The sequence below is a fragment of the Perca fluviatilis genome, chromosome 15, assembly GCF_010015445.1.
Source record: "Perca fluviatilis chromosome 15, GENO_Pfluv_1.0, whole genome shotgun sequence".
Classification (NCBI taxonomy): Eukaryota; Metazoa; Chordata; class Actinopteri; order Perciformes; family Percidae; genus Perca; species Perca fluviatilis.
In genome coordinates this window covers 29,414,841-29,559,019 of record NC_053126.1, presented here as the reverse complement: position 1 = coordinate 29,559,019, position 144,179 = coordinate 29,414,841, and the positions used below count along the sequence as shown (strand labels likewise).

The 144,179-nt window shown below is 42.7% G+C and overlaps 6 protein-coding genes across 11 annotated transcripts in view; 4 read left to right on the top strand and 2 right to left on the bottom strand.

Annotated features, from left to right (window-relative positions):
• tanc2a (tetratricopeptide repeat, ankyrin repeat and coiled-coil containing 2a) overlaps positions 1 to 10,920 on the top strand; it is a 106,821-nt gene extending 95,901 nt beyond the window's left edge. Inside the window, 3 exon segments of the mRNA XM_039824231.1 lie at positions 421 to 555; positions 1,247 to 1,347; positions 4,489 to 10,920. Of these exon segments, the coding sequence (XP_039680165.1) occupies positions 421 to 555; positions 1,247 to 1,347; positions 4,489 to 6,364 (2,112 nt within the window). The 3' untranslated portion in view covers positions 6,365 to 10,920.
• A 3,793-nt stretch (positions 10,921 to 14,713) lies between these two features.
• On the bottom strand, positions 14,714 to 27,620 carry LOC120574120 (cytochrome b561). 3 transcript variants are annotated; one of them, XM_039824228.1, is made up of 6 exons: positions 27,578 to 27,620; positions 25,885 to 26,092; positions 19,873 to 19,971; positions 19,628 to 19,731; positions 18,761 to 18,918; positions 14,714 to 16,921 (listed from the first exon to the last, which is right to left on the bottom strand). In XM_039824228.1, the coding sequence occupies exons 2-6, from the start codon at positions 26,087 to 26,089 to the stop codon at positions 16,729 to 16,731; spliced, it is 759 nt and encodes a 252-aa protein (XP_039680162.1). In that variant the 5' UTR covers positions 26,090 to 26,092; positions 27,578 to 27,620; the 3' UTR covers positions 14,714 to 16,728. The 3 variants fall into 3 exon arrangements, with proteins under 3 accessions (XP_039680162.1, XP_039680163.1, XP_039680164.1); XM_039824229.1 differs by lacking the exon at positions 27,578 to 27,620 and adding an exon at positions 27,040 to 27,166; XM_039824230.1 differs by lacking the exon at positions 27,578 to 27,620 and adding an exon at positions 26,861 to 26,933.
• A 44,527-nt stretch (positions 27,621 to 72,147) lies between these two features.
• Positions 72,148 to 126,412, top strand: hdac5 (histone deacetylase 5). Its single transcript, XM_039824699.1, has 28 exons — positions 72,148 to 73,655; positions 86,446 to 86,532; positions 87,422 to 87,684; positions 88,594 to 88,738; positions 90,004 to 90,109; positions 93,938 to 94,071; positions 99,207 to 99,338; positions 99,675 to 99,784; positions 100,536 to 100,652; positions 101,579 to 101,690; positions 101,815 to 101,928; positions 103,043 to 103,236; positions 103,558 to 103,676; positions 104,520 to 104,715; positions 109,836 to 109,947; positions 112,832 to 112,965; positions 113,283 to 113,403; positions 115,266 to 115,315; positions 115,422 to 115,529; positions 115,651 to 115,706; positions 115,919 to 116,006; positions 117,686 to 117,805; positions 119,908 to 120,005; positions 120,822 to 120,940; positions 121,545 to 121,678; positions 123,244 to 123,325; positions 123,705 to 123,888; positions 125,171 to 126,412. Exons 1-28 carry the CDS (start codon positions 73,496 to 73,498, stop codon positions 125,208 to 125,210), a joined length of 3,435 nt encoding a protein of 1,144 aa, XP_039680633.1. The 5' UTR covers positions 72,148 to 73,495; the 3' UTR covers positions 125,211 to 126,412.
• A 7,271-nt stretch (positions 126,413 to 133,683) lies between these two features.
• pex12 (peroxisomal biogenesis factor 12) lies at positions 133,684 to 140,052 on the bottom strand. Of its 4 annotated transcripts, none has more exons than XM_039825027.1 (4): positions 139,781 to 140,052; positions 137,840 to 137,967; positions 135,330 to 135,865; positions 133,684 to 134,544 (listed from the first exon to the last, which is right to left on the bottom strand). In XM_039825027.1, exons 2-4 carry the CDS (start codon positions 137,960 to 137,962, stop codon positions 134,154 to 134,156), a joined length of 1,050 nt encoding a protein of 349 aa, XP_039680961.1. In that variant the 5' UTR covers positions 137,963 to 137,967; positions 139,781 to 140,052; the 3' UTR covers positions 133,684 to 134,153. The 4 variants fall into 4 exon arrangements, with proteins under 4 accessions (XP_039680961.1, XP_039680962.1, XP_039680963.1 ...); XM_039825028.1 differs by having other exon boundaries at positions 137,840 to 137,964; XM_039825029.1 differs by having other exon boundaries at positions 139,921 to 140,052.
• Positions 140,053 to 140,245: 193 nt separating this feature from the next.
• On the top strand, positions 140,246 to 140,762 carry LOC120574681 (protein preY, mitochondrial-like). Its single transcript, XM_039825031.1, has one exon. The coding sequence runs from the start codon at positions 140,373 to 140,375 to the stop codon at positions 140,721 to 140,723; it is 351 nt and encodes a 116-aa protein (XP_039680965.1). The 5' UTR covers positions 140,246 to 140,372; the 3' UTR covers positions 140,724 to 140,762.
• Positions 140,763 to 141,171: 409 nt separating this feature from the next.
• Positions 141,172 to 141,556, top strand: LOC120574682 (phosphatidylinositol N-acetylglucosaminyltransferase subunit Y-like). Its single transcript, XM_039825033.1, has one exon. It carries the CDS (start codon positions 141,204 to 141,206, stop codon positions 141,414 to 141,416), a length of 213 nt encoding a protein of 70 aa, XP_039680967.1. The 5' UTR covers positions 141,172 to 141,203; the 3' UTR covers positions 141,417 to 141,556.
• Positions 141,557 to 144,179: the final 2,623 nt, after the last annotated feature.

Genomic DNA, 144,179 nt, shown 5'->3' with positions numbered 1-144,179 from the left:
CAAAAACTATGTAATTGCAAGAAAAAAAAAAGTTTGTTGTTGCACATTACGTTTTTTAAGTAAACTCTTATTTTGTCTTGTTTTCTGGATGAAAAACAAAGGTTCAATGGGAAAAGTATAAAAAAATAAAATAAATTCACAGTTCGAAGTGTTTTCACTGTTTGTTAAATGCGATAAATGCAACATCTTTCCAAAAGTCAAAGAGTAATCGGTTAAATAATCGTGATTGCAATATTGACCAGAACATAGTGATTTTTCTTTTTTTGATAATTGAGAAGCCCTACATTTAACCAGTATTGTGTGTGTGTGTGTGTGTGTGTGTGTGTGTGTGTGTGTGTGTGTGTGTGTGTGTGTGTGTGTGTGTGTGTGTGTGTGTGTGTGTGTGTGTGTGTGTGTGTGTGTGTGTGTGTGTGTGTGTAGCAAGGTAATGTGAGGGAAGCTGCTCACTCCTATCAGTCAGCTCTCCAGAAGTTTCCAGGGGACGAGCTGAAGACATTCAGACAGCTGATAGTGTGTGTGCTGCTCAACCTGTCTCGCTGCCACCGCAAGATGAATGTGAGTCTCTCTCTCTCTCTCTCTCTCTCTCTCTCTCTCTCTCTCTCTCTCTCTCTCTCTCCCTACACACACGCACACAGGCATCATTGGGCAATACATGAAAAATCACAAATCCTAAGACTTCTAATGTAAATGTAAGCCGTGATATGTTTTTTCGTTTTATTTTGAAATGAATTTCATCTCTCACAATCTTCTGTCCAGGACATCACCATATGAGTGAAATATGCGATATGCGGTAACGTTGGTGAATATCGCAATAACGATATTACTTGCGATCAATAAACGGATATTGAAGTGTACTCAGTTCTGCATTTCTGCTGATTTCAGTATCTGCTAAAATACAATAAATTGCTTGTTGAATTTAAAACAAATGAAGGGAAATCATTTCCGACATTCTTTTATTTAATTGATCAGTGAATTGAACATATGGTGTGGTTTACATTTTGTACGACTTTGTAATCTGCAAGTGCCTTTATCATTCCAAATGTTAATTGTAAAAAAACTAAATGTTACTCAAAGGCAGCACTAAAAAAAAGAATGACCGTTACATTTTAAATTGCAGTTTACTACTGATATTTTCTTTTTTAAACTAACAGAAAACAAACAGTGTAAAAAAAAAAAAGATTTAGCAGCCCTACTTCTGTCCTTCATCTTGCCGTACCATCATTCCATCTTTTTCATTTGCTTGCAGGATTTTGGCCTCGCCGAGGAGTTTGCCACCAAGGCACTAGAGCTGAAAGCTAAATCCTACGAAGCCTTTTATGCCCGAGCCCGCGCCAAACGTGGACGCAGGTAACCATAGCGACATGTGGACACGTGGTTGAATTGAACAAACTATACCTAACCAAATCATGAACTGTTTCCTTTCAACGATTTATGCTTTTAATCTAATAGGCATGTCTTTTAATGTCCAGCTGAAAGTTCTTAAGGTATACACATATTCGATAGTTGTCCTTTCTGTGAGTTTAGCTGCAAAGTAAAGAAAACGGCCAATGCTCAGCATTCTCGGTGTTGTGACCATTCGATTTGTTAAGTAAGAAGACTTTTTTTTTTTTTTTTTTTTTACGAAAACTTAATAACTTATCGTGTCAAAGATGTAAAAACACCCACCCAAGTAAAGGGTCTATCATCTTTTGGGAGTTTGGGAGCTCCGTAGCCTCCACAGTTTGTAAAAATCTGTAATAATAAAAAAAAAAAAAAAAAAAAAAAGGCTGCTTTAAAAAAAATAATGGACGTAGCTTGCGGGTCTGAAAAGTGAAGCAATGCAGAAGTGCTTTTAATCTGCATTCTATCTCATTTCCAGCAGGGGGTGACTCCACTTGTTGCAAAAAAGAAGTCTGTTTCTATAGAATTACCTCAGTAAACATTTCAATCGCTAGTTTCAAGTCTTCTTCAATACAGCATGATGTTCATTTTGAAAATGATGGTCCCATTTATTTAAAATAATCGATAAAGCAGGGCATGCTTTAGGGTGTCGACCTGTCAACCAGGACAGAGGCCTAGCACTGCTAACCATGGCACTGTGTACACTAAAATAGCCGGGAACTTGTTTTTGGCTGCTGACCTTGTTTGTGTCTTAATATGTATAAACCCCCCAACTGTGTGATGATTGGAACATTTTGGTTGCCTATAATGTCTTGTTCAGCCCTTCAGTAGCACCTTGCCAACCAAGTTATCCAGCTAGCGCTAGCCTCAGCTGGTAACTTAAAGGAATACGCCATTGTTTGTTGAAATAGGGCTTATCACGGTCTCCCCTGGCTGTAGATAGGTGGGCCAACGCATTTTTTGTCTCAGTGCAAGTAATTAGGTTGTTTTTTTGTCTGTTGTTGGCTCACTTTTACTCACAACATGCTAACCGGCAACATAGGATTCCATTCACTACGCTAAGCTAACGGCGTCGCTGCTGCAACGGTGTTGCACCGGACTAAAATAATGCATGCACAAAAAATGCGTTGGCCCACCTATCTACAGCTAGAGGAGACCGTGATAAGCCCGATTTCAACAAACGGTGGCGTATCCCTTTAAGGGAAGGTTTTCAGATTTTCTGTGTACTGCCGTACATGCAGATGCAGTACTAGGAGGTCCACATTTAGAAGCTGGCAAAACTCCACCGAATGGCTCACTTAGTTCTGAAACTTTCGCTCTTTAGCGTTTACCTTTTAGCACAGCGCCATTAAAACCATAAACAGCAATGGCTTAGCCGCGTCATCAGCTCCAGCTCCACCCTCTCGGCCGAACATCGTCACGTTCGGTTTTAAAAAACCAAGATGGTGACAGCCAGATATCGCTGCTGCTCCGTCTATTATTTGGTCAAGCGGGGTCTGTTGTAACTACCCCCGACTGTGACTTACCATTGTGCTAGTCACAGACAGAACTTGCAGAAGCAGCTACATGGCAGAGCAAGGATTTAAAGCCTGGGTAAAGTTACTCTTTTGAGTCAACACCTTTTAAGGGTACCCACAGGGTCTTAAAAGTCTTAAAAATGTCTTAAATATAATTCAAAAAACAAGGCCTTAAAAATCCTGAATTTCTTTTATAAAATCCTAAATTTCATTGACAAAGGTCTAGTAAGTAAGTAATTCAATTTTATTTATACAGCACTTTTCACAAAGGTCACAAAGTGCCTTACAATATGCATAGACAATAAAAACATGGTATAACTAGTTTTACCATGTCTAGGGCTGCAACTAACGATTATTTTTAATAATCGATTAATCTGTCGATTATTTTTTCGATTAATTGATGAATCAGATAAAAAACAAAACAAAAAAGCATTAATTTACACCAACTCAATACATACTTACATACATACTTGTTTTAGTTAATAGTTGTGTAAAGGTAAGTAACCCAAAGAGTGCGTGCGCACACACACACACACACAAACACAAACACAAACACACACAAGTTCACTTGAAGCTTATTCATTAAATTATTACCATCATTGTAGTAAGTGCAAGTTAAGTTCATTTATACACCACATTTAAACACAGCTTAAGATGACCAAGTGCTATAAAAGAATTTTAAAATGAAATTAAAAAGTACAACGCGCACACACAAATATATTGGTCAACAATAACTGACATGGGACAAAGCACAGAATATATACAGCACATGACAACAAATTGAAAAATGAATGGGCCAAAAAAGGCGAGTGAATAAAAATGTGTCTTTAGTCTTGCAAACTATACCACCCCTGCTTTACTACTGTTATTAACGAGCTAACGCTAGCTTGTCATGCTAGTCAGCTGGATAACGAGTCAACACCAGCACCAGATCAGAGCTACTGGAGGGACGGTACGTTCCTCACTTCAGAACAGAACAAAAGTAGGATTGTGTAGTGACTTCACCCTGCTGTTAAACTCCCTTACTCCTCATCAAGGACTCCACCATGTTTCGTTTGCTCATCTTGCAATTAATTTTATCTCCACGACTGAGTGGCGTAATAGTTGCGCGACACAACGAATCGATAATGAAATTCGTTGCCAACTTTTTTAATAATCGACTTTTAGCGATTTTATCGATTCGTTGTCGCAGCCCTACAAAGGTCTAACATTTGTATTGTCCCTTCATAAGAATAAATAACTCCTTCATTGTTTCGTCACAAAGCATGTTTTATTGAGTACTACAATAAAAGTATTTGGTAAAAAAATCCTTCCTGATATCGCATTATATCCTACATACCTTTTCCAGTATGTTCACGAAGTCAGTATTAAAATTCAATACCGAATGGTATTAAAAAGGTCTTAAAAAGTCTTAAATTCAACTTGCTTTTGGAAATATATAAATTCAGTAAACCAGCTCCAAGTCTGGGACTTAAGACTGAGTTGGAAACACTGACAGGATGAGAGAAACAATGACAAATTCGTGCTTCTCTGCATCCATTATTGCACCACTTATGTCTCTCTTTGCTTTTGGCTCTCTCTCAACATTCAGACAGTTCCATGCGGCCCTGGAGGACCTGATCGAGGCCAGCCGCCTGTGCCCGTCCAACCGGGAGATCCAGCGCCTACTGTCCCGGGTCAAGGAAGAGTGTCGGCAGGTGGCACAACAGCAAGACTCCCCCCCTCCTTCGTCGCATCCTGTTTACCAACCAAACGTGGCCATTTCCATCAACGAGGCCAGGTGCAGAGACTCCGGTTGTCTGCAGGTGCAGGACAGGGAGGGGCTTACTGAGGAAGAGGAAGAGGAGGAAGAGGAGGAGGAGGAGGAGGAGGAGGAGGAGGAGGAGGAGGAGGGGAGTCACTCCTCCCCCTCGTTCCACCCTCAACCTCAAAGTTTTGACACCCACTGCAGCCCTGGGGTGCCATCTCCCTCTTCCCTCTCCCCCACCCACCTGTATCGACACCTCCCCAGTCCCACCCACTCCCCCTCCTGCTCTTCCCCCGCTCACTCTGCGGCTCCTCCTCCTCCTCCCCCGTCGTCCTCCTCCTACCACCATTTTAGCGCTCTGCAGCGACCCAGCCCGATGTCGGAAAGTATGCCCGCGCTGTCCGGAAATGGAGGTCTGCGCCAGCATCCGCAGCCCAGCGCAGCCCTCCACCCCTCGGAGCAGAACCCGGGAGTGCAGCAGCTCCACCACCTGTCCCATCAGAGGTCCTTCCAAAAGCAGAACCCTGTTCAGGGCCAGTGGCTCCAACCGGCCAAAGTCCAGGTTGTCAGAACCAGTCAGCCCAGTACCTCGGCCCACTCCAGCGTGATTTTGGGAAGTTCCGCTTACTCCCAGTTTGGCCAACTGCCGCAAGAACTGGCCGAGCTGGGGGAAGGCATTTGCCAGAGCCCTCCAGATATCCGGCCTAGCCTGCAGGTCCAGGCTGGTCTGACCTCCGGGCCTTCTTATCCACTAGATGACGTAGACGTTGACTTTGTTTGCCAGGCCCGAGCTGTGTCTGCCTATGGGAGAGAAGCAGGAGGGGAGAGGGCAGGGGTAAATCGATTTGGCCAGGCCCGTCAGTTCAGTCGCAACCAATCCAAAGCAGCCTACTATCCCATGGAAGTTACTGAGGCGACAGTGGGCCCTCCTGATAGCCTTCCACCAATGCACGATTACCAATACCACCATCAGGGGGGGGTATGGCGCCCGCTCAGTGCCCACCCAACCTCCTTCCCCACCCCTCCCCCCAGGCCTCTCGGCCACTCCCAGAGCATCAGCGTCCGTTTCTCCACCAGCAGCGGCAGCCTTGCTGGAGGGCAGCCCGCCAGTCACGGCCAAGGCTTCAGGACGTCTGCCTCCGCCCAGCACATGGATTTACCTTCCGATCTGAGCTCCGCGGGCGGGGTTACTGGTTATCATGACGACCTCTTTCTAATCTCCTCTCCCCAGTCGGAAATACGCATGGCAGGAGGCGGGACGTATCCCGGAGAGGCAGGCCGTTTGTCCCGGGACACTCCTTTTATGGGCGTTGTCGACAGGACGGCGAGGGTGCACCAGCAGTATCAACAACAAGCTCCTTCCAGCTCTGCGTCCTGTCTCAGCCCGTCTCGCTCCTGGGCCGTGTCTTCAGTGGACACGGTGGTCACCTCGCCTGGCAAAACCCCCGCCAACAAAGGAGGCTTCGGTCAACCCCAGCCATCCTCCATCGCCTACCACAACCGCAGCAACAACAACGCCCACAACGACAACCAGCTCGACTACTATCCTCAGGGCGAAGGCCCGGTGCAAGTGGCCAGTCAGAATCCCTCCTACCGGGATGTGAAGCTGGCTCGAACTCTGCCGGTGACCCACAGCTGCTCAGACAGACCTAATGACAGACAGAGGGGCCCTACCTCTCCTGTCAAACCAAAAAGACCCTTTGTAGAGTCCAATGTATAGAGAAAGCTTTAAATGGTAAGTCAAAGACAAGAACGGAGGAGGGGTTAAAAAGAAATGTGTGCACTCGTACCGTATATCCCTATATTCACTGGGGCTATGGAATTATTAAGGCCGGGCTATGCTTGAAATGAACTTGTTTGTACGACATGTAGTTCGTCTGACATTTAGAGGGGCAAGACGCAATAAACTTTTAAATCTGGTTAACGGCACACACCCTATCCTTGAAGGTTTTCATGGTGCGTGGTTGCACTTGGTTGTACGCACTCGTAATGAGGAAAAGATGACTGAAGTTGTAGTGTGAAGAAAAAGGAGAACTTGAGAGAGAAGTTCGAATCCCACCTACGTTTTTCACTTCCGCACACCCAGCCGATGGCTGCCAGAAGTGTCCGTGCTTGCCGGATTGTCGGTTTCGGGAAAGACAAGCGCTTTCTTTGAAACTTACCAACTCCGTTATTGTTCAGAAGAGATAGGGAGAAGCAGAAATTATACATATACCTTTTGATATGGAACATTTTGCCTGTTACAGGTCAGGTCTATCCATTAACCAGCCAGAGGGATAAGGGAAGGACGAGAATGCTTAGACATGAGACATCTCCTGCCATTACAAAGCACAATGAGGAAGAGGAAGATTCAAGGAAAATGAGGAAAAAAAAAACTCAAAAAAGACTTCAGGTAGCACAAAAAAAAAATCCTTCCTTCCTGGCCCTGTTCATCTCTGGCTTACAGTACATTGAACTGATGTCTCCGAATGCCCACAATCTACGACTCTAGACGGCAACATTTAGTGAGACACCAAACCACCACTATCACCTTTGTCTGCTGCTTACGCTTTAATGAAGATTTTCATTTCAAGTTTGAAGCGCTTACCTGATACGACTGGAAACCCGGATACAGTCACTGCGGGATCCAGCCTCTAAAACCTGTGCCAGTCAGATGCTGGTCAGTGACCCGGTCCCAAGCCATAGTTTGAGAAACTACGATGATGCTGTCATTGAATAAGCACTGGCTTGCTGTATATAAAACAAACAAAAAAAAAATAAGTGATATTTATCTTTTTTAAGTTATATCTGTATTAAACTGTATAAATATTGTTTCTCTTAAAACTGTATATTCTTTTTGGATTTGCCTTTATACGTTTATTTTGAGTTTTCTTTTTTTTTTTTTTACGCAGAACATAGAAATGGAATCCTTTTCAAAGAAACAAAAAAGAAGAGCAAATCAATTTCAGCTTTGCTCAGTTTTGGGTTAACATCTCTTCCTGCTTGTGTATGATGGCATTGTTCTACAATGAACACTGTAAAAAAAAATGCCTTTTAAGGTTGTTGGATTTTTTGCTTCAGGTAGAGTTATTTTTGTTTTTCTATGAAGGTCTTTTGTATTATGTAGTCCTAAAAGTCCTAATTTATGCAAACCACAAAGATCCCAACTGATCATTCCAGGGCTCTTTACACTCGTTGCCATGGAAACGTAGTGCTTACGCTACGTGCCCTATGAGCTGGCGATTGGCTCCTTCTATTGTCTATTGTTGTAACCATAGAAATAAAATGGATAGAAAGGCCATTTCCATTCAAATCAACGTAGCAGAATGGTCAGAACGTATTAACTTCAGTATAAGCCGACTTGCGGCGAGTCGCGGGGGGTGCGGTTTTGCAGCAACGGACAAACGAGCCGTGGAGGAGTAGCGTTATGAGGCTGAGAGCCAGCAGCTAAATGAGTCAAATCGACTCAATGCTTCATCCACACAAAGCACATTGCTATTGCCACGAGTGACAGCTTAATTTGGCTTGTTTTCTGTGAACGATGTGGCAAGGGGGTAAGGTGAAGTTAAAAAGTTAACGTTAGCCAACAAACAAGTTGTTCACCGGCTGGCTGGTTCTGCCGTGCTGTCATGCTAACGTTAGCGGCCCGCTGGGTCTAACGTTAGCGGCCCGCTGACCCACTGCCGCTGGGTCAAACGTTAGCGGCCCGCTGACCCACTGCCGCTGGGTCAAACGTTAGCAGCCCGCTGACCGACTGCCGCTGGGTCTAACGTTAGCGGCCCGCTGACCCACTGCTGCTGGGTCAAACGTTAGCGGCCCGCTGACCGACTGCCGCTGAGTCTAACGTTAGCGGCCCGCTGACCCACTGCCGCTGGGTCAAACGTTAGCGGCCCGCTGACCCACTGCCGCTGGGTCTAACTGTTCCTCCTCACTCCCTGCAACTCCAAGAACATCTCCCGAGCTGCATCGGGCAGCTCTCTTCCCAGCGAGCTACGACACAGTTTACGGCCCCACTGACACATATTGTCACCGTGACAACTAACAACAATCGCCATTTTGTTGAGTACCAATCAAATGACCACGGTAAACAGTCCAATGGCCTTTCTATCCTTTTTATTTCTATGGTTGTAACATAACAAAAGCCAAATGACTGTTGATTAAACCCCTCCCCTCAGAACAGTGATTGTCCAATCAGAGCTTAGCTAATGTAACTAGGCACAGCCCGGGCACAGCATAGCCTGTCAAGTTCTAGATTTTTCCATAATGTTGAAGAGGTGCTGGAAAATCAATACTTGACATTTAAAAAATTTGGAGGGTGGTGTATTTTTTTCTAGCCTTTAGAAAACCACAAGATCAAATTTAAGGAAATTATTAAACTGCGTTTATCAGCTTTAACGTCAGTAGCATGCCTGGCTAACTACTGCTACAGTAGTAATCAAGCATTACTTCCCAGGCCAAGGAGCATTTTATTAACAAACTACATTAGTTTGTAGGGTTAAAACTAAACCAAATGTTTGCCTTGTTTCTTTAGCACCATATCGTGTATGTAGCCATCAAGTGCGTATTTAAGATCGCTTTTACAAGATTCTAGTTTTAAAAAGATTTCGCTGGTAACATAAAGTCAGAGGGAGTTGGCAGAGTCATGGAGCTAATGTTAGCTTGATTAGCTAGCTACAGCTCATAAAATCAGCCAGCGAAAGTTCAAATTTCAGATAGCAATAGCAATGGTTGTCGGATAGAAATAACGACCCTGCTTTGATCTACTTCTGTCTGAAGTCAAGGACCCATTGTTTCAAAAATTACAAAAAAATTCAACCTGTCACCTTAAACTGAATAGAGAGGCAAAGTCCCTCCTCTTCTGGTGGACCCCATAGTAACTTATTTCGGACAAAATATGTACGGTAGTTTGAGACAAAATAATTATTAGATCCCGTTTGAATTGAGCCATGAATTACACATGATGTTTGTCAGTGAAAGATAATTTTGCAAGTGAAGAAAGTCTGTTGTCAATTAGTTTGTTGTAGGTTTGTCGTAGTACCACTTAGTTTTCTGTGAAACCACTCAGTGAACTACATATCCCTTCTTGTGCAAGGTTGCTGCCCGGCTTGCTCGCTAGCTAGCTAGCTTTCTTGACTTGCAAAAATTTCTCTTAAATTGACAAACATACAGTATGTGTAATTCATGGCTTAATTCCAACAGGATCAAAACATTATTTGTCTCTCCCCATTCACTCCCATACATCTTTTTTTCCGATATAAAGGTCCCATAGGGTCCACTGGAAGGTAAAAGGGACTTTGTTTCTCTTTCTGCGCCATGTGAGACTGGAAAGATTGACAGGCGTTGCAACCATAACAAGGGGAGGGGGTTAGCTACCAGTCAATCCCGGGGCTAGTTTTCCAGAGGGGGTGTGACTAACGGACGGGATTCAGAAAGCGGGACTTAGCTTTCATTTTTTTTAAATGTTTTTTATGCACATGAATGCCTGTTTGTTTTTTGTTTTTGTACATTTCTTTTTATGTTTCTAATGAATCAGCATCTTGGTTTCAGAGTTGCTGATGAAACCTCTGACCTCTCTGTCATGGTACAGTCCTGGGACCACTGCCCTTATTTCTTACTGCTCAGGAGTTTCCAGCTCGGAGAAGATATGGTAATACTAAATTACTCTGGTTCACAAGCCGTTTTTATAGTCGGACAGCTGGTTATGGTATCTAATTCTGGCCAGTTAGAATGATGAACAAGGCCACACGGAATCTGCGGATATAAATAAACTAACATTAAAAGAATGTTAAAACATCACCACCACAAGCAGAAAAACACCGGACTCCGTTTGGGCCTGCTGATGAAGTACGTTGATTGTTTCAAGGATAGCTTAAAATTTAAAGTGATAACTTGTGGAAACAGTTGTCATAGTGCATCAGTGTTGCTTTAAATCCTTGATGAGCCCGATGACAGCTGTGTTGTCTGTCAATAACAATGTGTTGTGCTGTACATGTAGGATGTAACCACCCCCCCACCCAAACTACTCAGGGGGCCCGAGCCCCGAGTTTTGGAACACTACAGGTAATGGAGCAGTAATCGAGCATTATACTAACAGGGAACGCACACTGTTCGCTGTTAGTGTGATGCTCTGGTGGGTTTACTGTGAGCTTTTTCACTGTGTGTAAAATAAGTTAATATTTAAAACCCCAGGACGGTTACAACAATTAGAAGAAAATGATTATTAAACATTTAAAATGACATAAATGTGTCAGCTCATGTGAACATTACAAAGAGGAATAAAGCTGAATGAAAGACGGATGTGTAAGTGTCTCTCTCTCCTTCTGGGTGTGTTTCTATACAGAACCTCCAGAAATGCCAATAAACCAGAGCACGGTTTTTCTCCCATCCCGGAACGCTGTGTGGACTATCCAGACCCTCCTCTGCAGCGCTGTGGAGGAAGGTCTGGCAATGCGAGACTAATGCCCATGTGACTTGCATATGTGTGACCTGAATATATATATTCAGGACAACATCTCTGAACGCAGTGACGTAGGGAAGATGATTTTCTCACCCTTGAATATGATGTCATTCATCTGTGAAAGTTCATCTTGATGGTTTTCAGTATTCTGCGATGCTCTGAGGCAGAGATCTTCAACAGTAGTTGTACTACAGTAGTTGTAGTAACTCTAAGGACAGTAGTCCTAAGGACAGTAGTCCTTAGAGTTACCGCAGGGGGAGCCACAAGTTATTGTTGAATCATTTAATAAAATATATATCTAGATAAACACAGGTCCAACATCCATGTATTATTAGCAAAGACAAATCTGCCTATTTGTGATTTGTTTTGAAATTTACACACATTGATGACATTTCCAGATACAGTTAAGCTTCAAGGATATACTGCTACAATAGACTTTGTAAAAGTATGTGTAAAGGCTTTAGGCCGCCCTACACGTCATTGTAGGCCCAGTTTCATATGCAACTATATGTATGTAAATAATATGTAAATATTGGAGATTTATTTGAAAGATGAAGCAGCTTAGAGCCCAAAAGGACGCCGAGTTGGCTAATTTCCTCCTGAACAGGTAAGCATTAGCTTCAGGCTAATTTATCACAGCCACTAGGGACGGGCATTTTATGTCATTTCAACATTTGTGTACTCACATTGAATTATATAGCTAGAGTACCCGAGTTGGTTACTGATAAAAACAATTGAGACACAGCCAGTGAAGTGATCTTGACTGGTCCTAGCTAACGCCGCCATGCTAACCCTGCTAACTACGTTACTGGAGGACTAGGCAAGTGGGCCACGGCTGTTTATAACGTAGCAGACAAATGTGAATTATTTTAAACCAAGAGATTGTTGCCGTAATTCTAAGCCAATAAAGTGTCTTCAGTCGGGTGGAGAAGACGGCAAGGTGGTGGTATTTTTAGCGGTTCCTACCGTAGCTAATTCTAAACCTAGGAAGTGTGTCTGTCCATCAGGTGGTGAGGACGACGAGGTTGTGTTTTTAGCGATTCCTACTGTAATTCTAAGCCGAAAAGGTGTGTCAGTCAGTTGGTTACAGAGCTCCTTGTGATAACGGGCTTCTGTGACTGTCAACATAGCCAGCATCTAACGTTAGCTACTCCGCTGTGCTGTGGAGTAATGTCTGGCTATGTGAGACTAGCATCTAACGTTAGCTACTCCGCTGTGCTGTGGAGTAATGTCTGGCTATGTGAGACTAGCATCTAACGTTAGCTACTCCGCTGTGCTGTGGAGTAATGTCTGGCTATGTGAGACTAGCATCTAACGTTAGCTACTCCGCTGTGCTGTGGAGTAATGTCTGGCTATGTGAGACTAGCATCTAACGTTAGCTACTCCGCTGTGCTGTGGAGTAATGTCTGGCTATGTGAGACTAGCATCTAACGTTAGCTACTCCGCTGTGCTGTGGAGTAATGTCTGGCTATGTGAGACTAGCATCTAACGTTAGCTACTCCGCTGTGCTGTGAAGTAATGTCTGGCTATGTGAGACTAGCATCTAACGTTAGCTACTCCGCTGTGCTGTGAAGTAATGTCTGGCTATGTGAGACTAGCATCTAACGTTAGCTACTCCGCTGTGCTGTGAAGTAATTTCTGGCTATGTGAGACAAGCATCTAGCAACATTGTTGTGAATGCTGCGGTCTAAAGCTGGCAACCAACGTGAACTTGGAGTCTGGGGAGGAGGGGGCGGGGGAGACGACTCTCTCCAGTATTTTGAATTTGTACTGCAGTAACTTTTTTAAACACTAGCTGTCAGTATTACATATTGCACCTTTAAGTGTCATGTAATTTTGGTTTGCAAACCGTTTCCCGTCTTACTGGTTTGGCGCACAACTAGGCGGACCAAAATGGATTGTGAACCTAAAGTGATATGCAGGTCGGATCAAAATTTGCGAGGGCCCAGATTTGGTCCTGTGGGCCTTAAGTTTGACACGTGTTTTAAACAAAGGTAAGTAAGTAAGGTAAGTATTTCAAAATAAAACAGGAAACAATGAATAAAAAGAAAGAAGTAGTTTTACAGCTGGTAGAGGTGGGGCTAATTTGCACATGTGAGAAGTTAGCCAGAAAGTGCTGTAAGGGGGGGGCGACATCTAGCTCACCCGTTTTTTTTAAAAGAAAAAATGCCTAGCTATATAAAGACGCACAATACAACGCTCCGCCATCAGTGTCTCATTTACTAAACAATATTTTTTTACTTAAAAACACTTAAATGCTTTCAATTCATTTCAAATCAGTCCTTCTAGAAAAACGCAGAGTTTTTTTGTGATTGTTGCGGGCAAAAATCCTTGATTATGCGGCAAGTTTTCTTAAAAAATGCGATGGAATATGCGGGATATTTATGCAATTTTATGCGATGAAATTGCGGGAACTTGCAAAAAATGCGGTTTGATGAAAGAGAGAAGAAAAAGTGATTCCCCCAACACCCTGCTTTTTTTAAACTTAATTTCCAAAAACAGTTTACAGATATTCAGTCATTGCAATAAGTAAAAAAATAAGATACAAAAATATATAGAAATATTATAATATTAAAGTAAAAATAAAAGTAATAGTCTAAACAGAGGGAAATAAAAGATACAAAAGAGACAGACTTTCAAAAATCGTTAATAATATAGACCGCAGGAGCACTTAAAGAAAGAAATATCAGATATGAAGATAGCTTTCTTATTGGATACCAACTTAAGAGACTCAGAGTACATGTCAAATTCAACCTCCAACACCGATACGATGATGTTCACGTCGCGTAATTACGTCACTTCATAACGTTCCCATGGCAACAGGGGAAAATGGCTGCTCTTGTGTGAAGTGACGTAAACGCAACATTTTTTCAACTTTCTCTGGTAAGATATATGTGACTTTTTTGCAACGAAAATGCGGGGATTATGAAATCATGCAAGCCCCGCATATTTTGCGCGGAAAACGGCAATTTATGCGGCAAAAGTGCGGTATATTTGAAAAAATGCGGCCCCCGCATGAATATGCGGACTTTGGCTGATTATGCATTGAATTATGCGATCGCATAATCGCGTTTTTCTGGAGGGACTGTAAAATATTTAGAATATATCACAAAATGCATTCAATAATATAGTGTATCATTATTTTAGGAATTATGCCTCACCGATATATTTTAAATAAAACCTTTTAAAAGATCTACCGTACATCCTGCTATACTCCAAAGTAACCCCATTTGAGAAACACTGCAGTAAAGTGTGTAGGCGGAGTCCTTAGCAGCGGCCCAGGTCCGAATCCAACCCGCGGCCCTTTGCTGCATGTCGCCTCCCCCCTCTCTCTCTTTTGCATCTCCAAGCTATCCTGTCAGATAAAGGCCATAAAAGCCCCCCTAAAAAAAATCTAAAAACCCAGAAAGGCCTGTAGGCAAACTTCTCCCAACAGCGGCTAATATGAACTACTTTATATTCTGTCAGGGAGTTTAAAAATCATCTCATTTTATTTGTTGAACATTTGTTTTGTATGTAAAATCCTGCAAATGAACCAGTAATATAGCTGTCTGATAAATGTAGAGAAGCAAAAGTACAATATTCCCCAATGGAATGTAGTGTAGCAGAAGTATAATGAAAAGAAAATGAAAATACTCTTGTAATTTATTTATTTTTAATTGTGGTTAGCTACAGTATTTCTTAGATACTGGGTGCGATTGCAGCCCATTTCTGAAGGTTCCTCTGGGGCATTCAAATGTAAGGATTTTAAATGCGTTATCATTGCTTTTAAATAAATAGTTAAACCCACACACATGATGCAGCTTTAACATCTAAGATTATATCAGAAGTTTAAGTCAGGTGTTAAAAACACAACTGGACCAAAAGCATCAAGTTTCACACGTTATTATTTACTTCAGGTTGTCCCAATAAGATTTAAACTTCTCTTTCAAAGATGACACTGTCAAGAAATTGCGAAAGACGATTAGGGCCACACGTGAAAAATGAATTCAAGTTCTGAATTTAAAGTCGGAATTCTGAGATTTTTCTTAGAATTCCGACTTTGAACACAGAATTCTGAAGAAAAAAAATCTGAGGATGAAGTCAGAATTCTCACTTTAAACTCAAACCTCAAATAAATTTTTCACATGTGGCCCTAATCCTCTTCAGTAAGAAATACATAAGGCAAACAACGTCCAGTTCATTTTCAGTAAAGGCTTTTGTATTAGGCACTGGTGCGGCGTCCTGAAGTCAAGCCAAAACAAAAAAAAACTGTAGCAACATGTTATACATAAATTGGTTACACACACACAAAGACATGAATTTAACATCTTTAGGTAAAAGTGCATCAAGTTAACAAACTAACCACATACAGTACATGTGAATACACACTGAACAGATATATTAAACATGACAGACCATTTAAATACAAACCGCTAACTAATGGACCAATTTGAGACTTTTAGCAGACTTGAAATTTTGAGCATATTAAATACTTAATTTGCTGCGTTGTAGTGAATGTTTATGCAAGAATGTGTGCCTTTTCTGCATCAAGTTATGGTGCAAACATCTTTATTTATGTAAAAGGAAATTATTATTAGATATTTGAGGGTATTACACTGGCCAGTTTTGACAATCCCCCCTTTAGATTACGCCTATCTTGGATGATCGCTTGGCCAGTTGCAGAATAAGTTCACTCAGATTCTGTGCAAAGGGCTGGATTTTATTTAGACATTACGACTTAGTGAAAATTAAGATGTCATCTGCATATGGGTGGAGATTCTCAAATGTGAGCATCAGTTTGACTTTTGGTGTGTAACAGACAATAGTGCCAACTAGGGATGTCTACATCAAGTTATTTTGGCCCTACCGGTCTGAGTTATTTAATATTGAGTATGTGCCAATATACAAATACATGATATTTACCTAAATGACACAGCCAATCAGTGCACACTAGAGCACCAACTTATTTCAACCAAAAAAGAAATGTTTTTGCCAAGGATGCTCAGTATACATAACTATATAACAGAAAATATGAAATGTTGATTAGATACGTATCCAGCATATTGAACAGGTGTGGACTACTAAACTTGGCAAACTATATTTTTCACGAGCTACTTCATCCAAATACTGACGGCTCTATATTAAAACTATAAAGTTGATCTTAAATTATTGATATGATACAAATTAAAGTTTAACTTCGAGAATGTGGCCCCGGACATATCACTTGATTTAGAGTTTGGTTGATTTAGTTTGGACTACAAAAACGTTCAGCCTACTCTGATTGGACAGTGGTGTTACAGAACGGAGCTTCATCCCTCACAGATGACCTGTAACTGAGTACAGACCATAAACTTAAAAAAGTGGTCCAAACAAACCGGGCAACAACCAAGTTTAAATGCGGCTAGATTTAACATTAATTATTGACAGCTGAAGAGGATTAGGGCCACGTGAAAAAATGTATTTGAGTTTATTCTCAAAATTCTGACTTAGAACAAAGTCAAGTCAGAATTCTGACTTTATTCTCAGATTTCTGAGATTAAAGTCCGAACTTGTTTTTTCTTCCTTGACCGGTCTGTTCAGTAATCTGAGATCAAATGGGTCAGATAGGTTGGCGGGACACTGTTGGTATCCAGGCGACAGGGAGGTGTCAGACGTCCCGCTGGGGGTCACGGCGAGGTGGGGGACCCCCCCTCCGTCAGGGTCTTGAAGTGGACAGACAGAGCCTCTTCCTCTGGGTTCGGCGGACGCCTGAACTCCTCCTTGGTGATCAGGTAGCCCAGCAGCACCCCGAAACCCACCAGCAGGATCCCCAAGATGTTGGCCAGCACCCCCTCTGAGGCAAACTGAGAGTAGGTCGGCCTAGAGAGAGAGAGAGAGAGAGAGAGAGAAATAAAACTAGCATTGTTGGATACTAGGGCTGTCCCAAATACAATTTCTTTGTGCTTTGATATTGATCAGCAGCGTATATTTGAAAGCTTCAGTGGTGGCGGCAATTGGGGGGAGGGAGGGAGGGGGGACAGATCAGGACTCAACAAAAGCGATCACAGCAGGGTTGGGAGTGGCGGTGGGAGTGTCACTTAAATGGCTATTTTGTGTGAAATCCTGTTGTTATTTAACCCCCCAATGTAGCACAAGCCGACTTTATATTTCACAATAACTGTGTTCCATCAGACCGTTTATAGATCTCGACATTTCCGACCGCACTTGAAGAGACGCGGCAGGCTGTGCTTTGTTGTTGCAGGAAACGCTCGGCCGTGACACAGTCAATTTTTAGGGCAGTTCAGTTCTTGTGTTTGGTGTTTTAAAAACTCTCTCGAGGCAGTGATGTTTCCTGTTTCCTGAACGGGACTCTCGCACCGCCTTAAAGTGCTCATATTATGCTCATTTTCAGATTCCTACTTTTATTTAGAGGTTGTACCAGAATAGGTTTACGTGGTTTAATTTTCAAAAAACACCATATTTTTGTTGTACTGCCCATTGCTGCAGCTCCTCTTTTCACCCTGTGTGTTGAGCTCTCCGTTTTAGCTACAGAGTGAGGCATCTCACTTCTGTTCCATCTTTGTTGGGAGTCGCACATGCGCAGTAGCTAGGTAAGGACTACTAGCCAGTCAGGAGCAGAGTATGAGGGAGTGCCCTGACAGTACCTAGGTAAGGACTACTAGCCAGTCAGGAGCAGAGTATGAGGGTGTGCCATGCTAGCAGCTACGCAAGCATTATAACGTGTGTTACAAAGTGACGCACGTCTGTCTCTGAAGTAAAGACTGGACTACAGTAGAGCTGTTTGGAGCAGTTGGTGAACAGTGTTTTCTGTTGGAGATGGTAAATTCCTTTGGGGTGGACTTTGGGCTTTTTCACTTTGTAAACTTAGAACGTGCACAAAAATATATATTTAACACAATAAAGGAAATAGGGCTGTCTATTGGCAAGAATCTGGCGATACGATACGTATCACAATACGTGGGTCACGATTCAATATATTGCAATATATTCCGATACTGTGCGTAAGGCGATATATTGAGACTTTTTTTAAGTATCATTTTAGAAAAACTAATTTAAAAAAAAAAGACACTTTTACACGTTTACTTTAGGTAAAGAATTCAGTACACAGAAAATCAAATGTTTATATGCTAAAGTAGGCCAAAGCCATAGCTACTTTGTTAGCTTCTAGCAAAAAGTCAGGCACTGTTAGGCACTGCTAGGCAAGTACACTAGTGGTGCGTCTCAGCACAGCCATCTAGTGGTAGGGGGTTTAAACACAACATAGAAGTGAAGCACATTCTTACATGAATATTTTTTAACGTTAAAAAAATAAAGTATCGATATTGCCTTTTTGAAAATTGATACAGTATTGCAAAATAAAATATTGCGATATTCAAGTGTATCGATTTTTTTCTTACATCCCTAAAAGGAAAGGGGAAAATGAGCACTTTAAAACACACCGACAAGTCTGATTGACAGTTCCATGACTGGCAACCGCAATGGCAACCGGGTTGTGTTTCTCCAAAAATTTTAATCCGTCTTGAATTTATAACCGTATATTTGAATCCCAAAATTGAAAATCAAATACCTACCCAACAAACAAACGAATATCCCAATAGTGGAATATTCAGATCCAGCCGTATTGGATACCACTCGAGGTAAAGGGAGAAGCCATGGTTTTTACAATGATGAGAAAGTAGAGGACACTGTCAGACATACATGATGCTGAAGAGGAGTTTCTCCGTGATGCCGAGCAGGCTGCTCCCTATGGCCATAACCAGCAGAACCAGACCGCTGAACACGTGGATGGGCAGGTATGAGGCTCGTAACCATGACGACGCAACAGGAAAGAGGAAGAACAGCAAACCCATCACCCACTGGGAGAAATGAGGGTAAGAAAAGTTAGTGTTACTGTTTGAATCCACATTCGCGTACAGCTATATAGTTAATAATACAAAGCTATTGGGTGCTCGGCCGGCCCATATATGGCTTAGTCCTCGACGAAGAGGTCGCAGGTTGGATAACGACCTGCGCTGCTTTCCTGCATGTCATTCCCCCACTCTCTTCTCTTTCAGCGTCTGAGCCGTCAAAATAAAAGGCCTAAATTCCAAAATAACGGTCTTTAAAAAAATGAAATAATATACAGCTACGTATATCATGGAAAGTAGTTTCAGACCCATTTTGAAAAACACAAATGGAGTTTTAGCTGACTTTAGCTGTGACTCAGCTTACCTGCAGCTTTAATCAATGCATAGTTTAGCAGAACTTTTTTTTAATTATTTTTTGGGGGCTTTTCTGCCTTTAATGGACAGGACAGATGAGAAAGGGGAGAGAGAGAGTATTTTTCTATGTATGTATTCCCCATACATGGAAATCGTCGCAGGTCGGAGTCGAACCCTAGACCTCTGCGTCAGGGCATAAACCTCTAAACATATGTGCACCTGCTCTACCCACTGACCAACCCAGCCACCAACTGTTGTTTTATAAATTGTGTGTGTGTGTGTGTGTGTGTGTGTGTGTGTGTGTGTGTGTGTGTGTGTGTGTGTGTGTGTGTGTGTGTGTGTGTGTGTGTGTGTGTGTGTGTACCTGTATGGAGAATAAGACTAAGGTAGCCATGCCGCACCAGCTGTGTAGAGTGTACATGTCTGGGGTCTTTGATGCTCTGTGGAAGTCAAACACAGCTACAGTACCTACACACACACACACACACACACACACACACACACACACACACACACACACACATAAATTACGTCTGAAAAGGAGATTACTGTACACACTATAAGTATCTTTTTCTTTCCATCAGTGTTTCTCTCTCACACTGGTCTCACCTACGATGCTGATGATGAGGGCCAGCAGGTGGATGATGCCATGAAGCACCTTTACGTTCCTCTTCGCCTCATTGCGGAAAACTCTGTAGACCAGGATGGCTAGAGAGAGAGAGAGAGAGAGAGAGAGAGAGAGAGAGAGGTGAATTTACCAATAATTCAATTAACTTTCTTCAGAACGCCCACTTTCAACACTGTGTTTATCAGATACACAGCGTTTCAGTCATTGTTTATTTAACCAGGGCAGCAGTTTTCAGATGACATTATGTGCTTACATAATTGCAAAAGGGTTCTCCAATGTTTTCTCAGTTAGCCTTTTAAAATGATATCAGATTAGTAAACACAGAATGGGCCTTTGGACCATTGGATGAATGGTTGCTGATAATGGCCAATGTAGATATTGCATTAAAGATCAGACACCCACTCAGATTAGCTGGTATTCTGTCTATAATGGAGTGGAATGGAAATTTCTAATTGACCCCAAACTTTTGACCGTGTGTGTGTTTGTGTGTTTGTGTGTGTGTGTGTGTGTGTGTGTGTGTGTGTGTATACTTATTTTTAGGAAAATATGCAAGATATATGCTGTACCAATGTGTGAGACATCAACATATAAGAACATATGTGATTATAGCACATACAGGTGTAAGGATGTGCTGACGGGCCTACAGAGAGCATACATGCATAGTGTGCAGAAGCCGAGCCTTTTGATGGATTTTCTTTTATTAGAGCAAAAGTTTAAACTAAAACACTATTAGCATTTGTGTTCAGTGGTTCAGCGTTGTGTTCAAATCCCTTTTAGCCACCTGTGCCAGCAGCTTTATACCATTTCCACTAAGCAGCTTCACATTTTTTGGTTTTGCACTTCCATTTGTTGCTTTCAGAGCCAGCATAAACACCACAGTGTGTCGGATTCCAAAAAATACATCACATGATAATCACTTTTAGAAATGTTCTGTTCACCATGTCCACTCTTAACAATTCAGGAGTGAAAATATCCTTAAAGTGGCCAAAGATGCTGATTAAGTGTGGCTACAGATTGTAGGGAAAGAGACAAATGTATCCACATCGATGTGGATGGTGTCCGAGGCAACAAAAACAGACCTGTGTGTGTGTGTGTGTGTGTGTGTGTGTGTGTGCGTGAGGACCCCCCCAGGGTGTTTCCATCTCATCCTAACCCCCTCTCGTCCCCGTCTATTGTCCAGCTGACCTTTTCTTTTATCGCTCTAATGCAATCTGGCTCTGTGACAGACAGCTGTGAACCAGTTAAACTAATCCGGTTACTCTCGTTAGCAAAAGTCTCCAGGGCTGCAGGCGCGAAAGCAGAGAGGAGGAAAAAAAAAAAAAAAACACACACACACACATCTCCCTTTGTCTTTATTATTGGGGACCAGGACCGCATATATCGCCAGGATATGCTGCAGTGTAAGCAGGCAGCTTTACATCATGGAAAAGCTTGCCCCAAAAGGAACAAGTTTACCATTTTAAATGCATTCTTCTTTGAGGGACATCAGCTGTGGAGTCTTTATTAAGACAGATAATAACTGACTTTTGGGAATGGGAGTTTAACTGCCCAAGTTTCCCAATGCTCTTTGTTTTGCTGCTGTTATGTGGATTTCTCGTATGTTCCAGACTCCCAAACATTTTTAGCAAATAAGAAAAAAATTTCAGGTGGAGGATGCACAACAGTAACTTCTTCGGCCCGTGTTCACTTCAGATAAAACCAAGCCCACTTTTGATAACGAAAACCTTGACTGCTGCATGCTTGAATTTACTGTTTATCAGACCACAGCTAGCGAGCGCAAGCCGCTGCTGGCATACTATTGCCTACCATACGCTAAAAGACTTTGAACAGACTTTAAAAAAAAGACTATTAACTATTAAGACTATTAAAAGACAATCATCTCACATCTAACATTGAAGACTGACATAATATGTGAAGACTGGGGATCTTGCAGGGTCACAAATTGCTAGACTACAACTAGATTTGTTTTGAAAAATGTAACCAAGCTGGCCAGCTACGGCTAGATTTTCTGTTCTGGCGTACATGCAGATGAATGGCAGCAGTACCCAGAGGTCCACGTTTATCTGCCGGTAAAACTAGAAGCTAGAAGCTAGAAGGGTTTAGGGGCGTGTAGCGCGGCATCATAGCAGCCATAAACAACACTGGCTCTGCCCAGTTGGCTGCTTCCTGTTTGGTGCTCGAGGTAGCGCAGCCATTGGTTTGATTTTGTCGCAACGTCAAGACGGGAAAAAGACTGAATGGGACTGAGTACTCCAAACGACTGAGACGACGGCAGCGCGCCACGACTCTAGCGAGACTCTTTGGATTTCATTCCGATATTGGAAATTAGTCTGGAACAATGAAATCACTTCAAACGTCGTTTGGTGTAAGCTCAGCATAAGGCTGGTCACTAGCTGGCTGTTCAGCTCATTTTCTATAACCGGTGTAGCATGATACAATTAGCAAGCTAGCTAACAATTACCAGACGGCTGGCTAGTTAGCTAGGTTGCTAATTCATCCATGCTTTCTTGCTACACTGGTTACAGAAAAAGAGCCGCACAAAGTTGTCACTCATCTGAAGCCGTGTGCGGGGACTGGTAAGAGAAGAGAGCGGCACCTCTGCTGTTTCCTCAGAAGCAAATGCATATATATTATGTTTACATAATTTAACTGAAGTGCTTTAAGCATATATGTTTGTTATTGAACTGAAGTGCTTAAAACATGTTATGTTTGCATGATTTAAAGCTATAGTGCGTAGTTTCTGTCTCCCCCATGAAGAATTCTAAGTAATGACAACAACGCTGTTGGTGCATCCACATGATACAAGCCTTCTGTGATTGCGCAAACGTTCATTAATACCAAAAAGTTACGGACTAGAGCTTTGACACATAACGTAATTTGCTTGTTTGTGAATACCAGCGTTAGTTGATCAGCACACAGTTTGAGGGCAGTCCAGTTTATTATCCTGAGCTCGTGCATTGGCCGAGTGGAAATTCACTCGATACGTCCCAAAAAGACACACAAACTGGCATGTTCAATAATTTGAATGTCCCCTATCCATTTAAATCACACTTACTGGGAGGGGATGGGGGGGGAATTGATGGGCGTCTGGGTAGTGTTAGCGTAATGCAACAGGTCAGCAACAGAGCGCTCGAGGCTAAGACACGCACGCACACACTCATAAGCACAGACACACACCAACAGGGAGACTACAGCATCCACGCTCTGCTTCCAGTTTCACTCAATTTACAAAATATTATCAGAAAATGACTCAGCGTAACCATGACTACAAACTGATGTACGACCAGCCGGGTTAATCTGAAGATATCAGTGGTGTCAGCCGATGACGTAGGCCTGAGAGGACGGCTCTCTTCCTGCAAGGACTTTAGAATCTATTTGAATGTTTTTAGCTATTTTAGTAGTGGGATTCTCTGGATGGCAATGTCTGACATGACTTCTTTTTTATATAGCACCATCAACAGGTCAAGACATCTACTTGTCCATGACAGTATTAATGGTGAGGAGCCACTAGAGGCTAACTCCACCACTGCTTTTATTATTATTATTATTATTATTATTATTATTATTATTATTATTATTATTATTATTAAACAGACCGGGATGTGACCACTGCGTTTTTCTTTGAAAAGCATTAAAAGAATACAATAAGCTCCCCTCTGTCAATCTGAAAACCTGCACAGATTTCCTTAGAACTTAATGAGCCGGTCTCATTGGTTGCTTTTAAGAGGTTGTTTTGGGCATCGCTTCTATTGGACTCCCTCCAGATTGTTTGGAATTGGTCTGAAAGACACACCAAATTGTTGGAAATGTAAGACAGAGGATGGCCAATTACTACATGTCCTATGGTAAGGTCCAGGAATTTTGGACCGGGATACATGATAACCTATGTCGGATCACCCCAAGATTATTTCTTCTGGGAGATGGGTTAATCCTAAGCGGGATGGATAAGCACATAAGAAGCTGGGTCCTGACTAGTTTAATATTATAATATATATGATGGAGGAATGAAGGTATGCCGTCAATCCAGGAGTGGGCTTGTGAGATGGCTAGGGTGGCGGCACTTGATAAAATATCATATAAACGGTTTGCCAGATCGGATGTCTTGTTCATGTTGTGTGTTGTATGTTTTGTAAGTATGTAAAAAAGAAAAAAACAAAGGGGATGTTAATTGGCTTGGAGGCGGACACATCTGGCTGGAGATGTTTTGCCTAATGCAGTCTTGTTGTACATCCACCGGGTCTGGATGTAACTATGGTGAGTTTTGACATCGTTTGATTGGTAAAATTCTCTGCAATTCAATCATTCAGTTCGTTTTACTGAAATCATAAGCACCAACGCATTATTCATGATCTAAGTGCTCATGGTATTGACAAAAAGGACAAAATGATGATGCTTCCCTACCTGTAGGCTGGCCTAAACGCTCAATCCCCGAAGTGTCCACAGATCAAAAGGATAACAGTGTTTTCAAAAGAATGAACCCAGGTTATGAATATTGTCCTGTAGAGTCCATGCTAATTGTCTGCTAACTGTCTGCTAACTTCACTTTCCGATCTCGTTCCGTCTGAAATAATATTTCTCCATGCCCTGCACCGTGTTGCTGGGTATGTTTGTTTTCTTCAGGTTGCTGCCTACACAATGAAAAAAATGTGGTCACTTGGAGATATTTTGACACACCTGTAATACCAAATACTGAAAACTCCCTAGCTCCCATTAGGTTAGGACTAGAGTTCTGAAACTGTATAGAGGTCTTGTTGACAAGGTATAGAAGGTATGTGGTGTGCTCTGCATAGTGTGGCACAAAGTATGTTTTTCCAAAAATTACATTTATTTTTAGACGGGACCAAAATAACTATTTTGAACCATGTTTGAACTGCTGTAGTGTATGTTGTGTTTTAATCACATGCTAATCAAGCACATTTTCAGAAACTAGAAGAATTTAGGTTGCAAATGAAGCCTCATACATGCATTTTGGCCTCGCAGTTCTTCTGTTAAAAGCTTTTCCCTTTGGGAAAGGGAAATAGACGAAAATCAAACAAAGAGAGGTGGATTTAAACAGGTTAAACGCTTATATAGAGAGTTTTAAGCCTGGAATCAAGCCAACCAGCTAAGAGAGAAATCATTTGATTTGGCGCCAAACAACATTTTCAGAGGGGTCATTGTTACGCTTAGGACTGTGGGAAGTGTAGTACTTCTCGTTTATACTGTATATTGAGAATAAAACATATTTTTCTTAAAACAAGGTTGACTTCATACGGGCTTGTGCCTTCTACAGGAGCAGAAACTTTTGTTTCACAACCTCGTAGCTCGTGGTCGGTCTACCCTGGATGGTTTAGACATTATAACTAATAATCAAAATCCTTATGGAAAAAATGAAAGGGATTTTTACTTCCGGAACCACAATGTTGAGCTCTGTTAAAACATGGAATAAGAAATTAAATAGGAATCAAAACCATACCACACAAATTCATTATTTTGGCAGCAGACCTAGTTAACCTAGTCTAGCATTGCCAGACCTTCCTCCACAGCGCTGCACAGGAGGGTCTGGCTAGTTCACACAGAATTCTGGGAACATGCTCTGGTTTATTGCCATTTTTATTTTTTTTAACCAATCACAATCGCCTTGGGCGGTGTTAAGCACCGGACGGAGCAACGGTGCCGCTGCCAAACAGCCTCGGGAAGGAACTTGTTTTGGTGGAACATGTGTACGTTCAAAAGTTGTTTTAGTCGGACAATAGAAAACTCAGATTGGACAGATAGTCTAGCGATCTAGATCTGAGGAACAGAGTTAACAGAGTTTAAAATGCCAACACAAAGAAAGTAGAAGGTAACGGACATCCGGCCGAAATAAGGAACATCTGGCGGAATGATCCCGGAAATGAAACGTCGTCGATATACATACTATTTTTGACACATCCAGCAGACCTAGTTAACCTGTTGAGATTCTCGGTCTCTTTTAGAATCAGTTCAGAGCGACAGTGTCAGCGTGGACTCACCGTCGCCCTGCAGGAAGACCAGTCCCAGCACCATGCACAGAGGGTGCACGTTAAACTCCCGCCCTGAGCCGTCCCAGGCGAAGCCCCCGCGGTAGTGACCCATCCACACGCCGGTCAGCACCACGGACGCCACACCCAGCAACTGTGACGCTCCCACCAGCCACGCAAACATAGAGCGGCCAGGACGTGGAGCACTTTCGTCCATGATCTGAGAAAGACAAACAGAAAGTACTTGAGTAGCCTAAATACCCGGGCTGTCGTCAATCGATTATTTGATTTTCATCCACAGAAACTGCGTAATATACTAGGGCTGAATGATTTTTTGGGGGGGGGGGGGAAATCGAATTGTGATTTCTCTGCCAGGTATTGGAATTAGGATTCGATTTTGCTACATAATGGCACCTTCTACGATCATGTTAATTAGGGTCATAGAAAATGGAAAGATCCACTCAAAATAGGACATTTCTGGTAACAATCTGTACTATGTAACATTATTCCAGCATTTATCTTCTGAAAAAAAACAGTAAATATAATAATGAAAAGAGAAATAAAAAAAAAGTTAAACCAAATGTCACACCAAACATTCAACTAAATAATTCACATTCGATTAATCACGGTCTTCACGATTAGCTAGCTAATTGCATTCTTTCAAATCGATTTGAAAAGGATGAATCCTTCAGCCCTAGTTTATACACAAATAATCACACAAAAGTAATCAATTAAATATTGTGGTCACCAGAGATGTGCTCAGAAGCTTCTGTAATAAGCCATTCAGCATGAAAAAGCATTTTTTTTTTTTTTTTAAGAAGTGTGACTAAATAAATCTTTGGTCGACCAAAACGACCAAGAGGGCGCAGCCCTATCCTTACTGTAGTTGCCTACTCACTTTGAGCTCTAAATCAAGGCTGACTGGCTAATTGAAAAGTAACATTACTCAATAGAATATGTGCGAAATGTAAAGGCCTACCTAGCCTACCTGAATTGTACCTAAAGGCTACGCAGCTGGAGCAAATATTTCTTTTCTCTAAAGACCATATAAACTCTTTCGGTCCTTGCCAAATGAGCAGGCTGCATGATAAGCAGTGAAAAAACACAGCAACAGAGCTCCTTCACAATAAAACTGCGGAGGAATAAAAAAAAAAAGACCGGACCTACATGCTGCTTTTTATCGTGTTTTCCTTCAGCCGCGGAGTCGTAGGCTGGTCTACGATACAGATGACGGCGAGCCAGGAACTGTCGCACCGAGCTGACAGGAGTTGAACCGAAATCAAACGGCTTTCTGCCCGACCGCCGCCGCCCCCCCCCCCTCCCGTCCCCCCTCCCTCATCACCGGCAGCTCCTCCAACCCCGCTGAAAGTCGTCCTATCATTACATCCTGACCAGAGTCAGTCATTAGCCTGCTCCCGCCCGGGTCCACACACTCATCACAGTGCTATCAGCACACGTCAGTCCCAACCACAACCACAGCTACATGGGCCTGTTATAGACAATGATAGGCTGCTGCTGTCATGTTTTCGCTGCGACCGCCAGCTGTCACCTGTTACCTGGCCATGTTTAGGGATCTATATTTCACCTTAAGTGACGTACGTTGTTTAACTTGTGTGCAACGGTGGCGATAGCATTTTTTTTTTTTAAAGGCAGCTTTCAAACGGTGAAATGAACAGGAATAATAGCTAAAGTGTGAAATACTTACTGCGCTGTAGCCTAGAGTCCGCTCTGCTGAGGAAGTCCTGAGTCTAGTTACTGATCCGCTCCTCATCCCTCCCCGTGACCGGGAGAATGGTGTGTGCGTGGGCTGGTTTTTTTTTGTGGTTTTTTGTTTGTGTTTTTGTGTTGTTTTTGGTTTTTGGTGGGTTGGTTGTTTGGTGGGTTGGTGGTGGTTGGGGTGGGTGTGTTTGGTTGTTGTTGTGTGTTTGTGTGTGTGTGTGTGTGTGTGTGTGTGTGTGTGTGTGTGTGTGTGTGTGTGTGTGTGTGTGGGTGGGGAAAGTGTGGGAAGTCGTGCGTGTCTGTGATGGTATGTGTTTGTGTGGATGTGTGGTTGTGTGTGTGGTGTGTGGTTGGTAGCTATTCAGGTGTGTCGATGTGTGTGTGTGTGTATGTGGGAATGAAGGAAGAAGTGGATGGTAATGAAAATAGATGAAGGATGGAATGGAGGAATGAATGGCTGCATGAAACGGTTTTGTTGTTTGAAAAAAGGAAAAAGAAAAGGGAGGGGGGGTATAAGGGAAGGAAGGGGCTGAGATGGTGGAGAGGAAAAGGAGGATGGAGAATGTCTGTCAGTGAATCCAGGTGCAATATTTGAAAATCGATAATTATTTATTATTATTTTTTTAACTTCCATTTATATCTGCATTTATGTCAAAACCTGGAGACTTTCAAACATCAAAATGTCATTTATTAAATGTATTCGTGTCAAAATATAAACATCTTTTCGCATTCTATTTTGTCTGAGAACGCTTTCAACACGCTTGCGTGTCGCGTGAAAAATCGGCGTCGGTCCTATTTCTAGCATGCACGCGTTTTTTGCGCGCCTGAGACGTGCGCGTCACGCAGGCAGTGTGCAAGCTCTAACCTGTTAACATGGGAGCCGAAATATGAACGGACACGCCACGCAGCCGACACGCTCGAAGATTCACACCCCTAATACAGTTTTTCACAATTGCTAAAAGACAAAACATAGAGTTGTCAGGAAGTACATTTTTAATCTCAAAACAACTTTCGTATTTTTCCGTCATTGTCTCTAGATGAACGAAAACACGTTCTATCATAGTAGCTCAAAATTGATCAGAAATGACTCTGCTTTGCAATTTTTGTTGTTCTTCCTCCTCCTTGTACCCCTATTCTTTTTTCTTTTTTTTTACAGTACTGTACCGTGCAGCTCACAAACTTGTCCTTTGTCTCCGTGATACTCTAATTCTTGTTCTTTGTTGATATGGACGTGCAACCAGTCCAAATCTATCGAGCAGTCAGTACCGTTAACAAATGGAAAGCACAATGTTCAGGGCCATACAATTTGTTCATTGTACAGTATACAGCCTGCAATGCACTGTACTACAGTATAGAATATTACAGTTTTTTTTTTTTCCAATTGCTAACACACTAAAATGACATGCATAGCACAATTATTGAAACTCACACACAGAGAGCAAAACCTCTTCTCAAGTCTCCAAAAGTCGAAACACATTTTCTGCTTTACACACATTTTGTAATTCAAAGTGGCACTTTTTAAACACACTGAACACTGTTCTCTGCATAAACAACAATCTGACATAAAGTCACATATTTGCCATGTCAAAACACTGCCATTCAAAATGACACTACATGAGCTAATTGACCAATATATATGCCACCTGGCCAAAAACCTCAATGGTTAATTATTCAATCAGGAAGTAAGCACTATGATGCCTCTTTTTTTCTATTTCTTCTGCAATTTTCTTTTTCAGTTTACTGTTTTTTTTGTGAGCATATTTTTGTTCAGTCCAATGTAAATATATCTGCTGTGCATATGTTGCACTGACTTGTTTGGTGAAAAATAAAAAAATAAAAATGTTTCAACAGCATGTGTGTGTATCTGCAAATATGTCTGTGCATGTGAACGATCTGAAGAATTTTCTACAATTTGAACTATTTTAGTATTATGACAAAGCACACTAAAGATGAGAGTGCCTTTCATTATGCCCAACAGTGTGTAGTTGGTTAGACAAAAATCTGGTAACATGAATGAAGTGTGTGCCATGTGTTGCAAAAGTTTGATTTTGATAATGCTTATATGTAGTTTTGGTCGCAGTGCTTCATTTTGCAGGATATATTTGAGGTATTTTGCAGTTTGGGTGTGTGATTTTGTGAATTGTGTTAAGTATTTTGATAAAACCAGCCTAGTTTGTAAAATTTTGTTATTGCAATTGGAAAGAACTGTAAAAGGGACAAAAATCAAAGGAGTAAACATGTGATCAATGCATGTGCTTCTTCTTGTCTTTGGGCCAGAGCACTTCGTCGACGTCACAAGCAATATTCCTGAGGCAACGGGGGAAGAATCCTCTTGTGTGCCGTATCCAGCCCTGACACCTCGCATACGCACTCGTCCTCTCACATTGTTTCTTCTATCCATTCTCAGACTTTCTCCTTCCCACCTCCAGCGACCTGTTTGCTCTCTGAACTGGCTTATATTGGTTGTGTCACATCATTTGAAACAAGTGACATCGATTTCGAGTGGTTGTGTTCAATCAATGACATGTGCTCTCTATGTGTATTTGATTGTTGCCACTTGTGTTTACCAGCATTAGAGTGCAGAATGTGTTTTGAGAATGAGAATGTGTCTAGAGTTTTGCTGAAAAGTCTAAGTGAGATCTGCACATTGTGTTTTAACCATGTGAACTGGTTCAGGCAACTGAGAACTTTGTTCAGCCAATGGGTTTTAGCGTTTTAGCAATTGAGAAAAACTGTAATTAGTCACCACAGCTGCAGCCTACTACATAGTGTATAAAATGAAGTTGCATATTAAACTGGGCCTACAATAACATGTGAGCATCCTAAAGCCTTTATACATACCTTTTTAGTGCATAGAATACTTAGCTATTAAATAATTGTTGGCATAATTTTATAAATCATGTTCTAATGTTAAACATACATTGGCAAAGCCAATCCTTAGGATGAACTGGATCTGTGGATGGCTACCTTAGTGGCTCATCAATGTGTTTTTTCACAAATAGGCTGATTTATATTTGCTAATAATACGTTGCATTCATGTTAAGACATTTACATTTTTGAAAAACAACTTTAGTTGCAAAGAATGTCCCTTCATTCATAATAATTTATATTTTATTAGTCCTGCAAGGGAAATTACAATGTTTTCACTTTGTCGTCATTATTATACACAGGCCTGAATTACATACACATGCTCAGTACCTATACATGCACTAAATGGAGAGATGTCAGAGTGAGGGGGCTACCCACGGAAAGGTACCCCGAGCAGTTGTGTGCCTTGCTCAAGAGCAACTACCACTCTCCAACTACCAGTGAACCACCCTACTTTGGTCCATATATGGGGACTTGAACCAGCAACCCTCCAGTTCCCAACCCAACTCCCTACTGACTGAGCCACTGCCACCGCCACATTTTGCCTGACAATGGTCTAGTAACAAAACGTTGCCTACTATTTGATTTTTTCCAGTGTGCAGGAGTGTTTCTGCAACTTGTGACTTACATATCCCCCTCCGACGCACCTGTCTCACGTTCTAGAGAGAATGAAAATGAAAAAAATTTCGAAAAATTAACAACAATTATTTGGTGGCCCTCCCTGCAGTAACTCATAGGGGCCCCGGACCCCCTGTTGAAGACCTCTGGACTAAACTGTATAATATTGCCTTCTGAAATGGAGTAAAGTGGTAAACAAAATAGCATAGCAATACAATCAATACTGAAATTACCTCAATATTGTACCTACATTTGAATCTTTGTAAAAGTAACCTTTGTAAGGGCAGTTGAAGTAATCCAGCAATGACTGTCACTTAACATGCGTGCATCCTCCCGTCCTCTCCTCTTGAGGGCGCTGCAGTCTTGGATAATTCAGTTTATGGTCAGGACGAAGTGCAGCAACTGGACCTGTGGTGTTTAACCTGTGGTGCGGGGACCCCTCGAGGGGACTTAAAGGGTCTCAGAGGGCAACCCAGGAAGATACAGACTTAGAGAGGAGCTTCCTGTCAGACCTACTGTCTAAAGTTTATTAGATTTGTGAAAATGTGCTGCTGCAGTGTGATCTTAAATAGGAGGAAGCATGTTTGGAAAATGGATTTGTTAGCAGGTATGACAATCTGGGGGACGGGGAGCTCACGTCTTGTTTTTTAGCTTTCTCTGTGTGTGTGTGTGTGTGTGTGTGTGTGTGTGTGTGTGTGTGTGTGTGTGTGTGTGCGTGTGTGTGTGTGTGCTTGTGTGTGTGTATGCCTTCCACTCTTACTGTAACTCGGAAGGTGTGGAGAGAACAGTTGTCAAGGCTATCTTCATTAATGTCAGAAACTGGTGGCTACAGCCACGCTGTGTGTGTGTGTGTGTGTGTGTGTGTGTGTGTGTGCGTGTGTGTGCGTGCATGCGTACGCTTTTTTCTGCCTGACATTTCTGTTTTCTCCCGTGACTCACAGGAGGCTGACTCACCACTGCTCCTTTTGCTGTGTGTGTTTGCGTTTTGTTTGTTCGTCTAATCATTCTCTCTTTCTGTCTCCATCTTTTATTGTCTTCTAACTTATTATGACACGAGTGGCTCCATTTTTCGACAGCTCCTTTCAAGTATAATAATGATGTGTCCTTGGCCCGCCTGCAGCATGACTGGACACATTTCTACCTGTGTGGGTTTGAACCGGTGACACTTCTATTAGTCTGAGATTTCATATCCACCCACTTGTGCAGCATGAGGTCACAATTAAAGAAACACTGATTTCAGGATGTGAAATAATATAAAATATGCTTTAACCCTCTGGGCTCTAAGGGCATTTTTAAGTATCTTCTTGAATTCACCTTTTAAGGGTATTTGCATATAACTGATCCCCATGTGTTTCATATCAAAAAGTTGAGAACAAACTCAACTTTCTGTACAGTGACACCCAAAAGTTGTCCCTAAAGCGGAAATATTTCTCAAATCTCTTGTGAAAACATTCCTACAGTAAAAAAAATGGTTGGTGCTTGAAATAAGTTTACAAAAGTCATGGGTTCACAAAAGTAATTCAATTCAATTCAATACTACAATTTTATTTATAGTATCAAATCATAACAAGAGTTATATCAAGACACTTTACAGATAGAGTAGGTCTAGACCACACTCTATAATTTACAAAGACCCAACAATTCCACTGATTCCCCCAAGAGCCAGCATTTAGTGCGACAGTGGCGAGGAAAAACCCCTTCTCAGGAAGAAACCTTGGACAGACCCAGGCTCTTGGTAGGCGGTTGTCTGACGGTGCCGGTTGGGGGTGTGATGAACAGTGGCAATAATAGTCACAATAAAGATAATGGAACTATGGCTAGAAATAGTAGTTGTAGTAGTTCATGGCGTAGCAGGGCACTGCAGGGTGTTACAGGGTGTAGCAGGGCTTAGCAGGGCACTGCAGGGCGTAGCAGGACGTAGCAGGATGTAGCAGGGCAATGCAGAGCGTAGCAGGGTATAGCATGGCGTGGAGCAGGACCACAGCAACAGCTGTAAATATGATTTAGGTGCCACCCTAATCCAAGGAAACGGGCGAAATAACATAAGGACTCCCCAGAGCTAGGTTAGTAACAAGCATTTCTGGGACATGGATGCACACAAACAGAAAGAGAGAGTAGAGAGGAGCTCAGTGTGTCAAAGGAAGTCCCCCGGCAGTCTAAAACTATAACAGCATAATTAAGAGCTGGTGCAAGGCAAACCTGAGCCAGTTCTATAAGGGTTGGAAGATGAATCTGATGACTATGAATAGAAGCAGAGAAGAGAAGGGGTGCTGTGTCTATAGATATATACCCTCCCCCGCGGGTCTAGGCGAACGCTGCAACTCCTCACTCCCTAACTATAAGCTTTATCGAAGAGAAGAGTTTTAAGTTTACTCTTAAATGTGGTGACAGTGTCTGCCCCCCAAACCCAGATTGGGAGCTGGTTCCACAGGAGATGAGCCTGATAGCTGAAGGCTCTGGCTCCCTTTCTACTTTTAGAGACTCTAGGAACCACAAGTAACTCTGCATTCTAGGAGCGCAGTGCTCTAGTGGGACAATAACTCCGGATTTCCACTGGATGCATAACGTCTGCGGACCGTCTCCGCTGCGTGCCGGCTGCGTGCTCCACCGTCCGTCGTCCGTCAATAACCACTAGTTCCAGATTTGTTGCGGCACGGCTGCGGCCATGACTGACAGCTGTAGTCACGAGGACCCACAAGATCTCGCGAATTCACGTAGAATAGAACCACAAAACCAACTACCGGTTAGTTTCCATCGAGAGGAGTGGAGGGGAAACAACTCTGTGCTGTGTTTTCAAGGTGTAGTGCAGGGAAATATGATCCGCCAAGATACAGTGCCTTGCGAAAGTATTCGGCCCCTTTGAACGTTTCGACCTTTTGCCACATTTCAGGCCTCAAACATAAAGATATAAAACTGTAATTTTTTGTGAAGAATCAACAACAAGTGGGTCCCAATTATGAAGTGGAACGAAATTCATTGGCTATTTCAAACTTTTTTAACAAATAAAAAACTGAAAAGTAGGTGGGCGGCGCAAAATTATTCAGCCCCTTTACTTTCAGTGCAGCAAACTCTCTCCAGAAGTTCAGTGAGGATCTCTGAATGATCCAATGTTGACCTAAATGACTAATGATGATAAATAGAATCCAGCTGTGTGTAATCAAGTCTCCGTATAAATGCACCTGCTCTGTGATAGTCTCAGAGGTCCGTGTAAAGTGCAAAGGGCGAGAGCATCATGAAGAACAAGGAACACACCAGGAAGGTCCGAGATACTGGTGTGGAGAAGTTTAAAGCCGGATTTGGATACAAAAAGATTTCCCAAGCTTTAAACATCCCAAGGAGCACTGTGCAAGCGATAATATTGAAATGGAAGGAGTATCAGACCACTACAAATCTACGAAGACCGGCCGTCCCTCTAAACTTTCAGCTCATACAATGAGAAGACTGATCAGAGATGCAGTCAAGAGGCCCATGATCACTCTGGATGAACTGCAGAGATCTACAGCTGAGGTGGGAGACTCTGTCCATAGGACAACAATCAGTCGTATACTGCACAAATCTGGCCTTTATGGAAGAGTGGCAAGAAGAAAGCCATTTCTTAAAGATATCCATAAAAAGTGTCGTTTAAAGTTTGCCAAAAGCCACCTGGGAGACACACCAAACATGTGGAAGAAGGTGCTGTGGTCAGATGAAACCAAAATCGAACTTTTTGGCAACAATGCAAAACGTTATGTTTGGCGTAAAAGCAACACAGCTCATCACCCTGAACGCACCATCCCCACTGTCAAACATGGTGGTGGCAGCATCATGGTTTGGGCCTGCTTTTCTTCAGCAGGGACAGGGAAGATGGTTAAAATTGATGGGAAGATGGATGGAGCCAAATACAGGACCATTCTGGAAGAAAACCTGATGGAGTCTGCAAAAGACCTGAGACTGGGACGGAGATTTGTCTTCCAACAAGACAATGATCCAAAACATAAAGCAAAATCTACAATGGAATGGTTCACAAATAAACATATCTAGGTGTTAGAATGGCCAAGTCAAAGTCCAGACCTGAATCCAATCGAGAATCTGTGGAAAGAACTGAAAACTGCTGTTCACAAACGCTCTCCATCCAACCTCACTGAGCTTGAGCTGTTTTGCAAGGAGGAATGGGCAAAAATGTCAGTCTCTCGATGTGCAAAACTGATAGAGACATACCCAGCGAACACTTACAGCTGTAATCGCAGCAAAAGGTGGCTTTACAAAGTATAGGGGTTTTTTTTTTTTTTTTTTTAAAAGTTTTAAATATGCAATTAATTTTGTTTCCACTTCATGATTGTGTCCCACTTGTTGTTGATTCTTCACAAAAAATTACAGTTTTATATCTTTGTTTTTATGTTTGAAATGTGGCAAAAGGTCGAAGAAAAGTTAAAGTCAAGGGGTATTTCGGCCCAAGGCACTGTATGATGGTGCTTGACCATTTAGAGCTCTGTAGGTCAGGAGAAGGATTTTAAATTCAATCTTAGATTTTACAGAAAGCCAATGCAGAGAAGCTAATACATATACAGTATGTAAATATCATTTCTTAGTTCTCGTCAGATCACGTGCTGCAGCATTCTGGATCAGCTGGACAGTCTTAAGGGACTTATTTGAGCAACCTGATAGTAAGGAATTACAATAGTCCAGCCTGGAAGTAACAAATGCATGGACTAGTTTTTCAGCATTGTTTTGAGACAGGATGTGCCTAATTTTGGCAATCTTACAAAGGTAAAAAATCCTGTTCTTGAGGTTTGTTTTAAGTGGGCGTTAAAGCGTAAAGATAGCCTGGCTCCGCCCGCCTACGTACTTACGCTCAATTTTCATTCCCCTTCAGTACTATGTCTGGGTTCGCGGTATAGTCTTGGGTATACTCCAGCCAAATTTTTGGCGGTCCAATCAGCGAACATCGCATACAACCTCCTCCCCACGGGGTTCGGGAAAAGTTTGATTTTCCAGCTCGCTCCGTTAGTGGTGAAGGAGTTGGCTAAGGATAACGCTAGCAATGCTAATGCTAAATATAAGCCTTGACGGTCTCCCTTCTTGTTGCACATGCCATGACATATGTCACAACCAAACGTTAGCGATTGGTTTTGAATACAAGTGTTGTCAAACATGGCTTGGACTTGCCGGTGCGTCTTTTGTCCTCAGAGGGGTTAATATTCCTGAAGGGAAATTTGTTCCCAGAAGATAAAATCATACATACGCAGTGATTGGAGTAAGGCGATACAAAAGTAACGCAATAACAGTAATGTATTCCTTTTTGCTGTAAAGCAGTAATAACGCATTACTTATAAAATGGCAGTAATATTATACCCATTACAATCTCAGTAACGCGAGTTACAACACATTTTAACCCAACGTTTAGTGGTGTTTTGTTTTTTTAAGAATTCACCAACATCGCGAAAACATTTTGGCACAGAAAAGAAAGTCTGCAAGTATTATTTCCTGTTGCTGTATTCAGTGGTTGAGACGACTGCAGAGACGGATACATTTGCGACATTATTTTTTCATAGTTTTTTATGCTGCGTTGAAGCGAGCTGTCCCGTCACTGTTCCAGAACCAGAGACGGTAGTATAGGGACATCTGTGTCCTGTCAGTGCCGACAGCAATGTGCCCGAGCAACTGACCAATAACAACATGTCGGGAATTAATGTTTAGTCTTGCTACACGTAATATCGTTACATTTTATCAGCGGTGGAAAGTAACTATACCGTAGGCTACTTCGATTCAAATGTTCTTTTAATTAAGTATTTTCATTTACTCTTATTTATTAAGCTACTTGTGATTCACCACAATTCAGAGTCAAATAGGCTATTGTACGTTTTCTTAACTATTTATTTTATAGCTTTAGTTACTTTGCAGATTCGGATTAATAATACAAAATAATATGAATAAATTATGATGTATATAGTGGATAAAGATGGGACTTTGTTGATCCCTTGGTGAAATTCACAAGCTACCTGCCAAGTCATACTTCCGCTTTTATTTTGGTGAAAGTAACTCAAAGTAACCCAAAAGTAGTGTAAAGCATTACAATTCAGAGACAGTAATATTGTAATATAACTAATTACTTTCAAATGACAGTAACTAGTAATGAATAATGTATTACATTTTGGAAGTAACTTGCCCAACACTGTACATACGGCATAGTGAAACATCTCAACAACAATTTGAAAAATGTATTTGCGTTCTGTGTAAAAGTCAGATTTCGGAGTTTAAATTCTGAGTTTGAATTCTGGCCTGAACTTTTAAAGTCAGAATTCCGAGAAAAAAGTCAGAGTTATGACTTTGAAGAATTCTGACTGTTTTTCTTTTTTTTAAATGGTGACTTTATTCTCAGAATTCTGAGTTTAGAGTCAAGTGACATACTGCATAGTTAAACATATCTACAACACAAACCTTGCCATGGAAGAGGTGAAGGCCAATTTTATTTTATTCCCTATATAGTGTTTATTAAATAGTGAACTATATAGGGAACGACCAAACGAGATATTGGACACTAACTGAAAATATCGTTGCATCAGGAGATGCGCCGGTTATTTGTGTGACGGAGGCGTGCGCCGCCCAGCATCATGTAAACAAACCGAAAGAAAAATACTTCTAATATGTCTCTAAAACAAACCGAGAACTCAGGAGACTAGTAACAGGTTGTATGTTGCATGTTACATTTCCACTGTTTAGAAACTAAAGCCCACTCCATTTTTCCTTTTCAGTTTTTGCAGGTCCTTCTGCTTCTTCTCCTCCTCTGGGAAAAAAAAAAACGCGTTTCATTGTGGTATACAGGAGTAAAATGTAGGGTGCATTGTGGGTATTTTATATTGGATTATATAGTGAATGAAATTAACCGCGGAAAATTCAAACACCACTACAAAATGGCGAACACACTATATAGTGCGCTATTTCCATAATAGGGAACGGGTTCAGACACAGCTAAAATTCCAAAAAAGAACTGAATTCTCACTTTATTTTCAGAATTCTGACTTTAAACCCAGAGCTCAAATTACATTTTTCACGTGTCCCTAATTTTGTATTTTAAATTTGAATTTCTATTAGGTTCCCCAGCTAGTTGTCTGTCTGCTGTTTGGTGTTGGGTAGGTAGCCTAGATTTATTTTTAGGTTTTAGAACTTTTTCACTTAAAAACGGGTGCCTGCTGCTACGCAAACAACGCTGATGAGAGCGGTGAGAGGGTACCAAAACAGCAAAGTTGTAAATAAATAACTAAGCCTATTTGGGACTTTGCATAAATAAAAATGTAATTGGCTTCTCCACAAAAAAAAAAATGGAAATGAATGAAGAACACATTGCACATTGCACACACATTTCTGTGATTATATTGAGTACGTAGCCTAGAGCAACATTGTCTCCTCAGCCAAATAGGTGAGATAGGCAGTGCAGAAGGCGTAGGCTATACTCGCTATAAACTCTCTTTTATAAACTGTCTACTCGCTATAAACTTAGGCTACTTGCAATAAACTCCCTAGGCTACTCGCTATGAACTTTCAACTGGCTATACACTTTCTACTCGCTATAATAATCACTATAATAATCTATCTATTCATTAACTCTCCTGACTCTGTTGACTCTCCTACTGCAACAACCCACAAAGGCGCGCCCCCAGTCATGTGGGTGTGTGTGAAACGTCACGTGATTATCACAAAACGAATAAAGCTCCGATACAAAGCTCCATTCCAAATTGGTTCATGTTTTTCGAGACATGCCTTGAAGCAGGGGGTTCACGGGTAACATAACTACTAAAATGTTAACTGCAGAGCTGATAATACTCTGTGGACAAAGTCCTTTCACATAATCGTACAAGTAGTCATGCGATCCATTGTGGATATAAAGATATTCGTAACACTTTTTAATACAGCCTGCAATTTATAGTCTAATTTTCATTCATTATGTACATGTCTGTATAAAATGTCATGGCAATCTATTTGGTCCACCCCCATAGTTACCTTGCATGGCGGCTTGATTCTCGCCATATCACGAGCTCACATGAGAATCGTGGGATCCCATATCACACAAAAATCCATCTTGTCAGGCTTTAAAGGGTAACTTTGGGTTTTTTTCAGCCTATTTTCCTATGTTATAGTGTGTAAGTGACTGATCGGGAACAACAATCTTTGACATTGGTCCAGTATTAGGCAAGATCGCTGCAGTTGGCAGTCAGCGAAACAAGCTACAATGTAAGTTAATGGGGAAATTGTTCACGGTTCTATTTACGTCCACTAAAGTGCTCGTTTTGCCACCGACAGGCTCAGATTAATATTCTAAGTGTCTGACAACATTATGGGAAGGATTTCTAAGGAGGTTGACCTTTCTGTTAAAGACTAAGATCCTTTATTTTTAGACATGAGAACATCCACGAAATCTCGTTCGCTAAAGCCACCAGCCACATGTAAATGAACAGTAATTTGAGTATCGTAAAATACACTTCATTCAAAGTCCAAAGCATTAAATTACTATAACTAAACTATGAAATTCCGTTTCAGGTTGTCTTTCCACTTTTCCAACAATCACAACTGTAGTTGGTTAAGATAAACACAGTTTACCCATGTACATGTGAAAATGTGCTGGCTCTATACATGCTAAAAGTATTATTTTTTTAAATGGAGTCTGGTGGGTTTAGCGCTAGCGATCTCAAGCTGTTTCTGGTCTTAAATAGGTCTTAAAGAGGTTTTTAAAAAGGCATATCTCCATAGGGATCCTTTCCATAATGTTGATAGACGCTAATAAACAAAGAACAGTGTGGGTGTAACATTTAATTCATAATTCAATTCATGTCTTTTGCATTGGGCAAGATACGGTATATTATTTTTAGCTTATTCATATATATATATATATATATATATATATATATATATATATATATATATATATATATATATATATATATATATATATATATAATTTATTCCATGACTATTCAGACATTAACAAGCAATGGAAGGAAGAAGTAGAAAAGAGAGAGGGGATGAGAAAGCATTTTGAGACAAATGGGATGCAATGGGATGACCTTTGACCCTCACCTATGTCATCCAATCAATAGTCCTCTGTTCCAAAGACCTCCTCCAATCAGTGATGTCCTTTAAAAATACCCACGAGGCACCTGTGGAGTAGTCTGACTGAGGACAGCGTCTCCATGGCAACATCATCATCATCATACACAGCAGGGGCTTGACGAATAAGCAAAATAATCAAAACTATTCACACCAGCAGTGTTGTGAAAGTTTTCAATAAAGGTTTTCAATATCCGTGCCAGCTCATCTACCGTGTCGGTGGGACAGTTTGAGGTCCTTCTGGGGGACGCTGCTGAAGAGAGAGAGAAAGTGACGGGAGATTTGCGGTGTGAGCGGACGAGAGACAGTGATCGGAGCAGAGGAGAGTTAAAGGTCCCATGACATGGTGCTCTTTGGATGCTTTTATTTAGGCCTTAGTGGTCCCCTAATACTGTATCTGAAGTCTCTTTTATATAGGCCTTAGTGGTCCCCTAATACTGTATCTGAAGTCTCTTTTATATAGGCCTTAGTGGTCCCCTAATACTGTATCTGAAGTCTCTTTTATATAGACCTTAGTGGTCCCCTAATACTGTATCTGAAGTCTCTTTTATATAGACCTTAGTGGTCCCCTAATACTGTATCTGAAGTCTCTTTTATATAGACCTTAGTGGTCCCCTAATACTGTATCTGAAGTCTCTTTTATATAGACCTTAGTGGTCCCCTAATACTGTATCTGAAGTATCTTTTATATAGACCTTAGTGGTCCCCTAATACTTTATCTGAAGTCTCTTTTATATAGACCTTAGTGGTCCCCTAATACTTTATCTGAAGTCTCTTTTATATAGACCTTAGTGGTCCCCTAATACTGTATCTGAAGTATCTTTTATATAGACCTTAGTGGTCCCCTAATACTGTATCTGAAGTCTCTTTTATATAGACCTTAGTGGTCCCCTAATACTGTATCTGAAGTATCTTTTATATAGACCTTAGTGGTCCCCTAATACTTTATCTGAAGTCTCTTTTATATAGACCTTAGTGGTCCCCTAATACTGTATCTGAAGTATCTTTTATATAGACCTTAGTGGTCCCCTAATACTGTATCTGAAGTCTCTTTTATATAGGCCTTAGTGGTCCCCTAATACTGTATCTGAAGTCTCTTTTATATAGACCTTAGTGGTCCCCTAATACTGTATCTGAAGTCTCTTTCCCGAAATTCAGCCTTGGTGCAGAATTACAGCCACTAGAACTAAATGCTATTGAGGAGTAGAAAGGGGGGGCAAGGTGGAGGGTGGGGGTGTGGCCTTGACCAACTGCCACTTTGCTTGTTTGCAAGCCATGATGTCTCTCTCTCTTTCTCATGGGTGGGCCAAATTCTCTGGGCGGGCAAAGCAGAGAAAGGGGAGGTAACCTTTCCCCTTATGACATCATAAGGAGAAGATTCGAGATTGGCCCATCTGAGCTTTCATTTTCTCAAAGGCAGAGCAGGATACTCAGGGCTCGGTTTACACCTATCGCCATTTCTAGCCACTGGGGGACCATAGGCAGGCTGGGGGAACGCATATTAATGTTAAAAAACCTTATAATGTGAAATTGTTATGCCATGGGACCTTTAACATTTAGCTGTAAAGATACAAAGTGAATGTACAGAAGAGTATGCAGTTGGCGCACAAATAAATGCTGCAGCTTCTTTAGTCTATATCCACACATGTTCCACCAAAACAAGTTCCTTCCCTAGGCTATTCCCGAGGCAGTGGCACTGTGGCTCCGTCTGCCGCTTAGCGCCACCCATGACGATTGTGATTGGTTTAAAGAAATGGCAATTAACCAGAGCACGTTTTTCTCCCATCCCAGAATGCTGTATGGATTAGCCAGACACTCCTCCGCAGTGCTGTGGAGGAAGGTCTGGCAATGCGAGACTACAGCTTCTCAAAACCACCAGAGGTGTCCCATGTCCTGTTTCCCCGGCTGCCAAGTGGAGTGACGGGCATTGAATTGCCTCTAACGGTACACGGTGTAGCCTGTGCCTAGGTTTTGTATTGTGAAAGGTAAGAACGGAAAGAGGGTCTCTGGTAAACGCTGCCTTTGTCAAGGTTGAAAGGAGTAATAACTATAGAGGTAATAATAACGTAAAAATTCACATTCTGCATGTAAGTACTCATGACAAAAACAACAGTTCGAAAACATATATTGACGTGCGAATTAATCACACGAACAAAAACATCTTTAGGGGATTTTTCCCTTTAGTAGATAGTGACAGTGGATAGACATGAAAGGGGGAGAGAGACAGGGGGTAGACCTAGCATATATGTTTGTATGTATGTATGTATGTAGGCCTATGTATGTATGAATGTATGTATATGTATGTATGTACACTACCGGTCAAAAGTTTGGGGTCACTTAGAAATGTCCATTCCACTCCATTATAGACAGAATACCAGCTGAGATCAGTTGCATTGTTTTTTTAATCAGGGCAGCAGTTTTCAGATTACATTATGTGCTCACATAATTACAAAAGGGTTGTCGACTGTTGTAGAAAGGAGTGGCTGATCTTTAATGCAATATCTACATTGCCCATTATCAGCAACCATTCATCCAATGGTCCAAAGGCCCATTCGGTTTACTAATCTGATATCATTTTAAAAGGCTAACTGAGAAAACATTGGAACATTAGCACATAATGTAATCTGAAAACTGCTGCCCTGATTAAAAAAAACAATGCAACTGATCTCAGCTGGTATTCTGTCTGTAATGGAGTGGAATGGAAATTTCTAAGTGACCCCAAACTTTTGACCGGTAGCGTATGTATGTATGTATCTACACATGCGTGTATGCATATGTATGGATGTATGTATGTATGTATGTATGAATGCATATGTATGTATGTATGTATGTATGAATGCATATGTATGTATGTATGTATGTATGTATGTATGTATGTAACTGTTGCTGGACAGTGACTATTGTGGCCACAAGTGACAGTTATATGATAATGGTTAATGCTAGCATATGGGGTAACAGTGGCACAAATAGAGAAGTCATTAAATCAGTGAACTTTGTTAACATTAGCTAATATTAGCAACCATACTGGTCATACCAGCCCATGTAAGGTCTGTACTACAGACTCTGTAGCAGCAAAACTCCTGAGTGTATTGAACTGATCAAGTGTGTGTTTTATTTCTTCTTTTCAAGTTACATTGCTTTAAGTATTCAGTTGTGTGCCCATTTTGCTTAATAAATCATTCAAAAAAAGAGAATTGTTGTGTTATTTGTTTTACATTATTTTATTCTCACGCCAAGGACTGCTAAACTGACACAAATTAGACTATGGACCGCAATTTGATAGGAATTTTGCTTTTAAATATTTTATTATAGAAAGTTTATAAAAAAAAAAACATGATGAAAATAGTCATACATTATGTCATTGTGTTACTTATGGATAGAATTATAGTGAAAATAACGTATTCCACTTATTGCTGGGGACCCCCTAGAACCCACTCCAGGACCGCTGGGGGGTCCCCGGACCCCACTTTAGGAACCACTGGATAATCAACAAATTGTCTCAGCAGTAGGCTACTTGTATCGCTCAAGTGATTGTGAAGTCTTGAATGTGTTTTGCAGCTTTTTTTTTTTTATTTAAGTATATTAAGTTTGCTTTTTTTTTTTTTGTGTTTTTGTGGTGTGGTGTTATTTTTTTTTATTTTTGGAGAGGGAGGTGGGGGTATATAAGTTGTATTTTTTTTTTTTTTTTGTTAAGTTAGTGAGATTGTAAAAAATAAGTATAAGTAGGGGCCGTGGGGGGGGGTTTTTTTTTTTTTTTTTTTTTTGTTGCTTTTGTCTGCCTGGGAAGAAATTTTTTTTGTATAAATTTTTTTTTTTTTTTTTTGTTTTTTTTTTGTTTTCCATTGGTTTCTATTGGGTCTATTTTTAGCCCCAGCAGACTGGTCACGTGGCAAAAGGAGGACGTCAATAATGTTGTTGTTGGTGGTGAGAGAGAGAGAGAGAGAGAAAGAAAGAGAGAAAGAAAGAAAGAGAGTAAGGGAGAGAGAGAGAGGCAGACTGTAAATATGGAGGAGGTAAAACGATAGGAGGTGAAACTCGTCCTTCTTGGTAAATTCAACGTTTTCATGTAAATACAAGCGCAGAGGAGCTCTACGGAAGGACACACCGAGCCTCGGCGGAAACCAAAGCCGGGGAAGAAGCGACATCTGCGCTAATACGCGTTCCAGGAGGACCCGCCGACATCCACGGTACCGTACCGTGGGCTTTACTAGAGAGTGTGCGTGCGTGTGTGCGCGCGACCGTTCAAGAAGGATATACCAAGCAGGCAGTTAAAGGTTTCTTAAAGAACGGTTGCAGAATGAGAGGTGACATTTTGTGCTTGCTGAGCCATTGCATGCACTTCTACGATACAGTTAACGCAGAAGCTAACTTAGAAACAGTTATCAAAATGCTATAGCTAGCAAAAGGACATAACGTTACGCTGACACCTGACAGATACAACGGCTAACTAGCTAAGTTACCGAACAGGTAACACTGCACAGCATGCCTTTATTTGCTTTAACAAAACAGTTACCTGTGTGCTTGCAGTTATTAACCAGGAGTTAACTTAATAGCTGAGTTAGCAGCTAACTAGGGCACAACTAACCGCTGACAATCAAAAGTTAAGCAGTGGATAGAAATTAAACCTCCTCTGGATTGTTAGTGGATGGCTAGCAGCTAGCAGTGTCAAGCCAAGTTACCAGTGTAGAACATCCAACCAAATAACCTAGTAACACAACAGCTACTGCCAGGAGCAAATGCGTACCATAACTCATCCCCTGTAAGCTTAAAGGGCGGCTATAAACCAGCAATGTGTGTAGTATTTTGGTATACATTAGCTTGTCCAGTCTACACTTACATTTATGAATGAGGTCCCTTATTAGAAATTACTTATGGGTACATTGCTCACAACGTTGCTAATCTTAAAGTTGTCTGGCATTTTGCTGAGTCTTCCTGCAATTGCATTGACAGTTAGGACAGCAGCATTTTCCAAATGTTGAAGTTAATGCTTAGCATGAACTATGGCAAACTTGATGGCATTATTCTCCATGTCATCTCCCAGCTCAGAGATATCTTGCACAGTGTTGTATATTTTGCTGTCAAACTTCATATCAATTGCCATGTTGTCTTGGCACATGACACCTACCTGGGTTGCCAGGGGCCAGTATGGCCCTGGAGAATATCCTTTTGTAGAGCGAATTGGAGAGCAACAGGGCATAGCTGACGGGTAATATTTTTCTCTGTGATGTTTTTGTGCATTGGCTATAATTCAGCCTGATGCAAATGGGCCAAAATAGTTGCAAAACCATCATTTTGTAGCCTAAATCCCTGTGATTTTGATGAGATTGACCAATCTTGCTTTAAAATAGGTCCAGGTATCTGGTAGGGGTAGGAAATAAAATTGAAAATTGTATGTATCGTGATTTTTTTTTTTGCAACGGTTTTAAAAATTGATTCTTTTCCCCAGACTCGATTCACCTAAATATTTTCTGGTTATACGGACGGCGACTACATCATATCCGTTTCCAGCAAAACAGACCGAAGGCAGAAAAAGCAGAAAATACAAGTTGTCTACTTCTTTACAAAATAAATAAATGTCAGACTGACTGACTGACATGTAATGTGCATTCTTTGTAGAAAACAATTAGTTTTTGAAATTTGTCATGATATATTGACTCTAGAAGTGTATTATTGAACTTTTGTATTCGTTAAAGAAGGGAGAAAAAAAAAAATCTCAATACTATCGAATTGCAATAAATGAAAATCGCAATACAAACCAAATCGGCACCCATGTAGGTGAAAGAATCGAATCGGGGCAACAGCATATCGTCCCAGCCCTAGTATCTGGTATCTATAGGTATCTATATGGCTCATCCCTATATCTCTTTTTGAGATTTTGTGGTTACAATCGGACAATTTCTGACAAATTGTCAGATTTCCAAATGGAAAATGTACCCCCATTTGGTGAGTGGCGAGTGTTAATTTCGGACCCTGCTTAGAACGTTACGTGAAACAGGTTATATAATGTTACTGCTCATTTTACATATAGTTTAGCAACAAAACAAAATGCTGAGGGGATATTAATAAGTTTTTCATGTTTTGAGCGGTAAGTTATGCACCTAGCCTGGTTAACACCAGACTGAGAGTGGGTCTGGGCAAGCTTCATTTGACAGCCCATTTCCAAAGGGGCGTCACCAACGGACGCCGCTCCAATGCCTCTGGGCGCAATTGGATAGTCCTTCAACCAATCAGACCAATGATCCGGGTGATGTAGCAGCGACAGCGGCATCAACGGGTTGCTGCGCTTCGGTGGCCGTCATGTTGAATGTAAACAAAAAGCTGCTCGCCGTCGCTGCGCTATCGTCATCGTCAACGGTTGTGATTGATGCCTCGATTTGGAAAAATTGGAAATGGGCTTGAATGTGCTCTTGGCCAGACTGACTTGCAGAGAAAATCTCAAATTTGCCGGAAGTTCATCAGGGTTTTCCCAGTCTATTATGCACCCCCACTAACCTGGAAAACGTTTTAAACTGTAACGTCAATACAGCGTGTCAGGGGAATACAGCGTCTCCTGCAGCGGGGAGTCAGAGGGACCGCAGCGTTCGCTAACGTCCGCTTCTTGTCTCACCTTGGTTCTGACAAACAGTACATTCATCAAGTTCCATAACGCTATTTTCCAACCTACTGTAGCTGTTATATATCACAGGACCCGCGGGAGCGCAGTTTCCATTGTCAATCAGATGTCGGGGCTTTTGTCGCTGTTTGTCACTTTGCCCAACGTGGCGTTTTACTTGCCCCGGGCCACTGGGTAATCCTTATTGTTGAGCCCTGGTCTTAGTCTTCTTTTACCGTTCCTCTCTTGCAATATGTGAAACTCATCTGCAACTTAACAATAGCAGTCAGTGCTGCTAACCTTGGTGACAAATCCTTTTTGAAGGGATCCAAACAATAGACCTCTTTTGTACTGAAAGTACTGAAAGCTGGAGTTCATCTCAGTGACACAGCTTGGTCGAGGGTGAAGAATGTCAATGATTGGCCCTGCTCTCAAGCAGTGGAACAAATTCCCCAGTCAGCATGTTTATCTGCTGCTGTAAAAACACCTACAATCACGACTCGGCATGGAGCTGCCAGTGAAAAGGAGTTTTGCTACTGAGATTTAGAATATTCACAAATGCTTTTAAATGGAATAAGGGCTTCCATTTAGGCTGTATGTTTTTCATCAACAGAAACATTAAGTGCATATGTGTCACCAAGTCATTATTAAACCAATGATTTTGCCCAAGGTAGTAGTTAAGAATGACACAACATCCTTCCATGAGAGGTACACTGCCAGACCATGTACTATGTAAGAACAAAAGCTGGAACTTGACAGTGTTTGTCATTTTTGCTTTCAAAGCGAAGAAATGGCGAATTGATCGACACAAATAGTTGTTGTTTGGTTTTCTGTCATGCGACTAAAGGGAATTGGGAAATGGCCTAGCAAATCCTCTAACTTTGCCATCCTTGGGGGAGTCTTTTTAACTTTTCACTTCCACCGGAAAATGCTAAATCCAGAGTTGTTTAGGATGGCTCAGGAAGCCTTCTCTGTGTAACATGCGACCCACCCAAACCAGCAGGGGTGCCAAAGCCTCAATGGCCCTGCCTATAATGTCAAATTTCATTTGTAATGGATTGATTAACGATGAACGAACGCAACACTTTTTTCAGTTTCCCGTTGTTTAGTCTGGATCGTTGACGATTCTTTTTTCGGGATAATCGCCGGATGTCCCTCGCCTTGCAAACTCTGTTCGTTTTCGGGAATCAACAACAAACTTCGAGCTAGCAAGCTACACGCTGAAAACAAAGTAATGTTACACAGGGCAACACGCTGGTAAGAGCAAATGACGTTTAACCATGTATCCAGCTAATTTAAATAGCTCACGGTGCTGTATTGTGCACAAACTGTTAACTCAGTGTTTCCTCTATGTTGATTTGACCGTGGCGGCCCCCCATTGCAACATTTCTGCCCCCCACGGTATCAGAAATAGGGCTGCATTGTTAGAGTGCATGTCGAAGAATAGCGAGCGGGCACGCGCGTCGCTCAGCAGGGGTGTTCGGAAGTGCCCCCACTGCTAAAAAAAATCCTAAAGGAAACACTGTTAACTTCATAATTCTATTATTTGGCGTTTTCTTTTATCATGGTGCAAATGTTCCACCAAAAACAAGTTCCTTCCCGAGGCTATTTAGCACAGCCACCGTGGCTGCGTCCAGAGCTTAGCGCCGCCCAAGACGATTGTGATTGGTTTGAAGAAATGCAAACAACCCAAAGCGGGTTTTTTTTTTCTCCTATACCCGAATGTATGTGTGGAGAAGTAAGGTCTGGACCTTACTCCGCAGCGCTGTGGATCGGACCGTTAACAGTTACTGGGAAAACGATGTGTAATTAAATTACACTTACCTATGAAAATGTTCATGGGTTAGGTGTTACATCTGAATATTTTCTGTAAAAAGCTAGGCTATATGTTGAATAATATTAATGTTGTTGCTTTGCATGTTTTTCATGTGCACAATGTCTTAAGTCATGTTGATGATTTTAAAAGGAGTTTGACAGTAGTCAGTGTTGAGTACTGCTGTAAGGTTAACACTGTCCGGTTTTAGTTGAAAACATTCATTAGAAATTTAGAAAAGTAATCAGAAAGTAGTCAAATGTAATAAGTTACGCTACTTTGATAAAGTAATTGAAATAGTTGCACTGCTATTACATTTTAAATAGGGTAGGGCTGCACAATATAATATAGTCATAATAGTTTTTTGTAATCATCATTGCAATATTATCAATAAACGTATCGTGAAAGACATTTTTTTATTAGTAGGAAACTGCACTTTCAAAAATGTCACTTTTTCTTTTTTTAATGGTGCCTCCTTTTTATATTTAATTCAATGTTCAATTTGTCCAATAGAAGAATGTTGGGAATCATTTCCTTTTCATTTGTTTTAAATTCAACAATCAAATTGTTGTATTTTGGCAGAACACTGAAAGCAGAAATGCTGAGTACATTTTTGAGTATTTACTGAGTACACTTTAATATCTGTCTATTTATTGCAAGTAATAACGTTGTCACATATTGCATATTTTCCTCATATTGTGCAGCCCTAAAATAGGGTAACCTGTAATCGGTAACCCATTACATTCCCAAAGCAACCTTCCCAACACTTCTGATGAGCAACCTTTTGGGGTACCATCTTCAAACATTGTGTCCATTCCTCTTGACAGTGCGTCATCATTCCAGCCGGTGATATTCTGTTTGGAAGATTGGTGGGAAGGCATTTGTAGCTCTGTCATGCACATATTTTTTTTTTACTTAATCCCAAAGGGCCATGCCACTGACTTTCACCTTCAGTGTCCAGATTTTATGACGCCTAGCGTATTCTGTTCTTTTCTGTGCTATTCTAGGTTATATGTCAACGTTGGAGTTGCTTGCAAATAGTTTGACAAAATTTTTTCGACGGATTACTTTTTAGATTTTTCACAGTTCTTTCAACCGAGACGGTTTAGAACCGAAACTCTGAGTCGTTTCCTGTATCTGTGTCACGTGGGCTGCACCACCGTCACGTCTCTTTAGGAGACTTTCACCCCATAGTCACCAGAGTAAATATTAATAAGCTAACGTTCGTGAATGCCCTAACAAAACTAATCTATGTGATGCTAAATATGAATTTCTTTTTCTTTTTTTAAGAGTCTTTTTATTTGTTTTTTGTGGCATTGTAGGCCTTTTTATTTGCTAGGACAGTTTAGATATGAAAGAGGGGGAATGACATTCAGCAAAGGGCCGCAAGTCGGAACCGAACCTGCGGCCGCTGCGAGGACGATTGAGCCTCTGCATAAAAGCGCGTGCTCTATCAGGTGAACTACCCAGGGGCCCCTAAATATGGCTTTTAGCTGTCTAAATATGTAATGTTAGAAAAAGAAAATATTCTTAAATTATACAAATATAACTTTTCATCCAGCCACACCATCGCGTTCTCTACACTTTTAAACTAGGTCACGCCCCTTTAGGAGACAGGAAGTGTGTACCGTTTCATACCATTGGCGCTACTTGAGATCTTTGCTTTCAACCTGGCAAGCAAATGTGACTACACTGTAATAACATAAGGGACAAAATGGCAATCTTCAGCAGTCTGAGTTAGCCAATTTCAGTGCTTTACAGTATTTTAAGTATTTTGTTATATTTTCCTGGACAGCGTTTTCTAGCAGAGCACTCAGGGATACATGCTGGTACCCAGATGTAGGTTGACAATAGGGCTGTTGGAGTGAATTCCGAAAGTCGAATATAATACGAATAGTAAAAAAATCAATACTATTCAAATGCTGATATTACTATTCGAATGTGATTTTTTTTTTTATTTTATTTTTTATAAATATGTTGGCTAACGTTACCTAATCTCCCTCTTCTCGTCTTGGCCTGCCATCATGTGTCATGTCACGTCTGATGAACAATAAGTTAGCGGGATTGAGAAACACAAGGCATTGTGAGCTAACGTTACGTACCGAGTAACGTTGGCTGCGGCTGGAAATCGGAAGGGTCGGAAATAGTTTGAACATGACTTTAAAATAGACATCCACCGAGCCAAAATGCTCATGTTATCATTAGTTAGCTCGATCTTGTTTCCTAACTGCGTCGCGAGTTATTGTAGCTTAGCTGGGCTACATCTTGTCAGAGTTAGCTTCGACTTCATGTATTACCTTCTAACAGCTGTATTCTCAGTAACGTGACAATCTGCAAAAAAAACGTGTCGCTTATAATTCATCAAAATAGTAGTGACAGCACCGTTTGGCTTAGTTATCAATGCCGTTAGCATCGTGGCTAACACTATTGTTACTTAACTAGCTAGTTGATGACAAATGGTTTCGGCTATGCTTTCTAACATGATGTCGTTGTGCTAACCGAGCACCGTTAGCCTTTTACAACAGAGCCGCCTCAATACACTTGTTAGATAATGTTTCATTCCAGAGTTCTCTGTTGGTTTTGTGTTTGTTCTGTGTGCCCGTTGACGCAGGTCCCTTTCAAGGCCAGGCTGATGTTGGAAGTCCCTCTAGTGGACAGAATGTAACAACAACATGCTTATAGTGGCAATGACAATGCATAAGCCTGAGTAGTGTAGTACATATTAATAACAGGCTGCATTTAAGCATTAAATATTCAAAAAATATTCAAATATTTAAAAAAAATATAAAAAAATGTAATGCTATTTATAGAGGAAGACTGTGCAGGGTTTATTGCCATTCAACAGCTGGAAGGAAGATATCCAATTAATTCCCAGTTGATTTAAAGATTAGGGATTTTTTTTCCCCCATTTGTGGGAAGGGACCACTTCATGGCCAGGGTGAACAGAAGGGATGATTACAACAACTACAATCTTCTCAAACATACATTGTAAGTAATGTACCTTTCCATTAATATTCCTGCCCACAACTTAAACTTAAAAAGGGATAATATGTCAATGTATAGTTTTAAACAATCTGTTTCTGCTGCCCCCAAGTGGCCATTTTTTTTTTTTATACTTAAATAATTTCCACAGTCCTGGGGAAATAAAATGAGTCAGTACTTTACAAAATTAAGGCAAAGATTAGAGGAAAGTCTTATAAAAAAGCATAACTTGGTGTAGTCTACTTTCCTCCACAGCCTATCATTAGTCAATTATCCAGTTGTGGATGCATTTTCTGCCGATTAATTGAGAGAGAGAGAGAGAGAGAGAGAGAGAAAAAAAAAAAAAAGAAAAAAAAAGAAGAAAGAGAGAGAGAGAGAGGATGTTATACATAGTCATGGTTGAACAGTTGAGTGTGTATGTGGTTTCGGCAGGCAATACAGACTATAGGGTATAAACAAGACCAACTTGGAATGCAACTCTACATCCCGTTCTCTCACCTTCCCTCGCTCACACTTGCTTGCTTGTTTGTTTAGGTGTATGGTGCTCAGGTGAACTGTTACCCTGGCAGCCAGCTCCCTGGTTGCCAGGCAGCACTTCCTGCTCCTCTCCAGAATGGGAGGGACCAGGTATTTTAGGAAATATTGGTGTGAAGAGGAGGAGGCAGCAGAGAGAGAGTGAGAGATTTTGTATTTCTTGATGCTTTAGATAAATGACTCAAGTGGTAGCTTGTTCTATTCTATTTTTAAAGCTTTTCTTTTTTTTGTGCGTGTGTGTGTGCGCGCCTGTGTGTGTGTGTGTGTGTGTGTGTGTGTGTGTGTGTGTGTGTCATTAGGCTAATGGGGTAGTCGGTTAGTCTGTTACAACTAGTTAGCTCCATAACCTGAGTACAGACACACACAAACATGCACTCCCCCACAGTATATCATCCCATAATCTAGGCCCTGACACTGTGGCCCTGACATTGTTACCACAGCACCCAGCCACATTGCTGTTGTGACACGTGGACTTCCTGTGTCTTCTTTTGAGAGTTAGCAGGGTTGGAGAAGAGCCACATACTGTAAATGCAGCATTCGCCCAAAATAGACAGACCAGTTGGGACCAGGCTTATTATAGTTGTTATTGTTTTATTAGTTCAGATCTTAAATTTCAATCCAAGTTAAGGTTTTGTTTGTCTTCATTGTGCATCATCAATTTAAAATGTTGAGTTTGAACCCTGACAACTAACTGGACTAGGGCTGCAACTAATGATTCAGTGTTTCCTCCAGGATTAGTTTCAGCAGCAGAGGGGAAAGGGTTATGGTTAAAAAGTAGGGTTAGGGGTTAGGAAGAAAGATGGATGATCCCGTAACGACCCAACTCCCTACTGGATCTGCAAACTTTCTGTTGCCACCATTTCACAGGTTGGACCCGCTGGGCCACCAGCTGCTAACTGAAGGTCCGTCCCCGGAGCCACCGTCCGCTCTCCTCCTCGAGTGACGTATAGGGTTGGGTATCGTTTGGATTTTTACGATTCCGATGCGGAACCGGTACTTTTAAAATGATTCCGATTCCTAAATCAATTCTCGAAAAACTGAAAAAATGACATATAAGAGAGGCTCTTTTATAGTGTGTCGCCACACGTTTCAATAAATTTGACATGCTTCGCCCTTTGCACGTAATCGCTTTGAAACATTTGTTGCATTTTGCGATGTCGGAATCCTTGGCTGTGAAATACAGCCACAGTTTCGACCTCTTGGCTTTAGGCATTTTAAATGCACTAAAACCTAGCTAGCTAACGATTGACCAGCAGAGCAAGTGCAATATGTTTACTAGCGACCATGTGCAGTGAATGGTTAATATGCTTTTACCTCCGTTTTGGTGAGCCCAGAGGGAAAGTATGGCATTTTAAAAGTAGCCTACATTTACGGTAGCTAGCTAATGGTAGACTACAGAGAAAGGGGGATATTTTTACGTCCATTTTGGAGCAACAGAGGGAAAATATCTCAGTCGACACATTAAGTGGAACCGAAATGAGGAACCGAAATTTGCGTTCTAATCCGGTTCGATTCCTACAGGTTGTGTAGGAACCGGTTCCTACACCCCTAGTGACGTAGTGTCTTGACAGCGGGGAGCGAGGCAGAGGGGGGAGAGTGCGCTACCTAGCTAATTCTTGTCTCATTTGTGGTGTGATAAACAGTAAATTCATCAACCGTGTCGCTATTTTCAAAGCTACTATAGCCGTCATATTTCGCACAGTCTCGTATTGTCAGACCTATCTGCACAGCGCGGTTTTATTCCATTCTGTTCTATTCTTAGGATTGGGGGTCAAAAAAACAACTCTCTGGCTTGTTTGTATTTCTTTGAAGGCCCTGGACACCAACACAGGTGTTTTCAGTTATTCTGGCTGGTTGGACGTCTTCCCAGGACTGTTTGGGTGTGTGTAGACTGATTGACATCTTTCCAAGCCTTTCTGTTCGTTTTTTAGTACCTGTGAGGGCAGGGCAAAGGACAGCTGAATCATTGTTATTCAGTGTACCCCTACCATTGTTTTGAGGGGGGGCGGGCCGCCCAAAAGGACAAGACAGACAAAATGAAAATGTTAAAATAAATCAATAAATAAAAACGAACCCAACAAACAGCTCAAACAACACGATACATGCACTCAGATAACACTGTTGTCATAGTCCATAACGTGAATGTAAAAATTCAAAGTCCCATTCTCTATGAGATTGCCATATCTTCTAAACGTCTGAGGTTCTGTCTTGATTGATTGATGGATTGATTGATTTTATTTGACCACTTAAATATAAAATATGAAACAGTACTCTGTGTCATACATTAAAATACATAAATAGTCAGGGATGACACAATAAAGCCCAAAGACTTATTTACATTGTGGTCCCTAATAAGGGCAGGGGGAGAGGACAAGTGGCAGCAGGTCGCACATCAGTCATTCATCATACATTAAACAAATTCATCCATGTTATACAAAAAACAACAACAATACAAATAGATAATAACTATGATTGACACCTAAGCCATACTTTCAAACCTTGTTTAAAACTGCCTATGCTTCTGACGTTCTTGAGTGTACCAGGTAACCGATTCCAAAGGGTAGGTTTACCCAGATTAGTTTTAACTCATGGGGGTACAAAATCTGTTGATTTTCCCCTAGTGGAGTACCTGTGCACTTCATTTACTCTCTTAAAATAATTTCTCCATGAACAGTTTTATGTACCATACCCAGCTGCAACTGAGATACTCGATCCTCAACTTCCAACCACCCCACCCTTTCAAAGTGGGAAGATTCCAGATGAGTTCTTATGGGAAGGTCTAAAATAATAATAATTAATTTATTTTGAGACGTCTGAAGCCTATGTTTCAGGTTCCCTGTGACACCATTGTACCATGAGCCACACGCTTAATCAAAATAAGGCTGAATTAAAGCTCCTGCCAGAATTAGCTTAGTTTTTTCATTCAGAAACTTTGATATTCTGGCTATAAAGCGAACTCTCTGATTTACTTTAGTGATTACCTTTTGGGCATGACCTACTCCAGATAAGTGGCAATTTAACATAGATCCAAGGTAACTGATTGATTCCTTGGCAATAATTACAGTATCTCCAGCTAGGACCTTAAAACTTGAGGCTTTCTTTAACTTTATCTTTGTTCCAAACAATATAGATTCAGTTTTCCCTAAATGAAGTGATAATCTGTTATCAGCCATCCACATACAAACATTTAGAAGTTCTGCGCTAAGTGTGCTTTCAATCACATTTTTATCCTTGTGAGAAACAACCAGCAAAGAATCATCTGCATATAAAAAAGACTGCATGAACAAGCAGACTTAAGATCATTTATATATAGCAGAAAGAAAAGTGGACCCAAAACGCTCCCTTGAGGTACCCCACAGACATCCCCACGTTTACTACTTGCGTTCTCGTACATAGGGCCCAGCCCATTTCAGTGCTAATTTTCAGTGCCACAGAAGTTTCCATTATCTAACTCCGTTTTTAAATAGTCAGTTAAAAACAATAAACAGGAATCCGTAGAATGTGATTAACGAAAGCCAGACTGGAACTCATCCATCTGTTCAAAAATGATCCTTTCAATTATCTTTGACAGACAACCAAGAATTGAGACAGGTCTATAATTACCAGGGTCTAGTTTACTCCCTTTTTTATATAATGGAATCACTCTGGCAATCTTGAGGTCCTTGGGAAAATATCCTTGTTCTATCGACCTGTTTACAATATGAGTAATGCGGGGTAATTATATGGAATAGAATCTAATCCTGTGGCTTTAGAGCCATCAAGCCTCTTCAGCTTCTCAAGAACAAGTGCCTCCCTCACCTTTTCAAAAAAGAAACTCCCCGCCTGGACACCTAACTGAGAGTAAAAGTCCTGCACATGACTTTTACCATATTGACCAGTCTGGCCAGGTAACTTTTCCACAAGCTTCCTGGCAACAGATGAGAAATACTCATTAAAGCTATCTGCCACTATCTCCTTCTCTGATGTAATGTTGTTGCCAAGATCTAGAGTGATATTAGTGTTTTTTTGTTTTTAGCCTTTTACTGTAGCCAAGTTGCTTAAGGGATTTCCATAACTTTCCTGAATCATTTCTATATTTGGCAATTTTTTCATTAAAATATGCCTTTTTAATATTGACCACTAATCTGTTAACTTCATTTCTTGCATTTTTATAATCAGCCCAACTCTGCTCGTCCTTATTTTCTCTAAATTTACCATACTTCCTATTTCTCATCCTAATTGCCTCGAGGACATGATCATTTACCCAGGGTTCTGTTCTCTGCTTTATTCTAATTTCTTTATATGGGGCTATTTTATCTACAGCTTCTAAAAACATACTTTTAAATGAGCACCATGCACTGTCCACATGACTACGTTCATTTTATTTAAACAGCCATTCAGCACTTCTTTGCTATACTTTTTCAGTGACCGGGTTTTTATAGAAGTATGGCAGTTGAGCACTGCTTGCTTAATCTTTCTAGTACAAAAAATAATAGAATGGTCACTCAACCCATATTTTATAGCCCCGCTTTTTGTTATCCTAGATTTATCTGACACTAGGACAAGGTCAATCGTGGTTTGGGTGGTAGAGCACACACGTGTAGGTTCATTAATCAGCTGATGTAAACTATAGGAGCGACAGAAATTCATCAATGCTTTATACCCAGAAACATCACTTTTCTGAAAATCAGTGTTGAAATCCCCCAACATGATAACTTCAGATTTAACCAAGTTCATGCAATTTGAGCAAACATCCTCTAAAAGTTCAGAAAACTGTGTGTCTTTACTCTTAAAATAGTGTATATCCTTGACATTCCCCTTCCGGGATTGCTCCGGTGCCGCAGGAAATTCCGCCGGATGCATGTCTTTTTCGCTGATGTCTGTTTCCTTCGGCTTGCTTTGTGTTGTAATGTTAAACTGCGGTGAATTTCTGAGGACTATGGTTAACTGCTCCTCAGATCTCTGCAGGGTAAATCCACACAGCTAGCTAGACTATCTGTCCAATCTGAGTTTTCTGTACACACGTTCCACCAAAACACGTTCCTTCCCGAGGCTATTTAGCAGCGGCTTAGCGCCTCCCATGACGATTGCGATTGGTTTAAAGAAATGCCAATAAACCAGAGCACGTTTTTCTCCCATCCCGGGAATGCTGCATGGACTAGCCAGACCCTCCTCCGCAGTGCTGTGGAGGAAGGTCTGGCAACGTGAGACTAGTTCAACTGCCGTTAAAGGCCAGCATACAGTGGTGACAGGATGATGGTGATGGTAAAGAATCCACACACAATGAGATGCCCCCTCCCTCAGAGCTTTAAATGACTCAGATCTGAGTTTGGGCTCAGAGCCAGCAGACCCCAGAGGGACTGTGTGTGTGTGTGTGTGTGTGTGTGTGTGTGTGTGTGTGTGTGTGTGTGTGTGTGTGTGTGTGTGTGTGTGTGTGTGTGTGTGTGTGTGTGTGTGTGTGTGTGTGTGTGTTTTTTTTTTTTTTTTTTTTTTTTTTTTTGTGAGGGGACTTAAAGGGAAAGATGTTTACCTTTTATGACACACAGATCCGGGTCTCCACACACAAAGGCCCTCCGACATTCATTCAACGACAATTATTATGGCTGTCGGAGTCTGTGGCGTTTGTCTGTGTGGTTTCTCTCTCTCTCTCTCTGTCTATCATACTTGCATACCCACACAGACTACTCTACAAAACCATTGGGTGGCGCCAGAGGACCAGGGTGCCCCAGTAAGCAACAGGGTGCAGCTTGTTTCCTTAATGTGATGTTATTCCTGTTCGGAGACAATGTTGGTTCAGGGCACTCAAACACACGGAGGAGTCATTCAGACATGTAGAACAGCGAGACTGAACAGCGAGGTGAGTGAGGGTTATAAAAAGTTATGACTCGAAGAAGTGAAATCAGATATCATTTGGTCAGGATCAGGATGTAATAACGCCAAAACGTCCGTCTAAAACACAAGATCCAATTAGATCAGACTTTATTCTTTTTCCAGAGAGGAAGTAGACATGCTACGGGTAATAAAACTAATTATAATGAAACAAATGATAATTGGATAAGAAATGAAAGCAACTGCATTCAAAATCTATGCATCGTACACATTACAATACCTTAGACTACAAAAGTGGATTGTGCAAAAATCCTGTAGTGCAACTCTGGAAGCCGTGATGTGTGCGCTATACATAATACAGTGCAGGTATAGGTCACTAATGTTCTACTGTAACCCAGTGACATCACGAGTTATGACATCCCTCGTGTTTTACTGTAACCTGACATCACTAAAGTTATGAAATGACTAGTGTTTTACTGTAACCCAGTGACATCACTAAAGTCACTTGTGTTTCTTACGCTTCCATCAAGACAAATAAATGCTACATCATTCATTTGATACTGTTAGCTAAATTTCCTATTCATAAGTCTAAATTTGCCAAACAAAAACCATCTTTAACTATAATTTTAGAAAAACTAATATTTAAAAAGAGACATGATGTTCATAAAAGTCAAAGAAGTCACAGAAAGTCAAACTGCCAGTTTGGGATTGTGGTTCACAGGTTCTTAGTGAGCTCATTTTGATATGCTAAAGTAGGCCAAAGTTCAGCCATAGCTACGTTGTTAGCTTCTAGCAAAAAGTCAGGCACTGCTAGGCACTGTTAGGCAAGGACACTAGTGGTGCATCTCAGCACAGCCATCTAGCTATTAAAAAATGTAACAAAATAAAAAAATAAATAAAAAAAATTGATTATTGTGTTTTTGGAAATCGATACAATATTGCAAAATAAAATATTGCGATACCCAAGTGTACCGATTTTTTTTTTTCTTACACCCCTAGTATTTAATAATATCCATACGGGCTGAAGTTAGCCTGCTCTATCCATAATGTTGTCTATTGTGGCGTTCGTTTTGGACCTTCACCCTGGACTCTGGTAAACTGATCAGACTAATAAAAAAAATATAAAAATACTGGGGAAGTTATGACTGCCCAACCTGAAATTTTCAAAAATAACTCGAGATAAGTCCTTACAAGTATTAACAATGTGAAAGTTACGTTGAAAAGATCTTTTTCAAAGCACTTAAGCATGATTTGTGGTCGTGCGGAGACTCCACGCAGAGCTTTCACCGTAGCCTACGTAAGTGGCCTGAAGTTTATACTTGTGTGTTGGTGTGTGGGTCGATCTCTTTAAGAGAAGAGTGTGTGTGTGTGTGTGTGTTTCTGTGTGTGTGTGTTTCTGTGTGTGTGTTAGAGCGATTGAGAGAGCGACATCAACTAGCTTCAAAGCGAGGACCGACTCCAAAGCCATAGTGAGAGAACCAAAAGTGTCTCTCCTGTGCTTTCTGTCCACGGTGGGACATCTGTGTAGCAGGACAAGTTAACCCTCTCCTTGATTTTACGTTGTTTATCTGTCGGTGTCTACGTACGTAGCCAGTACTAAGCACGGCGTAGATTTAAAGCAGAGGCATATTTCACGCTTTACACTAACTGCTGCTTTTGCATCGCTGTTATTGCTGGGACAGAGTCTTTTATTCAATTCATTTGATTCATTCAAAAAGCGAAACAACATGTACAGTACAAGTTGGACAGACTGAAAGATCACAATGGTTGGATACGACCTAATCGTCTGAAACCAAATGCTTCTACCGGCTACAAAAAGTTGTCGTACTCCACAAAAGAATGCCAGTCATTCATTAAGCTCATTTCTTCCTCTATCGTTTCCTTAGACAATGGCAAAACAACAATAGACACTTAAGCAGGAAACACATTTTTCGTGGAAAAAACATTCGGGCTCAACAGCAAGTACTCACACCTTCTTTATAAACCTTTCCCTAATAACTGCCCATGTAGGAGTAAAAACAAAAGAGTTGAGCTAAGCTTTTCCTTCTCACATGGTACAACATAACCCAGTTTGGCTGCTTAGCTTTCATACTCGGACAAGCGAGACAGATGTTGGATTTAGGCTCGTATTTCAAACAGTATGTTTCACTTTTTTCTTTTTTCTTTAGAAAAAAAACGACCTTTAGGATTGAGGACTAACCGATGTGATCGGTGAATGTTATGGCTGGGAGAATATGCTTTTATGCAATAGTATTGGATATAGCAAATTTTTTATTTATTTTTTCTTCTTTAACAAAAACAAAATTTGTCCTGCTAGAGACAATATATCGTGAGACATTTCTAAAAGCGAAATTGTTGACTAAAAAGAATGCCCGTCACATTTAATTTCATTTTTGAAGAAGTACATGACATGTATTTTCAGCATTTTTTTGCTTTTGCTCTGTTTTGCTGGGAACGGATATGATGTAGTCGCTGTCAGCGGTACCATATTAACAGAAAATATTAAGGTGAAACAGTAGTAAAATAAAAAATAAAAATCAATTCTAGTTAGGGTTGGGTACGGCACCGGTGCCTTAATGACCGGTATCTACCGGACCGAATAGCAACGCGGATTTCGGTGCCTCATTTCGGTGCCACTGAAATGCCGGCGCTTTTCTCTGTTGCTCCGAAACGGACGTTAGAGGCAACAGAAGCATCGCTGCACGGGACGCTAGTTAACACTACACTTGATAGCAGGTAACGTTAGCCTACCGCTAGCTAGCAGCTGGAGTAAACACAGTTAAAATGCTGACAGCTAACGTTAAACAGTGTAAAGTGTGACTGTATTTCACTGTAGAGGATTCCGACAGCGGGACGTAACAGTCTGCAGCTGCCGTTGTCGGAAAAACACAGACGGTGCGTTCAACGAAACTGGTAACCTACAGCCTCGTGGTGCATTCAAAGTTATTGTTAAATGCCCTTTTCCCATCTGGTGGTTGTTTTTGTCGTTCAACAGCAGTTTTACTGGTGAAATAAGTTATTGTTATAAGTTATAGTTATTACATTATTATTAAATCATTTAATTTTGACCATATGGCCTCAGCACAAGGCAGCGTTTTAAAAGTATCGCTTTAAGCACCGGTATCAGAAAAATAAAAATAAAATACCCAACCCTAATTCAACAAAAAGTGGAAAGAAGCGAGTTTAAAATTGTCGCAAAACAATCGCGATACATACTAGTTTCTATTTTTTCCCCCACCTCTAAAGAATGTAATGCGATCTCAGACAACTGCTTTGTCTGGGGTGGTGGGGGTGTGCTGAAGTGTAAACTACCCCATATCCAGGAAAGCGCTGCTAACAATTTAGCCTCCACACAGTATGAAAACACTACAAGTTGGATGTGCTATCATGAGCAGGCTTTTTTTTTTTTTTTAATAACATGCAACCCTACCAAGAATTAAATGTTGTGTGGCCTTGGAAGTATCGCTGGGTTAGGTCCGTACTGTAGTTACAAAATGCTAGTTAGCTGCTAACATCGGAAATGCATGTTGGAGCAGGTAAACGCACCAATCCCTTCCTTTCACCTTTTGCTTTTTTTACTTTTTTTTTAAGAAAAAATATTAGCATCTATCACCGTTTCAACATGGGGACAAATTCCGAAAGCCTGACAGACCTGCCGTGTCCACTTCCGGTTGCTAAATCATGATTGGACAATTGCTGTTTGGGGGAGGGGTTTAGTGAACAGACCATTTGCATACAGTACGTGTGAGAAAGGCAGAAAAAAGAAACGGGTGAATAGCAAGTGCTAAAAAAAAAAAATCTTTCTTCTCTTTTACAGGAAACCCGACATCGATAAGAAAGCCTGACACATCTGCCTGCCTGTCCGTTGCATTTCCTTCGACACATGGCCGACTCCGAGGACCCACTTTAACACACGCACACATACACACGGTGGAAGGATCGCGGAGGGAAGTCCGGGTTCAACCTTCATGAATTCATCACACACCTCAGGTAAGACACCAAGAGCTGGTGCGGTCAGCGCTGGTGTAACCGGAGTGAGACAGGTGCCTTTGTGGCATATATACTGGGTAAACAAATGAAACATTGTCTGACTGGTTGGTAGGTAGGTTGTTTTTAGTGGTGGTGGTGGTGGCGGTAGCGTTTGGGTGACTGGCTTGGGACTGGCCAGCGCTAGTTTGAATGCCTGGGCTGTCAAACGTGTTACTTTCTTCTGTTTTGTCTCCTGTTTTTTTTTTTATTTTTTTTTATCCAGAGTTACTGTTATTGTATATAACAGGGTTTCTGCGGGGTCTTAAAAATTTCAAAAATAAAAATGTTTAAAAAGTATTAAATTTAAGTATTGTGTTCTGGTCTCAAATTCATTTTCAACAGGTCTTAGTTTTCATAGTTTTTTTTAATTTTTTTTTTTTTTTTTTTTATCCTGTGGTGTTGAAGTTCATTCTGTCTCTAGTCCAAATATAATTTGCTGTATTACGACTACAAATGAAACCCAACATGCAACTTATTTTGCAGCCAATCCAGTAGTCACTAGTCCTATAATGCCAATGAATAAATTGGGGAATTGTTTCAAACAATGTTTCCAGACTCTTGACATCTGTTTTTTGATGTCGTGCTATACTGTAGGTCTGAAATTTAATTCATAATGGCCTCAAAATGGTCTTAAATTGGAATTGGCGAAACCTGTAGAAACCCTGATATATAAGCATGTAAATGACCTGTGTCGGCTGTTAGGTGTATATGCTGTATTTTAAATTTTGAATCCGTATGAGCAATGCGAGCTTTAACCTTTTTTCCTCTGGGTTGGATTACTCCGTTGTGTGGTTTGCTGTTGCACTTATCAAGCTCAGCCAATTATATTGTGGGGAACATTATTGAGCCAGCAGCTCAGTTAACTGACCGGGGGTGAATAGTCTGAGTAGGAGTGGAATATTTGAAGCCTTATGGCAGCACTTTCCAGCTGATGCTGAGTCAATATTAGAATCAGTCATATCATCATCACACTGTATGTGCTTCTCTTTGCTGCCCTCCAGTGACGTGTGTGTGTGTGTGTGTGTGTGTGTGTGTGTGTGTGTGTGTGTGTGTGTGTATGTGTGTATGTGTGTGTGTGTGTGTGTATGTGTGTGTATGTGTGTGTATGTGTGTGTATGTGTGTGTGAGAGAGAGAGAGAGAGAGAGAGAGAGAGAGTAATATGGTTGAATATTATTTATGTCTGTGGCAACCAACCTTTTTCATGTGAGAACCTCTGAACTAGGGTTGAGTAACGTTCACATTTGAATCTTTCAGTACTTTGGAAGCTGTGCTCATGTATTTTCCTGCAAAATATGATTGGTACAGTAGCTTGGAAAACAGTGATATTGGGCACAGAATTTTATGAATTTACTGTTTATCAGACCACAAAGACAATAATTAGCTAGCTAGCGCACCCAGCAGCCCAGAGCTTTTAATATGCGCCGGCTGCCAGCCAAACAACCCAACTACTTATTTAACTATTGCATTATAGTCGCTATGAGGCTCCGAGAAGTCGCCCATTCTAGTGAGAAAGTCGCCGAGTTGGCAATGCTGTGTGTGTGGCTGTGACAACAGTCGGTTACTGTCTGTGCTGCTTTACGCTCGACTGTGCATGTGTATAAATTTGACCGGCACGGAGTTGGCTACAGCTGACTGATCGGTCACGGCCGATCAAGCTGAACATCTTCGATGGGTGCATCTCTAATGCTGACAATGATGATGCTAGCATGCTGATGCTAACGGGTAAAATGTTTACCATGGTCACAAGCATTTTAGCATGCTATTTAGCACTTAGCACAAAATACAGCTGCCGCTAATGGGAATGTCATTATTTTTGCATATTGGTCAGGTTTTCCCCCAGTTTATTGCAAGCTCGGCGGACCACTGGACCTAAATTGCCCCCCCCCCCACCAGGCTTAATCCACTGGGAATTATCACCAGTTAGTTTTTAGCACTGACTTAATATAGGGCCCTATGGAATCTGTCTTATAGCTTTTCAAAATTGTCAGTTTTGCAATTCCTTCGATGATCCTTGGTCATAAACCAATCAAGTATTTGACATGTACCTGATTTTGGCACTGGAGGAAATGTGAGTGGATCACCAAAGTTATTGCTATTCATCCAAAGGGGGGATGTATGTAAAAAGGTTCATGGGAATCCATCCAGTAGTTGATATATTTAACTCAATAGCACCTTATGCCAAACCCTTGGTGTCCCTAGAGAAAAAGTCAGGGGATCAAAGTCACAAGGATTCATCCTCTGGGGACCAGAGTGCAACATTGTAGCACACATCAAACATGTTATATTCCTTGCGTTCTTCTTAACCCCCAGTCATAGAGTAAAAGAACAGAGCACGACAGTTCTTATACATAAACATAGTTTGACATGAACAAATAATTTTATAGGATGGCTCTCTCATAGAACACAATGCCAGTAACCATTGAGCAGCAGCACTGAGCCACAGATGTGTCTTGTGCACTGACTGCGTGCTGTCTGATTGAAATCTGTCATACATAGAGGTTGGTGGATCCATTTAAAATCCATAGACTGAGATGTTCTCGGACAATATGCAGACATTGTTCCATACCGTTTTCCAACTTATAATGTGCATATTATTATTTACTGTGTGTGTGTGTGTGTGTGTGTGTGTGTGTGTGTGTGTGGACAATCAATGGATGGCAGATTAATTCATTGGTTAGTTGGTATTTCTTGGCACCTTTTGTCTCAGACTGGTTGACTGAGTGTAATTAGGTTGTCATGGATACAGTTATAGTAAAACACACACACACACACACACACACACACACACACACACACACACAGACAGCAGTGTGACTCCAGGGGTTGATGCGCCTCAAATAGAAACGCAGAGATGAGTCATCCGCTGAGCTACTGCTGCTGCAGTACACACACACACACACACACACACACACACACACACACACACACACACACACACACACACACACACACACACACACACACACACACACAACACACACACACAAATACACTTTAGCAGATGTGTTTAGTATGTGAGACCATTAAGATGTGAGACGTGTTGCCTGGTCAGGCGCGTCTCTCCCTGTCTCTCTTGCTGCCAAAGTGATTTGAAAGGATGCTGTAAGATAACAGAACAAGTCTTTAGTACTCGATGATAGAAAAGCAACGCAGCAGCCCAGGTTAGTGTAAAACAGTGCAAGACCTTACAAATTAGTTTTCACTATTTACATGTTCTCCAATTTCTATGCATTAAGCCTCTTGTTGTGAGTCACACTGAGGCAACCCTTAATCTTTAAAGAACACACAGAGCTGTTTACACTGAAGGTAAAGGACGAGGAGGAGGTGGGTTGAAGGTGATGATACAATGATTCTAAGAAATATTGTCATTCCTGGATAGAAAGGAAACTGTCATCACAACAGCAACTACAGAATACAGAGGAGTTGAAATCATCTCCCATTTTGAAATGATTAGTATTATTCTGAGCTGATCTACTGGATCTGTACTAGGGCCATTTAAAAAAAAAAAAAAAAAAAAAAAAAAAAAGAGGTATTAGCTTTTGTTGCATGAAGGCTGATTCGTTGTGATCCTTTTGTTTTGTGTAATGCATGCACTCTCCAGCAGCCAGTGACATCCCATTACACTCCTTTTAAAACACTGGAACCTATTCCTTCAAACCCTGCTTCACTTAGGACTGAGCTGCTGAATGGAACAAACAAATACTATAAATAGCAGCAAGCAGTTTCAATTAATAATATCCACACTGGGAGTCAAGTGAGAAAAGTCAGCAGTGCAGCTTTTGGTTATACAGTGACATTTCTGTGATTGTCCATGACATTTCTCACATGTATAACTGTACACAAGTGTAAAAACACATTGTGATTTTACTTGGGGTTATGTATTAGACTGTTACTTGACCAAGTGCAGTTTTTTCAGGGAGTCTTTTCGTTATTTATTTTTTTACATATTTCACGCAGATTAAACCCAAGATATAGCAGGCTAATTAGTGATCTTCAGAGGTGATAGCAGGTGGACTGTTGTTACCTTTGGACAGCCAAGATAGCTGTAGCCGATACCGATTTATTATTAGTTAATAAAACCGATAACCGATAATTTGGAACCGATATGCATATACAGTGAAAATAAAAGTCTTAAAGTCAAAATTAAGATTTGGAATGTTACACAATCCAAACCAAAACTTTGTTTAAATGCTTTAAGCAATTATTTAATAAATGAGAAACTTTCAACATAATACCCAGTAGAAGAGAGTCAGATAGTGTTGTGGGGGGGGGGGGTTAAGTCAGACTCAGTAAGTGAAACCGAAGCAGAGGGATAGACACAGAGCTGTAGCTGAGCCAAAGTAGCGCACTTTTTAATTCATTAACTTTACCGGTTATCAGGCAAATAAAACGGCGATACAGATCTGCAAACTGCCCAAAAACAGCAGCCCTATCCGTATCTATCTATCCCTGTTTTTTTTGTTGAATTTAAATTAGATTTGTTGTTTGTACCAATATATAGAGGGCTGGGTATACCGTAGAACCTCAATACTTTTTGGTATCAATCAAAATGTGTCCGTAGAACTTAGCATTGAAAACTGCCATGTACCATGAGCTCACATTGAAGTATAGCCCGACCAATACTGATTTTCTGAGGCTATTCCGATATTGATATTTGGAAGTTTAAGAAAAATCAGATAATACGAGATATTCCTTTTTTTTTTTTTTTTTACATAAACACAAAACATTCCTTGAATCTGTCTCAAGATTTCACTCTCTGACGTTTGTTTTCTTCCTGGTTTTGTGCGAGCGGCATGAAACGTCACCAACACACCCACTCACTTGTGAATTCTCATCCTTTGGGCTCAATCGGTAATTACACAGAGATTGTAATTCCGACTTTCGCTTTCTCACGTACAGCTTCGCCGGGTAATGTCTAAATAATTTTAAGTTTGCAGTGCATTGTGTGAAAGGGGCTTTAGTTTAGCATGTAAGTATGCTAACATTTGCTGATTGGCAGTAAACACAAAGAACAGCTGAGGCCGATGACGAGTGTTATTGGTTTTCCAGCTATTTGGTCATAAACCAAGGTTTTGAAATAAAACATTTGACTTGATGATGATGCTAGATCACTGACCAAAGAATCACCGTCTATAAGGACCTACAGCACCAGGTACTGTATGTGGAGGTGTGTTTCGGCGGGTGGCGGTTCGGCTGGGACTTTGTTATGGCCGCTGTATCTGTTCCTCTCCTGGGTGCGGATTTTCTGTGTGCATTTAAACTGCCGCTTAATTGACGCCGTCTCTTTTGCTACATACCCATGCATCCTGGGAGGGGCAGAGACACTTGGCCTGTCTAACATGCTTGCGGCAGGGGATGTGTACCAACGCCTCCTTGCAAAGTTCCCTGACATCACCGCACCCACGTTTTCAGCAGCTGTGGCTAGGCATGGGGTAGAGCACCATATTACTACCACCGGATCCCCAGTCTATGCACGTGCTCGGCGCCTCGATTCAGCTAAGCTTGCAATCGGCAGGGAGGAGTTTGCAACCATGGATCGACCTGGGCATCGTGCGCCGCTCCGACAGTCACAGGGCTTCTCCCCTCCACATGGTTACTAAGACGGATGGCAGTTGGTGCCGCTGTTGCGATTTTTGTCGCCTGAACAACGCCACGACCCCCGACCGATACCCGGATTCAAATATTCAGGATTTCTGTGCTCCCTTGGCAGGGGCCAGCATTTTTTCCAAGATGGACTTGGTGCGTGGATACCACCAGGTACCGGTCCACCCACGGGATGTGCCCAAAACGGCGGTAATTACGCCTCAGTTTCTCAGGATGCTGTTTGGACTTAAGGGGGCAGAACAGACATTCCAGAGGCTGATGGATTCTGTGCTGCAGGACATGCCGTTCTTGTTTGTTTACTTGGACAATACTTTGGTGGCCAGCGCATCTGCAGAGGACCACCTGATACACCTCCAACAGTTGTTTGAAAGACTCAGTACGCATGGACTCCTTGTAAATCCTGCCAAGTGTCAGTTTGGCCTGTCGTCCATCGATTTCCTGGGACACTGCGTTTCCCCGCAAGGGGCCATTCCACTACCCGCCAGAGTGGACGCTGTCACTAGTTTTCCGACCTGCGGCCCTTTGCTGCGTGTCATCCCCCTTTCCTGCCTATCCACTGTCACTGTCTAATAAAGGGAAAAGCCCCAAAAAATAATCTAAAAGGCTGCATTGGCTGAGGCTGTCCGATTGGCGTACCCGTCTCCGGCCACCCCGGTTGCCCTTACGACCGATGCTTCTGACTTTGCGGTCGGAGCTGTGTGTGAACAATGGGTGGGCGGTGCCTGGCAGCCGCAAACAGCTTCAGGACGATGAAAGGAAGTACAGCAGCTTTCGACCGGGAGCTCTTAGGCCTCGCCACCCAGCATTTTCGTTTCCTGTTGGAAGGCCGCCGTTTCACTACCTTTGTGGACCACAAGCCACTGACTTTCGCCATGGCCAAGACTTCTGAGCCATGGTCCGCCCGCCAGCAGCGTCAGCTCTCCCACGTCTCGGAGTTCACCACGGATATCAAGCATGTGGCTGGTAAGGACAACTTTGTCGCTGAATGCCTCTCCAGGGTGGTTGCAGGGTCCGTGCGCTTGGGGCTCGACTACGCTGCTATGGCTGCTGACCAGGCAGCTGACTCGGAGGTGCAGGCCTACCGTACAGCCACCACTGGGCTGCAGTTGGAGGACGTGGTGTTTGATAAGGCCAATAACACGCTCCTCTGCGCCATCTCCACTGGCTAGCTCCGCCCCGTGGTGACAGCGGGTTGGCGGCACCCGGGTTTGTGACGCAATTCATGGTTTATCCCACCCTGGTGTGAAGGCATCTGCCAGGCTGGCGGGTGTGAAGTTTCTCTGGCCTGGCCTGAGGAAGGATGTGAAGACCTGGGCTGGCTCATGTGTGGCCTGTCAGCAGGCTAAGATGCACCGTCATACCAAAGCCCCCTTGGCGCCATTTCTGGTTCCCGAGACGCGTTTCGACCACGTCAACGTGGACCTGGTGGGCCCCTTGCCTGTCTCCACGGGGTTCACTCACCTCCTTACTGTGGTGGACAGGACCACCAGATGGCCGGAGGCCGTTCCTCTGTCTTCGACCTTGTTTGTGAAAGTGGCCCGGGCATTCATCGGGTCTTGGGTGGCCCGTTTTGGGACACCAGCTGATCTCACCTCCAACAGGAGCCCACAGTTTACATCTGAGCTCTGAATTGCAGTTGCTAAGGGTTTGGGGTGAAGCTCCACCATACCACGGCGTATAATCCACAGGGCAACGGGCTGTGCAAGCGGTTTTATGGTTCTATGAAGGCTTCTCTTCGGGCCAGCCTACTAGATTGCAACTGGAGTGACCGCCTCCCGTGGGTCAGGCTTGGCCTGTGTTCTGCGCCTAAGGAGGACCTGCAGTGCTCATCTGCTGAGTTGGTTTACGGCCAGCCGCTGCGTGTCCCGGGGGAGTTCCTCCCAGATGATGCCACCTCCTGGTCAACGGCATCACATCGGACTCGGGCCCTGGAGGACGCCAACCCTTTCACTCCAGTCTCTACATCTCACCACTGCCTCTCTTGTCCTACGTCCCCAAGGATCTTTTGTCGGCCAGATAGTATGTATTTATCCGGCATGATGGTCACCGTACTCCCCTGGTTCCCCCCTACGATGGGCCCTTCCGTGTCCTGGAGGCGGGACGTAAGAACTTTGTGGTGGACATGGGGGGAAGCCAGAGCGGGTCACTGTGGACCGTCTCAAGCCGGCTCACCTGGACCTGACTGAGCCGGTTGCGCTGGCCCGGCCCCCACGTTGTGGGCACCCCCTTCTTTGGTCTCCGTGCCAGCTCCGACTCCTGTCCTCGTCCCTACACCTGTTAAGCGCAACCGCTTTGGCCGCCTAGTCTGACCCCCACTGCGCTGACTGTTTCATTTGGGACTGTGGGCTTGTTATTGTACTTGTGGACTGAACCGATTTGCACTTTTCTGGGGGTGAATTCTGGGGGGGCCTGTGTGGTGACCCACAATATAGAGACATTCATTCATTTCAGACTGCTGCTCCTTTAAGTAGGGAGCTCACTGGGAAGAGGGGGCGTTGTTGGGACACTATTTCAGGCTATGTGTGGTTTGTGAGCGTTTGCTGTGTAACCTGAAGTGTAACCTGAAGCTGTAAGCTGTGGATAAAAAGTGGGAGTAAACAGACTCAACTGAATTTAACTTCTCTGTCTCGTTTGCTCCGCACTCCTACAATATATTATTATCTTATGCACACAAGATAATAAGTTATTATTGTGTGCTAAAAGATAAAAACACCTTCTGGGGGAGTGACTTCAGGGGCTCTCCCAGGGATGTAGGCCTTTTATATACAGTATAAAAATGCATCATATTTAATAAGTTGACCATATGCTTTGTTTGTAAAAATCAAAGTAACTAGTAACTACAGCTGTAAAACAAATGTAGTGCATTCCCTCTGAAATGTAGTGGAGTAGAAGTACAAAGTATCATGAAACGGAAATAAGTAAAGTACAATTGCCTCCAAAATTGTACTTAAGAACTGTGCTTGGAGTAAATGTGCCCAGTTACTTTCCACCACTGAGTGTGTGGCGAATACAAAGTGGAACAGCGGCGTGGCTTGTTGCATCTGACGGGGCGAGCTATAGGAGCGAGAGCAGCCGTAAGCCGCCGCGGTTGAGACGCGGACGCTCTCCGCCCACGCAAATTGAAAAAGCATCAAGGCAAATTGAGCGGGAGGGAGAGGTCACAGTCCCGCCCACGCTGTTTGATTGACGGGTGATCTCTGGGCAGTGCAGCGCGGGAACATGACAGCGCTGAATGCCTCCCCCTCCACCCCCTCCACCCCCTCCACCCCACCCCAGAGCTGTAGGCTTACTGCTCTCTCTCTCTCTCTTTCTTTCTCTCTCTCTGTCGCTCTCTCTCTGTCTCTCTCTCTGTCTATTTTTATCTCCGGCTCCTCCTCCCTAGCAGGCTATTTTCAGCTATAGTCCCTCCATCAGCCCCCCATCTCCTGTGTTAGTAAATGCTTCTCTTCTCTTCTCTTCAATTTGCTTGATTGGCATGAACCAACAAAAATGTAGTTTACAGAAAATTCACATACATATCACTTATTAAATACATATAGTAGGTGACACTGATCCCTATTCAACACACTATATTACAATTATTATTATTTTTTTTCTCTTTCAATTTCTCTTCTAGGTTGTAAATCGCAAGTTGTTTTTTTTTACGATACGATATTATATTGATTCTTTGGACAACGGCACAATATTTACTGCTATCACAAAGTCTGCCACGCTTTCGAATATCGATTCATTTCGGGGGCCTGCGTCCGATACGAGACGACACACGAGATCATTTAATATAGTCTGTTGCTTTTACATATATATTTACAAAAAAACAACTAACATGGCATTTGGAATTTGGAGCAGTTTGGATATTGGATATTAATACACTGTGAATAAAACTAAACGCCGGCACTATAAAGGTTGTTGGGGAAAAAGGTTGAGTTAAAAAAAAAAAAAAAAGCAATACCACAGGTCAAGCAATCGGCCCGTTCCAAACAGGCACGTTTTAAACAGGCGCTGCACTAGTGCAGCAAAAAAAGAAAAGGAATGAATGAAGGTGAATGGTGGGATGTATGTAGAAGGAGTGTTTATTTCTCCTCTTGCGTGTTGTGAGGCTTACTGAAATAAAAAAAGAGCCGTTGTTGACTTTCTCTTCATCCGTCTAAGTTTCTTTCCACAAAGTGATCTACTTTCAGCTTCTCTCTCTCTCTCTCTCTCTCTCTCTTTTTTTTTTTTTTCATGCTCATCCTCCTCCCTCTGCCTTCTCTCTCTCTCTCTCTCTCTTTTTTTTTTTTTTTTTTTTTTTTTTTTTTTTTTCTTCTTTCAACGTTCATTCAGCAGCTCAAAGAGCGTCACAGACACACTCCCGTGTACATACACTCCAACACACACACACACACATACATACACACACACACACACACACGCTCAGACAAACCGTGAATATTAGCCGACTGACCAGCAGCTGTTTCCGCTCGCCGTACAAAGCTTGGCTCTGCGGCAGCCCTCTTCCTCCCCACCCCCCGTGTGTTTTCAAACAAAAAAGGGAATAAGAGGGACAACGTAGCGATCTCTGGCTGCTCTTTTTTTTTTATTTAATTAAATTTTTTTATTTTCTACGAGGATTCTAACTCGCCGCCCTTCTACTCCACTTCGGCCTTATTCCCTTCCCTTCCCACTCCTCACATTTCCACATTTCTTTTTATTACACAGTGTTCCCTCTCTCTCTCTTCCTTCCATTTCCCTCTCTCTGTCATTCTCTCAGCGCTTGGTTCTAATTTTGGATGCATGGAACCTCGGGGAGCGCTCTCCCAAAGCTATTTACGTCCTCGCCTCTCCTCCCCCTCCTCCTCTCCCTCTCCCTCTCCCTCTCCCTCTCGTCGGCCGGGAGGAGAACAGCATGAAGATCCTTTGATGCAGCCGAGCAGGGGAATTCTGCTTCTCCTCGTCTCTCTCTGTATTTTTTGTTGTTAGCTGCGGGAAAAGTGGCGAAGAGGCTGCAGCAACTGATCCCTCCCATCACTCCTCAGCTTTATGGAAATGCACAGGTTTTTATTTAATTTTTTTTTTTTACAGGCTACACACAGCATCGGGGATTACATTGATTGCCTCCTGGTCTGGGTTTTGCTCGTTCAGTTTGGTTGGCAAAGACTCCGAGAGGGGTTCAGCGCACCAGAGGAAACAAACTTTTATTTTTTTTCTTCCATCTGCAACATACCAGCCACTGTCACTGTTTTCAGGATCCGGCAAAGTTCTCTACATGGATCGGGACTCCAGGTGATGCAGACAAGACCCAACTGACCCGGGGAAAGTCACATTTCAGCTCATCGCATCGACTGAATTAAAGCTGTGCATCTTTCTTTTCTTTTTTTTTTTTCGATTTGGATTCCTTCCCCCCCAGCCGAGCAAAAAGGCAAAGATTTCTGGAACCTGCAGCTGAGGCTGCACCGTTTAGAAAAAAACAAAAACAAGGATTTTTTTGTCCTAGGTGTCAGTGACTGGCCATCACAGCACAGACTGAACAGACTGAACAGCCAGACAGCGGAGGCTCCAGGAACACTGAAAGGCAGAGGCTACCTGCAACAACCCCCCCCCCCCAAAAAAAAGAAATAAATCAAACTGAGGCCGCAGCCTGAACAGGATATCTATCACAATAAAAGCACAGAGGAGGCTTTTCTGCGTTCTCTTTGGAATTTTTGATGGAATTCACGGTATTTTCACTCTCCAAATCCGTTTAATAATGATCGTTATTACAATGAAAGCTCAGAAAACAATTTTTGAAGTTTTCTGTTTTGAAGTAACCGATCAATTCGTTTCAATCCCAGAATGAGTAATCTGTGATTTAAAAAAAAAAAGGAATCTTTCATTGCTTGTGTCCCCCAGTCCCCCTGGCAACTTGAATCCTAAACGGAGCCATGCCGATAGCTCGGAAGAAGAACTGACTCTGTGTTTTATTCTGTGACAACGAAAGAGGGCTGCCCCTTGTCTTGGCATGCTGTTGCATCCCACGGTGTCAGGATTGTGCACCATGCTGCAGACCATCTACGAGACGGAGTCCTGTTTCTCCTCCGCCAGCACAGACGGCCACCGCCAGCCTCTGGAGCTCCTGAGTGGCAACGGGGGCTCCAGCAGCACTGCCATGCCCACCGCCGGTGAGTCATCTCTGGGAAAAGGAAAAGAGGTGGTGGGGGGAGGGCGGTGGGGGGGGGGGGAGGCTGATGGTGGAGGTTTGATGGTGGATCAGACTAAAAGGTTTGGATCCAAATGTTAAAAAGGGTTATTTATAATGTCTGTTAATTACTTTGTAGTGTTGCTGCTGTTGTTGTTGTTGTTGTTGTTGTTGTTGTTGTTGTTGTTGTAAGGAAGGCTGATAACACTTTATAATAATGGTACATGACTTCATGCATGAAAAAAGCATGAATTCATTCATGCAGTACTTCATAAACTATCAGTAATGTACAAGGATTAATAGTCTCTCATGCATGACCTAATGCAGGAAGAATCCATTAATAAAAGCCTCAATTAAGGTATTTCAATCGATTTCTGATTTATTAATATACCGGAAGGCTATTTTTATTGTTATTTTTTGGTGTATCGCAGAAGCTGTTCGTGTATGTGAATGGTTATAGGCTAAAAGGCTTTTGTGTGTGTGTGTGTGTGTGTGTGTGTGTGTGTGTGTGTGGTGATGGTGGTGGGGAGGGATGTGGAGTAGATGTAGAAAGTGGCATGAAAAGAAAAGACTCAAGTAAACCTCAACATTTAAGAACAGCACTTGAGTAAATGTACTTAGTTATATTCCAGCACTGTAGAACAGGACGTAAGGATGGCCAGTAGGTTTAGGTCAGAGGTTTTCAAACCGTGGGCGACACGAAGCATCGATACGGCGCGGAGTGAACGGGGCAGGCGCACGCCGCCGTTCCAAACACAACGGGGGGGAAGTTAGGTGTTGCCGTCCGAGCTGCTTATCAACCCGGTCGGCGGTCTGAGCTGCAGGAGAAGCTGTGACACGCCACTCACGAAGGCAACCGTGCTTCTTTTCAAACCCCCACGTTGTCCTCGGGTCAGATTTGACCCCGTTATCAACGTTTACATATCGGATATATGGCTTTCTATTCAACCAAATTTCCAAGAGGAACCGTGGCTCCGTCCGGGCGCTCATAGCACCCCCCGAGACGATTTGTGATTGGTTTAAAGAAATGCCAATAAACCAGAGCGCCGTTTTTCTCCCGTCCCAGGAATGCTGCGTGGACTGGCCAGAACCTCCTCCTCTGCAGCGCTGTGGAGGAAGGTCTGGCAGTGCGAGACTACTGGACCACTGAGCCGCTCGATATATCCATTCATATACACATCTGTGTTGAAAACCTGTGGACATATAATCCAAACAACTTGACATAGGTGTTGACGCAATAACGGGGCAGATGAATGAGTCAGTTTTGAAGCAAAGCCACAGATCCATGAAGCACCAGGTCTCCTCTTCACTTTGTTAGGAGAAAAAAGGGCCAGAATGCCACAGGGGCTGCTTCATAAATCGCACTCTCTCGTGATTTCCTGCAAAGTCCCATCCACTGCCGAGCGCAACCCCTCGTCAGTTCACGGTGTACGGATAACCTTCGTTTGGGGACTTTTGTCGAGACTTTAAAAGAGCATGTTTTGAACACCGAGCCTTGAGTGTGAAGCGCAACTCCCAGGGCGCTATCTTCATTTTTAATATATGTTTAGTATATACTGTGTCTATATGTATATTTTTTTAGTTTATTTTGAACATAAATAAGAACAGGATGTGCATTTCAGCACATCCTCTGCAAATGATTTCAACATGATTGCCAATGATTCAAATAAGGATTCCCATGTCCTACCTCCTTTATCTACTTTTGCACTTATATTCAAACAATTTCATTCCTCACTTATTTATATATGTGTACATACACATACATGCATATATACACTACTGGTCAAAAGTTTTAGAACACCCCAAATTTTTTCCAGGTTTTTATTGAAATTCATGCAGTTCAATGTCTTATTGTACTCTGAAATGAAAGAATAGAACAAACGAACAATTTAAGTTAAAAAATAAATCATGGAATCAATTTATAAACCAAAATGTATTCTACATTTTTGACTCATCAAAGTAGCCCCCTTTGGCAGATAATAACAGCTGAACACACTCGTGGAATTCTTTCTACAATGGAAATCAAATATTCTTCAGAAAGTTCTTCCCAACTCTGTTGCAGAAGTTCCCATAAATGTGTGGCACTTGTAGGTTGCTTTGCTTTCACTTTTCTGTCCAGTTCATCCCAAACCAGCTCAATGGGGTTTAAGTCTGGTGACTGTGCTGGCCACTCCATGTTTTTAAGCTTACCATCTTGTTCTTTTTTGCTAAGGTAGTTCTGGCATAGCTTGGACTTATGTTATGGGTCATTATCTTGCTGTAGGATGAACCCCTGACCAACTAGGCACATACCAGAGGGTACTGCATGGCGCTGCAAAATGCTGTGGTAGCCGTTTTGGTGCCTTTCACTCTGTACAAATCACCGACCCTGGATCCAGCCAAACAGCCCCAGACCATCAGGCTTCCTCCTCCATGTTTGACAGTTGATGTCACACACTGAGGAACCATCCTTTCGCCTACTCGACGGCGTACAAAAATCCTGCGTGATGAACCGAAGATTTCAAATTTTGATTCATCGGTCCATAACACCTTCTTCCAGTCTTCAGTAGTCCATTGGCAGTGTTTCTTGGCCCAGGCAAGCCTCTTAGCAATGGCTTTCTTGCTGCAACTCGACCTATCAAACCTGCAGCTCGAAGTCTTCTCTTTACAGTTGAAACTGAGACTTAATTATTACGACCACTATTAAGCTGTGCTTGAAGCTGTTGTCCTGTGGGCCGCCTATCACGCAAGCTGTTGACTCTCAGAAACTTGTATTCTGATTCTGTTGTGACTTTGGGTCTGCCAGACCTCTTCCTGTCAGAGTTTCCCCCAGTTTCTAAGTGCCTTTTGATGGTGAAGAATACTTGTACTCACTGACACCTTGACTTTCTTCGCAATTTCTCTGTAGGAAAGACCAACATTCTTAAGTGTTATGATGGTCTGTATCTCTTCCATTGTTAATTGCCTTTTTCCCGCCATTTTTATGGCAGCACACTACTTTCTGCAGTACAATACTGTTCAAATAATGCTCACGAGGGTATGGTACCACAGTGTGTTCCAACAATACTTTTATACAAACAGAGGGGGTTGTAAGTAATCCAGACAAGTTGGAACACCTGTGGGAACTGGTAGCACCAACATTCAAAGCTTGATCAACCTCCATTGCTGCAGAACAGCTTTACCTTGTTAACCCATTTCTTGTTCCCTGAAAAAGGCCTTTTTGTAAAATTCTGAAATGTACATGTTTTGGGTAACCTTACTTTTTTTTTTAACCTCAGGCAGTTCACCACTTACCTTTGTACCATTTCAAGCTATTCATTGGACTTGAACAGCTAAAATTTCAATAAAAAACTAGAAAAATTGGGGTGTTCTAAAACTTTTGACCAGTAGTGTACATACTTACACACACTTATACACATGCATACACATATACATATACACACATGCATACATACATGCAAATACACATTTAGACATTAGATATGTGATTTATCTAATGCTAAAGACGCATTTAGAGAGTGAGCAAAGAAATGCAGTGCTTTTCTGCTGTAACATTTTTGAGGTGCCCCGCTGTGGGATTAATAAAGCATTTTGAATGTTGAATCTTTGAGTCTGCTGAACAGTGTGGCTGCCAGAGTGAGGTGAGCCTGGTTTGGACTGTGGCCTGATGCCACTTCTCGAAGCCAGCAGGTTGTTAAGCTACAAGCTGGACTCACACTAATACATTCACACTAATCTTCTTTTCGGCTGCATATAAGGCGTTGGCTCACTGGCAAGCCCAGGTCAATATACATATATGTGTTTGTTTGTTTGTTCAGACTTAATAGGCTCACAGACACTGGGATATTGATGTTGTAGGGGCAATGTGTCCTCGGCTGTAACTTGGGTTGTTCTCAGATTAGCGTTTTTGTTTGCTCTTTAAGCCCAGTTCAGACTAAAGATTTCGCGATGATGCGTTGATTCTTGCAACTTCTTGCGACGAGCCGCTCTGCAGCGTTCTAAAACCTGCCCGTTCACACCAATGCGACGAGACGGTGCATCATCTCCATGACAACGCCTCGTTGTACATCCGCTCTAACTTCCGACTTTTAGGCTTTTTTGTAGCTGGATATATCATTTGTTTTGTCTAAATATGAATGTGGTCAACGTTAGTGATAGTGAGGTGCTTGCTATAGTTACATTTCTAGCGATGAATCGCCGAAAACAGGTTTTTATTTCTCTGATACACGGCTTTTTTCTAGCGCCATTGGGCGGAGCTCCCTCTCTTCAGTCACTCTCTATCTCGCTTGACCATATAACGTTACCGTGCTTTTGGGTGGTCGTTGAGGCTCCGTCTAAAACACTGCCATTTCAACTAGCTGTTTGTAACATAAAAATAAAATGGACTATGGAGCATTTTATTTCTATTGGCTTCTCTATTGGCTGTTGAAACAGGTGACGTTTCTTATGTCCTAAAGCCAGCCTCTGTGACGTGAACAGCTGAGTCGCAGCAAAAACCATCAGCTGGTTTGAGTCGAGCTGAGACGGGCCGGTTCAGACCGCTGCAACGTTTTTCTGCGACTGAACTGGGCTTTGGTCAAATTGGTCACATTCATAGTTCCATTCCATTTACCTCGGAACTCGGAACCCGGAGCTGGGAATGATGTCACACCAGAGTTGAATGCGTTTCATTTACAAGTCGGATTTTCCGTTGTTTTCATTAGCTCTAGCCAGGTTAGCCATTGTTAGCAATGCCAGTTGAAAACAATGCAATACAGTCCTTCCAGAAAATAGTTTTTTTGTGATTGTTGCGGGCAAAAGTCCTTGATTATGTGGCACTTTTTCTTAAAAAATGTGATGGAATATGCGGGATATTTATGCAATTTTATGCGATAAAATTTCGTGAACTTGTAAAAACTGCGGTTTGATGAAAAATAGAAAAAAAAAGTGATTCCCAATTTTCAATAATGTTCACGTCGCGTAATTACGTCACTTCATAACGTTCTTGTGTGAAGTAAACGCAACATTTTTCAACTTTCTGCTAAATATATATGACTTTTTTGCAACGAAAATGCGGGGATTATGAAATCATGCAAGCCCCGCAGATTTTGCGCGGAAAGCGGCAATTTATGCGGCGAAAGTGCGGTGTATTTGAAAAAATGCGGCCCCCGCATAAATATGTAGACTTTGGCTGATTATGCATTGAATTATGCGATCACATAATCGTGTTTTTCTGGAGGGACCGACATTAAAATGTTTTTTTGTGCATACAAACCGCGTAACAACATGTCCACAGATAGAAGTTGGACAGAACTGTGTGTACGACTGATTTAGTGAGACACAAATTAGACAGAAGTGCTAATAAACTGTATGTTACTACAGCTTTCACAGCTGTTGATGCACGGGGCAGCCACGTTTGATTTTTAGCTCGGGGTACTCCAAGGTTGTCTGAGTTCCGATCTCGGAAATCCAAGATCCGGGGGGGGGGCGGGTTTCTGACTTTGACCTCGGGAAAATCCGACTTCTGAGTACAAATGGAGCGCGCTAGTATCCCTTAAAACCTGTTACGTATTTAATGTGACACTAATGTGATTCTTTTGCATTGATTCTATTGCTAACAAAAAAAATGGCCAAACTACATAGCTAGTGACTACTAATCTGTGAGCAAAAATATTCCAACCAGCAAACAGATGTATTTCCCATCCCAAAAATTCCCATCTCTAAACCCTTGATTAACTGCTGTGTGTTTACTATTAGCAAACGGTCACCCTCATTTGGAGTTGTGCGTCTGTCCAAGACAACAAATGTCACTTTGGCCTTCACTAACTCCTGGGAATAATATCTGGCTCTTAAGCTGCTAAATGCTCCACTGTGCTCACCAGCTAGTCTCTAACTTTGTCCGTCTGCTGTTTGCTGCTTGGCCGGGAGCTTCTAATTGGCCTATCAAAGCTTGCGGGCTGCAGACCAAAAGAGAGGAGAGAGGGTTTTTTTTTTTTGGGGGGGTTCATCCTTGGGCTGCTCAATGATGAAAAAAAAAATGAAAATTGTGATTATTTTGTTCAATATTGATTATTTAACACAAATCATTGACTTTTGGAAAGATGTTCCATGTATTGAGGTTAAAAAAGTTTCACAGTGAAAACCTTGAACTGTGACTTTTCAGAATCCAAATCAGAAATCCAAATCCGAAAGGAGTTTATTGCCACAGGGAGTTGTTGATTGGTGCCTACATACACAAACAAACATTTTCCATTAATAAGGAATAAACAATACATACAGAAACAGAAAGTGTATATACTATAGTAATTACTATATACAAATTTCCCCCTTAATACTTTTTTCCATTCAGAACACAAAACAAAATAAGAGTTAACTTGCAAATTGCAATGTGCAAAATAATCGTTTTTCTTTTTTTGTGATCGTTATGAGTCGAAATTGTAATCGCGATTAAAATTTCAATTAATTGCACAGCCCTAGTTCATCCCTATGAAGGACCTCCTTCACAGTCAGTGGACCCATTGGTAATATAAAAATACTGATACAGTAAGTGAAGTGTTAAACAAATGCATACATACTGTGTAAAAGACGTTGAGCCTGGTGTAACGCAACAGACAGCATCCGCTACAGTCTGCCAGCCCATAATACTTTTGGCCCACCCTCAGTTTCTATAGCAACGCTACACATGTGACTTCTCTCTCTCCAAGCTTCTAATTTGTCTAAAGTACACACAACCATTACACTATTTTTACCTCACTCTCTTTTCTTTCTCCCTCTCTGTCTCTCTCTCTCTCCATCATAGCTCTTTTAGTGTTTGCAGGGCTGATGTCATAGTGCCTATTTTCTCTTAGCAGTGTAGAACGAACAAGACAGGGAGAGCGAGAGAGAGAGAGAAGAAAAAAAGATGAATATTGGTTTCCAGAATTACCTCCCAGCCACCACAGCAGCAGCAGCAGCAGAAACAGATAAATAGGGAGACAGACAGTAAAAAGTCAACTCAAGTGGACCTCTCTCTACCTATTTTAATGAACTATACATTTTTCATAATCAGCACTTAGTGTAGCATCTTTGTTTATTTATTGGCTGACAACATCTGATAATGGCATATGAATTTAGATGGTAAATGTAAACTGATGAGAAAAAATCAGGCTAAAACAACAGGCTATTAGGCTAAAGTCTCTTTGTTGCTTAGTTTATTGTTCCAGTAGTCTACATATCGCCGATGTTTCATTTCCGGGATTTTTCAGGTGCCGCTGGATATTCCGCCAGATGTCCCTCATTTTCGACCGAATGTCCGTCATCTTTCGCTTTCTTTGTGTTGACGTTCTAAACGAGGACTATGCTTAACTGCTCCTCAGATCTCTGCCGGTTAAATCCAGACAGCTAGCTAGACTATCTGTCCAATCTGAGTTTTCTGTTGCACGACTAAAACTTTCGAACTTACACGTTCCACCAAAACAAGTTCCTTCCTGGGGCTATTTGGCAGAGGCACCGTTGCTCTGTCCAGCGCATAGCGGCGCCCAAGAGGATTGTGATTGGTTTAAGAAATGCCAATAAACCAGAGCATGTTTTTCTCCCATCCGGGAATGCTGTGTGGACTTGCCAGACCCTCCTCCGCAGTGCTTTGGAGGAAGGTCTGGCAATGTGAGGCTATTGCTCCAGTGTTTTTGCACTACACCTTTCAGAGATCATCTGTCAAGCTCAGGTGTTTGTACATGGACTACTTTCCTTTGTCTGTTCATGCTAACTATTTATTTATTCTTCTTGTGTTTATTCCAAACTAACTGGACACATAAAACGCGTTGTGTGTAGAAGGCTTTAGACAGTAAGTGTGTAAAACAGAAAACAGCATTTATTATCTGAATATAGGCTGGACCATAGTTATTTGTAGGATTCCTGTCAAAGGCGCGCGTTGGAAATTCCCAGTTGTTGGATTGTAGTACAGAATTGGTGCATTCCATTGGTCCATTTAAAAAAAAAAAAGGTCTTCACCTCAACACTGAAGGATTCTCAAGTAACTGAAACTGTACATCAGAGCTGCAACGAGTAGTCAATTGATTAGTCTTTTGTTGAATCTGCAAATATTTTTGATGATCGACTAATCGTTTTTTTTTTTAAATGTCACTCCACCGCTGCAGATCAGCCTTCACTTTAATTCACAGGGCAGTCAAATGGCTTGGATAGATAAAAAAGGAGTGTGACTGACGTATGTTATGTGCCAAATTGTCAATATGAAAACATCCACTTTTCTGTAGGTTTGATTTATAACACAAACATTTTCCAAATGCACTAAGAAAAGATAAAATGCATAGAATGCTGGGTACTAAGGGTGTAAATCACACATTTTATCACGATATATTATATTGATTCTTTGGACAACGATCTATATATCGTACATATATATATATATATATGTGTATATATATATCTCTCAAGAATCATCAAATTTCATGGGATGTGTATCGATGACTTTTATATATTTTTTTACACACCGTGGTATCGACTTTGGTATTGTGTACTTTTGGTGGAATCAGTACCGACTACTAGATTTTTTTGTATTTGGACATCCCTAGGATGTAGTTTCAACAGGTTTGGATTTAAAAACAAGCTCAACTATCAGGTGCATGATATTAAGTGGCGATAGCAGATTATTCCACCGAGGCTAGGGAAGGTTAAAGCTTTATCCATGAAAATGTAGTCTATACAAGATCTAAGATTGCCTTCATTGTCCCACAGAGTGGGAGGTTTGTCTTGGGCTTTTCACCTATGCTGCTGCCATAAAAGACAATATTTCTCATTACAGCGATAGCGCATTCCTATTGGCTGTTCGTCAAATGAAAATGCCATGCGCAAGACGGAGAGATAATGTTGCTAATAGTTTAGCCATATGCTAACAGTTGCCAAAGGCTCAAGTCTGCAGCTAATTCAAGTTCAGGTTTACAGTATGTAGCTAGCTATAGCCTCAAATTACAGTATGTCATCTCCAAAATACTTTACAGGCCTACAAGTTTGCAACGAAAACAGGCAGCAAAACATTATTACGCTTCATACAGTAAGCGTGTGCTTTTCTAGTGGGAGGGGCTTAGGACAGAGAGAGGAGAGCTGCAGGTCTGCATTTTCAAATTCTGTCTCTTTTTTGTCGCCTTTCCAGAAAACTGCCTTAAAATGCTTTAAGGAGTGCCTTTAAGAGCGCCGCTGGGAATCAACCTAGATCTGACCAGTGCAAACAAACACCCTGAATCTGTGCCTTATTCATAATCTGTACATAATAAATTTCAGCCAACTATGTGAAAAGGCTTCACGATTGTAAGTTCTGCGCGTGTGATGCATACAGAGTCACATTAGCGCCAAGGAATAATCCCCAGTCTGTGTTCGATTCTACCAGAAGTCACTGACTGGACAAACTGGATGCACAGTCCGTCTTTCATTCTTTTTACGGCATCCGTCCTGGTGCTTGACTTACTGAGCAGTTAGAAACTGACATGATTGACTGAAATGTTGCCTCTTTGTCAGACTGTGTGTGTGTGTGTGTGTGTGTGTGTGTGTTTACCAGACTATAAATGTCTTCAGTTTGACGTCAGACGCTGGCTGCTGTGGAATGCTGCTCTCTTGCCAATCGGACAGTTATACACACACACACACACACACACACACACACACACACACACACACACACACAAGGGACAGTGTGTGTGTGTTGTAGTGGAAGGGGAGACACGTGCGTCACAGTGAAACACCAGAATATTTGTTTAGGTAATTTAGATCTGAGTGGCCACACACACACACACACACACACACACACACACACACACACACACACACTTATTTATCCCCAGCTTTCAGTTTTGGCTTCTTTTAACTGCTTTTTCCTAAAACAAACACAGTGACTGAGCTAGCTGAACGGTAGGGCTGCACAATTAATCGCAATTTTATCCAAATCGATGGCGATATTTGTTAAAGGCGTAATATGTGCCAAGTCATTCTGAATGAAGTATTGTGGTGCTGCAGAGATGTCCCCGGCCTACAAATTGTTTCCTACAGACTAAAGAAAAAAAAAGCTAGGAATCAAAATGACAATGAAATGGCCAAAAAATAATCTTAAAAAAAGAAAATACTTGCCGGTTATTCGCACACATGCTCCTAAATACATTTTACAATTCGCACACATCTATTTCTACTCGCAAATGCGAGTGAAAGGCTGGCACTGTCGAGCCGTGCAGTACATCCTTCTCTTTCTATGAGGTCAAAGGTCCGATGTCAAGGCTGCGACTAAAGACGGAAGATCTGGAATGATGAAATCTTTCCTGTCTCAATGCCGCCGAGCCGGGCTAATAGGCTTGGTCTAAGTGTGGATGTTGGTGTTTGATTGGCTTAGCGCCCACGTGGGACGCACAAGCAGAAAGGGAGTGCAAAAGGACAGGAGGTGACCATTCAGAACACCTTTGCGCAGAGACGTCATAGGTCACACTACACCGTAGATAATTCCTAATTCAATTTCCTCCTTGTTTCCCACTCACACCCACATTTCTCCTTCATCCGTCACTAAGAACTATACATTTAAAGGTGCAGTTAGGTAAGCCTTATAAAACTTTCTGTCATATTTGCTGAAACTGACCCTATGTTCCAGTAGAACTACATGAAGCAGGTCATTAAAAAAATAATAATCTGGCTCCTCTGGCACCACCTACAGCTACACAACAGTGAGATTTGCTAAAATCCCCTGCTCCCTGTTCAGATGCACCAATCAGGGCCAGGGGGGGTGTCTAACTCCGTGTCAATTGCTGCTCATGCCCACGCATTCATTCTCCCTTGTGGGGTGAACACAGCCCCTGTGTTGTCTCCTGAGATCGGGCTTTTTCACAGTGTATTCCAGCATTTAGCTTATATAAAAAACAGTAAATATAATAATAGAAACAGGAATGAAAAATGTTAAACCAAATGTTACACAAACCTACTACTACTACTACTACTACTACTACTACTACTACTACTACTAATAATAATAATAATAAATATTGCACATTAACTAATCGCATTCTTTTAAAAAATTCTCAGGAACCGTAAAGCTTCCATTTTGGGAGAATTTTTTTATTTTATTTTATTTTCCAGCTCAGGTGTTGTCTCATGTGGGGGCCGTTGTTTTTTCGTCTGTGTGGAAGTTCCAAATGAAAGAAGAACATAATCAAATGTGAAGTACGCTATGGTGTTTTTAAACCACTTCTTAATCTAATTTACAGAGCAATTACTGTATCGTGATATATACTATGATAGAAGATTTTGTCCATATTGCCCACCCCTATTATATTGTATTCCTTATCTTAACTTCGCACTACTTTTTGTGTTTAGATTCTCATTTTTGTTGTTACTTGTGTAATCCTTTTTTTCTTTTCTTTCTTATACATCTTTTATTAGCGTTGTTGGAGGGAACCTGAGACGACGGCCTCCCTGTAAATGCTGTGCACATGATAAAGAAAGCCCTTAAACCTTGAACCGTAGCTATCTGTGAGGCAGTGTGTTAACCTGTTGCAGCTGTTGCCTACCGTACACTAGAAGACTTTGAACAGACTTTGAGAAGACTGAAGTCTGACACCATCTCACATCTAAAGACAATCGCCTCACATCTAACAGGAAAGACTGGGGATCTAGATTAGAAATGAACAGAGCAGAGAGCAGAACAGAGCTGCTGTCGGCTGGCTGCGCTTGTGCTCGTTTACGCGTTGGTATCATTAAATGCGTTGCATTTCTCACAGAAAGGGGAAAAAAAAAAAAAAAAATGTACGCACCACGACTGATGCTGGTGAGTGGCTGTCTAACATTAAGGGCGCTATTTCAACGATCTAAGCGCACGGCGTGAAGCGCCTGGCGCAGGTGCGTTTAGGGCGTGTCCAAATCCACTTTTGCTAGTTCAACGGCGGAAAAAAAAGGGTCCGTGCGCCGGGCGCATAGTTCAAAAGGGTTGTACTTAGTGTCTTCATTAATTCATAGGTGTGTTTTGGGCGTCACATGCAGTAAACCAATCAGAGCGTCATCTCCCATTCCCTTTACAAGCCAGGCGCGTTTGGACCTCGGCGCATTGCTATTATGATGGCGGATTTGCACCGTCATATTTTTATTTCTAATCTTTTGCATGTATGTGTGCTGCTGCGCTTCCCTGTGTGTGTGTGTGTGTGTGTGTGTGTGTGTGTGTGTATTATGTGTGTGTGTTTTTGTGTGTGTGTGTAACAAGCATAGTTACGTATGCGCCGCCGAACCTAGGAGCATTTTACTAATGCGCTGTTAAAATAACAATGAAATGCTGCGCTGTTGACTTTAGATCAGGTTTTTGTTGGTCAATGGCGCGATCACTTCCCGCTGCCTCAAGATAGCAATACGCCCAGAATGCACCTGAACACACCTCCCTGTAAGACCAGCACGCACCATGGGCGCGGGTGCATTTGCTGTTAAAACGACGTTCTTAAACTAGCAAAGCCACGCTAGGGTCACTTTAGGGTCCTAAACGTCATAGAGGCTCGATAGGCAAATAGTGTTGTCATGGTATTGGTATTGGTACCTGTATCATTACATTACATGTCATTTAGCTGACGCTTTTATCCAAAGTGACTTACAATTGCTTTATATGTCAGAGGTCGCACCCCTCTGGAGCAATTGGTTGATGTACTGCATTGGGAATGGAACCTGGGTCTCCCACACCGAAGGCAGGTGTCATATCCACTGCGCCATCACCACCCCCGAAATGTTTGGAACGATACCCAGCCCTGGTCAACACATCTTCCGGTCTAATTATTTTCTCTCTCTCCCTATGCCTGTCTGTCCTGCAGTAGTGGAGGTGAAGAGCAGCCTCCCATCGGGCATGCAGAGCCCAGGAGGAACAGCAAGCGAGCAGAGAGGAGGAGGTGGAGAAGGGGGTGAGTGGGGTGGGGGGGGTCCGTGTTTCAAATAGGGGCTTTGATTTAGAGGGTTAATTGCCTTTCTTATATTGCACTGGAACTTTTAATCGTGTATTTTATACCTCTCTTCTTCTTCTATTTTAGCTGTTTTTATTAGGGATCGACTGGTACTGGTTTATAAAGGCGTAGTTAATAAAACCGATAACCGATATTTGGAACCGATATTCATATACAGTGAAAATGAAAATCTTGAAGTCAAAATTAAGATTTTGGAATGTTCCAAATTTCTTTAAATGCTTTAAGTAATTATTTAATAAATGAGAAACTTTCAACATAATTCCCAGTAGAAGAGAGTCAGATAGTGTTATGGGGGGGGGACACACACGACATTGTGGTGAGTGAAACCAAAGCAGAGGGCCAAAATTGAAGACTTTTTAATTAATTAACTTTATCGGTTAGCAGGCAAATAAAATGGCGATACAGATAATCAGCAAACCGAAAATCCGTTTATTCCTAGTTATTTTTTTAAAAGTATTTTTAACTGTTTTTAACCGCTCTTTATTGTTTTTTGTAAACTTTGAATTGCCTTGAATTTTTGACTAGTATCAAAATTCTAAGTAAAGTCATGAAAATTAAAACAAATAGAGAAGAACACACAGATACGGAAGAGGATTAGGGCCACATGTGAAAAATGTATTTGAGTTCTGAGTTTAAAGTCATAATTCGAAGAGTAAAGACAGAATTCTGAGGATAAGGAGTCAGACTTTTTTCTCAGAATTACTTCAGAATTCTATGTGGCACTAATCCTCTTCCATAGTTAGATACCTTTTTTAAAAATGCACTTACACGATTAGCAGTGTATTCAGGATGAGTAAAGTTGAGCTCTTGTCCATTGCTGCCTTTCCAGGTGGGGGTCCGGGAGAAGGCCCAGGAGCGGGAGGCGGAGGCGGGCCGGTGGATTTGCGGACGGAGCCCAGGGTGTGCTCTCTGTCGGCGGGCGCGGCGGCGGCGGCGGTGGACACAGCCATGAGGGAGCAGCAGCTCCAGCAGGAACTTGTGCTACTGAAACAGCAGCAGGAGCTCCAGAAACAGCTGCTGTTTGCCGAGTTCCAGAAAAAACACGAAGTGCTCACCAGACAACACGAGGTCCAGCTGCAGGAACACCTGAAGGTAGCTACACATACCCAGTAAGGCTGGGAAACAGCCATACGGCCGGCCGCCGCAGGGTAGTCCGTAGTCTGTGTTCCTTAACCCCCAATGTAGCGCAAGTAGACTTTATATTCCACAATTACTGTTTTCTATCAGATTACAAACAATTAGTTTTTTTGAAATGTCTCATCCTATATTGTCTTTAGAAGTGTATTATTCAAAAGACAGTCCTTCCTGAGTTTTTTTGTGATTGTTGCGGGCAAAAATCCTTGATTATGCGGCACGTTTTCTTAAAAAATTGCGATGGAATATGCGGGATATTTATGCAATTTTATGCGATGAAATTGCGGGAACTGGCAAAAATTGCGGTTTGATGAAAAAGAGAAAAAAAAGTGATTCCTCCAACACCCTGCTTTTCGATGATGTTCACGTCGCGTAATGACGTCACTTCATAACGTTCCCATGGCAACAGGGGAAAATGGCTGCTCTTGTGTGAAGTAAACGCAAATCTTTCAACTTTCTGCTAAGATATATGGGACTTTTTTGCAACGAAAATGCGGGGATTATGAAATCATGCAAGCCCCGCATATTTTGCGCGAAAATCGGCAATTTATGCGGCGAAAGTGCGGCGTATTTTAAAAGATGCGGCTCCCGCATAAATATGCCGACTTTGGCTGATTATGCATTGAATTATGCGATCGCATAATCGCGTTTTTCTGGAGGGACTGGAAAGACAATTGCAGCATTCAATACTATCGAATCGCAATACTTCTAGAATAGCATCGCAAAATCGAACCAGCACCCACGCACGGCGAAAGAATCGAATCGGGACAGAAGCACATCGTCCCAGCCCTAACCTGCTACATAGCGAGTGCCATCTCAGTAAAACGTGGATGTGTGTTTGTGCATGTGCATGTGTGTGTGTGTAAGCAACAACAGGAGCTTTTGGCGGCGAAGCGGCAGCAGGAGCTGGAGCAGAAGAGGAAACTGGAGCAGCAGAGGCACGAAGAGCAGGAGAAACATCGGCTGGAGCAGCAGCTGCTGCTGCTCCGGAACAAGGAGAAAGGCAAAGAGAGTGAGTGGGTCACACGGCGCTGCTGCTGCTATGTGCTAGCATCAGTGGTGGGAAGTGCATTCACTCAAGTACTGCACTTAAAAAAATAATTTCGAAGTACTTGCGTGGGGCTGCACAACACGTCTTTTTATCGTCATCGCAGTTTTAGCTGGCGCAATACACAGGCTGCGACATGTCGGTGAAAAAGACACTATTTTCTAGTGGTGCCTTTTCATATTCACTTCAGCGTCCAATAAGAGAATGTTGGAAATGATTTCCTTCAACAGTTCAACAAGCAATTTGTTGTATTTTAGGAGAATACTGAAAGCGACAGAATAAACAGAGTTAACACTTTAATATCTGTTTATGTATCGCAAGTAATAAACATGATTTGGATGGCTATTATACAGTTGCAGCTGATAATTATAATGCCTTTTTAATGGTTAATAAGTACTTTGTGAAGCATCTGTAAACATTATTTAGATATATCTAGCTAATACCAGTGCACAAATAATCGTTTTTATAGATCACCAATAAAAGTTAATTTAATTCATGTTAATTGATGCGCTAACCCACTTATAAACCATGTATAAACCATTAACTAATTCTTATAAGCATATACTGCAACTTTATAATAGCCGTCCAAGTCATTATAGATGAATGTTATTAACGTTGACAAAGTATTACGTATCAGTGAAATAACTAAAGTTGAATTAACTATCAACCAACGTTGCAGATTCTGATTAATACAAAATGTAATCAACAAATAAATATGTATTTTTATGAAGGAATATATTGATATATCCCTTTACAAGCTACCTGGCGGTATATAAACAAAGTAAAGTCAGCCCCTCTTTTACCAGCTGCACTGGTACACACACTAATTATAATTCAATAATACAATATATATGATTGTGAAATGGGTCATTCTGCCTAATGAGTGCTTTAACTTTTGGTACTTTAAGTATACTTTGATTCTAATTCTATTATACGTCTACTTAAGTAAGACTTTGGATGCCGGACTTTGAGTTCTACGCGGTGGCTTTGCTACTTTTACTTGAGTTAAAGATCGGAGTACTTCTTCCACCACTGACTGCCATGCTAGGCACACATAGGCTTAATTTACAGGGGGAAAAAAATCTATTATAATTTCCTTTACATAAATAAATGTAAAGGAAACCCCCAATGTTGAACCAAAAGTTAGGCCCTTGTGTGCACATGTTGTCTGTGTGAGAACCGTGACGTGCCCTGATTGCTGTCCTCCCTCTTTGATTGTGTTTCGGAAGGTGCAATTGCCAGCACAGAGGTGAAGCTGAAGCTGCAGGAGTTCCTTCTCAATAAGAAAGAGCCGGGCATCGGCGGACTGAACCATTCCTTCTCCCCAAAGTGCTGGTGAGTTCTGCAGAGACGGATCAGCCACATCACGTTTGCGTTTACATGCAGTTTAAAAACCCGATTTTTGAAACACTCTGGCCATTTTCGAAATCACCTACTGCATACTGCAGACGACTGCAGTAAGCAGTAGGCAGTAGCTATACTGCAGTTCATCAGCCGTATGTAGTATGAAACTGTTAAATTGTTTTATTCTGCAGTATGCTAGGCCAGGCTGAGCCTTTGAACAAGCTCTTAAAGCACTGGGCAACAACAACAACAACAAAAAAAACTCACACCACCATTGCAAATGAAAAATATAACTTATTGAGCTTTGCATTTTTTTGTTTGTTTACTTTATAAGATGCTGAAAATTTAAGAAACTGAAACTTAATTTATAACATCTTTATTTCTGTGAAATAATGAATTCAAAAGTAATGTATAGCGCAATTTTTTTTATTTATTTGAAATGTTCTGCTATATGAACGAAAGTGCCGCAACATTTGTTCTGCAAAGACTTAACATCAGCATTTTTTGTTTATACAGTAGCAGTTAAATAAAATATTTCGTGTAAATCTCAACTTAAACAATGTACAGTAATCACAGCAAATACAAAATTAAAGCTTATTGCCAATGCCAGGGCATTAATGTTATCCTGTTTATATGTATGTATGTATGTATGTATGTATGTATGTATGTACATTTGTTTGCGTCTCTTGCCCTTTGTTTATCTATACTTTCTTTTATTGATACTGATTTGCTGGTATCAATGGTGTGTATTGCATTTAGGTGATATTTCAGACTGGAAGTACTCCGGCGATAAGAAAATTCAACTTTGCAGTGGTTACAAATACAAATAACCGTCTGGAAGAACTTTAAAATGAAATGGCCATGTCAAACGTTCCGTACCCTTCTCCATGTTTATTGGTTTGTTTATCAGCCAGTTCTTTTCTTTTCCGCTTCCTGTAAGCGCGGCAGCAGTCAGCAACCGACTTTTACAAAATAAAAGTCTGTGAGCAACAGACTTTTACAATAATAAAAACTGAGTTAATGCACGATAAAAAATGTATGAGTTAACGCGACAATAACACGTTAACTTGCCCAGCCCTAGTAATTTAGTAATTTAGTAATTTATTTTCAAGACAGGTATCTCTCTGCCCTGTCAGTCGCTGCTCTCCCTCGCCGCTGCCTGCTCCGTGGCCGGTGTGTATGATTGACAGCCCGGTCAGCGAGCTTGTTGCGTTACGCTTGTGGAGCTTTATAACTCCGAAAAAGGGCCTCTGTCTGAGCTCTTGGCCCCCCATTCCCAAAAAGCCCAGTCTGCTCTGATTGGTCAGCTGGCCAAACTCTGTTGTGATTGGTCAACCAAAATCAAACAAGCCACTGGGTGGGCTGTGCTTGCTCAGGCAGCACCAATGGGCAGCACATATGGAAAAACCAGGCTGGCATTCTCAATCAGTGAGTACGTTTACATGCACACCAATATTCCACCATGATTCCGAATATGACAATATTCCGAATTTGATACAGGTCATGTAAACAGCATATTCCGGTTGGATATTCAGAATAAGGCCTTGTTCCAAATATAGCATTTTCCGATTAAGACGTGGGATATTCCGGTATTATTCGGGTTTTAGACGCATTCTTTGGACTTCACAATCTGGGTTTTTACCGTAGGCTTATGGTCAGCTCTCTGCATTGCTATGGTTGCTGTACACAAACCAACCACTTGGCTATCAACAGGTTTTTGGATATGCGCACACATCGCTACGCAGACCTTTTCAAGAAGCTGGTTGAAGGAATGACAGAGGGATGCTGTGTTCGCAAAGTCCAAACTTTGAAAAAATCGTATTTTGCACGGCTACATGTAAGCGGGAATATTAGTGGAATATTCACTCTCATTAGCCATGTAAACCGCTTAGTCAGAATATCGTCTTTTTCGGAAAATAAGGGCAAAAAACGTAATATTATGTGCATGCAAACGTAGTCAGGGACATCACCGATTGAGGAATTTCAAACAGGAATGTGGCCGAGGCGTTTCAGGCAGTTGAGAAAAAGTGCCGTCTGTGGGAAAGAAAGCTAAATTTTTTTCTGTACTTTTATACATCTATTACGTACCCAAAAAACGATATATAACATGGTAAAAGACCAACAAAAACAAAAAAAAGCATAATAGGGGCTCTTTAAGTAACCGGGGTATTCGTGCATGTATACACCTTAACCGGGGTGGGCTCGGCTACGCGTCTGCGTATGCTCCGTAGGTTATCACTGCCCATCCCCCACTCCGCTGCAGTGGTTTTTGACCAGGCAACAGAGGAGAGACGTCGGAAGCAACGGCGCCCAAACCAACAGCAACAACACGAGCTTTAAACCCTTAAACCCACGGAGGACTTCGCCATGGCACGTACTATCAAGAAGCTGGCGCTAAAAAGTCGTCCGTGTTCTCCCCGCTTTCCAAGTTGTTGTGATTTTGACAAAGCTCAACTGGGAGAAAAAGGCACTTTCTGACCAGTTTTACGTTGGCAGAGTGCCAGCTGCTGTACCAGAGGTGGAGTTAGGCTGCGTTCAGACCCCAAAAAAAAAGCAATCTGGCGATTTTCCGCAGGGTTGTGCAGCGGTGGGAGTGTCACTTAAATGGCCCATTTGTGTGACGTCCTGTTGTGTTACTAGATCTTGCCATTTCCGACCGCACTTGAAGGCAACTTCATTTCACGGGGGAAAGAGAGAAACAAAAAGAGAGCGAGACGGATGACTCTGCTTTGTCGTTTGGCAAAAGTCAGCTGTTCCACAAACTCCCGGGCAGTTCAGTGCTTGTGTGTTTGGCGTTTTGAAAACTTTCTCGCGGCGGCGATAGAGGCAGTGATGTTTCCTGTTTCCTGTTTCCTGTACAGGACTCTCACACCGCCTCAAAACACACACCCACAAGTCTGATCTCCGGTTACGTGACTGGGCCACCGCAGCCTGACGTTGGGTTGCGTTTCTTCAGAAGTTGAATCCGTCTCCACTTTTCGTCGCAGTCCACCGCTGTGTTTTTTTCCGTGTCCCCACCCCCCCACCCCCCTGCCGCAGCCACCGCCGCAGCCTAAACACACTACCCCCATTCACAATAAATGAAAAGACCTGTGTTTTTGGCCGCACCGTCTTGACGGCCGACCCAGGCTGTGTAAATGCACAATCTTCTGTATTATCAGTTACACAGTGATTGCAGTGAACTGGACTGTGTAAATGGTCAAATGTCTCTCAGTCACAGATCAGAGAGTGTGATTCCCTCCTCATCGCCTGACAGGACACTGAGCAGCTGATCTCTAGTTTGTGAGGCTTCAACAGTTTTGCAGTCTGACCTAAAGTCAAACAAGCTGCTTTAATACTCACTGAGAGTGTGTGAGTGGCTTTGTAAAGCAGGCCCGTATTTATGGACGTGTCCTACACTGCCTTCAGCAAGCAGGACGACCCCTAGGAGAGAGTGGGATGTCGCTGTTTTGTGGCACCCAGAGTGACGTAGAAATAATGATGGCGTGTCGTCGTCTTCAGTGGTTCTCTTCTTGACAGTTGCGCTTTGAAATATAAGACAGTGGTAATGAATGAACTGGAATTATACGGAGGTAACTTTCCATTATCTCTTATATACTACGTACAGTATATATGCAAGGATAGGATGACAGCATTAATTAAAACTCATGTTTCTTGAGAGATAAATGTAGCCTATATGTACTGTAACTAAAAAGAAGGCAATGCGACAGCAGTTTTACCAGCTAACTCTCACTTTCTCTCCTGTGTGTGTGTGTGTGTGTGTCTGTGTGTGTCTGTGTCTGTGTCTGTGTGTGTGTGTGTCTGTGTGTGTGTGTGCAGGGGAGCCCAGCACATCTCCCTGGAGCAGGGCTCTCCTCCGCAGAGTAACACTCCAGGAACTCCTCCCTCCTACAAACTGCCCCCACTGCTGGGAAACTACGAGGGCAAAGACGACTTCCCGCTCCGCAAGACAGGTAGGAGAGACACACACAGACAGAGGGAGGAAATGTGTGTGTGTGTGTGTGTGTGTGTGTATGCGTATCTGATTTGTCACTTGTAATGTAAAAGTAGGCTGACAAAGGATTTTGTGGAGGTGGAGTGTGGTGCTAGGTGTGTATGTGTGAGTCTGAGTAACAAGGGAAGAGGTAGCACGCACACAGGCACGCACGCACATTCCATTCAAGCCCTTGCCAAACCAGTTAACACAATGCTAATTAAGCCTATCACGGTGAGGGAAAGCTCTCTGTATTTCTCAGTATTCTGCACTCCAGCTAATTGGTTATCTAAGCCCTATCCTCAGTAAATGCAACACGTGGCACACTGCAATGGTAACGGTGACAGGTTTACTATTAAAAATGCAATGTCATTTCAGAATCAGGCAGTGCATTTCCATTTATTTTCCATAGTTCCATGTTAGTTTAGTTTACATGTTTTTGCACATGGAAAACACTGGAAATTTGGAAATAGTGTGCCACCAACTGTTTATCTGGATTTGTCCAACAAATATTCACGTTACAGTAGTGGATTAATTTGCCGGTGACGTCGAGTGGCGCAGTCTAGAAGGAACTCAGTCCTCCAAGTCAGCAGTTAAGCTGAGGGAGTCAATTAGTTCTAGGAAAGGGTCCCATGTCTCTAGTGAGGTCGAGATAGAGCCTCTGAGTGATCTAAGCTTCTCAAGCTTCAAATTGTTGAGCGCCTCTTCAATCCAACGTAGGTTGTAGGGGGGGCGGGAGAGCCTCTAGTGTTGTGGGAAGACTGTGGGCCAGGCGCGAGCCCTGTCTGATCTAGCGAGATAATGGAGGGCATCACCAGTTGAGTGCAAGAACCTTTGAGAGAATTTTGAGGTCCACATTGAGGAGTGAGTTTGGTCCGTAGCTGCCGCAAAGCAGGGGATCTTTCCCCTTCTTAAGAATTATGGAGATAGTGGCCTTCGACAGGGTGTCCGGCAGGCCACGGTGCCGAAATGCCTCCTTGAACCTCGGCAGCAGTTATAAGACCACCCAAGTCATTCGTGGTTTCAACGTCTATTTGGGGGAAGGTTATATCATTAAGCGTGTCATCTGCAATGGGAGGGCAATCGGAGGCATACAGTTCAGCACAGAATTTAGCAAATATTTCATCAATGTTGACAGGGCCAGTGTGTCTCTGGCCTGAGTTAGCTCTCACAGCAGGAATTAGCCGTGAGGTTGAAAGTTAAAGACGAATAGGGTGGGAGCGTGGAAAAATGCGACTACTCATCACACACTACAATACACTATACACCCTTGCAGGGCTGTAGTCAAGACCACCTTTGTCGAGTCCAAGACAAGTCCAAGACCACGACTAGTCGAGTCCAAGTCAAGACCAAGTCCAGAGAGGTTCGAGTCCAAGACAAGACCGAGTCCAAAAAGGTTCAGGTCCGAGTCAGCACCGAGTCCAGGACAGGAAAAAAAGAGTCTAATGCGTCCATGACATTATCAGTCATTTGGGGTTATTATTTGTTGATTTAAAAGCAAAAACAGTGTCACAACACCCAGGATTTTTAAGTAAAGACAGAATGATGATATATGGTGATACCTCATAATAACAGTTAGATGTATGTAATCAATGTATTCTGCAAATATCTTTATGTAAAAAGAAAAATAGATTACAATCCAAATATAAAAACATAATGGAATGTATTGAAGTAAGGCTAACAGTAATATTTATTCTCCTTTGGATGGACTTTTCTAATTATATCTGAGTCAGCACACATGTAGACTAGGAATCATTTACTCCCCCCTCCTGTTTTGCTCTTTTGTTGTTAATGTAGGCCTATTAATAAACCCCTGGACTGTAATATTTCAGATGTGTTTGAGCAATGTCCAAAACTTTGTGCACACTCAAAATACAGTATATCTGTGTTCTCTGTGATTTGGAGGAGTCGTGATTTTGAGAAAAATAAAGTTTAATAGGCTATTACAAGAATAAAGTCACTGTATTTCAGAAATCTACCTGCACCATAGTCTGCTGTGCATTACGTGATTGCTGTAGATCTCAGACCTTCTGACAGACACAGAGCCCTGTTTGGGTGTCTGAATGAGACAAAGAGTTTAGCTAGAGAAGTGGCCGTACGCTGCTCTACATCGGAGGTGGAAAACCGAATCTACTGCAGAAATACACGGAGCACAAACGCAACACATCTACCGCAGCATGTCAACAGTAGAGCGCATCCGTTATAACCTGAGGCTGCGCTGCATTTTACAGAGTGGACACCAAGAGACGCACAGGTCTGCTTCAGAGCTCCGTGTGGTTGAGTCTGAACCGTAGACTGGAAACGTCACGTCACAGGAACTTTAAACTAAATCATTAGTATTGCGCTCCTTAACTTTGTGTTGATGGCATCAATGTATTACACTGATTTGGCGAGGATTCCTCCGAAAACTTCACCCGGCTTTAACAGCTTTCCTCACGTAGAGGCGGTTGCTAGGTGATAGCAACCAACACAACATGGTCGGACCCCGACGTAGCTGCCCGTTGTATTCGCGTCCGGAAAAATAAACTGGACAAAGTTACATTCGGGGCTACACTCAAAACATTCGGGGCGCAAAATCGGCTGACGCCGCTCCTCCTAAAACCGGGACATTTTAGCGTCTAACGCTTTTGTCGGCGACATTAACTTCAAAATCGGGACTGTCCGGTCAAACCGGGACGTATGGTCACCCTAATTATGTTCCTAGTAAACAAACATAGGTGGCGGCGAAAACTATATATGGGAACATAGTAAAGAGTAAAGACACCTGGATTCGGTCGAGACCAAAAGCCATATTTGGCAAGACCATGTGGCCGAGACCGAGACAAGTCCGAGTCCGAATACCAGCGAGTCCGAGACAAGTCCGAGACCGTAGAAAAACGGACTCGAGTCCGGACTCAAGACCAGACTCGAGTACTACAGCCCTGCACCCTTGGGTATGATCAGGCCAGCTGGGCGACTAGCTCATTTTGAATGATTTAAGGCTTTTATGGCTTGTGGTACGAAAGAGAATTTGGATCTGTTCTTGGTCAGAAGGGGTAGGCAGAAATGACGCATAGATGGCAGTAGTTTAAATATAGTATCGCGATACTATGCTGTATCCATTTTTTATTTTTTTTACCCCGCCCCTATAAACTTTGCGGTCCTTGATTTTATACAGGAGACAGACAGGAGTAGACAAAAGCGGGCGTCTTATTTCTAGTCTTTTGGTTGAAATGACAACTGTCCCTGGCAGACTTTATCAGCTGTAGCTAGCTAGCATATTAAGCTTATGGTCGCGTCATGAGGTGGTTTAAAATGTTGTCACTTGATGGCTGCGTACCTGATGTTGTGCTACAAGACTGAGGCTCTTTAAGCTGCACTTATGCAAATCCGATGAACTGCGCTTTGGCTATTCTTTTTGGGGCTGTAGTTCTGTAGTCTTGACAATTTCTGCTGAAATGAAGAATTGTGGTGTCATGCTTATTAAATATCCTCCCATGTGTCCCGGGATACTGTGTTTGCGCCCCTGCAGCCTTTCACATGATCAATATGTATGGATTTATACCATAAATGTAAAATATTAAAGGGGTGATAGAATGATTATATAGGGTATTTCACACTGTTCCTTATGGTCTCCTAATGGGGTATGTAACATTAGTTGGGCTGAAAATGGCCTGGTTGATATTTTATTGGCCCTTATGCATCCCTGTGTTTTGGCCCTATTTGTAACAAGAGCTTTTCTTCCAAATATGGTATGGTATGAATATTGATGAGCTGCGCGCTTGGTTGAGCCTTAGCCCTTACACACACATAGAGACGCCGCTGATTGGTTGAGCGACTCGCCATACAACAGGTGTGCTATTGGTTACTCCATACACAGACATTAAAACGACAGAATCTCTCCAACACGCAATGTTCCTCAAATACTCGAGACTTTATGCGAAATCACGATATAACTCAAATATGGGCGTTTACAAAATGGAGGCAATTGCAAATTGGTAATACTGTGGCGGAGTCAGCTGCCTGTGTAGCTGCCCTGGCCTGCCTTCCTCCACAACCCGGCTTGCTGTGAGCTCAATTGGCGAACGCTGCTGCAGCCCACAGCACCTTACCAGCAGTACCGTTTGGCTGGTGGACTACTACCACGCCGCGCTGACAAAGCCCAGGCCTGCACCTCTCTCCTGCTAGCTACCCGTGTGTGAAGCGTCAGCGAGCTTTTACACCCTCTACCACTTCACATCTACTTACTCCCTTTACTTATCTTAGTATCCTATTCCCACGTCGCTGCCCTCAACTCTTTTTCCGGTCTTTTGAGGCAGCCTGCTCCCCTTCGTTGTCCCCTGCGTGTCGCCCGTCTAACGAGAGTTGCAGGCCTGGAGCCGTCACAGCGGGTGGTGTTCACCCACGACCGGTGGGTGCTGTGGGCCCCCCGACCGGGACACACCCACCCATTCCCCCCGCCTCCCCCGGGACGCCCCCCGCATTCCATTTAAAGGATTTGTGCAAAATCCCTTCATGCTCATGTTCGAGTCTGGCTCAGTCAGATATGTCACTGTCATGTCATTTCGCTGTCCCGATCCCACATAGTCAAAGGGTAAGCTATGACAGAACAGCCAGGTCTTCCTGGATTCAGGACTGCTGGATACTGTTAAGGCAGCTTGAACCGATATATCCTGCACGCTTCTCCTCCTCCTGCTCCTCGTTCTTCACCTTGGCCTTTTAGATTAAAACTACCTTAGAATACACATGCCGTGGCTGCTCATCCACCAATTAAACCAGCCAGCCAGAAGGTAACGTAGGATTAGCAGAAAGCCTGTGCTCCTCTATCCGCCCCTAACAACGTCTCCTGTTGGCAAATCACCAGACAACCTTAAAATAACCCCATGAAATACTCTGCCAAACAAAACACTACTCGCAACACGATGAAACAAATAACACAAGATTAAAAAAAAAAAAAACTCAAAATTAACAATACAGAAAAACTACTACATTGACATGAAAGGTATATATTTTTTTTTATATCTTCCAAACAAGACTGTACTATGTTGATCCATGCCAGGGATCATGGATTTTTTATTTTGTTTTTTTAGCACCAAGCTGAGCCATTTTCATTCCTCCTCTCTCCCTAAACCGCAGTCTCAGAGCCCAACCTGAAGGTGCGTTCACGGCTGAAGCAGAAGGTGGCAGAGAGGCGGAGCTCTCCGCTCCTTCGCAGGAAGGATGGGACCGTTATCAGCACCTTTAAGAAGAGAGCCGTAGAGATATCAGGTGAACACACACACACACACACACACATACACGCCATCGCAATGTCAAGCTGCCATCGTAAATAAGAACTTGTTCTTAATTACTTGCCTGTAAAAATAAAGGCAAAATAAAATGTTATTAATTAACAATGTTTTTCATTCTAAAAGAAATAGAAAGAAAATAGACGGGAAAAACTCCGCAATAGTGTGTTCAGTGTGTGTAATGTGTAAACTCACCGTATATAAATCTATTCTAATAATACTGTACATGAGACATGAATTAACCTGAAGATGAATTCCTCTCCCTCTCTCTTTTACTGTGTGTGTGTGTGTGTGTGTGTCTGTGTCTCTCGACCAGTCTCCTCTCTCTGTAGTAGCGCTCCAGGTTCAGGTCCCAGCAGCCCCAACAGTTCCAACTCGGCAATCTCCAATGGCAACACAGGGTCGGTCCCCAACATACAGACTGAGGTACAAACGCACACAAACGATTTCCTTTTTTTAGTCTTCACCACATATATTATGTAAGTCTGCACAGACATGGATGTAAACTGCCACTTGACTGGACGCGTATGGACATTTAAAAACACAGAGGCCCAAGAAAAATGGCTAAACCACCGGTGGAATTTGTGGACAGATGATGAAGACCTCTGTCTCACTTTACTAATTCTTTTTGGGCATACGTTTGGCATCCTTAAATATATATCAACTGAAACTGGTCTAGGTTGAATGATGGCACGCTTGAAGGAGGATGGGGCATAACTCACTTTGGAGGTCTTTATTATGGGTCTAACTGTAATCCAACTAATCAAATAACTTCCTTAAGAACGCAATGTGGAAGTACAGTATAGCCGGTAAGCAAGACTCAGAATTTAAGTGCTGCACAGGAACATCATTTCTGGGAAATGGTCTTCCCACTTGTAATTTAACAGGGAAACTGAGGCTTGTAAATGCCAGCTCACAAGCATCATCATTAATTCCAATATGTGCAGGTTAGCTTTTATATGAGGAGTGAAGTCTGAAATGTGGAGTGTAAACATGAAGTGGGATGAAAAGGCTGGACAACTTTGATTATTAGCAGATGTGTTTGAGAGGGATAAGAGCTAGTGTTTTATCAGATCACCTTCTCAATCACTGCTAGGACTCCACACAGCAAGACACAACTAACCAGTCTGCCTGTGTGCCTGTCTGTCTGTCTGTCTGTCCGTCCGTCTGTCTGCAGCTGAGATCTCTTCATCAGACGCTGGGGGCTGATGGGACATTAAGTCCTCTGAATCTCTACACCTCGCCCTCCTTGCCGAATATCTCCTTGGGGCTCCCTGCCAACACACACATCACGGTGGGTCAACACAACGCAACACAACACACACACACACATACACACACACACACACACACACACACCTACACCAGGGGTCTGCAACCTGCGCCCCTCGCAAGTGGCTACCTGTGTCTTTCATAAAAAGTGATAAATAATGGTTATTTTCTCAACATTTTAGTTTTCATTCATCATAATTGTAGGCCTAAAGTCATTCAAACATTTTCCATTCAGGCGACATAACATTTCAGTCAAACCAAGCCAGTGAGTCATTGCGGGCTTGAGTTTTCAAAATCCAAAGAATTTTATTAAAAGACATTTACAGAACATGCACACTGCAAAGTAGAGAGCGATTTTTGAACTGCTGCAGAATCCAGAGCAAATGTACAGTTAAGAATTGGATCAAATGGTCAAAAATGACAACAAACATCACAATTGCTAATTTGGATTCATTAGGCTGTTACCCTCAAGGCTCAAATATGTTTTGCGGCTCCAGACAGATTATTTTATTTTTTTTCATGGCTCTTTTGATATTAAAGGTTGCTGACTCCTGACCTACAGAAAAACATAGGCACACAATACCGCATACTGTAAATATCCAACACTAGCTCCTATAGAAAACATTAAGTCTTCTCAGTAGATACAATGTAGGGTTACTGCTTCTATTCTCTCTGTCCTCAGTGGGCGGGACACTTCCCACTTAGCCCTTAGTTACTGTTGCAAATTCATGGCATATTCACCACTCAGAGTTTTCAGTCATTTTTTTAAACTTTAGTTTATAGTATTTTACCCAGAACTACACAGGTCAGGCTTCACATTTCTCGGCTGGAATGATCCTTTTTACTAGTTGATTTTATCAACACACTAATGGTTGTGTGGTGGTTACCTAGACTTGTCTGTGTGGTAACTTTGGTTATGCCCCCCCGCCCCACCCCCCTTCTCTACAGCCCTCCCAGGCACTGTCTAACCAGCAAGAGGCTGAGCGGCAAGCCATCCAATCACTGCGAGGGGGCGGAGCTCTAACAGGGAAGTTTCTCTCCACATCGTCCCTACCTGCAGGTAAGCTTTACCATAGCTCAGCATTTAAGTTATTTTGCTTTAATTATTATATTATTATTATTAATTTGCACTGTCCCCTTCTTAAGTTAACTGAATTGAATTAATAATGTTGTTTTTTTTGCAGGGGTGGGCCATGAGGTAGAGACATCGCCCCCCACCTCTCATTCTGCCCATTCCTCGTTGTTGCAACATGTACTACTGCTGGAGCAGGCCAGACAACAGACTGCAATGCTAGCTGGTACACACACACACACACACACACACACACACACACACACACACACACACACACACACACACACACACAGACACACAGACAGACAGACAGACAGTGTTCCGCTGTATGCTCTTAATTTTCATAATTTTCATAATTTCGATAAATATTACTTCATGTCAATGTGAATTATACTTCAAGAAATGATCATGAAAGAAAGACAACATTGGGCAAAGCAATATTGTTATGTGTTTTAAATGACCTACTCCTTAAAAAGCTAATAAACCCGGAGCAAAATGATCTTCTTGAGCCTTTAGATCATTTGTGTGACGTTGACCTGACATGTCCTCAGTATGTCTGGATGCAAAGGGACATCACTTGCCAAGCTCATTATTGACAGGTCCAACCTGACTAGATTTCTTAAGTGTTGGGTTAAGGAGGATGCAAACATTAATGTCAATTTACCCGAGCCATTTTTGGGCACTAAGCCTAAGCCGAATGAATGTAACTAAAAGACTTTTCTCAGATCTAAGTTTTATCTTTAGGCTTTTTGAGTGTTATTTATTCATTATCTGCTCTAGCTTTTCCAACGTTTTAGACACAGACATTGTAATAATTATGGTCCAAAACAATGTGAAAAAGAGACCCAAAACTACCAAAAAGGGACACAAACCGACTACAAAGAGATGCCAAGTGACCACAGAGACCCAAAAACAATTCCAAAGAAAACAAAAATGACCAAAAAGAGAAAACGCGACTACAAAGAGACGCAAAATGTGTGGAGAAATGTTTGTATTGAAGAATGCCACATTTTCTTGAGGAATGAACCCCCCCCCTCTCCAAATACGCACACCTAAGTCTTTCACAAAGTATGGGTACTGGATAAATCCAAAGCACCTGTAATCTTTATTTAAGCTATCATGTTTGTTTTAGTGATATAAATGCAACAAATGGGGATCCTAGCATACATGGCTCAGTAAGCCTCACACACACACACACACATATGCATGCACACACACACACACACAAACACACACACACACACACACACACACACACACACGCACAACTACACGGTAGTGTCCACCCATAGTATCCAACCCATTTCTCTTTCTGCTATGACCCTCCACCCACTTAGTCCCCATGTACAGCCAGTCGCCGCTGGTTACGGCGGAGAGAGGCGTGCCCAGCAGCATGCGGGCCGTCAACAAGTTGCCTCGCCATCGGCCGCTGGCTCGGACCCAGAGTGCACCTCTGCCCCAGTCCCCCCAGGCCCTGCAGCAGCTGGTGGTCCAGCAGCAACACCAGCACTTCCTGGAGAAACACTACAAGGTACAGTACATGTTGATAGGGCTGCTCGGTTATGGAAAACTAAAAATCATAATCACAGACGTTTTTGGTGGACACGATTGCTCCTTGACTTTTTGGAAAGTTTTTGCATTGATAGAACTTAAAAAAAAGTAAAACAGTGACACAAATCAACAGTGAAAACATCTGTTCTGTGAAGTTTCCCCTTAATACTTTTCCCGTTGAAGTTTTACACCTCCCCTTCGGATTATTGGATAATTGCACAGCTTCTACGTTCACACACACAAACGCACACACTTTCACACATGCACACGTTCACGCACTAACATCTCCTTGTGTGTGCAGATGCTATCCAAGGGGACGGAGCTTCCCAGGCCGCCGCCCACCCACCCGGAGGAGACAGAGGAGGAGCTAACAGAGACCAATGACATGCAGGAGGACGACGAAGGGGCGAGCCTTCACAGGTGGGGAGAAAAAATGACACTGCATTGTTTTGAAGATTATTTTTAGGGCATTTTCTGCCTTTAATGGATAGGACATAGATATGAGAGGTGGGGGAGGGGGAAGACATGCAGGAAATTGTCACAGGTCGGACTCGAACCCTGGACCTTCCGCGTCGAGGAATAAACCTCTATATGTGTGTGTATATGTGTGCCTGCTCTACCCACTGAGCTAACCCGGCCACTGTTTGCATTTCTTTTAAACCAAGCACAATCGCCTTGGGCGGCGCTAAACTCCGGACGCAACGGCGGCGGCTCTGCAAAATAGTCTCGGGGAAGGAACTTGTTTTGGTGGAACATTTGCACGGCGCAAAAGAAAACGCCACATGCAGTATTCACACAATACAGCAACGTGAGCTATTTCAATCAGCTGGATATTGGTTATTTGCTCTTACCAGTGTATCGCTGTGTGTATTTCGTCAAATCCCCGCCAATCGGTCCTAAACGTCCCAGTTAGAGAGGAAATGCTGTAAACATATTCTCGGTAAATCTTTACAATCGTTCCCCGAAACAACCAAGCAGGCCTGCCTGGTTGCACCATCCAAATTTTCTTCAAAACTTGCCATTTTCAGCGTGTAGCTCGCTAGCTCCAAATCAGCTGTCGTTTCCCGATAACAAACACAGTTTGGCAAGGCGAGGGACAACCAGCGGCGCCGGATTTTCCGGCGATCATCCAGTAAATGAACGGTCGTCGATCTAGACTAATGACAGATTCACGTTTTGGATTCTATCCTATTTGCTACGTACTTAATTGTAAACGTCTGCATGTTGTCTTTAAGTCTTCCGTGTTATTCGTACCAAATGCAGGCTTCAGAAGGAGGGCTCAGACGACAGCACGCCCTCCTCGGAGCACGCCGTTGTGCACGTCAAGGGCGAGGAGGAGCACGGAGGCATGCGCGTGAAGGGGGAGAGTACGGAGAGCGAGCTGGATGAAGAGGAAGAGGAAGACGAGCTCATCCAGCTGAGGGAGTGCGACGAAGAGGAGAGGGGGAGCTACACGCAGGTTTGTGTGTGAACGCAGCGCTTCTCTCTGAATGGGCTTTGTTTTTTTCTTTGTTTTTTTTTTACTGAAAAAAAGTCCCAGTGTTTCTCAACAGCTCCACCCACTCACTCACACCTGCTGATATTCTAAGATAGTCATTTGAAATAGTGAGCCAAAAGTAAAAGAAATGGTTGAAAAGCTTCTGCCTCTCCAAGGCGTATTAGTACGACTTCAAAGAAATCCTTACTTAAACTTAAATGTTAACAATTGTAAGACTGACAAATCAATCAAATTTGAGTCTTTAAAAAGTCTTAAATTAGCTCAAGTACTGTGTCTAGGTCTTGCATAATTTTAAACAGGTCTTAAAGGAGAATTCCGGTCGATTTCAACACGTAGCTCTGTTGTTGGAGCGCTGTCAGTAGCGAGAAAAACGTCGTGTCATCCTCCTGCTACAGTTTGCACCCAGGAGGCTGAAACAGGGCAAGTTTTAAACGTGCTTTTAGCCTCTTAACATTCGAAATGTCATTACAAGTGCCTACCCATGTGAAGTGATTTTCTGAGTGAACACAGTGAATATGGGGGGGCGGCTGTGGCTAAGTGGTAGAGAGGTCGCCTGTCAATCGGAAGGTTGGTGGTTCGATCCCTGACCCTGCAGTTCCATGCCGAAGTGTCCTTGGGCAAGACACTGAACCCCGAGTTACCCCCGATGCTGCGCCATCGGAGTGTAAATGTGTGTGAATGTTTACCTGATGAGCAGGTGGCACCTGTGAATGGTGAGTGGTTCCTGTACTATGTTAAAGCGCTTTGAGCGCTTTGCATAAACGTTGTGCTGATTCATACCTCTGTTTAGTTCCGGTGTTGAGACGGCAGTAAGACGAGTGCTTAGGGACCGTCTACAAACTACAACACAGAAAAGAGATACAACAAAAAATATTTATTAATTTAATGATGAAATAAGGTATTGTCTCCAAACTTACCTCAATTATAAATCATCTCCTGCTAGTTGTTAGCCTAGAAATCTAGACGCACCCTAGTGGAAGCAAATTTATTTTGTAGCCGGGGGGGGTCTAGGCACTCTCTCTGTTGGCTTGCGAGCTGGAAAAACCAAATTCTGGTCAGGCCAATCACATCGTGCATAGAGTCGGTGGGCGGGGCTTATGGCTGCTGCTGCTGGTAACAGCGGTCTTCTGGAAGACTTGGAGTTAAGCTTTTCTTTGAGAAAAGAACAAAGAACGGCACAGAAATCATTCTTAAAAAAGGAAGATGTATTCAGAGTTTTTCCAACCGGATACGGCAAAAGTTGAATCTATCAACTAGCTCTGCTACCTTCTTCGTTGCTCTGCCTGGTTGTAGTGCTATCCTATTACGTGCAGTGAGTGTACTTAATTGTACTAATCATTAAAAAATAAGCATGTGCCTATTTTTGAAAATATTTTTGTTGTATCTCTTTTCGGTGTTGTAGTTTGTAGACGGTCCCTCGTCTTACTGCCGTCTCAACACCGGAACTAAACAGACGTGTGAATTAGCACAACGTTTATGCATTTCTTTCACATCTACTGCAGTCAGTTTCACGGTGTTCAATCGGGAGGAATCACTTCACATGGGTAGGAACTTTTAATGACATTTCGAATGTTAAGAGGCTAAAAGCACGTTTAAAACTTGCCCTGTTTCAGCCTCCTGGGTGCAAACTGTAGCAGGAGGATGACACGTTGTAGGCAGCACCGATTGTTTTCGTTTTTCTCGCTACTGACAGCGCTCCAAATTTACAAACAACAAATCAACCGGAATTCTCCTTTTTAATTTTCCTACCTCCAATGCTCATTGAAATGCTCCCGCAGCGCTTCAGAAAGTTTTTTTTTTTCTTCTCTTTTTGACTCTGTGGTGTTGTAGTTCTTTCTTTTGTAGTCTAAATATACTGTAATTTGCTGCATACGACGACAAATGAGACCAACGTGCAACTTATATTGCAGCCAATCAGCTTGCGTCTTTTTTGGCGCGAGGCTCTTTCGGATTTGTACCACAGACATAAAAACGGTTCAGTTTCAATATTAATTTAGGGCTTTGTTAAAGCCAGTTGCATTTGAAGCCTACTACTTCCTACGCAAGAAAACAATTCAACTAAAATTTCGGTGTATGGCCAAAAAAAACAACAACATCTAACTGCTGTGAAGGGTCAAACCACAGCCATTAGCCAGTTCTGCCAAGTATCGTATTGATGTCATGATATAGGTCTTAAAGGTGCAGTAGGTAAGACATCAAACTAACCTTCTGTCATATTTGCTGAAACTGACCCTATGTTCCAGTAGAACTACATGAAGCAGGTCATTAAAAAAGAAATCCGCCTCCTCTGGCACCCCCTACAGCCTGTAGTGTGATTTGCAAAAATCCACCGCTCCCTGTTCAGATGCACCAATCAGGGCCGGGGGTCTAACTGCATGTCAATCACTGCTCATGCACACGCATTCAGTCTCCCTTGTGGGGGGGAGGGGCTTAGGAGACCATTGTGGGCTTTAGCGGAAAAGGGGTTATTATGGTCTTAAAAAGTCTTAAATTTGACTTGATGAAACCTGTAGAAACCCTGTAGCAGCTACTTAAAAATCAGTTCAAATGAACGCATTTAGAACATGATGGGTGGGGTCGATTTAGGGGCCCGTCAGATTGGAATGTTGGGGTACGTCAGTTTAAAAAAAAAAAAGATAGGAAAGCACTGCTGTAAGGTCTCAGGCCAGTCTTCATCTCAGGACATTTTGGTTACGCAGAATCATCCCACAGAGGGATGAGTCACACAAATGCATCATCAGCCGACCTCTCGCTGTTTTCTGTTTCACTGTGTTTTGCTCTGTTACAGATGTTGTTCTGTGTTAGCGATCTGACTCATCAACGGTTGGACTGTTACTTAAGTCCAAACCTTGAAATGGCTTCAGGTGTTTTTTTTTTCCACCCTCGCACCATTTCTCCCCCCCCATAGAAATCCTGAGCTGCATTGTGTTTGCCTATCACTGGGGTTTCTGTTACTGTGCTCTGCTCCCTTCTTCAGAGGAACAGCACTGGAAATGTACTTCCGTTGATCAGGAATACTTTGTGGATAATGTAGGCAATAAGGAGAAAAAAAAATGGAATGCATATCTCTTGTTCTGCTGCATCGATTTGAATCCTTCTTTTTTTTTTTTTTTTAACTGTCCATTACAAGACCAACAATGTTCTAGTAATGCATTGCTAAAAGGAGTCCTCTTTTAACCCTTGTGTTGTTTTCAAAGTTTTTAATACCAGACATATGGGTTTCTTTTAACCAAATTGCCCAAAAATGACATGGATGTACGTTGTAGATAGATAGATAGACATTTATTGATCCTTTCGGAAATTCATCTTGCACCATACAGCTCATTAGACCGACAGACAGACCGACAGACAGACAGACAACAGACCACAGACAACAACAGGACCACTAAACCCATTCAATTTTGGGTGTTTTATTTAGTTTTGGGTGTTTTATTCAATTCTTTTTACAAAAATGTTTAAATTGTTTCGAAACCGTATCCTGACTAAACTTTTACAGTCTGTGATCCACTCACCATCCTCTAATCTTAACTAATAGTCAAACTAATTCATAATTTCTGCTTTTTTTTTAACTCAAAAATGTGGTATAATGCCATATAAATTAGGTTTATTGACCATGATTTTTATTTATTTTCAAGTGTTGAAAAAAAGCGTCAAAAGCATTGTAAAAAAAGGGACAAAAAGGTCGAAAAAAAGTGCCCAGGAAGGACAACCAGTTGATGGTCGACGGGAAGGCAGCACGAGGGTTAAAGATCAGCAGGAGTGCTGACAGAGATGTCTCCCACACATAGCCTACACGCTTCAATGCTTCTTTTTTCTTTCTCCTGCCTCCTCACGCCCAAATAGACCGCTCTGACCCGTGTTCACTGTGGGGGGGGGGGAGGGGCGTTTGTGCTTCAGGATGAATGGATCAGTCTGTATAACTGAATGATTTTATTTCAAGTACAGGATGAGTCATTAAAAGAAAAGCTTTGACATTTTACAGAAACAGAAAAGGGTGGGATTTGAATATAAATGAATTGCACATTTCATTTTGTGTGACGTGTGTGTGTGTGTGTGTATATATATATATATATATATATATATATATATATATATATATATATATACATACATGCATACATGCATACATGCATACATGCATGCATGCATGTATGTATGTGTGTGTATATATATATACATATACATGTATTATATACGGTATGAGAGAGCCTCGCCGCTGGGTGTCCACTGGAACTTGAGCAGCAGCAAACACACAAGACTGACACACACACACAATTGCTGACGCTTCAGTGACATCACCAGCTGGTGACTCAACCACTGGACTCGTTGCTGTGTGTCTTCCTGTACGTCTGTATGTCTTGAAGAGTGTGTGTTTAGTGTCCACCCACACATGATGAGTCATACAGTTCGCAGCAGGGAGCACAGCAACACTCCCTATATATAGACACTACAGAATGTGTGTGTGTGTGTGTGTGTGTGTGTGTGTGTGTGTGTGTGTGTGTGTGTGTGTGTGTGTGTTTTTTGTTTTGTGTGTGTGTGTGTGTGTGTGTGTGTGTGTGTGTGTGTGTGTGTGAGAGAGAGAGTTTGTCTGCAGAATTTGAACAAACCTTAAAATCACTCTTTCAGGTTGATGATCAGTCAAGTTTTCAGGAAAAGTTCCATGAGAACTAAACACAAATGTAATAGTTGTCGTCATGGTCCGATAAAGTGTTATCAATCAAACGATCGGTCTGTTAAATCAGTCAGTATGTGTGTTGCCATGTTTTTATGGGCTGATGTTTATGAACATTTAGAAATGTAGTCATTGCGCTGTGTGTGTGTGTGTGCGTGTGTGTGTGTGTATGATGATGATGATGATGATGATGATGATGATGGGGAGAGAGGGAAGGGGTGTTTGTGTTAAGTATGCTGCCCTGTTTTCAACAAGCACACACACACACACACACACACACACACACACACACACATACACACACCTCCACCTCCATTGCAGTGAATGGACTGATCCCGGATTCATCCTGCTATGAATCACAACTTTTTTTTTTTTTTTTTTTCTCTCCCTCCCTCTCCCTTCCCATCAGGCCTTGCAGCAGCTGGGTGTGTTCCAGTCCTTGTTGCCCCATAGACCTCTGGGAAGAGCGCAGTCGTCCCCTGCAGCCACTGTCAATCCCATCAAGCACCTCTTCACCACAGGTCAGTGTGTTTGGTGTGCACACCTGGTTTGTTACCGGACGAGAGTTTGACATCAGCAGCGTCAGTCCGCCTACTGTAAGACACCCTGTCTGTTGCCTAGCAACAAGGAGCCGCAGAAGAGTTGGCTGACGGTCCGGGTGAACTACAGTATGTGAACTGACAGAAGCGTTTCTGTCTATTGTAGCTTATTTCCTGGTGCCTGGAATATATTTGGTCACGTTCAAGTATGAAGATGAATATGTTTTGCTTGTTTTGTATTTATTTCCTTTCCCTTTGAGGTGGGAAGATTTAATCAAATTAATTTTGATAATAGGTTAGTAAGGGCCGAACGATTAATCGTTTTCAAATGAAAACGCGATTTGAAAGAATGCGATTAGCGATGTGACTATTTAGTTGAATGTTTGGTGTAACATTTGGTTTGACATTTTGTATTCCTCTGTTTTTTTTTTTTTTCAAACGATGCATGCATGCTGGAATCGTGTTACAGATCACAGATTGTTGAAAGAAATGTCCCTATTTTAGAGGATCTTTCATTTATTTTTATTACGTTATTTAACGTGATCGTAGAAGGTCCAATATGTAGCTAAAAAAACGAAAACGCGAATCGGAATCGCAATATCTGACAGACAAAAAGCAATTTAATTTACCCCCCCCCCCCAAATCCTTCAGCCCTACGGTGAGTTAATAAAAATCCAATCAGCTCACAAAGTTGAAACATTCCAATGATATCAGAGACGATGACTGAGTGACATAGACCCGTCAACATGTCAGCCAATCACTGTAGACGTAGTGAGTTCATTCAGAAAACATGATGCCATCTATAGCAATAAAGTCAACGCCACCCCTTCTCTTAGCTTAGGAGTGCTCTCAGTTACTTGGTAAAAGTTGCTCTCAGCAGCTTTTTAAAAAATGTCTTAAAGGATAATTCCGGTGCAAAATGAACCTAGGGGTTAATAACATGTGTACCGAGTCGACCGTTCTCTGGGATCTGTTTTTATGCTAATCGAATGCGTCTTGAAACAAGCTAGCGCAAACCGGTGGTTGGAAAACCGGTGGTTAGCTGCTAACGCTACCTTTCGGGGCAGAGGGTAAATCGTTATTTCTACACCACTAACAAGGCTCAAAATAGCACCACACTTCAATGGTAGCATAATGAGGGTCCCTACATGTAAACCGAAGCATTGAGAACTTTGTAAGTGTACAGACAGTTTATTAAAACAATAGATTATAAAGACAGTAGCATCAGCAGCTAACCACCGGTTTGCGGTCGCTTGTTTAAAGCTAGAGACGCATTCGATTAGCATGAAAACCGATCCCAGAATATATTATAATAATAGGACAATTGTCCAGCTTGTATTTACCTTTTAAAAAGTGCTTGCTTTGCCGGCGACAGGCTCAGATTAATATTCTAAGTGTCTGACAACATTATGGAAAGGATTTCTAAGGTGGTCGACCTTTCTGTTAAAGAGTAAGATCCTTTTTTTAAACATAAAAACATCCGCGAAATTGCGTTTGCTAAAGCCACCAGACTCCATGTAAATTAACAGCAATTTTAGCAGCGTCAAATACAATTCAATCAAAGTCAAAAATGAAATAAAATAAACTATAAAAAGCCGTTTGGGTCATCTTTCCACTTTTCCAACCATCACAACTCTAGTATCGTTTGAAATAAACACATAGTTGACCGATTTACAAGAAAGGTCTCAAAGAGGTTTTAAAAAGGTCTATCTCTGAAGGGATCCTTCCCATAATGTTGTCAGACACTTGGAATATTAATCTGAGCCTGTCAGCGGCAAAACTAGCACTTTTGTAAAGGTAAATACAAGCTGGACACCTGCCCTATTAACTCACATTGTAGCTTGTTTCTCCGCTGCCGACTGCAGCGATCTCGCTTAATACTGGACCGATGTCAAAGATTGTTGTTCCCATCAGTCACTTGGACACAAAAACATAGGGAAATAGGTTAAAAAAAGGTTAAAAAAAAACGGTAGTTACCCTTTAACAGAAACGTTTGTGTTTGCTGCCTTGCTTCAGTTTTAAAGTGGATTTTTTAAAAGCCACTTTGTCATCTTCACCATGTAAAGATACACACGCAATCGAAATCAAAATGTTGTGCAGGCGGTCTCCGCCCAAGTGTCAGAGAAACATATATAACTTCTGTAAAAGATGAGTCCTGGTTACTTGAGATGTAAATAGTGGATTGAGATAAGGCGTTTAAAGTGTGTGGTCACATTCCAGGTTCTTAGTCAAGTGTGTCTACTGACTACAAAGTATTGTGTCCTGCATGTTTCACACACACATTTCACTGGTAGCTACTGACATCTTGTGGTGCTTATTTCTTACTACAAGATACATTGTGGAGGACCATTAACACACACAAGTGTTTTTATACTGGGGAAATTATAGTATTTTATAGGGTTGCACAATATATGTTTTTTAATGTCATCGCAACATCAACTGGCGTGATAACAAAGTCGCGAAAGGCTGCGACATATCGCGAAAGACACTAACTGAAAACCTTTATAGAAAACTGCACTTTAAAGTGTAACTGTCATCCTTTTCTTTAGTGCTGAGCAGAATACTGAAAGCTGCAGAAATGCAGAACTGAGCACACCTTTATAACTCTTTATTTTTCGTGGGTAATGTCATTTTGGTAATGTATTTTCCTCATGTCGTGCAACCCTAAAACCTGTATGTTGTAATGTTGTCGTTCTCTGTATATTCAAATATTTCTCTATTTCTTTTACCCAGCGACCATCTGGTTCCAGCTTTTCATTTTTACAGGCTGTTCTTGGATTATTACTTTTCATTTTATTCGGGAATATATAGTATTTACATCTCGCTCTCTCTCTATATCTCTCTTTCTCTCTCTCTCTTTCTCCAGGGCTTGTGTACGACAGTCTGATGTTGAAGCATCAGTGTGTTTGTGGCAATGCTCACATCCACCCAGAGCATGCTGGGAGAGTGCAAAGCATCTGGTCCAGACTGCAGGAGACGGGCCTGCTGGGCCGCTGTGAGGTATGCACGCACGCACGCACACACACACACACACACACACACACACACACACACACACACACACACACACACCAAGCACTTACACACACAAACATACAAAGGCTTCATGTAAATATCTGTTTACATCACACTTAACACATCTCTGTATCTATACACCACAGTTTTTATTTTCCATCTCTTTAAAAACAAAATTTGGTTTACAATAGTAAAGTGATTTGAGCAATTGCCAAATATCTGTTCTGTTTTATTTTTTTTTCCTCATGTGCAAATTAAAAATGTTCAAACTCCTTACTCTGTCTGTGTCTGTGTGTGAACAGAGGATTCGGGGGCGTAAAGCGTCTCTGGATGAGATCCAGTCTGTCCATTCAGAGTTCCACACTCTGCTGTATGGAACCAGTCCGCTGAATCGACACAAACTGGACCACAAGAAGCTGCTGGGTAACTGTCTGTGTGTCTGTCTGTCTGTCTGAGCGACCTGCTGTATATCCCTAGATAGTTAGTACCTTGACAAGCATGTCAAGTCCTTGTCCCACACTTGTTTTTCCACCTCAGAGGTGGCAGTAGTGGGCGCCCGGATAGCTCAGTTGGTAGAGCGGGCGCCCTTTTCTGCATGTCATTCCCCCTCTCTCTCTCTCCCCTTTCGTGTCTTCAGCTGTCCTGTCCAAAATAAAGGCTGAAAATGCACGGACCAAAGTACGGAATGTGTACTGGTAGCTGGAGAGCTGCCAGTTCACCTCCTGGGAACTGCTAAGGTGCTCCTGAGCAAGGCACCGAACCCACCCCCCCAACTGCTCGGTGCGCCTGTTCAGCAGTCGCAGCCCCCCTCAATCGGACATCTCTCCATTTATGCATGTATAGGACCTGAGCATGTGTGTGTATTTCAGGCCTGTGTGTAGTGTGTTCTAACAACCGAGTGAAAAAAAATTGTAATTTCCCCCCTGGGGATCAATAAAGTATAAATTATTATTATTAGAAACTGCAAAACTCGGGCATGCTGTATCCTACGCTGAGTTAGAAATGATTAAACATGCCTTTGTTTCTTTGCGTTTGGATTATTTACAATTGGTCCAGAGTGCTGCTGCAAGCCACTTTAAGTAATTACTTTTGTCGTTCAGCCACCTACAAAGAAACGCCAGACTGAACCTGAAAATAAGAAATGTTGTTTTTGCAGAAAAGTGGCTTCAGGAGATACCCTGGCTCCAGACCGATGACAACTGGACTGAGATGTGGTGCGAAATATGCTGCGAAAATCACAATATCGCGGTTAAAAGCAATACATTTTACACGGGGACAAAACATTTCATCCAGCATTTGAAAAGCATGACAATTGAGAGTAATGAGCACACGAACATAGTGCAAACTATTGATAACGGGCGCATCCGGAGTGAATGAAGAACAGCGTGAGGCACTGTGGAATATGTTTCCGTTGGCCTTTCACAAAGCGAAACATGCCCGTCCTATGCGCTCATATGAGGAGGATATCCCGCTTTTCAAAAGGCTTGGAGTCAACGTCGGGGCCGCATATCGCTCACGAGAAGGGGGCACGCGCATCATGCAGCGCATCGCACAGACAATCAGCTCAAAATTGAGTGAAAAATTAAAGGTAGCTGATTTTGGGGCGTGCTCTTTGACAGGTCAGAAGACATAACAAAAGTGGAGCCGGAAATTGTGTACATTGTGTCGGCCATAGTGGGCGAATCCCACTATGGCCACGCCAAGACCCGCCCTTCAATAGCATTTATTGGCCAGGCGTCCATGCTTACGCAAGGTAATGTAACCCCATTTGTTAAGGTCCTATCCCCTGACCAATCCGCTATCCTAACCTTAACCACTCGAGGAGAAATGCCTAACCCCAACCAATCGAGCTGCTTCGTGGGGCGGGTCTTGGCGTGGCCATAGTGGGATTCGTAATTTTGCCACCAGGAACACCACAGCTACCAATAAACCTTGCTTAAGGGGACAGAGCGTTTAAAAAGCAGTGGCACCTACACTGTGGAACGCTCTGCCTTGCGGCAGCCTCTATTTTTTTTTTCTTTCAAAAGCAGCTAAAGACATCTTTTTAGTGTGGCGTTAGCTGATTGTTGATTGTATTACAATGTATTTTTCTGTTCCTTTTCTTTGTGATTCATTGTGATTCTCTTTGGGTATCGATAACATTTATTTGACATGCAAAGCACTTTGGCACTCTGTTTGTGATAAGTGCCATATAACTAAACTTTACTTATTTAATTTAAATCTGTAATGCATCCTGACTCACACACTACAAAATCTGTAACATCTACTCTGATTGGTTGTTTCAGGTCCAATCAGCCAGAAGATGTATGCGGTTCTTCCCTGTGGTGGAATAGGGGTAAGGCTCTCTCTCTCTCTGCTTGCCCGTCAGTCCATCTCTATTTGTCTGTGTATGAATGTTTTAGCTCTGGTTTGTGCCCCCCCCCACCCCTCCCACCCTGCAGGTGGACAGCGACACGGTGTGGAATGAGATGCACTCGTCAGCGGCGGTCCGCATGGCGGTTGGCTCAGTCATCGAGCTGGCCTTCAGAGTGGCGTCGGCAGAGCTGAAGGTAACACGTGGGGAAATACACACAAGTGGACACAGTTTTCTGAAAATAAACGTTCAGCTGTCACATTGTGACACACATTGTCTGACCTGTCCCTCCCTCTCTGTCCATGTTTTTGTACTAGAATGGCTTTGCAGTGGTGCGTCCACCCGGTCACCATGCTGAGGAATCCACTGCCATGTCAGTACACCCACAAGATTATCGTTACACCACTAGACATCACATTCTAACTGACTAACTGTTTGTATCACTCTTTGTGTGTGTGTGTGTGTGTGTGTGTGTGTGTGTGTGTGTGTGTGTGTGTGTGTGTGTGTGTGTGTGTGTGTGTGTGTGTGTGTGTGTGTGTGTGTGTGTGTGTGTGTGTGTGTGTGTGTGTGTGTGTGTGTGAACAGGGGGTTTTGTTTCTTTAATTCAGTAGCCATCACTGCCAAGCTGCTACAACAGAAACTAGGAGTGGGCAAGATCCTCATTGTGGACTGGGTGAGTAGCTCTGACACACACACACATACACGGACACCGTGACACACACACACACACACACACACCTTTAACTTTTCTGTTATACAGATTTTTATCGTCTACAGTTCTACAGTGATATTCACTTAAAACAGTAACTAATGTGACTATTAGGTTAGTCTCGCTTTGCCAGACCCTCCTCCAAAGCACGCTGAAGGAGGGTCTGCTACTCCACATAGCATTCGGGGACAACTCCGATTGGACAGATAGTCTAGCTAGCTGTGTGGATTTACCCTGCAGAGATCTGAGGAGCAGTTAACCATAGTCCTCAGAAATCCACCGGAGGTTAGAATGCCAATACTAAGAAAGAGGAAGGAAATAAAAAATACATGCATCCGGTGGAATTTCCTGCTGCACCAGAGCAATCCCGGAAGTGGCTAACTATGAGGCTAACTATTCATATCATAGGAGGAAAAATGAAATATAAGCACCGTAAGCCAAAAACTCTCAATGGCTGCAGCTTAATGAAATTCCTGCTGTTTTGTTGCAAAGATATACGCCTACAGATATTTGACAACAATAAATACCCGTATTCCATATAGCTAAACTATCACTTGTGGAGAAATTGGACTTAACAACATTAACTCATTAACTAAGGGCGCTTTCACACCTGCCTCTTGTTTATTTCGGTTGAATCAAACTAGAGTTTGTTTGTCCCGCTGGCGCGGTTCGTTTGGGCAGGTGAGAACGCCACAAATCGAACTCTGGTGCGCACCAAAAGCGGACCAAAGAAGCGTACCGAACTCTGGAGCGGTTCGTTTGTGGTGAGAACGTGATCCGTACTCGAACCGCACCAACTATACATGCTCCACAAGTCTGAGCTAAATGTCTCCTGTAGTCAGGTGTGTTTAGCAATCTGCAACTGTAGCAGCTTGCAGCGTTTCTCTCACAGAAATAGACTGCGGTCAAGCTCGCCGTCCGTCACTCGCATCTCCGTGGTCAAACCAGCCGCCGCTAAAAGTTCGAGACAGACGCCGGGCGGAGCAGCGCGAAGTCTCGGTCACCAGAGCAGACGTAGTAACGTCTCTCGCCAAACAGTGTCTGATCATTTTAATGAAATGAGCTGGTCTGACCGTGGAGATGCAAGAAATATGCACTAGTCCAGAACACGGGACTCTTCTTCCTGTATTTACTTCCTTGCTCCCGCCCCCCAGACACATCCGACCAATAAGAGGAGTGGACGTTCTTTTGGTACGCTTGGATTTTTCCAGGTGTGAAACCACACCGAACCGAAATCGCTCCAAGTTTACAAACTCATCAACTGATTTCAAACAAAGCAAACGAACTACAGGTGTGAAAACGCCCTAAAAACGGAACATTAACAGTGAAATGAAAACGACCCCCCCCCCATTGCAGCCTCCACCAAAGCTTCCAATATTCGCTGTTGATTAATACCCAAGCTTTGAAGCACAAAAAATGGGCAGCCCTACTTTTTGACTAAAGAGAGATGACTGCATTTATTCACTGCTGTCGCAGTACTACCCTTGATGTTAAAGCCCATTATTCTCAGCAGGCTTTTGTGCAGCCAAACAAAAAACTAATGGGGGGGCTAACTCGGTGTGTTCAGAGTGTCTGTATCATAACAGCCCATTGACCTTCTCTCTGACGCCGCTGTGACCTGTCACTGCGACCTGTCACTGCAGGACATTCACCATGGCAACGGCACCCAGCAGGCCTTCTACACCGACCACAACGTCCTCTACATCTCCCTCCATCGCTACGACGACGGAAACTTCTTTCCTGGCAGCGGAGCGCCTGAGGAGGTACGCGTGCACACGCACACACACACACACAACACACACACACACACACACACACACACACACACACACACACACACACACACACACACACAAAGTAGAGGTGAGAATTTAGTTTCATGTTTTGAAAATTACTAATAACTTGAATTCAGTGTGTGTGTGTGTGTAACTAAAACACATAGGGCCCTATTTTAACGATCAGGTGCATTTAGGGCGTGTCCAAATCCACTTTTGCTAGTTTGACGGTGGAAAAAAGGGTCCATGCGCCAGGCGCATGGTTCAAAAGGGTTATACTTGGTGTCTTCATTAATTCATAGGTGAGTTTTGGGCATAATATGCAGTAAACCAATCAGAGCGTCATCTCCCATTCCCTTTAAAAGCCAGGCGCGTTTGGACCTCGGCGCATTGCTATTATGATGGCGGATTTGCACCGTCATATTTTTATTTGTAATCTTTTGTATGTGTGTGTGCTGCTGTGCGTCCCTGTGTGTGTGTGTGTGTGTGTGTGTGTGTAACAAGTGTAGTGTGCGCGCGCTGTGCCACGAGCCTAGGCGCATTTTACTAATGCGCTATTAAAATAACAATGAAATGCTGCGCTATTGACTTTAGATCAGGTTTTTGTTGGTCAATGGCACGATCACTTCCCGCTGCCTCAAGATAGCAATACGCCCAGAATGCACCTGAACACACCTCCCTGTAAGACCAGCACGCACCATGGCCGCAAAGATGGGCGCAGGTGCATTTGCTGTTTAAACGATGTGCGCACTGGACGGGAAACTGACAACTGCGTCGCTCTTAAACTAGCAAAGACACTTGCCTGAACACTTTTGGGAGACATTTGTTTGTGTTCATGCGCCTCCTCTGCATCTTGTTTCACCTATTTGTGTTCTGGGGCTTTTCGTCTTCTTCCGTGTGCACGTTCACTTTACTGTGTGCTGGAACTAAAAGAGATACTGTAACAACCACAACGGCGACCTGCTCACGAAACACATGCCCCACAGTGATCAACCACTTTGGCAGCTGGTGATTATTTACCTTGGTGGGGCTCCGAGCGCTGAGGACTTCTGCCTAACACTCCAGCAATGTTTAGTGTCTGCATAGCTCGGTGCACTAAGCCTTGACTCCTTCTCCAGCTAGAAGACTGTTACATTTACTTTATAACTGAATCACAGACGCAAACACACTCCATCCAACAGCTCAGCTTGGCTTACTGTTTATCTCTCGCTTCTCTCACTAAGCAGAAACGTCATCTAGAAAACAACCAAATTGGACTTGGGAAAACGCGTTTTTCAACTCTGTTCAATTCTGGATTTCTGCCTGATGCATAAAGCCATGCTATTGCTGTGACAGTTACAATAATGTAAATATATACATACAGTACTGTGGGACTGTCATATCATTAGCTTTTTGTTCTTTAATTGTATTAGTGCGTCAGATGCTGAGACATAACTTTTGTTGGGGGTTGGGAGGGGATGTTAAAAAGTGTATTTGCAATGACAATTAATAAAACATTGTAAAAAAAAAAATAGAGAAATGACGGCGACAGCCAACAGTTTAGTCTACAATGCCGTCTTGCTATGGGCTGCTCCTTGCCGCCATCTGCTGGACCAGTGGAGTTCATTGATGGAGCGAGAAATACAACCCGGGTCAGCCTCCGTTGTGCGGGCTCCTGATTGGCTACTCAGCCAATCACTCATGAATCACATTGTTTACTTGGTTTCAGTGTCCTTTTTACACCCATTTACTTGAATTAGATGGATGCAGGGTCATTAGGAAAGAAAATCATGTTTGCAGTTAATTACATACTGTATAGCTTAATTTGAATGATATTACAACAATTAAAAAGTAAAAGCTAATATGTAATTATGACGAGTTAAGCTTGCTGACTCTGAATTAAGTTTTGTGGCTGCGGGGGCGCCGCAGCACACTATTGACTGACCGCTAGCACCTTCTTATAGAACCAAAGTCCAAGTTCTAGTAGTTATTGGTAATTTAATCTACAAATATTGGTGGTTCTTTGTTTTTTTTGTACATATTTTTTATTCCCATGACCAACTTGTAATAACAGCTCTCCCCCCTCTCTTTCTCCCTCTCTCTCTCTGCAGGTGGGATCAGGTGCAGGTGTTGGTTTTAATGTGAACATAGCGTGGACTGGTGGAGTAGAGCCGCCTATGGGTGATGTGGAGTACCTCACCGCCTTTAGGTAAACATTTTCAATATAATTATGTCTATATTGAGCGTCCACGTCAGTTCTGGCAGGCCAAGTAGTCAAGACGCTGCTAACCGCTATTGGCCAACAACACAGTCGCATCTGCATCAGCTGGTCAACTCCCCTCGCTGCTACATGGCCTACACTCAAACAGGGCGCCCTGCTCAAAGCTGCTTTAGTTTGCTCCCTACTGCTTGCTGCTCGCATCTATGCAACCCCCCTCCTCCCCAGCTCCACCTTGTCGTGTATAACGTGACATACGCTTCTATGTCATCGTTGCCACGCTGTTCTTATGGGGGAATAGTTTAGCTCTCCCAGTCTTAAACTGTGTGAGCGTCCCCCTAATGCTGCTGTTGCTCTTTCATGGTGCTCATGAAAGGTCAGGGGACTCCTCGGAACAGAGCCATACCGCCAAATTTCATTCGTAATTTATTCAATAACATTTCCTAAAGCATTTTTATTGCCTGCGTTGTTCTTGACTTAATGGACCTGACAGAAATATATATATATATATATATATATATATATATATATATATATATATATATATATATATATATATATATATATAGTCTCATGAGTCAGACTCCACTCCCATAGTCAGAGTGGAATGTTAGGTACTGAATGCTAATGTACACATGGTGCATCGGTTAATAAATGCTGTCTACAAAACATATTCCCAGCAGGCAAAATTCACGCAAGGAAGCAAGATCATGCTCATCTCATGCATTTATGTTTTTTTGTGTGTGTGTGTGTGTGTGTGTGTGTGTGTCTGTGTCTGTGTCTGTGCGCGCTCGTGCGTGTGTGTAGGAGCGTGGTGATGCCCATCGCCCAGCAGTTCAGTCCAGATGTGGTCCTGGTGTCTGCAGGCTTCGACGCAGTGGAGGGTCATCAGTCTCCTCTGGGAGGATACAACGTCTCCGCCAAGTGTGAGTGCTACACTGGTTACCATGGTGACCCAGCCAGGGCAACTTTTGTGAACTCTGTCACAACGGCATGACTGCCACATACTTTGAATTAGGCCTTAACAATTCTTTTTGGGAGGGGGTAATCTAATTTTGAGGTTTCTGCCAGAAATTGCGATTATTAAAAAACAAAACAAAAAAGAACGTTGAGCTAAAGTTCAATATTCACTAGCTAAACATGTCATGGAGCATTATAACATGAGACACCATCAAAACTGTTCCACATTCTTATGCTAAGTGTTTTTCTTTCAATAAGCACGTAACATTTAACAGTGAAACATTTATCCCAAAAGCTAAAGTTATAATAATAATAATTGAAAAACAACAATTACAATAACAAAATATCAGTGCATTCCTGTGAACTGAAATTTCTGATATTCCTCGGTTCATAGCAGCATCTACATATTACACCTTCTGCAATCATGTTCAACAAAAGTAATAAAAAATTAATGAACAATTCACTGAAAATATTTGTAGGACATTACATTATTATTAGTCCTGAGTCCTTACTGAGTAGCCCTATTTTGAATGAGTGTTTCCTAACTGTGATGGGTGCGTGTTTTGGTAGGTTTTGGTCAGCTGACGCAGCTGCTGATGGGTCTGGCGGGCGGGCGCGTCGTCATGGCGCTGGAGGGCGGTCACGACCTCACAGCCATCTGTGACGCGTCAGAAGCCTGCGTCGCTGCGCTGCTGGGAGACCCGGTGAGAGAGACGGACCTATTATCATCAGTCATTATTACAGTTTACCTTCCAACATAAATGGCCACCGTCCCTATGAACAATATGGAAATATGGCGCTGCCAGTAAGCCAAGCACTCTGTCTTTAGTAAGCTGAGTTAAACGAGAAGATTGATCTCACAGCTGTGCGTTAAAGGAACACGGCGACTTATTGGGATTTTAGCTTATTCACCGTATCCCCCAGAGTTAGATAAGTCCATACATACCCTTCTCATCTCCGTGAGTGTCGTAACTCTGTCTGATGCACCCACCGCTAGCCTAGCTTAGCACAGATCCTGGAGGTAACCGGCTCCATCTAGCCTACCGCTCCCAATAACTGACTAAATAACGCCAACATTTTCCTATTTACATGTTGTGATGTATATAGTCACAGCGTGTACAAATAACAAGGTCACATGAGACAGCCATCTTCTAACCGTATACATACTGGGGACTATATTCTCGGAAAGACGAAGCACTGCTACTTGGGCGGAGTGATTAGCGCAACACCTGAAAAGCCCCGTTGCTATTCTCTGCTCCTCACCACGGGGAGTAAGCCCTGACTGCTGCAGCCAGGTGCAATTCACCACGGGGCTATGTGCTGCGTGCAAATCACTCCACCCAAGTAGCAGAAGTAGCAGTGCTTTGCTTTCTGAGAATATAGTTCCCAGTATGTATACGGTTAGAAGATGGCTGTGTCTCATGTGACCTTGTTATTTGTACACGCTGTGACTATACAAATCACAACATGTAAATAGGAAAATGTTGGCGTTATTTTGTCACTTATTGGGAGCAGTAGACTAGATGGAGCCGGTTACCTCCAGGATCTGTGCTAAGCTAGGCTAGCAGTGGGGGCGTCAGACAGAGTTGCGACACGCACGGAGATGAGAAGGGTATGTATGGACTTATCTAACTCTGGGGGATACGGTGAATAAGCTAAAGTCCCAATAAGTTGCCGTGTTCCTTTAAGTATAGAGCTGGAGTCAGGACTTGGTTAGCATAGCTTAGCATACAGACTGGAAATGGGGAAACAACTAGCCCGGTTCTCTCCAAAGAGGAAAAGAATACGCCTGCCGACACCTGTAAAGCTCACTACTTGACACGTTGTCTCACCCTTACATGAGCTGAAATGTAAAATATCCGACAATTTGTATTCCAGGGTGTTACATGCTGGAATTATATACTGTATTAGCAAACAGCAGCTGGGCGGAGCATCACACATTGCGTTTACACGCACAGCAGTAACCACGGTACGGTCTTACCCCGGTTAAGTGAATAACCGGGTTATGTTATGTACACCAATTTCCATTTCTATTTGACTGCTCACCTGACTCTTGGAAGGACAGTGAACAAGTGAGAATGTTGAACTATTCCTTTAGACACGAGCAGCACACATGCACACACGCAGGTTGAGACAGAAGGTCGAGCAGCCTCCAGTCAGTGGTATTCTAGTCCTCGGTCATCAGCATTGTGTTTTTCCGTCTCGAACATAAAACACGGAAGTGGATTTCATGGCTTTCTTGTTAACGCGCGCTCTCTGTCTCTCTCAGTGTGACTCTGTGTTTCAATGGCCTCAGGAGCAGCCATGTCCAAAAGCCTGGGCCTCGCTGGAGAGAGTCATAGAGATCCAGAGTAAGACACACACACACACACACACACACACACACCCAGGGTTTCCGCGAGGTGTTCTAGGTCTTAAATAATATCAAACAGGTCGCAATTTTCCTACGTCCATGTAAATCTACCTCTAATGCTCATTGTAACAATTTTTTTTTTAATTCCATGGTGTTGTAGTTCTTTCTTTCGCTAGTCCAAATACAATTTGCTGTATTACTTAAATTTAATTTAATGGTCTTAAAAAGTCTTACATTTGACTGAAACCTGCAGAAACCCTGACACACACACACACACACACACACACACACACACACACACACACACACACACACATATCCAACGAGCCGCTAAGAACGTGTCCTGATCCTGTCTCTCTCTCTCTCTGTCCCTCCAGGTAAACACTGGTCTTGTCTCCAGAGTTTGTCTCAGACGAGCGGCCACTCGCTATTGGAGTCGAGTCCTCTCGGGGCTCAGGGCCAATCGGAGAAGGACGAGGCCGACACGGTCAGCGCCATGGCCTCCCTAAGCGTTGATGTCGAGCAGCCAGGCTCGGATCCTGACAACACAGAAACCAACAGGTCAGCAGTGCACTGGGATAGCTTGGCGCCGTCATTGGCGGTTTTCTATTTTGAAATAGGCTACATTCTTTTGATCCAAAACACGGAAGTTGGAGTATTTTGGCACAGGGTTGCGTCACAGGTGTAATATTAAACTTAAAGGTCCAACGTGTAGGAATTTCTCTCCCATCTAGCGTCAAGATCATATATTGCAATCAACTCTCTCGCGCCACGCAGTTCAAAGTACGTATTAGAGCTACGGTAGCCTTCACGCTTCAAAAAGCCGTTCTCTTGCTCTTTTCAATATCCTTTTTATTTTTCTGGAGCGAAGAAGAAGAAGACTCCTGTTCCTGAAATTTGGATTTTGAATACGCGTGGTCCTCCGTGTTCCCTTCTTCAAACTCGCCGGAGGCCGGGAAGCTACGATACCCGTTAGCAGCATTAGCAGCACCCTGAGAGTTTATCATGTGACAGGGGAAACGTGAAAGGCGGAGCAGTATGTCCTGTATATACCCTTACCGGCTAACGTATTTCAAAAATTTCAAGCCAAAAGGAATACTTGGAATTGATGGTGGAGGTAAATATTCATGAAAAAGGACAAGTTTGTGAATGGGCAACACAGATTTTGATAATGAACAACTAAACACATTACACACTGGACCTTTTTAAGGCTTATTTTCACATTATAAGTCATGTTCATATAAGCCATGCATGTACTGTGTATGTATGTGTATATATATATATATATATATATATATATATATATAGTCTATAACATTTTTTTTTCTCTCAACTCAACTTGAATGTATTTTGCTTAAAGGAATACGCCACCGTTTTTTGAAATAGGGCTTATCACGGTCTACCCTGGCTGTAGATAGGTGAGCCAACGCATTTTTTTGTCTCAGTGCAAGTAATTAGGTCGTTTTTTTTGTCTTTTGTTGGCTCACTTTTACTCACAACATGCTAACCGGCAACATAGGATTCCATTCACTACGCTAAGCTAACTAGCGGCGGCGCTGCCGGTGTTGCACCGGACTAAAATAATGCATGCACAAAAAATGTGTTGGCCCACCTATCTACAGCTAGAGGAGACCGTGATGAGCCCTTTTTCAACAAACAGTGGCATATCCCTTTAAAAGTTAAAAGTGAGGTGATTAAATGTTACTGCCAATCATTTCGGCCCTCTGACCTGGAATGAAAATCAGATGCAGACCTCTGAGCGATGTGTTTGAGAACGCCTGGGATGTATGTTGACGAGTGCTCTGAAACGTGACATTGTTTGATTTTGAACTGCCCCCCCCAGGTCCACAGAGGAGCCGATGGAAGAAGAGCCTGTATTGTAGGAAGGGCTTAAACCACCACCACAAAAAACAACTCCAACACTCTCACCACCTTCTGGCACCTCCTCTTCCCCTCTTCCTTTTCCTCTTCCTCCTCAGAGTGTGTGTAGGTACACGCACACACACACACACAGAGTGGAATTGTGTCGTCGTGGAGGCCTCCGATTGGCTGAGGAGAACATTACGGAGGCACTAGAAAAGGCCGGAGACTGTGAACACGGACACATCTCTTTTCTACTGGTTCTTCAGCCCGACGAGGAGCAGACGACTTGTTGGCGTCTCCATGGAAACCTAGAGGAGGAGCAGGGTCAGCAAGGAGACATGCAAGACCTGCATATTTTACCACCTGTACACAGCACCACTCCAATTCATCCTACTGTCTTTCTATTTTGTCCCTACTCCTCTGTTTCCACAGCGGGACGATGACTGTTGGGGGAGGGAGGGAACAGAATTTGGACTTCAAAATGTCAGACAACAAGTGGACGACTTGTCTTCTTGTCCGTCTGTCTGTCAGAGAGACAGGCCGAGCGAATGTGGGCTTGGCTGGCGCAGGAGGAGTAAACCTTTTTTTTTTTTTTTTTAGAATGAACAGAGGAGGAGGAGGAACTAGGTGCCTTTAAAATAAAATTTAAAAAAACTAAACAAAAAAACACACACACAAAACGAGCCGTCCAGTCACAAACCACAAAACACCGACGCCGCAGCACCTCAGCAAAACCAACCAGCCAATCAGGACTGAAGAAACCCGTCGACGCACACACTCGCACCGCTGTTGTCGGTCAGTTCATTTCTCAGTCTTTGTTTCTTCATCTGGATGCCTTAATTTGTTCTTACTTCACTATTTAGCAACCTGGAGCGAGACGGCTAGAGAGAATATCATGAGAGTTTGATATAAATATGTGTTTCAGAAATGTATTACAACTGCTAAGAATTGTATTTTTTTTTTCTTTTCAATCGGACAATATTCATGCCAGGTACTCCCAACGGACATTTGTTTGTTTTTTTTTGAAAAAAAAAAAAAAAGCCTCTAAAGCCATCATTACACACTAGAAATCCCCAGTAAAAGTCTCCGTTGAATATTAAGGTGATGTTAGAGGTGCCGTAGGTAGGACTGGGAAGATCCAGGACTTAGCCAAAAAAAAAATAATTGAACATCAACAACTTCTCAGTCCCTCCCCTCCTTTCCGCTAAAGCCCAAAAGTCTCCTAAGCCCCTCCCCCCACAAGGGAGAATGAATGCGTGTTCGTGAGCAGTGATTGACACGCAGTTAGATAGGGTCCGTTTCAGCAAATATGACAGAAAGTTAGTTTAATAAGTCTTACCTACTGCACCTTTTAATAATACTATTCAATCAGACTTTTATGGCATCTGGTGTTAAGTGTCTCAGGATCAGGCCTGTTTTAGCAGTATTCGTGAATACGTAAACCACCTCTCACTCACTCTCTCTCTCTTTCACTCATTTTTGATTGAGAGTCATGTGACCTGAGCCCCGCCCCTTCTTCTCTAAAAGGGGATTGTGGGATTGTGGCACGTTTATGAAACACTACGACGACGACCCTAACCCTTTTTTTTCTTTTCTTTTTTTAAAAAGAATTCCTCGTTAGTGTAAATACTGTCTCCTGTCCTGTTGCCCACGGTTACGTCACAGCACACTCAGTGTGGTCACTTTTCTATTATCTGTACATACATATATGTATAAAAACACAAAATGCTTTCTCTTTTTGTATAAAAAAGAAAAATAATATTCTCTATATATATACATATATATGTATATATACTGTATAAACAGTGTTTCATCCAATCAAATTGGATTCATGAATATATTCTATTTGGAGATTTGATGTTTTAAAGGTTTGGCTGTTTGACAGGAAATAAGCACATGGTCTGATGTCATCAGTCCGCCACCTGTTTGTTTGTTTGTTTGTGTGTTTGTTTGTGCGTGTGTTTCCAGATGTTGAGGATGGCTGGATGTTGTCGTCGCAGTGGTTGTTGTAGTTGTTGGGAGGTTGAAGAGTGAGCCCCAGTTCCTCTGGCAGGACCAGGCAAGCAGTGCAGCCCCCCACAGGCAAACAGCGGGTCAAAGGTCACGTCGGTCAGTAGCTTGGTCCAGTGCTGATGTCTTTTTGTCGCCCCCAACGAACGCCATTTTATTCGCCCCAAGGAACGCTTAACTGAGAGCGACGCAGCAGGGACCCCCTACTACATAGATTGTCTAAAATGAAGTTGAATATTGTGGCGTCTAAACTCATTATAGAGAAATAATGGCCGGACCAGGACAAGAGAAGTAGCTAACCAGAGTCCCAATGTTTAGAACACATTTTGGTCAGTTCTCCTGGTCAGTAAAAGGTATACACTTATGGAATTCCTTATCCACGGAACTTCAATCCCAAACAGAAATAAAAGTGACACAAAAGCCACAAATTATGGCTCAAACTGACAAAACAGAGAAGTGAGCACTTATGGTGTCCCTTAGCTAGACAGTTTTTATTTGTATTTTTTTTTTTTTCTTCTTTCTTTCTGTATTTTCTGAGAATTGTATAGTCTGTTTGTTTTGTTAAAGCCTGACCAGGGACAAGGACTACAAATTAGTGGAGGCTAGTCGTCCTAAATCGGGGACGATCTAGGATCAGACCTTTAGGGGGGCTCAGCCCCTTCTGACAATGTGACACGGATACAGGGCCTTGCAAAAGTGTTAATCTTTGTTTCGGGACAGATCCTCGCAAAAATCACACTGTAATCATTTAAAAAAAATTCAAAGGATAATTGTGCAAAAATGATCATTTCCCTCCAATATCGTGAATCATATCGCCATATCCTAATATCGCGCAGCCCTCCTTTTTAGTGCATAGAATTCTAAGCTATCAAAATAATAATTGTTGTATAGCATTGACCATTTTACTACATATCACGGTTCTGAATCCAATCAAATTGATCAAATGTGTTGGGTTGGCTCAGCCCTGAGTCTTTGGCTACGGTAAACAGAAGTTTCACCTAACGGACTTGCACATGCATCTGCATTTGCAGAAAAGCCAATAAGAAACCCTCTCTCTCTAAAATGACCTGTGATTGGTCAAAGTCTCCCGTCATGGATAGACTTTTTCTAAAGCCTGAAAGTAGAGCCAAGGGGGAGATGCAGAAGTCTAGTGGTCTCTCAGACCACTTGAATTACAATATGCCACAAGATTATTATGGAAATCTTGCCCGACGACGTCACAAAATGCAGTGCCCACTCAAGCTTTTAACAACTATTAATTAGCAACTTTATCAGAACTCCTAAAATCCTAACGCTAATGTTCTCTGCTCACTGAAAGAGCCCTAGTGGACGCAAAGCTTCAGAACTGGACCATTCTGTTACCCACGTCTATAGAAACTCAACTCAGAAACACTATGGAGGGACGTCAGTAAGCTAACTCCCAAAAAATCAAGCCCAACACAATCTTCAACCTCACTAAAGTCCATTTCCCATGAACCGCTGGGGGTAGCGACGCCGCTATTTGTGGGTCTTATCTGTTCAAAGCAATATAACACTGATAGGACAGCAGTGACCGGGAGAACTACAGTGAACATGTTTACATGCACACTAATATTCCACTATTATTTCGAATATGACAATATTCCGTATTTGATACAGGTCATGTAAACAGCGTTTTCCATTTGGATGTTCCAAATAAGGCCTTTCTTTTGGACATGTATTCAGAATATGCGTCTCAATCTGGGTTTTTACCGCAGTTTGTGCCAGTTTACGGCCCGTTTACGGCTTACGGTCAGCTCTGTGCGTCGCTCCGGTTGTTGTACACAAACCAACCAGCCACCAGTTTGCAAAGCTGCAGAAAAGAAGAAGAAACACAGCTACTTTTTAAACATTATGAAAGACTTTTTTTCAAGAAGGCGGCTGAAGGAATGAAAGAGTGACGTTTTTGTTCGCATGGTCGAGTCCGCCACTTGTGGAAAACTTAAAAAAATCCTTATTTTGCCCGGCTGCATATAAACGAAAATATTAGTGGAATATTCACTTTCATTAGCCATGGAAACAGCTTAGTCGGAATGTTGCCTTTTTCTGAATAAGGGCAAAATCCATGGTAACGCAGCCGACAGCGCCATCGCTTACATCACTTGTGCAGCTCCCTCTAGCTTTTAAAACACGTCGTTGAGTGCTGCTGTGTGTTTTGGGAGTATTGATTGATCAACAGGTCGATTGATTTGTTGGGCTGGTGCTTCCAGGCGGTTCAGTGTAGTCTTTTGGTACTACTACTGCTACTCAACACTAAGGCCGTTTTGTCCATAACACCAGTAGCAGTAATAGCAGCGCCTCAGGTTGGGGGGGGGGTAGAAGTGTGGAGTTAGTAACTCAAAATGTCTCAGACAGACAAGAGTTAGCCATCGAACGTGGTAGGATGGGTTTTAGAGTTCACAAAGGAACAAAACAAACAGCCGTAGTGGGATAATTTACACCCCACTTAAAAATGCCTTTGCACTTTCTCAGCAAGTTTTAAACTACCGCCGACAAGTAAACAATTCAAATTTGTATGTTAAATAATTTGGTATCGTCCCTGTCACTTGGGCAGCATCTAGTGGCCATTAGAGGAACTGCACCTTGAAATATGTTTTTAGCATTTAGGGTTGATTTTGGTTTATCACAGCTTGGGCCTTAGTTTTTTGTAGATTTAGCCATCGTTCCCAAAGTTGATAAGAAAACTGTACTCGCCAAGTCAATCTGGGAACGCAAGAACTTTCATGAAAATAAGTTTGACACACAAGCAGTCAGAACTACACAACCCACACCGTACTGGCCATAGCTGTGCACCAACAGCGATCCTGTACAGTGAGGGGTAATTGCTCGCTCCCTGACAATTTTTTTTTTAAATGAAGTGGTTTATAGTAGCTGTTCCCAACCCGAAGAAAAGCAAAGTCTACTCAGGACCTTTCGTTGATTGAATATGTGCATGAGTTGCGAGCAGTTCAACCAAAGGAAACGACTATTTAACAATAAAAAAGCAAAAGTTAAGAGAAAATGTTAATGTTTTGCACATTTTCTTTCTCAAATTGTCTTACCTGCCTATCAACTCATGAACACTAACATTTATCTGGTCATTATGTCGTCTTGTTGACATAAAAGTAGTGGATGAAAATGCGCAATCATTTGCATTTTCACTTGCCGATTTTTCTAGAAATATGTTTAAAATTTGGATGGGAACTTTGATATTGACAGAAACAAGAAGAGTTGTTTAAATTCTCCGAACACTAATTAATACCTACTAACTACTAAGACCCAGATGAACAGAATCAAGTCGGGGGCGGTTCCTGCTTGATCTGGCGCTGCTGCCAGAGGGCACACGTGAGCAGATTGCGGACTGAAGATTTTAAAAAGGTGCTGACACACCAAGCAGACGGAAAAGAACTGGTGGCGCCGAAGCCCGACTCTAGCATCGCCTCGCGTCTCCTCACGTCGCCTGTGTCTTGTCCCCAAAAAAGTTGCATTTTAACGCGTAAAGAATACAGCGTACAGCTAACTGGCACGTACGTTCTGCGCCTGAGGGAATAACGTTCTGTGCCAGCAGGCGGCGGTAATGTATTCGTCAATCAAAAAGGGAAACTGGATAAACCGTTGCTATGATGCATATAACTAAACAGCGTTTGCCCGAAATCAGCCAGGGGCAGCACAGAGCCTAGTTAGCTAACATTAGCGTGCTAATTCCACGCAACATGCCTTCATGCTACACCGGAAGAAAATGAGCTCATCTGGCGATAGCAATGCAATTTTCCTACGCTGTGACGAAGGTGTAAATCCAGACAGCTAGCTAGACTATCTGTCCAATCTGAGTTTTCTGTCGCACGACTAAAAACTACTGCTGGACACGCACATTCCACCAAAACAAGTTCCTTCCCGAGGCTATTTTGCAGAGGCGCCGTTGCTCCGTCCGGCGCTGACGATTGTGATTGGTTTAAAGAAATGCCAATAAACCAGGGCACGTTTTTTTTTTTTTTCTCCCATCCCGGCAAGCTGTGCGGACTAGCCAGACCCTCCCCCGCAGCGCTGCGGAGGAAGGTCTGCGGCGCTCTCCTTGGTGTGTCAGGGCCTTTTGAGAGGCTGTTTGGGTGCAGGGCTGATCACACTCAGTTCTGGTTGGTTTGTACTGAGACAAACCGGAATGCGGAGGAGCCAGGGCGCACATAGAGAACCAGAAGCTACACAGCTTTACCGTTGCTACCAACCACACACACTTAAGGTGAAACACACACACACACACACAGACTATTTTGCTACATGAGTTAATACTGTATATTTCTTGATATGTTTGATACTGTGGTGTAAATGTAGTGTCCTGCTATGATGCCGCGTGTGTGTGTGTGTTTGTTTGTGTGTGTGTGTGTGTGTGGGGGGGGGGATGGGTGGTATTTTTGGACTCTTGGGTGGGACAGAGGAGGTTCAATATCAGCGGGACATTTTGCCTTCTCTCTCTCCCTCTCTTTTACCTCCGTCTCTTTCTGAGGGCAGACGTTCTCTCCGTTACCTTTCTCTCTCGTTCCCGGCTCTCGTGACTGAAAAACTGAAGAACGAAAAAAAAAAAGAAAGAAAAAAACAAAAAACCCGCCGTTTTGTTGGAACTGATCACAAGCACATTCCTGACTATTCTCTGTCCGTGCTGTCGTTTAATCCAGATTCTTTCCTGTTGCGACAATACAACACGTGTCTAGTTCTTGCTGACTCACATGTATATAAAGTGCATATATGTGTACATTTGCGTAATACGCATTACGATTTTTGCCGTATCTTTTTTTTTTAAAGTTTCCGCCCGTTTTTTTTTTTTTTTTTTCTTCTCGTCCTGATTTCCTGTTGCTGAATTGTGTTGCAGGAGCTTAAAAAGGGAAGACTCTTGTGATTCTTCACATTCAAGTTTAATTTCAGGGGTTTGTGGACATTTTAATGAAGCCCTTTTTTTTTTTTTTTTTTTTATTACTCTCACTGTAACGTTGTGACGTTGATCTTGATTATCTGTTTCTTCGTTGTTTTTTTTTAAGTGGGCCTGTTAAAACTTGTCTGGAAACTCAATAAAGCAATTCACTGACTGTCTGGTGCATTTGTGAGAACCTGTCCAAAGGGAACCAAATTGGCCTTCCAGCACCCTTTACGCTTCCTTTTGGACAGCTGTGATGTCACCCATTTGTCTGTGATCTGCTGTTTTAAAAGACTCAAGTTTGGCAATTTAGCCGTCACCATCTTGTTTTTTGTTTTAAAGCGGATGTTTTTTTTGGGAGCGTGACGCGGCCTAGTCTACATCCACGCGTTTCATTTACCTCGGAAGCTGGAGCTGGGTATGATGTCACACCCGAATTGAATGCGTTCCATTTACAAGTCCGATTTTTCATTGTTTTCATTAGCTCTAGCCCGGTTAGCCATTGTTAGCAATGCCGGTTTATAACAACGCATAACGCTGTTTTTTTCTTCTTCGTTTTTGTTCATACAAACCGCTTAACAACATGTCCACTGACAGAATACGGACAGCGCTGTGTGTACGACTGATTTAGTGAGACACATAAGACAGAAGGGCTACTAAACTGTACGTTACTGCAGCTTTCACAGCTGTCGATGCACGGAGCAGCCATGTTGGATTTTTAGCTCGGGGTACTCGATGGTTGTCTTGAGTTCCGAGCTTGAAAAATCCGAGGTCAGGGAGCGCGTTTCCCTGAAAAAAATCCGGCTTCCGAGTACAAATGGAACGCGCTATAAGCCCGGGCCCCCAGGAAGTGAACCGGGCTTGGAAGCACACTGAACATAGTGGCCAAACTGAAATTGTGACTCCCAGGGCGGTCAGTGGATACTTTTTTTTTTTTTTTAGCTACACAACCCCAGCAAAATGACTCGTTTCACTATCAGAATTTGATCTATTCGGTACGATAATATTCAACGGCCTAGAAGAGCCACACGATAAAATCATTGATTCTTTATTAAAGTAAGCGGAGCGCTAAACCGCAAGTAGCCGGCTCGGCCAGTGAAGGTCTCTAGTGCGCCTGCTCTACGGGCCCCATAGAGAGGCAGTGTTAATCATCCCGGGCAGCCTATATGTGGAAGTTGAACTTTTTTGGGCTTCACTGAGCAACTCTGGCTCTGCCTGGTACGCTGTAGCCACGTTTTATTATGCATCCATGTTTGGAAGCTTTAACCCTTGTGATGTCTTCCCGTCAACCTTGAAAAAAACCACATTTTTTTCCCCCGACATTTTTGATGCCTTCTTTTTGCTTTTACCAACGATTTAAATTGTAAAATTTTTCTCCTACACATTTTCAGCGCTTATTTCTACGTCCCATATTTTCAGATTTAAATAAAAAATTGAAAACGGGTAAATTTGACCCAAAGTCAACACAAGGGTTAAGAGTTGCAATGGGCGCTGCGCTAAAGCTAAGCTTTTTTTTACTATATGGGCATTTTATGGACAAAATGAGCAAATAAAACTCAATCAATAAATCACAATTATTGTTCGTTGCAACCCCAATTTCTTTATTAGCCAAATGTAAATCTCCTCAGTTTATCAAAAACTAATCTGTGTCAGGTTACTGTTGGTAACATACAGAGGAAACCAAGCCATCCAATCATCAACCTGCTACTGGCTAGCCTAGCTGCTAACATTTTGATGCTCGTCATACATGACGTACAGTTTGTGATGCAAAACAGAGACAATTGTACAGTTACTGCAGTAAAAAAAAAAAAAGAATCCTCTTAATATCACTGTGGAAACAATTTAGGAATGCATTTTATAAATATTAAATGGTGATGTGAGCTGAGAAAGCATCTCATCCAAATCAGCTGGTACCACTGAACAATTTATCAAACGCTGTACATTAGAGAGCCCATTTTGTACAAAAGGAAAATCCCACGGCCACTTCCTTTCTTTCTGAAAGAGTTTGTACTCTGAAGGTAAACTTCAGCATGTGGCTGCTGGATGTGTTCTAGCTCTCAGGGGAGTAGATCTTGATGAGGTGCTGCGGCTCGGTGGGATAGCCGCTAACCGGGCAGCGGCGGTTGGCTTTCACGTACACGTAGATGCAGCGGTAACAGAAGACGAAGCCCGAGGTGGACAGCACCGTGGCGTTGGTGCGAAGCCTCCGGCACAGCGGACAGTTCCTGCCGTCGGCGCCGGGCGGAGGCTCCTGCTGCAGGTGGACGGGTGGCGGCGGAGCCGGCAGCGAGGTGAGGGCCTTCACGGTGCTCTGGTTGTCTGACGAGTACCACCACTCCAGGAACTGCAGGAAGAAGACGCCCAGCGAGAGGGAGGTGGACAGGGACACGGCCGCGCCCCGCGCCGCCTGGGACATCAACCACCACGCTCTCCGCACCAGGCTGCGCACACAACAACAACGCACTGAGGTTGGTGGGGTTAACACATTGTCCTTAATGGAACATCGCTTACTCTGATCTCTTATAATGTTTATAATGAGCCACCCTAGTTTCGGATATCCGTTACCTTCCGCTCTCTTTGTGTTGTAATGTTAAACTCCGGTGGATTTCTGAGGACTATGGTTAACTGCTCCTCAGATCTCTGCAGGGTAAATCCCGACAGCTAGCTAGACTATCTGTCCAATCGGAGTTTTCTCTCGCACGACTAAAACTACTTTTGAACGTACACATGTTCTACCATAACAAGTTCCTTCCCCGAGGCTATTTTGCAGCTGCACGGGGGCTCCGCTCAGCGCCTAGCGCCGCCCGAGACGATTGTGATTGGTTTAAAGAAATGCCAATAAACCAGAGCACTTTTTTTTTTTTCTCCCATCCTGGAATTCTGTGGGGACTAGCCAGACCCTCCTCGGCAGCGCTGTGGAGGAAGGTCTGGCAATGCGAGACTAGAGTCATCCTAGCCACTAGTGACACAGCGACATAAGCTGATCCCCCTGGCCGCTTACTGTATGCCGCTCGCACGCTCTACCAGGTGAGCTACCCAGGCGCCCCATTTAATACATCCTTGCCGATGTTCCAAAAGTTAATATTAGAGCCACACACACACACACACACACACACACACACACACACACACACACACACACACACACACACACACACACACACACACACACACACACACACACACACACACACACAGAATGTGTTGAAACTGAGATGAGACGTACCTTCCCTCAGCTGGGTTGCCAGTTTCGCTGCTCTTCAGCTCCATGTCTCTGATATCTTGAACGTTGAGTCGTGCCAGTCTGACCCTGGCCAGCCACAGCAGGGGATTGTGGGTCCTGGCGACTCCAAAGACAAAGAGCAGCTGCTGGCCGAAGAGCCAGGCCTGCCAGGCCGAGCTGACGTACGGGTACGCGGCCACGGCCGCCCGGTACAGCCTCTGGCTCCGGCTCTGCGCCAGCCGGATGGAGAAGTCCTCCTCGTCCCTCTGCCTCGCCAGCTTGGCCTCCAGCTTGGCCCGCAGGTACGGCACCAGGCACAGGAGAAGAAGAGAGCGCCAGTGGGACTTCCCGGGCAGCCCCAGGCGACCGGGAGGACCTCGCCCTCCCGAAACTCTCTTCAGGCCGTAGAAGTTCTCCGAGAAGGAGGCGCTGCAGTGAGACAGGAAGTGGTTCTGGAGGAGGAGGTCCAGCAGCAGGTAGAGCTCATCGAAGCGTCGCCACGGGAACCCGAAACGGGACGGGTTGGACTCTGCCAGCACCTGAGAACGTCAGCGACACTGGGGTAGTTACACGGTACCCAACCCTAGTCTTAACATGTCAATGTCGAATGCTTTAAATAAATTAATTGGAGAGAAAAAAATAAATAAATCGCAGTCATTTAAAAATGAAATAGCAAACAGGGGTGAATAGAGATCGCGATTTCATAACGATTTATCGTGCAGGCCTAGTTACAACACACTTTAGTTCAATACACTCGAAATTAGCGTTTCGTAGGGATGTAACGATGTTTCTTGAATCGGTTCAAAATGGATATAAACGTGTAAAGATTACAACCGGTTGGGATAAAAAAAAATAATCACGATGCGATTTTTAATCTTAGGGCATAATCCACTTTTGATTTCACTTGTTTGACTTCAGATGTGGCGATTACGTTTTGGTTGCACCGGCAAAGAAAGCAAAGTCTGAGGCGTGGAAAACTTTTGACCGTGTGCATAATGAGAATACTGAGCCAGTGGGTTACGTGAAATGCAAAAGATGCGACATTCTGTTAAAGTACGCCAGCAAAACGACTTTTGGAATTTGTCGCTGATAAGGCATGTTGGCCTATTCAGAGTGCTGAGATGTTACAGAAGACTTGTTTTATTTCTTTGTCCCAGCTTCCAAGTGGCCTATAGCCCTACGTTAGTCATGAATAAATGATGTTAATCATTCTTGACAAAAGGCAAAAGAGCTGTGTGCGTGCACACATTTGAATAATGTAAACGGGTTTGGGCTTTTAAAAAGCTGTCAATCAAAATGTACTTGTCGGGCACTTTTTCTGGGATTTGGGGTGTTCTTTTGTGTCTCTGGTGCTTCCACACACATACACACTTTGAAAAAAATCCATCCATGCTGTTTTGAGTGAGATACGGTTTCTGAATGTGTCCTGCTTTCAGTCTCCTGGTGAGCTGTTCAAAATCGGCTTCGGACTGTGACGTCACAGTCCGAAATGAGCTGGCTAACCACAACCGTTAGCTCGTAGCATTAGCGTTAGCCGGCTAACGCTAACGCTAACATGCTACGTCGTTCTCAATAGCAAAGCACTGCTACAACACACACAAGTTCACCATAATCTACGAAAGAACTACTTACATGTGCGCCCTCATTTAGAAGTCTCCCAGCTAATCCTGCCTTGTAACTGACCGAAGTTGGAGAAACGACCTTTCTTTTACTGTCTCTAGAGTTAGCTAGCTGACATGATCTACATCTGAGCTACTGCGCATGTGCGAGTGCAATCAAAGATAGTACAGAAGAAGAAGAAGAAAAGAGGTCTCACTCTGTAGCTAAAACAGAGACCAGGTGAAAAGAGGAGCTGCAGCAGTGAGAGAGAGCTGTGCAGTACAACAACAATATGGTGTTTTTTGAAAATTAAACCATGTAAACCTATTCTGGTACAACCTTAAAATACAGTTATGAACCTGAAAATGAGCATAATATGGGCGCTTTAAGGCCCGATTACAGCTCTACTTAGTTGTGCCCTTTAGGAGCTTAACCCTTGTGTTGTCCTTCGGGTCCCAGTGACCCGAAGGACAACACAAGGGTTATGTACTTCCCTTTACTTTGTTGAGAATTGCTCTCTAAACAAGGGTTAATACAGCACCTTAGTTCTTGTTTGTACAGCATTTTGGTCAGCTTAAACTGTGTTTAAATGTGTTCTAGAAATAAACTTTACTTACTTACTTTACAAGAAACAGGGTTTAGAGAGCATTTCTCAACAAAGTAAAGGGAAGTACATAATCCTTGTGTGGTCCTTCGGGTCACTGGGACCCGAAGGACCACACAAGGGTTAAGACCATATTGTTTGTTTGTACAGCACGAAGACGATATGGACTGCGGTAAATACTCCTTAAACAATGTTCCTTAAAATCAAGATCTTAAACAAATGGAGTTCAGAGTGCTTGACACGATGAAAACACAATATGGAAAGTAAAAAAAAAGAAGCTGTACAGTGTTTTTTCAAGGCGCTCCCTCACCTTGACGGCGTGTCTCAGTGCCGGGCGGACCGCCTCCATCAGAGATTCCTGTGCCAGGAGCTCAAAGATGGACGGCTGCTCCTTCCCAGCGGCGGAGGTCAGATGGGCTCCGGCCTCTGCCATGGCTGCTGCACAACCACAACACAAGCACACGAGTGGACACACAGTGAAATACCAGGGAGGAATGGCTGATTAGACTTTTGTTTCTCTTATGTATTACAATTCTATTCAAGTCACAATGGTATCAGGGTTTCCCCCCACTGTATTACAAGCCTGGCGGCCCACTGGGCAGAAAGTGTTGGGCTCTACATTAATGCTGCCATCAGTCTGCGACTGGCCCCAGCAGGGCCCTCGGTGAAAAAAAAAAAAAGACACTTGCCACCGAGCTAAACAACTTTTCTTGGGGAAACCCTGGGTGTAATGTTTAACAATTTGTATTATGTTTTGAAAGTTTTCTCAAAAATTTAAATTATTTATTAAAATTAAAAATACATTGATAATAGGTATACTGGCCCATTGGTAAGGTAGTCACTAAGGTAGCTTCCACAGATAGTTCATCTTAAGGATTCTCTTTGCCACATGTATGTTTAACATTAAATTAACAGCAACCATTATTATTTTATTATCTTAGTATGCTATGTATTAAAAAGGTATGTAAAAACAGGTTTAGGCCGTTCACACGTTAGTGTAGGCCCAGTTTATTATGCAACTTCATTTTATACAATACATGTAGTAGGGGGTCCCTCCCTGATCCGTCTCTCTCTCTCTCTTAGTTAAGGGGTCCTTAGTCTCGCATTGCCAGACCTTCCTCCACAGCGCTGCGGAGGAAGGTCTGGCTAGTCCACACAGCATGCCGGGATGGGAGAGAAACGTGCTCTGGTTAATTGGCATTTCTTTAAACCAATCACAATTGGCTTGGGGCGGCGCTAGGCGCCGGACGGAGCAACGGTGCCTCAGGAAGGAACTTGTTTTGGTGGAACATGTGTACGTTCAACAGATTGGACTCAGATTGGACAGATAGTCTAGCTAGCTGTCTGGATTTACCCTGCAGAGATCTGAGGAGCAGTTAACCATAGTCCTCAGAAATCCACCGGAGTTTAACATTTCAACACAAACAAAGCCTTAAGTAACAGAAATCCGGCCGAAAAGAAGGACATGCGGTGGAATTTCCGGCGGCACCGGAGCAATCCCGGAAGTGGAAGGTCGTGGATATAGACTAAGGGGTCCTTGGCTTAAAAAAATGTTGAAGACCCCTGATCTAATGGATTACAACATAAATGGATTACATTTAGAATCTGACATCGCAGATGAGGATAACACAGACTGTTGCTAAATGATCACAGTTTACTAAAGGAGCATGTCAGACAACATTTAAGGAGTTGATGGGAAAGATTGTCAACTATCAACCAGTTCACTACAGACAGCAAGGAGTGAGGAGACATCTGCCCATGTCGACTATTAAGTAAACTACTGAGTGAAATCCAGTATACCAGTGCAATAACCGCAGCCAGAAACCGCTAACCATAGCTAGTCCGGAAAGCATGCTTCTTACTCTTTTCCCTTTACATTTTTTTATTTTATTTTATTTTTTACAAATGACACATCAGTCTTGTGCAGAATTATAATTAAGTTATATGCGATTCCAAACGTGAATTTCGTGTTCATAAAGTCTGAGAGATAACGGCCCCTTGAAGGTAACATTACGGATAAAGCACCTCAATATAACGTTACAAAGTTTAGCAAGCTAGCTGGATCATTTTAGTACGTTAGACTTTAGAAGTTGTCTGACGTTTAGCTAGTTAAATCCAAGAACAAAGTGCACCACTGGTTACACAGACGCTTTATCCATATAAAATATATGAATAACAAGGGAAGACGGGTTTGTTAGGGTTATGTATGCAGCCATATGGTCAAACTTTGACAACATAACGTTAACGTTACCTTCCTTTGCTAGCTAGCTGTTAGCGTAGCAGGAAGTTAGCACGGTGTCGCTTATGTTTCCTGGTGTCTCTGCAACATCACGCGGTCATTTTAAAAACACCGCTTGCTCCGAACTTTAAAGTAACAGAGAGAGTAGTTACTTTACATGTTGTCTTGCTATTTGACCACTCGCCATGCGCAGGGTGCACTCGGTGCACTGGCACTGCCCACAGCAATCACCACTTCCGGCAATTCCGTTCTCTTAATACATCCGTGGGCCATCCTAGGAAAACGCATACTCGCCAAGTCCGTCGCTAGCTCGCTCTGGGGGGTATGGATGGATTTACATTAAATGTCAGCGTATGTGAGTGCACTACAATCAATAGCATATTTAGTGCAATTTCAGTGTCGGTGGTTTGACCGTAGTTATTTAAAAGGAGGTTGCTAAAGAAGTCAATAAGCGGAACTATTGATATTGATGTGTTGGTTTACAGGAGGAGGACTCATATTTCGGTTGCACGCTGTCTGTAATCACCCTTAATACGTCCATGGTAATCCTCCGTCGGGGGAGTTTTCGCTACCTTGTTGACCAGTTTTGGCGTGAGTTTTGGTCATGTTTCGGAATGTTTTCGGTAGATTGTTAACGGAACCGATCCGTGTGCACCGCTATTTGAAGAATGCACCTTTAATACAGAGGGCAACAGCCGACTCTGTCCCGGCCAGGAGCTTCTCGGACGTGAAGGACGAAGTGCAGCAGCAGCCTTTTGACACCTCCCTGCTTGAGTTCCTGGTGTGTCCGCTGTCCAAGAAGCCGCTGAGATACGAGGCTGAGACCAGCGAGCTCATCAACGAGGAGCTGGGCATCGCCTATCCCGTAGTTAACGGCATCCCCAACATGATCCCCCAGGAAGCCAGACTCCTGCAGAAAGACGCAGACGCCTCAACCTCGCCAACACAGGAGTAAAAACTCGGGTCACCACCTTCGGCTCGCCACCCAAGCAACAACACACTTCGGAATTCACAGTGGGTTTAGCGCTAGCCAGGTTAGCCATTGTTAGCGACAGCAGCCGATAACAACGCATTTACGCTGCTTTTGTGCAAACAAACGGCGTAGCAACATAGCCACAGATAGAAGTTGGACAGGACTGTGTGGTGTGTACGTCTTATTTAATGACAGACGTGCTAATAAACTGCATGTTACTACGCTTTCACTACTGTTGACGCGCGGAGCAGCCATATTGGATTTTGAGCTCTGGGTACTGACGCACTTTGTTGTCCGACTTCAGGGGGACGTGTCTCTGACTTTAAACTCTTACATTTTGAGTTTTAAAGGTTGCTGGACTGAATAAATAAAATACTTCCAAACTGCATTTTTAGCCACCTGGCTAAAACTACATGTAATACATCACCTTTAGTGTCCTGTATTAGAAACCCATCTGCAAGTATGTTCTCCCTGTCCGTGATGGTGGGCCTGGTCCCAATAGTGTCGCTCTTCGGTCTGTTCTACTCGGCTGCAGTGGACGAGAACTTCCCTCAGGGCTGCACAAGCAGTAGCAGCGTGTGTTTCTACAGCCTGTTGCTGCCCATCACCATCCCCGTCTACGTCTTCTTCCACCTCTGGAGCTGGATGGGGATCAAGCTTTTCAGACACAACTAGGCTGTTCGGATTCTGGTTTTGTTAAAGGAAAAAAAAAAAAGAACTCCACCTGAAAGCACTTCAGTGCAGTTGAATCATCTGTCGGTGATGTACCTTGCATTTCCGGACCCATTTAGTTTGTTGTTTAATACTGTAAAAGGAAAAAAAAAAATAGAATGGTTTGACATTATCAGCACATTACAAACACAGCTACGTACAGTTAAGTTCAATAGCAGAATATGTTGCTTTTACCGCAAACACTAGAATGAAGTACTGCTGTTAGACACTTTGCAGTGTTTTAGGTTTGTGGAAGACTTGGGTGCACACAATTGGCAGGGAGTCTAGGGGTCCTCCCTCAAGAAAATGTTACATTCTCAATAAAAAAAAAATTGCAATTTCATATCATTTTGGACTGTTGTTATTACCATATTTGTCTCAAACGTTGAAAAAGCTGATAATAATAAAGAGCAGATAATAAATAAAATCGGACATTCAGTTCGTTGTGATGATTTTACATTAATTCGGCTTAGGTGCGGCCCAGAAGGCTTTGGTGCTGTACCTAAAAAAAAAAAACCTGCTTTGGGACTGAGATATCAAGGAAATGGGACACATTGCAGGTAGGGCTGGGCGATATGGAGAAAATCAAATGTCACGATATTCTTTTGACCAAATACCTCGATATCGATACCGCAAGGATATTGTAGTGTTAACTATTGGTGCTTTCGCAAAATATTTACACAATGAGATTTTTTATAAATAATCACCAGTTATGTGGATATAATGACTAAGCGGGTAAAGGCAAATAATAGAACAGCTACAACAGTCTGGTAAGTTCAGAAAATGACATCACTTTACTGTAATGCAGCCTTTAAAACCAGGAAAAGACAACACTTATGTCATATTACGATATCCAAAATCTAAGACGATATCCAGTCTCATATCACGATATCTATATAGTATCGACATATTGCCAAGCTCTAATTGCAGGACATGAGGCGGAAGCAGACAGGGTAGGCTGAAGGAAATTGCATGCAACCAAAAATCCATTGCAACTCTTACTGTTAAAACAGGCCTGCATACCGTAACCCTGACTCCGATTCTCCACTGTTCCGGTTTAGTCCCGTCCTCCGCCACGCGCCAAACCACACCGGGAGCGTCTCAGAAGCGGAGCGTCTTGCTGCCCGACTGACAGATTTTATTGTCTCTACAAGTACTTTACAGAACAATCCCGTGTCTATTAAGCTAGTATCTACCTTCCACTCAAGGCACTCCTACGGTTAAACTCCATGCCTTCTCTTTTCTGGCGTTGATTGTTGTCTGTGGTGTTGTTGTAGGAGACATAAACGATATTGGGGGGGGGAGGGGGGTGTCTTTTGGTAAATTGACTGGATAGTCTCGTGCTTTCACTTCCTCCCTGGCTGCCGGAATGGCCCGCGTGAAAATAGACCAGCTGCGTATCTTATAGCGGAGCCCAGAGCCGCTTCACGCACACTTCTGGGACGCGGCGTGGCGCGGCTGGTGGAAAATCAAGCATTGACTTGAATGGCAGCGATTGCTCGCGGGGGCCCGCGGCGACTCCAGAACGCAGCACATACGCGCCCGGTGGGAAAAAAAGTTGTTTTTTTTTGACAGCTCCTCGGCTGAACTGGAAGCTGTTCTGTCCCTCCTCGGTGAAGGTCGTCTCAAAGCCCATATTTCTGTCCCGAGGAGCGAGCATCGAGGAGCTATAGGCGAGGATACACGAGAGCAGCCTTCCTGCTGCTGAAAGCCGTCGCTAACTGCCCAAACAGCTGACCAGTTCATGTTACGCTTCAGAGGAAAGGACGTCTCCTCACTCTAAAACACATTTGCTTGTTTTTCCTTCTTCTATCTTCGTCCCTCCTCAGTAGGAGGGACGAAGATACAAGGAAGGGAGGCAAGTGGAGGACTCGAGGAGGCCATTTAAAGGCTATGAGATGCAGCCCAGGTCAATTTTGAGAGTAATGGCTGGCTTTTTACTGGCTGTTGTCAGGATTATTATCGTAAACTAAAATGAAAATAAGCAGTGAAAAATATCATTGGTTCACTGAAACTAAATGAGAACTAAAACCTTCACAGAAGAAAACTAAACTGAAACAATAAAAGAGAAGGGGGAAAAAATCCTCCCCCAGTTCTATTTTTAATGTAAGATTTCGATATGTAGTAGCCATTTAAATAAAGGCTTTTTAATTTTATCATAAGAAGAGCTTCTTCTTTTCTCTTTTGAAGTTTTGTGTTCATTTCCCAAATAGCGCCTTCATGATTTGTTTTCAACTTCCTAAAACTGAAACTGCATTGCCAGCTTAAAAAGTGAATAAAAAAAAAGAAAAGAACGCAAATAATTTCAGTTGTAGTTTTTTAGCTATAAAAAAAAAAAAAAAAAAGACAGGATGAATTTCCATCAACTCTCAGGACACTGAACCACAGAAATTGAACAGACTTGACTACCTGATACTAAAGCAGCCAGAGATTAAACCTTAAACATCATGGCTGTTCCCATACCGTTCTCCACCCCTGGAATTTGTATGTGCTGTGTGTGTAGCTACTGAGACATTATACTAAAACTACTGTACAACCAAAAATATAAAAAACTAAATCATTCTGACAAACTGAAACTAAACTAACACTAGCAGTCACACAGACAACTAAAATGAAATAGAAAAGTCAACACTAAAATAAAAGAACTAATTGAAAATTAGTAATAACTGGCGCTAAGATAAAGGTACTCTTCTTTGAATCTGCTTGGTTAAAAGACATATGGCTTTG

Coding starts and splice junctions, on each gene's coding strand:
- hdac5 (XM_039824699.1), top strand. CDS start 73,496: ATGCTGTTGCATCCCACGGTGTCAGGATTGTGCACCATGCTGCAGACC. Junction 113,404..115,265: donor GGACCACAAGAAGCTGCTGG/GTAACTGTCTGT, acceptor TGGTTGTTTCAG/GTCCAATCAGCCAGAAGATG. Junction 117,806..119,907: donor GCAGCGGAGCGCCTGAGGAG/GTACGCGTGCAC, acceptor CTCTCTCTGCAG/GTGGGATCAGGTGCAGGTGT.
- pex12 (XM_039825027.1), bottom strand. CDS start 137,962: ATGGCAGAGGCCGGAGCCCATCTGACCTCCGCCGCTGGGAAGGAGCAG. Junction 135,866..137,839: donor CACTGAGACACGCCGTCAAG/GTGAGGGAGCGC, acceptor TGACGTTCTCAG/GTGCTGGCAGAGTCCAACCC. Junction 134,545..135,329: donor GGCAACCCAGCTGAGGGAAG/GTACGTCTCATC, acceptor TTGTGTGCGCAG/CCTGGTGCGGAGAGCGTGGT.
- LOC120574682 (XM_039825033.1), top strand. CDS start 141,204: ATGTTCTCCCTGTCCGTGATGGTGGGCCTGGTCCCAATAGTGTCGCTC.
- LOC120574681 (XM_039825031.1), top strand. CDS start 140,373: ATGTTTCGGAATGTTTTCGGTAGATTGTTAACGGAACCGATCCGTGTG.
- LOC120574120 (XM_039824228.1), bottom strand. CDS start 26,089: ATGGACGAAAGTGCTCCACGTCCTGGCCGCTCTATGTTTGCGTGGCTG. Junction 19,972..25,884: donor GGTCTTCCTGCAGGGCGACG/GTGAGTCCACGC, acceptor CTCTCTCTCTAG/CCATCCTGGTCTACAGAGTT. Junction 18,919..19,627: donor TAGTCTTATTCTCCATACAG/GTACACACACAC, acceptor CATTTCTCCCAG/TGGGTGATGGGTTTGCTGTT.